The 121260-nt window shown below is 38.5% G+C and overlaps 1 protein-coding gene and 1 long non-coding RNA gene across 7 annotated transcripts; one reads left to right on the top strand and one right to left on the bottom strand.

The window, feature by feature from the left end:
* Window positions 1-50877: 50877 nt before the first annotated feature.
* cbfa2t3 (CBFA2/RUNX1 partner transcriptional co-repressor 3) lies at window positions 50878-120824 on the top strand. 5 transcript variants are annotated; one of them, XM_073859525.1, is made up of 12 exons: window positions 50880-51278; window positions 96918-97064; window positions 99098-99339; window positions 99420-99509; window positions 102096-102277; window positions 105472-105752; window positions 105975-106060; window positions 106784-107023; window positions 107257-107323; window positions 107886-107939; window positions 113635-113825; window positions 116031-120824. In XM_073859525.1, exons 1-12 carry the CDS (start codon window positions 51065-51067, stop codon window positions 116370-116372), a joined length of 2136 nt encoding a protein of 711 aa, XP_073715626.1. In that variant the 5' UTR covers window positions 50880-51064; the 3' UTR covers window positions 116373-120824. The 5 variants fall into 5 exon arrangements, with proteins under 5 accessions (XP_055072464.2, XP_073715626.1, XP_055072453.2 ...); XM_055216478.2 differs by having other exon boundaries at window positions 50881-51278; window positions 106784-106919; window positions 107255-107323; XM_073859523.1 differs by lacking the exon at window positions 50880-51278 and adding an exon at window positions 71908-72797 and having other exon boundaries at window positions 106784-106919; window positions 107255-107323.
* Window positions 73997-81270, bottom strand: LOC129452755 (uncharacterized). Of its 2 annotated transcripts, XR_012360125.1 has the most exons (6): window positions 79631-81270; window positions 79252-79394; window positions 78565-78751; window positions 75768-75906; window positions 75170-75219; window positions 73997-74542 (listed from the first exon to the last, which is right to left on the bottom strand). It is a non-coding gene; the product is annotated as an uncharacterized lncRNA (long non-coding RNA). The 2 variants fall into 2 exon arrangements; XR_012360124.1 differs by having other exon boundaries at window positions 75170-75906.
* Window positions 120825-121260: the final 436 nt, after the last annotated feature.

Below are 121260 nucleotides of genomic sequence, written 5' to 3' on the forward strand. Positions count from 1 at the left end.
ATATTACTTAAAAATATCAATAAAAATATATTTTAGTAAAATTATAAAGGAAGATAAACAGTATTGAATTTCAAACAGGTCCTTCCGAGGTTTGACGATGGTTAGGATCATGGAAGCTCGTTGGGATTTATAACAGACCTTCTGTCTCTCATTAATACTTCCTATCAGTCGTGTAAAGCCCTCAGGCCATCCATATAAATGCTGACAAAGCAGTCTGGTGTACAAAAAAGACACATACACAAAACATGCAGCTGCAAACTGCAAAACATGTAAAAACTGCAATGAACGTCCCACCGGTCTGTTGCAACAAAGGTCAGGAGAAACGAAAAGAAATATGCAAATGTATACACAAAAATCACACCTGCTCTTGATGCCTCGCATAGGAAGCAGGCGTTGGGCATTTGTGCAGGGATGTTGTGATACCCTGAGGTCCTCACACACCTGGAAGGTGCAGAAGAGCGGCTTTACGCCAGGAAGGATTACATTTTCTTGCATAAAAATGTTTTACTCATGCATGCATGTGTGAAAGACACACCTGTATCTGAATATAACACTTCTACAAGCATGCATGTCATCATAACAGCACATATGTGTTTGTGTTGACGTGTGTGTCAGTGGTACTATCATTCCTCCATATGTGAAATATTCTCACATTCTCAGGGTTTGCACATGTGGGTGTTTGTGTACCATCTCTCAAGCGTTTCTGCCTCTGGTCTCATGCCAGCCCAGCGCTGTTGTCAGTCAGCTGGAAGCCAAATGGGCTCTTTGATCCTATTAGGGCCCGTGCCAAATCAACACTCCCCTCATTAGATCCAGCACGCGCCAGCTAAGCGCACTCGGGCTGGCGGCCACCTTCCCTCAGTCCCACAGAGAGCAGACGGGCATCACCTTTATCTATTGATCATCTCCATTAAACCTTGCATATTGATTATTTTCGATCAATGATAGGGTGGACTGTAGTGATGGGAATTGCGAAACTGTTTTTTCTACAAACTGGTGCTTTAGTACTGTGTGGTTAAAAACAAAATAGTACAAAAACCTTAAGAAGGAATCTCCTTTCTTTCTACACAAATGTTAGATATTATTAACCTGTCCAAATCAGAGGTGATGATGACCTGCACCTCATGCCCTATGACATCACTGTGTGTGTTATTTACAGCATCAGGCTGACCTTTCACCTCCAGACCACATGCAATACTGGTGTAGAGAGTAAATGCATCACGTCTGTCCTAAACTCCCAAGGGGAGTCTCTGGAGTTTTTTCTTTATACACACACACACAGCGCCGTTTCTAGGCCAACCTGATCTCACAAATTTTTGTGAAATAGTCATGCATTATTTTGCTCAGTTTTGCGTGACATTGTCACGTATTTCCACCATTTTTCATGCCCCTGCCACGACTTTCTTTTCCGTGACAGTTTCACATATTGGTTACTCAACTGTTTTTCCTATTTTTAAACCATTGTCGCCTGATGTTAGGGTTAGAGTTGGGTAAGGATGTCATTTTATGTTACAAAGTTGTTCTAATCCTAAACCCAAGCAACAATTGTAAGAAAATAGGAAAAACAGTTCAGTAACCAATACGTCAAAATGTCACGGAAAAAAAGTGGTGGCAGGGGCACGTAAAATGGTGGAAATACGTGACAATGTGACGCAAAACTGAGCAAAATAATGCGTGACTATTTCACGTATTTTGTGAGATCAGGTTATTCTAGGCATACGCTAACTAGGCGGTCGCCTAGGGCACCACCAGCTGTAGGGGGCGCCAAAGAGCGTGTATGCATTTTGACTGCTGCTTCACTTTTCTAAATGAGTGAAAAATGAGCACTGCAACAAAATAAAGATAAATGTTGCGTGTTTAACACAGAACGGACAGCAAAAAGTAAACATAGTTTAATTATTAGTAAGCAACCGCATACTTACCGTGTTTTCACCGTAATAACATTCGTATTTTATTTGTGGTAAAACTAAGGTAGTACGAATGGTCATTAATTTGCTAAAATCATGGTCACTACAAAAATAAAGCAATGGATAATTTTCCTCATGATGATAACTGTATATATTGTCACAATGGATATGAAATGTACGGAGCCTCTAAGAGAACATGGAGAAAAAAATAAATAAAGTTTAGTTTAGTGAAATTATGGCATGCGCACATAAACAAAAGTTTAACTTGAACGCGAAACTAAACTTGATAGTTTGACGTGCACACGCGATAGTTTCATGTGCGCACGTGAAACTAACAAAGTTTCGTTTCGCGTTCGAGTTAAACTTTCCTTTACGTGCGCATGCAATAGCTTTACGTGCGCATGCGATAGTTTCATGTGCGCACACGAAAGTTTCATGTGCGCACGCGAAACTAAACTTTAAAAAAAAATCTGCACATGAAGGTTTTGCGTGAGCACATGAAACTCCAATGTAACCTTAGGGGCTCGGTAGAAATGAGAGTTGTGTCCTACTATGCTAAATATATAACTTTGATTGGTTTTACACCATACACGTGAGTGCGTTAAGCCTTGTTTATACTCGACGCATCCGCATGAGCATGTTGGTATGCGCGGCAAAAATGACATCAACGTGGTGTGGGCAGTCGTGCACGTTGAGTGTGCGAGACCTCATTTTGAGTGCATGGCAATTTTCGGAAACGCACACAAAATCCAAATTTACTGACCTTGAGGTCATTCAAAAAACACACAATTATTTTTCCATTAGAAAACTTTAATAGACAATGGGGAAAAAATTTAATTTTTTTATTGAACTGCTTTGTTGAATGTAATGCCCTTTAAGTTTTGATTGTTACATGATCACATGATTTTTACATGATTTGTGTTTTTGTATGAAATATTCTATGATTTGTTTGGGGGGTGCCAATAGGTGTTTCGCCTAGGGCGTCAAAATGGCTAAAAACGGCCCTGCTCGCGCGCACACACACACTCATAAACACACACACACATTTGTTTTAATACATTGTGGGGATTCTATAGACATAAAATGGGTCTTTAGGTTTGCAATCAAACCATTATATTCATAGTGCTAAAAACAAGTACAGGTAATCAAAAATAAAGTGTATAGAATTGGAAAAGATCATCTTGTTATCTCGTACAATAGCACAGACATCCTCAAGATCAGATTTTTGTGGATCTCTTAACATTGGGGAAGAAAGGGTTAACACGGTTCTGCCGTGTTGTCTCTGCATCAGTGTACATTATATACTCTTCATTTGCATACTGCAGCGCGAGCTCAATTAAAATGAACTTTTAATTTCTTAAAAGTAAATTAGTTTTGCATGTGATGCGTGCAAATGTCGGGATAATGGGTGCTTTTTAATGAGCGCCAAAGCTGAGCGCATCCGATAAACTCCAGCAGAACGGGGGGAGGAGGAGGAGAACGGAGGCAGGGAATGCCACTGAACCGGCGCTCCTCTTCCCAGCATGCCTCTCTTCTCATTGTGACCTCGAGGCCAGAGGTGGCCTTTGTGTAGGGAGTGCAGCTGATGTCACGGGCTGAACAGGTGCATGCGGAGAATGGGCTTCGTTGTTGTGCCGCCGGGGCTGCGTAAACAAACGCGCACTCCTGCCTGTCCACTAGCCGCCCTGGGTTACCATTGTCATCCACCTGACATAATGATGTTGAGTACGCTTTCACAATGCACACGTGCATAAACACACACACACACACCTCGACTGACTGGTGTGTGACACTCTTGAAGGGATCTTCACAGATCTGAATGTGTAATACACACAGCTGGTAGAGCAATGTATAAGCAACGTAAAGGTCTGGGTTCGATCCACAAATACAATACTGATAAAGTGTACATTAAATGCACCATAATTGGCTTTGGATAAAAAAAGGATGTTGTGTGTGTGTGTGATGCTGGTTCAGCTGCAGGTGTGCTCAATGAAGCTTTGCAGATCTACAGAAAGAAAGTCTGATGTCTGAGACAGATCTGCTAGAAATGATGGTGTTTACTGCAAATCTATTGGTAAAAATTTTAGGGTTTTGCAAAAGTGACACTACATCTTGCAAACAAAAAAAGTTTAAAAATGTGTTGAACTGACCCAACTCTTTCCATCAAGATGATTGTTAACCACATCTATTACTGGGGCAAAAAGTGGCAGCAAAAAAAAGACTTATCCATTTGACTATAAAATGAAAATATGACATGCAAGAAATGATGCAAGTAAAAAAAATCAATTTTTTTAAAGGAGTACTCTACTTTCATAAATTTTTTTGATAATTTACACTTCAAAAAATACTTTCTTAGTATTTTAAAAGTTAAAAAATTCAAATTCTTAAATTAAGATGCTTTTTCTTGAAATGACCAAAGAAAATAAGTCTTAAATACTTAAATTTAAATACATTTTTGTGCTTAAGCAAAAATAGCTGTCAATGGGGTGAGAAAACAAATCTTGAAATAAGTTAACTTTTTCTTAAACACTTAATTCAAAAAAAAATTTTTCACCCTATTGAAAGATATTTGTGTTTGTTTTAAGCACACATTCACTTTATGTCTAAAAACTAGTCATTTTGGTCATTTTGCTCATCAAGAAAATGCATCTTGATTTAAACATTTTTAGATATTACTACTGAAAACAAGACAAAAAGACTAAGTAAGAAAGTCATTTTTTGCAGTGTACTCACCCCCATGTCATGCAAGATGTTTATGTCTTTTTTTCAGTCGAGAAGAAATTTTTTTTTTTTTTGAAGAAAACATTTCAGGACCCTATGTCTCGGTTGGGATTGTTTAAATCCCTTTGAAGCTGCATAAAAACTGTAAACTGTTGAGGTCCACTATATGGAGAAAAATCCTGAAATGTTTTGCTTAAAAAAATTAATTTCTTCTCGACTGAAGAAAGAAAGACATCAACATCTTGGATGGCATGGGGGTGATTAAATAATCAGGATTTTTTATGAAAGTTGAATATTTCTTTAGGATCGAAAAAAAATTCTGTATCTTAAATCAATGTAGGGCACTCAGATTTAACAGTAACACTATACAATAAAGTTGTATTTGTTAATATTAGTTATTGCATTAGCTAACATGAACTAACAATGGTCAATTCTTCTACAGCATTTATTAACTCATTCCCCGCCAGCCATTTTTTTTTAAGTTGCTCGCCAGCATTTTTTTGTGATTTTCACAAAAGTTTCACAAAATGCCTTCCTGGAAAATTTTCTTCTATAAATATATAAACATACAAATATATCAAATGAAAGAACAGACCATTTGCTTTCAAACAATAAACAAACAAACAAACAAAAAAACGGGAAAACACATTTCATCTTTTTTTTCTCTGCTTATAAACTCTTAAATTTCTCTTTCTTAAAAAATACAATTGTTTAGCAAAAAGCTAAAATAATTGGATTTTTGTCAAGGAATTTTGTTAGAGATCAGATTCAGAACGATTATCAAAACATACACAGAGTTTAAAATTAGTAAATCATTTTTAAAGATTACTCGTCAATGGCGAGGAAAGAGTTAATATTAGTTCATGTTAATTTTGACACTTACACATACATTTTTAAAATTAATGTTAACATTAATTAATGCACAATGAACAAACATAATTAACTGTTGAATTAAGAATTAAAACATGCTGATTGTTCATTTTTTGTTCACGGTGCATTGTGTAACTTTAAGAAGGATCTCTTGACAGAAATGCAATTTTAATCTACATAACTATATTATCAGTGGTGTAAAAAAAACTTACAAAATGAACTGTATTGTACCTTAGAATGAGCCGTTTTATCTCCATACACTGCAGGTCCACACTGTCAAAAATAAAGGTACAAAGCAGTCACTGGGCAGTACTCTAAAAATGTCCTAATACGTACCATTTATGTACCAATATGTACCTTTAAAGTACTAATATGCACGCTTTTTGAAAGGGTAGTGCACTTACATTGAAGTCACCATGTGACGACGTCATGTATTTACGTATCCCTAAACAGACAAACTGCTCTATAGAGTGTTTTTCGTCCCTACGTTGTCTCAGACGATGACGTGTTTGTCCTGTGGTGGCTACCGTACACGTAGCTTCTCTTTGCGTTTTGAAAGTGATGAGTGAGCGATGGACTGAGGCGTTGGTTGCAATTGAGTTTCACCGCTAGATGCCGCTAAAAATCTACACAGTGTACCTTTAATGTATTTACTAATGCTTACTTATACAAACATATTGTAAAGTGTTAACCTAAGTAACATTTCAAGCCTGACTTATATTGTGTCAAACAGAACCACCCAATGAGACTAGAATTGCCATCTGATTGACAACCAACCACAATCTGATTTTTTAACTAGCTCTAATGCGTTAGCAGTGCTAAAGGTCTTGGGTTTGATTCCCAAGGAACACGCTTTGGACGAAAGCGTCTGCCAAATATAAAAACATAATCTATTTAAAAACAGAATATAATAAACCTACTCCTATTCACTGAAGGGTATAAAATCACATGCATGTGTACTGTATATGTTTGTGTAACAGGAGGATGTTTGGTACATTGGTGAAGGGTCCGTCTATTGTTTCTGCTTGGCGACAGGCTCTCGCTCGCTCGCTCATTCGCTCACCCACACAACACAGCTGCACGAGCCCAGATGAGGGACGGCTGTACCTGAGAGGCAGTACCGGCGCGTTCTGCATACTGAAACCTAATCAGCTAATGTTGATAAAGGAGGCGGGGTGGGGACATCTGTTCACACAACACAAACCTCATTTGAATCACAAGATGAAATGACTCACATCTGGTGAATTGGAAAATATTCTCCTTCTACTCTCGACTTTTCCGCTCATCTTTCGCTCTCAGCAAGGCCTACTTTATTATGGGCATGACGGCGGGGAACACTTGATAAAAAAAACTCTGGCCAGACCCGACAGTCAGCGTGCATTGATGTTGCATCTGTAAAAGTAACAACTTAGTGTCATTTCATTGCTTATCAAGAAGGTCGATGTTAATTTCACAATTCTTTTTTGCATTTGGACTCATCATACTGTAGCAGTCTGAGCCCTTAACTTTGTTTTCAACCAATCAGATTGGAGATGGCATCTCTTACCATTATCATGTGCAATATGCATTAAACATTCACTTGGCAGGTTGTGTGAGGTTGAGACCAGAATGGCTGTATATTCGGTGGGCTGATGGGAATCCTCACAGGTTTTATAGCTTTATGAAAGCACATCTGTGCTAACGGGACCGTTCATTTGTGCTGAATGCTAACCGATGCTGCTAATAAACAAATAAATGCCGATCACTAAAAGGGAACAGATTGGACCCAACCCTGGCATATGTTTATGAAAAGGTTTGTTTTAATAATCCCCACATTCTTTGCTAAGAAAGACAAAATGATCTTACAAGGATGCTACAGCTAACATGTACATTATGTGCATACTACAAAATCATCTGTACACCCGGCCAACAAACATACAGTTCATGTTAAAGACCTCTTAAGAGAATTGTGCACTTTATTCTGTATACATGGATTTTAAACTTTATATCATTTGTATCTTCATCATTATTGTGGTGGTGTGGGCTCCACTATATTCTCTCAAATTCAGAATGATTTTTAAACTTTTACTGAGCATTTTTTTGTCTTTTAACAACGCGATAACGTAAATGCATTTTAACGACACTCATTTTATTAATATGCAATTAACGCAACGGGCAATTTCTGTTTGATCCTTGGCCTTGCACGTTGTTGGATAAACTGAGACACAAGTACATAGTCATCATCAAATGTTTAAAAGTATCGTTATTTGTATGTTTCCTACTGAGAGGTGTACCATCATAAATGCTTAACTAATACAAAGATGCGTGTCCATCCACTTGCGTGTCTGAGATTTTGGTTTTAAAACTTGGTATAAAATAGATAAAAATGTGTGATTAAGTTGCGATTATTTAACGAGTTAACTCATGACAATCATGCGATTAATCTAGAAAAATATTTTAATCGACTGACAGCCCTAGTAAAAATGCAACCATGTTGAATTAAGATAAAAAGAGCATTTGACATGCCACGCTATGACTGAGACAACAAGTCAATAATTAATTGTTTTATAATTATTAAGAAAAACAAAAATCATTTTCTCACCTTAATGTCATTACAAACAAGCATAACTTTATTTTCTTCTGTGGAACACAAAAAGAGAAAATCTGTCAAATAAAACACTTCCTATGAAAATTATTTGTGACCCCTGGACCACAAAATCATAAGTAGCGTGGGTATATTTGAAGAGTTTCGTTGCAAAACAAGATAAATCCATTTTTTTACATTTTTGTCAAAACATGTTTATTATTATGTTATCGTGTTATTATTTTGTTTTATGGTGCTACTTAGCTGTATTTGTTAAGTTATGAAGGTTTTAAATCAAAACAAACCAACTGCAGTTGCATTGAAATTAATAGGAATGCACAACCAAAAAATTAGATTTCTGAACAATTAAAAAACGGTGGTTATCTCGTTTTGCAACGAAACTCTTCATTTGTAGCAATAGCCAGCCCAACACTACATTGTATGGGTCAAAATTATAGATTTTTTTAATGCCTAAAATAATTTCCTACCATAAATGTGTTCATCATTAGTAATGCGTGTTGCTAAGGACTTCATTTTGTCAATTTTAAAGGTGATTTTCCTCCATTTTTAGATTTTTTTGCACCCTCAGATTAGAGATTTTCAAATAGTTGTGTCTCCGCCAAATATTATCCTATCCTAAGAAATCATACATCAATGAAAGCGTATTTATTCATCTTTTAGATTATGTATAAATCTCAATTCCCTTAAGACTGGTTTTGTTTTTTCCAGTGTCACATTTATCAATTTGAAAAAAAAATGCAACTGTCCCTCAGTTCCCAGCGAACAATACCTGTCATTTGACCTAGGTTTAGGTTAACTATAGACCTCCATCTATGATTAACCCAATTATAGCCAAAAGAAACTTGAATTTGGTTACATGTCGTAACGTGAGATATGATATTCCATCATGTAAGCAAAGTCAACAGTGATTAGATGATTTGTTTCATTTATTTCATTTAATTTATTTTCAGGCTATATTTAGACATCTACAGTATTTAATTTTCACTGACAGCCCAAATTTTGCCTTGTTTTCGACATCTGGCCCTGTCTTTGGATTGCTATTAGACATATTTAAATGTAAAATTGCTTGGTGGGGTTGTGGCATTATTTTTATTTCAAGTAAGTGTGTCAGTAAAGCACTTGAAATTCAGTAAAACATTCATCCATCCGTCCAATCCTAGAAAAGGTTCACAGGGGCCTGGAGCCTATATCCCAACATTTTGGGCCATAAGCAGCAGGATAGATGACAAATCCAAACTTTAGCGACTTTTCCAATCAAGCTGAAATTTTGTTAAATTATGCAAAAAGTTTGAATTACATGTGTAATATCACGCTATTTCAACACACTTTACAGAAGTGGTTCTATAAATGGGGGGGGTGTGCTGAGATGGTGCCAGGGGGTGCAATTTTATGAGATTTTTTAAAATACATTAATTTTTCATACATTTTGTGCAACTGAACCTCAGAAAAATAAGGCTACCAACCAACAGCAGTACATTGTACACTGTAAAAAGTGTTTCTGTGCCTTAGTAGATTTAACAAAAATACAATGCGTAAACTGTATTAAAAATTTAGTTTTTTTATTCAAAATATGAGTTTGAGATTGTTTTATGTCATGAATTTTCTTTGGGGGGGATGAAGGGATGCACCCTACACAAGGCGTAAGTTTGAGAACCACTGCTTTACAGTATGCACACATGTTAGGAATCACACACATCAAACATTGACTAACCGAGATCAAATTATGGAGTGAGAGACAGGTATGTGCATTAAAGGTCTCTCTCTATCTCGTGTTGTATGAGTGGTGAATTATGAATGGCTCGGTCTCTCTCCTCGGGCAGTGAGCCCATCGTAATTGCATCCTGGACAGCTGGCATGTGGTGTCTCTGTTTGTCTCCATCTGTGAGGGGACATGTGTGAAGACACAGCAAACATGAGAACAGAAGAATATGAGAGGACACAAAGATGCATTTAACATGCATGAAGATGCCGAAGAAAACACACAGTAGCGTGTTACCATAATGCATTCACATTAGAGAATAACTCCAAAGCATCTGATAATGCATCGTCCACCGCCTCACCTGCTGGTCAACAACCTGTGTGTGTTTGTGTGTTTGTGTGCATACTTTCTGTGTACACCCGTGGTGATGAGCGTCGCTCTGCCAATCATGGAAATTTACATTAAACCTGAAATTAATTTCATACTTTTCTCTCTCTTTAATTATGCAGACATCTGCTGTGAATCTGAGCCGCGCACATGAATTTTAATAACTCTGTTTTTTTCTCTCCAATTCCCTCTGAACTTTGCGGGAAAGCGGCTTTGTTGCGGATGTTTACGCCCCTCCTTAAAGACAAAGAACTGTTGGGGGAAAATAGACTTGATCAGATTCAGTATCACAAACTTTCATCTTCTTGAGCGTAAATTGATAACTCATACTGTAAACACTACACAAGAGTTTGAGGAGTCTGCTGTTAAGTTCAATAAAACAAAAACATCACAACACAATGAATATAATCATGTTAACACAAAGTGGTTTATTCCACAATAATGACTGGCTTACTGTAAATATATTTTATTAATATGCCTGTTTTGTTAATATGCCTTCAGAAAGGTATCAAGCTTGACAAAATGTACATTTATGCAATGACGAAGAGTTTATTAGAAAGAAAATTGTAGGATTATTTTGTACAAATGTCCATATTCAGCAGTTTATTCTATGAAATCAAGCATGTAATTTTCTATGCTTGTCCCTAAATAACGGATGTAACTTAAAGGAAATGTGACGTACACTGAAAAAAATTATTCATTCAATTTACTCTTTTTTTTTAAGGTAAGTGGTTGCAATCAATTTATTTCAATAAAAAAATTTAGTAAATTGAATGAATCATTTTTTTCAGTGATATTGTATATTCAGAGTAAATGGTTATTCTGATGATTTATTATTTTGACAAAAAAAATTATAATTTTTGTATACGTTTCGCTCTAACATGTATGGAGCCCCTAATGGGACATGGAGAAAAAATTTAGTTTAGTTTCGTTTGCACACGTGAAACTATCATAACTATATAACTAGTGAAAGTTTCATGTGCGCATGCGAAAGTTTTTTTATTTTATTTAAAATATAATTTTTTTTAAAGTTTAGTTTCACGTGCGCATGTGAAACTATCGCGTGTGCATGCGAAACTAAACATAAAATAAACAATTCTGCACATGAAGGTTTCGCGTAAGCACATGAAAATAAACTTTAGATTTTTTTACTCCAATGTCACCTTAGGGGCTCGGTAACACTCTAAAAATGTTTTGGATTATTTTAAACGCAGTGTTGGGTCAAAAAGGGATGAACGCAACTCGATGGGTTAAATTAAACCAGAAAATGATTATATTTGATCCAACAATGGGTTAAAACCCAGCATTTTGGGTTGAAATAACCCAGCATAGGTTAAACTTTAACTACTTGGGTTCGTCCATTTTTGGGTTAAAAATAATCCAGCATTTTTTAGACTGTATTGTAGAGGTCTTCTCGGGTCCAAAGAAAAGTAGCTGCCCCGAAATGACCCAAATCACTTTTTACCTGAACCCGATGTGCATACTCGAACGGAGACAAACCCGAGAAAATTAGTCGTAGCCAAAAGCACCAGTCATGCTGCGTTCACCCCAGCCTCGGCAGAGGCATCAAGCGCGAGTGATTTCAATGTTAAGTCAATGTGAAGACGCGTTGACGCGCGTTTGGAGTTCTCGCGGCACGAATGAGGCGGAATCGCGTCTACCGCGCTAAACATCTCATTCATGCTGCAAGACCTCCAGACGCGTTAACGTGTCTAGTTCGCTCGAATGGCACAAAGTGAGCGTTGCTCAATTTTTCACTTTGGCGGAAAAAAGCGCCAGGAGCTTGCTCTACTAGTGACGTGATTACAAGAAGCGAGCGGAGATGCAGAAGTCCCTCCCATGACGCGAATTTCCGTGTGAATGTCTCGATGACTAGAATTTCACAAGCGAGTAAACTCAAAATGTTCAAGCGGCAAACTTGACGCGGTAGATGCGAATTTAACACCTCATACGCGGCTAGTGTGGACCCTCGGTCAGACAGAAAGAAACCGTGGTGGCCCCACAACCAATTTGGCCCGCTCCAATTTGTTATCTGACGACGACACCAAGGTAAGCCCTAAAATGTGCATTCCAAATTGATTGACAGGTCTGGCTCAATGAAAATACACCTACCGCCAGCCACATGATGTTGCAAGCGCTCTTGGCACAGAGAAAGGGTGATTGCAAAATGACTCGAGATCAGGTTTTCGGGGGTCTATTCAGTAAAAAGGCATTCATTTTAAATTACCCAAGACCACTGATATTATACCCGACCTGTTTCCGAGGCACACAAACCCACTCAGGTCTCGCGTCAGACCTTGGGTTTTCAGATATAAGCTGACCCGTGAAGACTTCTACTGTATTGAAGTAGTTATTAAAGGTGCTGTGTGTAGATTTTAGCAACATCTAGTTGTATTGCCAATTGAAACTAACGGCTTAATCCCTCGCTCACCCCTCCCATTTTAAAACGCATAGAGAAGCTACGGTACGGTAGCCCTGAGCCACAGGACCAACATAGTGACTAATCTTGTCCATTTAGGGCTACTATGGCGGTGCAAATGTACCGGTGACTTCCATGTAAGGAGACCCCTGGTGTATATAGATTAAAATGGCTAATTTTAAGGTAATAAAAACAATACAGTTCATTGTGTAAGGTCTTTATACACCACTGATAATATAGTTATGTAGATTATATTGCATTACTGTCAAAAAGATCCTACTAAAAATTACACGATGCACCTTTACGCATGTTAATAAAAAACACAAAGACCCTGTATATATTTCACTAAAGATCACTTCCCTTGCTTGTATGGAGCATAACTCTGTGTACTAACTAATACTACCACAGTCTGGATGAAATGACATCGTGATTCACTCACTCGCTCTGCTGGGCGCTTCTGTGTTCAGCAGGGCATCATTTGTCTTTATTTCCATGTCATCTCCTAACAAGTGTTTAAATAGGGCACCTGCCTGCTGCTTCAACAAAGCCACCCTGCAGACAGCATCATCTCTATACGAACTCAAGCTTCTCCTGCTGTGGACGACCATTCATCATACACACACACACACACACAGACGCACACTCACAAATAACAGGCAATACTTACACAACAGGTCAGTCGAGCGGTCATCTCCATACTGCAGGCTGTGAAACAGCTTTGTTATATTATTGATGCAAATCAGACACCATACAAAGATGACCCACAGGATCACAACATAAACATGCTGTGTGATTTAAAGACGTTCACAGCAACCACAAATGTGACCCTGAACCACAAAAAAAACAGTCATAAGGGTCATTTTGTTTTTTTAAGTGAGATTTATACATCATCTGAAAAATAATTGGCAGAGATACAACTAATTCTGGAATCTGAGAGTGCAAAAAATCTAAATATTGAGAAAATCGCCTTTAAAAATGTACAAAGCAACACATACTGTATTACTGATAATAAATACATTTAATATATTTATGGTAGGAAATGTATAAAATATCTTCATGGAGCATGATCTTTACTTAAAGGTGCAGTGTGTAAATTTTAGTGGCATCTAGTGGTGAGGTTGCGAACTGCAACCAACAGCTAAGTCCCCTGCTCATCTATCGCTTTTGAAACACATAGAAAAGCTACGGTAGCCACCACCGGACAAACATGTCATCATTGGAGGCAACTTAGTAAAAAAGTTTGTCTATTAAGGGCTTCTGTATGAACATGGCGGCACAAAATGGCGGCTTCCATGTAAGGGGACCCCCGTGTATGTAGATAAAAACGTCTCATTCTAAGGTAATAAACACATAACGGTTCATCATGAAAGGTCTTTATACACACCTGATAATATAGTTTTATATATTACTTTGCACTTCTGTCAAGAGATCCTTCTAAAAATTACACACTGCACCTTTAATATCCTAGTGACTTTTGGCATAAAAATCATTTATTTTTATTGATTTATATCTATATCTATACACACCATCTATTCTAGGCTTTTTTTGTAATATGTTCACACAATTATGTTTAATAATTAACATTTAAAACATTTAAAGGAACTAAAGTCACGTGACTGCAGTGACACGGATGACGTACGACGCGGCTGACGTGTTATCTTGTGCACCCCAGCTGTTTTTTTTGTGCGCCCGGGCTTCATTTACAGTCTGAGGAAGACGCACACTGTACGTTTGAAAAAAAAAACTTGCAAAAATGTCTGAGGATAACACATCATCCGCATTTTTGTTATTTTTGGACCAAAATGTACATTCTAACTGAACCACTGATGTTACATGAACTACCTTGATGATGTTTTTATTACCTTTCCGGACATGGACAGTATACCGTACATAGATTTTTAAAGAAGGGTCAACAAGCTCTCGGACTAAATATAAAACATCTTAAACTGTAAGATGAACTGAGGTCTTACGAGTTTGGAACGACATGAAGGTGAGTCATTAATTACTTTTTCATTTTTGAGTGAACTATCCCTTTAAGCATACAACTTTAGATCAAACGTATAATATATATACCAGACTTTCACACAGCACTTTGGTATCGGAGAAAATTTCTGTAAAATTGGATGAGAGGCTTTTGTGCATTCAAAACCCTGATAAGTTGACTGACATCATTTTAATGAGTAAACTCGTTGCCTCAATTCAAATAAGTAATGGGTCTCCCAAAAAACACTTAACTTGTTGGCCACATAGACTGAACTTAACATTTTAAGTTTACCAAACTTGGAGTTTGTACAGTGCACTTACAATTAAGTTTACTTGGTGTTCATAAAGACTGAAATTTAATTGTCATTTAACTTTATATAACAATGTGTAATGAAAGGTATTGAGGACTCTATGTCGGTCAATGAATGAACTTAATTCTCCACAGAAGCGCAACAAACTGCACTGTTCATCTGTCTTCATTATAGTGGAGGGAAATACAAGTTAAGTTAAATGTGGTGCATGCATACCAAACACTGATTACCTTCACAAAAAAACTGTAATTTACAAAAAAATCTATAATGTTACAAAACTCTTTGGTTTATATGTCCCATCAGTTGTTATTCTTGGACCAAAGATAAATAATTAAAAATTTTCAGGCGCAAGGGCTTATGGGTATTCCTTACCGCATTTTGAACTGATAACCTTAAATTAATTGCACTTGATTTTTTAAGTTTATGGTTTATGTAAGTTAATAAGTTGATTGAACAAAGATAGATAAGTTATGGACCTACTAACATTGCCGTAACATTTACAGATCACATCCTGTGTAATAAAAGAGGCAGAAACAATGCTGCAACAAGAAGTTATGGTTCAGCTCTTTGACACACAGATTTAAATGCACATCAACATTCAGGACAAGAAATGTCGGCAAACTGGACTCAAGCAGAGATCAGGGAGTTCGTCACTATCTGCGCTGAAGCTGAAAGCATTCACCAGCATGACAGACCAGCGTGTAACATGTTCCTTATGATCTTGTCATAAACAAAAATGCATGCGCATGTTTTTGTTTTTTTTGAGAGAGAGAGAAATCACGCATAATTAACAAACTTCAGACGCTGTGGATAAAACCGAGTGCAGGACTTTAAATAAGTCACGTGTCTTTACGGCATGTGTGAATGCACGCACAGATTCCGGAAAAACATTGGCCCAGTCTCACGAAATTTCGTGATATATTCACATAACTTTTTGTTTCTTTTTCTGATATTGTCACGAATTTCCAAGATTGGATCGTATCACAAATTTCTTTTTACGTGTTATTGTCACGTGGTTGCTCAACTGTTTTGTCCTATTTTCTATTGTCGCTTTAGGGTTAGATTTACACAAAATTACATCCTTACCCAAACCCAACTCTAACCCTAACGCCAGGCGACAATGGTTTAAAAATCAGAAAATATTAAAAAATAAATCAGAAAAATTGTATAAACCAATACTTAAAGTGACATCCTTATGCAAACACCAAATCTCACCCCAAACCGAAGCGACAATGGTTTCAAAATAGGAAAAAGCAGCCGAGCAACCAATAAGTGACAACGAATGACACACACACAGAAATTCGTGATACGATCATGAAAAAACCATAGACTATAACAAAAGATGGACGACGCCTCTTTGCTCTCTTCCATTGGTGAAAAGTGAAGCCGCCAGTGTCCCGATACGGCGCTGATATCTTGGGTCTTGAGTCTGCGCAGTAGCGATTTCGGGACCAGTCCTGCGCAGTAGTGAGCAGGAAGTAAAGCCGCGAAATCAAGACCCCGCCCTCGCAGAATGCGCATATCACACGATATCACAGCTGTCAATCATGACGTGACACCACCGTTTTTATATCATTAAATAACTAACTAAACACAAACTTATTTTAAAAACAAACATTTGAATTTACATCAACGTGATAAAAACTACAAGAAATGACAGAAACCAGCTTCGGAAAAAAGATAATTGAAGTGTAATTAAATTGTTTAGTTGGTCTCAAGTCCCATTGAATAACATGGGGAGGCGGGGTTTATGACCTATACTGGGACCAGTCACTGGGGGGCGATCGAGACGTTTTGGCTTCACTTTTCAGGGCTTGTGCGGCACGCTTGGAAAAAACGCGAAAATTTGTGACAAAAAATCATGAAAAAAGAATCAAAAAGTTACGTGACTATATCACAAAATTTCGTGACACTGGGTAGGTTTTTTCTAATCTTGGAAAATTAACAAACTTCAGACCCTGTGGGACTTTAGGTGCAGGACTTTAAATACATCACGTGTCTTTATGGCATGTGTAACTGCATGCACAGATTCTGGAAAATCATTGGCAGTGTGAATGAACCAAAAATCAAACAATCCCGGACAAATCTAGGACACATTTTACATGTGAAAAGGGTTTAAGAGAGGGTGATGTCCTGGGATTCAGGGCTGAAGGGTAGATGAAAAACTGGGTCAGCCTCAGTTTCTTTAATGGATCAATGTGGGAAATGGTCATCGGGTCAAGGGTCATAATCAGGCCATACTATTTTTTTTGTGGCACAAGGTGCAGGAATATGGTCCTGAGCCCAGTGATGAGATGAGTCCACTAAGGTCTTCTGTATTAAAAAGAGGGCATCCAAATTTTGACCTGGACCCTATGAATTTTAAGGGTGACCCTGAATCCACCAGCTCCAACCAGCTTGACATCTTGGTCTAGCCATTTGACCTTTGCCCCACCAGCTGGCCGTCCAGCTGATCAACTTTGTCGGACCAGTTTGAAACCAGCCAGTCACCCCTCCCCAACAAACAGACCTCAGAAATAATCCATCAGCAATCTTTCCTCTACAGAAGACCGAACACATCAGCTGAAGGACCAAACCGCTGTGTGGTTTTAAAATCCATGGCGGCACAAAAGAGGCGAGGGACACATAAGTAGTGCTTTTGTAAGTGGAGTGACAGTGGAGGTGTGATGATGGGTGTGAGATATGGCGACCTCGCTCTGACAACTCAATCACGCTTCAGTCACACAAAAGATCTATTGATTACCACGCTGAGAGAGATGAGCTCTCTCTCTCTCTCTCTCTCTCTCTCTCTCTCTCTCTCTCTCTCTCTCTCTCTCTCTCTCTCTCTCTCTCTCTCTCTCTCTCTCTCTCTCTCTTTCTCCACTCAGGTATTAATGAGGAGACCTGGGGCTGCTGTACTGCGCTCTCTGCACACTTCATCAATCTCTCTTATTCATTCGAACAGAACACAGATGAGACAATGAGACCCTGCAGACTGACTCTCTGGTCAAACACTGTCACTAGGTGACTAATTGTACTTCTCTGTCTATAGTATAGTAAAGTGAAGGTTACTGTCTGAGGAAGATTAGTATGTTACTGACAGACACAGGTGAAGATATGCTGTCCCGGGTTCAATACCACCAAACTGCCCAAACTGCCTCGTTATATTATGGTCTGAACTTTTCATGTCAATAACACAGAGATGTCTGTATTGTAACTAACCAGGTAATATTTCAGGAGGAAAAAGTACCAGATTTGCTGTTTTATATTCTTTAATGGATTTATTCCTAAAATCAATAAATGCTGCTGTTTGTGACAATAGTCCCTTTCACACATACAGTCTTTACTGGTAATTTACTGGTAAATTGCCGTTAACATGTCATGTGTGAACAGAACCTTTCCGGTAAATCAGTGCTCCCAATTTACCAGTAAGACAGGTTGTAATTTACCGGTAAGCGCTGTGTGTGAACGAAAATTATAGGATTACCGGCATTTAGAACGGACGACGTCAGACCGTGCTGACAGCTTCGGGCCAATCATAGCGTTTTAATACAGATGACGCGTTTACCCCCGCAGTGTTTACTGACGTTTCCACACACACATGCTGTTTGAAAGTTGAGCACACCTGAAGTTTACGTCCACATTTCTTCACCAAAGTTGTTTAAAACAGCTTACCGCCGAATTGCCAACGTCCTTAGCACGCCCTCTATGAAGCCTAAAGTGCAAACAGTACTGTTGTTAAAAACGCATTTTCGGTTTGACGTTGTCTCATTCAATGTTGTTTGGTCATGAGCAACTTCGCGACTGTTTACCACAGACGTGAAAACAACAAAATACGGACCGTGGTTGTGAACGACGTGGATTGTTTACAAATACAACACTGAGCTCGCCGCGTGCTACAGGTACTTCCGCTTTCTCAACGAATTTACCGGTATTTTGATACTGATGTGTGAATGATGTCTTACTGGTAAAATAACGGAACGCCACTGCGTGTGTGAACAGCACATTTTTGTATTTACTGGTAAATTCTTTCTGGTAAATTCATGGTAATTTACCAGAATTACTGTGTGAAAGAGGCTATTGTATTATATTTAGAGCTGTAAGGAGATTAATTGCATACAAAATAAGTTTGTTTTTGTATAATATATATGTGTAGTTATGTATGTAAACATTTACATGTATATATGAAGAGTTTGGTTCCAAAACCTTTTTTTTTATTGTGCATTCCAATTAATATCAATCAAACTACACTTGGTTTGTTTTGATTTAAGCCTTCATAAAAAAATACAGCTAAGTAGCACCAATTTTTTAAGGGGGCACAGTGTGCACAACTCACAGATATTTGTGCATACACAGACATCAAACGAAATATTATAGAGCTTTCAGTCTTTTCCATGTCACTTACATTTCTAACAATCTGAACAACCCTGCTTTCATGCAAAAACCGCCAAAATAAAAGTGTTGATTAACTTTTATATCAAATACTACTTTATCAGAATAATGATATTGGTATCATATTTACATCTGAAACGGCATGTTTTATTTATTTTAGTTTTAATAAATGACTTGTTCAATTGTGTCATTAATGCATTTTGCACACCAACTGCATTATCATATAAAATTAATCATTTTAAATCCATTAAGAAGTATATAAACAACAAAAATGACATAAGCTATAGCCACATGATTGATTTTAATGTTCAATAATGATTTTAAAATTTTGTAGATAAATTATTAGAGGAACGCATTATTGCATCAAATTTTACCTCATATGTATGTAAACATGTGTGATTACGCGCCCCCGTGAACCTGCCACCAGAAAAAGTAATGTAACACGATCAAAACAACGAAAATCTCAGAAAAGTGACAAGGATGCAGCACAGAATTGATAATATTGTGCATATTAAACAGATAAAAAGACAAATGACAGATTAATGGACGCTTGTTTGATTTTGAGGTTGCATGCAAAATCCATTTGACTCAAAAAAAAAACAACAAAAAAACAAGAGCCTACATGCCCGCTCAGTTTGCATGGGCATGACGCCTCTGAGTAGCACAATAAATCACAATAAAAACATGATAACATAATAATAAACATGTTTTGAAATTATATACAGTATATATATTTTATTTATTTACATTTTGCTACATTTTATATTATATATAAATAAAACACACACACACACACACACACACACACACACACACACACACACACACACACACACACACACACACACACACACACACACACACACACACACACACACACACACACACACACACACACACACACATATATACCATTTTTCTTACATTTATATGTATGTGTATTTATATATACATAATAAATTCATACAACAAAATATATTATGCAAACACAAACTTTTATTTTGTATGCAATTAATCACGATTGATCTTTTGACAACCCAAAAATATTATAAAAATGTATATAAAATAAATAAATGCATTAACTAACGATGAACAATACTTCCACAGCATTTATTACTCTTAGTTAATTATAACATTTACTAAACTATTTTAAAATAAAAATGTATAATTGTTAACATTATAAATGCACAATGAACAATTGCATTGGCATTAACAAACATTAACAAAGATAAATACATTATGAAAAACTATTTTGCTCATTGTTAGTTCATATTAGCTAATGCATTTACTAAAGTTAAAAAATACAACCCTATCGTAAAGTATTACCTACTCTATTTGACAATGTATTTTACTGTATTAATAGAGTTTATTTAGCTGTAAGCTAAATTTTCTTCACACACTTACTGTAAATTCTTCCCTGTTATTCGATCCGCATATAAACTCAGATTATTAAATATTATAAAAGCTTGTGTTACTAGGTTTACTGATTAACATGTAAACACTTGAAACAGGATCTCATATTAACTGATTGATTTTATAAACATACATTTTAGATAAGGTGATACGGTACAGTGCAGTGCATACCTGCCTATATTTACTGTATTAGACTCTCTCTCTCTCTCTCTCTCTCTCTCTCATAATCGTCCCAGAAGCTTCATAGGTCCCTTAATCTTGAGAATGTCAGCATTCCTTCAAACAATTAAACACTGCTGCTCTTCACATATACATGCACACACTTCACCCACATATACAGTACACATACACACTTACTGTAAACGTGCACACGCATGCACATCAGTCAATCCGTCAGGTTCTAGCTCGAGCAGATGCATTAAACTCTGTTTAGAGAGCACTGTGACCTTTTCCACGCGCCCCAGCGGCCCACTCATCTGTCCATCTGTCCATCACGCACGCACACACACGCACATGCACACGCACACACACACACACACACACACACACACACACACACACACACACACACACACACACACACACACACACACACACACACACACACACACACACACACACAGAGTACGAGTCTTTTGCTTACCTGCAGCTCTTTTGCTATCCATTAACAAAGTTAAATGTGAAAATAGTTGAGGAAAGAATAATAACCAATGACATCATAAACATCAATCATAATTCCAGGACTAATATCTGTTATGAATGATTCCTATTCTCTCTTTGGGAAATATAGTATTAGATTAAACAGATTATAATGTTTATAAGTCTGTATTGGTTGCTTCATGATGCAAAGATGGAGAAAGTGTACGCAAATTACCATCAGTATTGCACAGACAGGCCTACAGAGACGGCGAGAGAGCCTGCGGATACACAATCACAGAGATGCACTGGAAAAACAAGAGGATATGCTAATACTTTTTTGGGAGGGGTACTAGCACTGTACCGTCAACTTGATAAATCTAAGAATTAAAGCCTACAATTTAATAATAATAAACTCACTGTAGTCTCAAAGCCGTCTGTTCCTGACAGAGCCACTGTCTACACCCTGTGTGTGCGCGGGTGTGTGTGTGAGCGTGCATGCGTGCATGTGTGTATGTGATGAATAATGGATGAGTTTTCATTAAGCAGAGTGTGTGTGTGTGTGTGTGTGTGTGTGTGTGTGTGTGTGTGTGTGTGTGTGTGTGTGTGTGTGTGTGTGTGTGTGTGTGTGTGTGTGTGTGTGTGTGTACCCCGCCTCTTGTTGTGCTGAGCCGCCTGCCTTGTGGCTGCCATCTGGATCCATGCCATGACTGCCAGCCTCTACAGAGAGAGAGAGAGAGAGAGAGAGAGAGAGAGAGAGAGACACTTAGAGTATGGAATAGACATGAAAATATAAATGTTAAACTTTGGCCTTTGGTCTGAATTAAACAAAACTTGCATCATGGGTTCGATTCCAGGAGCACACATTTTGCGTTAAAAGATTGCATAGAAACCCAAGACGGAACCCAAGCAAGCAAAAGCCATCATTTCCCGATCTAGGTTAACTATAGACTCGATATAGTCCAGCTATGAGTAACCCAGCCAAAATAAACTGGAATTTGGTCACATGTAGTTTTATTATATTTATTTATATATTTATTATTATTTATATATAATAACTATTATTTTGGTTATTCTAGTCTCGTTGCATTAAAACACCAGCAGCAAATGATAAGTGTTTTACCTCGTGTCCTATTCCTCTGTGTGTCTATGACTGTAGTTGACCTGTGAGACCCACAGTGGGTATAAAAGCAAAGCACTGGCCTTCCCATAAACCACATCCATATCCAAGCGGAGCTGCTAGCTGTGTCAGCCTTATAAACACACCACAAAGACAAAGTGTGTTTCCATACAGACACTCAATGCTCCAAAATGTTGACGGCAACATTACACAGTCTGCTCAGATACCTCATTTTGCATTGTAGATTATTATTAATGCATGTAATATTGGGCAGAACACAATATAACCCAATGCTTATCAAATCCAATATTTACCCAGCATGGATTCGAGGGTGGGGAATCATTATATATATATAATAATCCAAGATGATATGTAAAATTTACCGTTGCAAACAATATGTGTGTGCTATGCATTTTTTATGCTTTTTTAAGCATTGCATTGTTAGCAGAGCAGCAAGATAACATCAAACTCCATCAAAATAAATCCTTCACAAGGATTCATCTTGATGCCTGTGAAGTGCATTTCAGATCAGTCTCTCATGAAGTGCTATTCTGGTTTGGTTTGGGAACCGAGTGTGAGCGTGTCGCCACAGTCACCAGACATTACATCAGCGACCCAAAAAGACTTGACACTACATGTGTTAAAACTGATTTGTTCGGACATATTTGCTGTTTTTTCCTGGCATGTTGAAGTTTGCGCATGTTAGCAGATTTTTACCCCAGCTTTCAGCTTTTCCCTTAAAATGACTTTTGCATTTTAGCAAACAACCTGCTTATTATTTCTCAACGCAAAATTGTTCATGGTAAAAATTAAACAGCAGTGTATGTTATCTTGCTTAGGATTTATAATATACATTACAACCTTTCCTGGCTTTTTGATCACATAGCAAGCAGCAAGTATACCATATACTGGGAGAAAGACAGACACATTTACCAGTAAAGAAAGAGGGAAAGCCTGTCATAGATAGATTTGCAAAGGGGCGGAAAAGTTTCCATGGGAATTTTGGAAATATTTCTAATTTGAAAAATGTATTGGAATTATTTGGAAATTTATATGAACTATATCATATACAAACATAAATAAATATTTTGTTTGGTCAAAGGCAGACATGCATGCAAGGTAAAACAAAAATTGTCAACGCAATTCATTCCCTTACAAGAAACGTTTACTGAAATATTTAACTCTGCTAGTAGTTTTTGGATTTCTTAATACAAATATCTTACATATTCAGGGTTGCCACACCTTAGTTAACTTCAAATTCAAGGACTAAATGTGTGGACACATTTCAAGTGAGAGCAAGGTTACATCGTGTTACAATTTAAGATACATTGTTACAGTTCCCATTTGAGGGAACTTGCGCTGCGTCACTGCAGTGACACTTTGGGGACGCCTCCAGGAGTAAGTGCGTCTGAATGTGTTTATCAAATTCAACCAATGGTGAGGATTAACGACAAAGACAGGGTGACGCAGGAGCCAGGAAGTATATCGCTATCTGAAATATTGCCAAAGACGGCGTTATAGGGACGCATGAAGTATGACAAGGAGACACAGTGTCTCATTCCCTTCTTAGGGAACAACAGTTACATACATAACCCGAGACGTTTTCATGTGTCAAACACAACTATGCAAAAAAGCATTTTGGTATGAATCAACAATCGCTTAGAGAAGATATAAGCATTTAAAGCAAACAGTTTAGAACGTGTGCTTAAAAAGTCTAGAATTTGTATGATATTATCCTACACTACACAGGGAATAATATTATTTTTTCCCAGAAATTTCTTGCATAAAATAGATTCAAGCACTTTCAATTACCTGTATCTGGGTGATTCTCACGAAAACTTGGTTTTAAAAATGTCAAGCATGAAAATGTAAAAATTGCTTAAATTTACTTTTTTTCCCACCAGACATTGAAAAACAAAGTCTGGAGTAAATGGGAACATTAATTTAAAAACTTTTACTTATCATTTAACACTTTTTGTAACATAATTTAAAAAATTAGTCCTAAAAAATCTCATTACCGCAACAGTCAGAAAACATCAACACTGACATATTTTCAAAATGACATGACAAACCTGAAAGAACATAATTTGGAGATTCTGCACATGCATTTAAAATCAAAGTATTATGCTTCTATTAATTAAATTAACATTTAATAAGCATCTGTTGCGGTAATGATAATCAAAATGTCGTGTAAGCATTCTGACAAGAAAATTTTTCAAATTAACTGTAAAAAAAATGATCTTACCTGGTAGCCATCTTGAAGTAACTGGTCCATGTGCTTGGTCACTCAAAATCAAACTTTATTAAAATTCTGTATGTGTGCTTAAACTGTTCTCAAAAAGTGTTGCGGAGGATGTGAACATCAGGCATGGACACATCATTTTCCTAATTTTTCTTCATTATTATTATACATGAATATTCAGTAAATATTTTTTCTGTCATCTTAAGTAGTCTAGCAAAACATCCATTTATTTTATCCAATATTTTTGTGTTAATTTGATTAAATTACAACATAACGCATGTTCAAACACAGCCGGACACATTGCGGTAATGAGAATTTCAGCAGAAAATTAGATAAAATTTACAATTATACATTCTTATGTTGAAATCACACATTGTGCAAGGTAGAACACAGTATTGTGTTAATTCTGATGCTTTTTAATGTTACTATATTACACATTTTAAAGCTAAAATCATTAGTGCCGTGGTGTTTCAATGGTTTCGTGAGAATCACCCATCTATGTATGTACATTTTCAAAAACTTCCCAGGACCTTGAATTTTCCCCCAGATTCACAAACTTTTGTAAGTATTGTGTTGGAAAAGTAACAGCTCACATCTCCATAAAACGCTACAAAAACTGAGGTGTCCCTTATGCCGAATGTACAAATGGTAAGAATCATTACATGAAGCTTGTGAGGGGTTTCCTAAGCAATACTGCTGATCATCGATACCTGATCATACTGTGAGTCACAACCTAACGTGATATCAATGCACATTCATTTAACATTATAACTCTGCAGGGACTGTGCAGTACAAATACTACCATACTAATCTTACTAATGCTACATACTGTATATGCTGTGCACAATATGCAAATTTTTGCATGCATGAAATTCCCAGATGATCTGCAAGATTTATGATACGTCCATTTCCCACAATGCAATGACCCAAAGTTGACATTTCATTTCAGGTGAAATGAATGAATCAGATGCAAAATCATTCACAATTGTGTCTCTCTTGACTCATTATCTGACTCCAGAGAGATGAGATATTTTTCACAAATCTGAATTAATAATGCAAAATAATCGTATGTATTTCCAAGGTGATAAACGTACAATTAGCCAACGTAATGATGTCACTTTAGAATACTGTATTGTTAACTGTATCACAGCAGAATAAAACATTCAGGTTTTTATTGTACATCAGGTGAAATATGCTGTCCTCTTTCACAAACCACCATGTGTTGTATTACTGTAGATATGAATATGCAAGCATGTGAGAGAGACTGAAGTGTGAATGGATATCAGGGCAGCAGTCAGAGCTCCTGGCCGTCAGCCATTGTGAGACAGTAAATGCCCCTGTGCCAGCTGGCAAACCTCTCATCCCATCTGTGTGCGGTGATCTCCGCTTGAGATCTGCTCAGTCCAGGCCAGATTTACTGGAGGAAACTTCAGCTGGACCGGACAGATCTTACTGCATATGTGTGCACCTGCTGACTGCATTGTCTCAAAATAGTTTTAATTAAAAGGCATAACTTTTTAGGATGATAATGCGTGTGGTAGGAAAATACTGTCATGCAAGCAGTTACTTTTATGTAAATATGTAACATGCAATAAAAAATAGACCTATGCAGCATGCAACACTATACTAAAAAATTGTGGACTTGCCAAACAATGCTTTGAAGTAAGATGCACCACACCGCCAGGTAAGATGTGAAGCAGCTAAGACTCAAAAGAATTTACATCTTCTCATCGTAACATAACAATTATAAAACGTGAGATTTTGTTAGTTTAATAGTCATTTTCCAACAGACTGTGCCATTTATTTTTTGCTGGGTCGTATACGCATAAAACATTTTGTGCGTGTACACGGAGAGAAAACTTCAGGATGCCAGCTGCGACCTGCCCGAGGTGCTGCGTAATCCACAACTACACACCACATTGTCTTTGACAGCCTTATCTGTGTTTTGTGTGTGCATCTGCCTTTGCATGCAGATGTGATGTATGTTTATACGGGCATATTTGTGTGTGCGCGCGTGCGTGTTTATGGCTGTTTAAAAGCACCAGCGAGCGCGGGCAGATTAATATAAACAGAAGGTAATGGCAGAGAGAGTCTATATTTATTTTTTTATCTTAAATGGTGCTTGTTTGTCAAGCTGGATGAATATTGAGTGTGAAATTGGGATCAGGGGCGACACATGCCAGTGCTCGGGCTTATCTCGGCGCTGCAGGCAGACGCAGCTGTGTTATCGGTCGTCCGCAGGAGCGCCGCCTCTCTCCTGCGCTCTCCAAACCGACGCGTTCCCTTTGTGTCGGCCTGGAGAAGCCTGTTTACCTTTCAGTGCCTTGATATTCCTATTAGAGTCGCTCCTATTTACTCGTTTCCTTTATGCTGTGTGCAGTCGCTCATTTCTCTTTCTCCTTCCACCTCTGCCTTTCTTTCTTTCTCCTTCGTTTCTTTCTACCTGCTTCGACCTCCCAACACAACATTGGGTCGTTCCGATGGGACTCAAGTTCAGCCTTTTAGATTTCTTCCTTCATATCTCTCTTTGTCTGTCTGTCTTTATCTTTGATGTCTGTATGCCTTTAAGATGGTTCCTGAACATCAATTTCTAATTATATTCCAGCCAACCAGTTCAAAAGTCCTGAAATGACACATGTACGTTGTCTGTTTTGTGTAAAGGAAACGCAGTGTTCCTCATCAAACTGTCAGGATTGGGAATCACTGGATACATTGATATTTTTGGCATAACGTAATGGGAACTAGTGAGAATGTTCCTAATTTTGCCGCTTAAAAAAACAACACACCTCTGACTGAACAATCTTCATGATGCAACAAAAAGCTTCAAAGCTAATTTATTACGTCAGAGTATATCTACATAACATGTAAGAGCCAAATATATTGCATCTAGTACCATAAAGGGAAATTAGAAAGCAGTAACGCGTTAAAGGCGATTTATAGTCGTGCGTTGGTTCTACACCGTAGCCTGTGCGTAGCTCTGCGTAGCCTGACGCGCACCTCGCAAAATGTTTAACAGCGCGTCAGTTCTACGCGGACCGCAAGCGCTGTGATTGGTCCACCAGAACAAAAACTGCGTCATAGGTATTTCCGTTTGCGATGGTGAAAACAAAGAATGGCCAAGTTGAGGAGTGATTTAACTCAAACTGCAACAAAAGTCGTTGTTTATTTACATCCATCATTGCTGGTCTTCTCAAATTATACACAAGAAGTTGCTGTTTCTTCTTCGTTTGTGGCTTAACTTGCAAAGTTTCTTCTTCTTTGGCGTTCGCGCTGCTACTGTGGTTACACGCGTGGTTACAGCCTACCAGCGGCCTGCGCGCGTGTTTGCACGTCGACGCGGACGACGACGCAAAAGTATAAATGAAAACCGACGCAGAACCTACGCCGTAGGACCTACGCACGACTATAACGAGCCCTTTAGAAGAAAGAGGAATCCGATTACTTTTTTCAAGTAACGAGTAAAGTAAGGGATAAAAATTTTGCGAGGTGCGCGTCAGGCTACGCAGAGCTACGCACAGGCTACGGTGTAGAACCAACGCACGACTATAAATCGCCTTTAACGCATTACTGCTTTCTAATTTCCCTTTATGGTACTAGATGCAATATATTTGGCTCTTACATGTTATGTAGATATACTCTGACGTAATAAATTAGCTTTGAAGCTTTTTGTTTCGTGAGAACCGCTGCGGCTACATCTCATATACAGTGTTACGACGTAAATAGTCCTCAGATTGTATATTATATTCTATTACAAGACATTTCTAGACAAAAATGGTCATTTGATGTATTCTATTAGACGGTTTTCATGGGTTATTCACACATCTGAAACAGACTGGATTTGACTTGCGATCGTTACATCAACACAAAGGTAAGAAGTCCCGTTTATATTTTGGATGTTGTCATCTGGACTTCTGTAACAAAATACTACATTTATGATGCTAAAGCATCTGTATCTCAAAACAGAGTTCATACAGTGATGCTAAACCCGTAGGCCTTTTAAACGATGTATAGTAATGTTAATATTATTTATGTTTGTAGACAGTAGGCTATATAGATATTGTTACCAGCGTAAAAAAAAAGGACGTCATCCCGCCCACGAATTAATGCACGTCGAGAGGTTTAAAAAGAGAATGTTTCATTTGATTCAATTTTCGATGATGGAATATGCAGAAAGAATAGAATTAGGCTAAAAGGTCTGCTGCTTTATAGCATATTCATCATGCATCTTGTTTTTAAAAAGTAACTTAGTAAAGTAACTAGTAAAGTAACGAATTACTTTTGAAAATAAAGGTGCGTTCCATTCGACCGTAAGTGGACTGCGAAGTGGCCTTCACAGGGTATTCCGCCATCTTAAGTGAGATTCCAATCCGAAGGGAGCGAACATGTTCACAGACACAAACCATGCTTGTACAGTCTCTCTTTAGCAGAGGATCACAGCAGAGAGAGAGAGAGAGATGAATTACATTATTTTCTGGAAGAATGTAATACAATATTAAAGCGATACTTCAGCCAAATATCAAAATTACCCAATACCCAATACAATCCAAGATACGTATGTCCATCATCTTTCAGACGAACACATTTGGAGTTATTTTAGTAAATGACCTAGCTCAGCTTATAATGGTACAAAATAGGAATCATGTAAACTTTATAACTATAATAATTAGCTTCCGGTAACGATGCCATCTTGGACACGTTTCACAAGAGAGTTTTAGCGTAGTGATCGTTGGTTGCCATGAGTACGTTGCGCAGTGCCTCTCGTGAATCGTGTGCGTCCAAGATGGCGTTGTTACCGGAAGCTAGTTCTTATAGTTTGTAAAGTTTGAAACATAAATGTTTTTCTTACAACATTGCATTGAATACCTGCAGAAGACCTTTTTTAACACATTGGAGCCATGTGGATTACCTCAGTGAAGGATGAATGCATATTTTTGGGGTTTAAAGTCAGACGTTGATCCCCATTATAAAGCTTGGAAGAGCAATGACATTGGCTAAAATAACTCCAAATGTGTTCATCGGAAAGATGATAGACATGTGTGGCCCGTTCTGGCAAAATGAGTCGGAATGCGGACTGTCTTATTTTGAGCAAGAGGCAAAAGAAAGTATAAATGTCGAATTTGGTCGAAATTGAGGTTTTCATAAAAATTAATACATTTAGCATTAAACATCTAAAATTATCTTTATTTGTACGTTTTCTGAGAGGTGTACCTTTTTTTAAATGTTTAATCTAATACATAGATATGCAGGAATTAGAAAATAAAGCAGTTGGAGACTTATTAAAGAGCACCTATTGTACAATTCACGTTTTTACATTTCCTTTGGTGTGTAAGTGTGTATTAGAAAATGGTAATGATATGTAAAAGGTACAAACCCCAAAGTAAACAATAACGCAAGTTATCGTCTCCAACGTAAGTCTCTTTTCTTGGACTACAACAAACACAGATTGTAGGCAACAGTTTACTTCCTGGGATTGGTGAAGTAGAGAAGACATTATCATAATTCCTCCTGCTTCGGACTCACAGTGATTCTTTCAAACATGGTAAGGAGTGGCACATTTCCGGCCAATGTCAAAAGTATTTAGACCAATCACAACGTACAGCATTAGCTGGCCAATCAGGGACACAGAGCTTTTCAAATCCATGCGTTTCAGGAAGAGAGTGAAATCTGGAGCTACAAAAATGTACGGTATGTGGAAAATAATGTGTTTTAATCACATATCCCGCATTTGTTTTCTCAAATCCATTCCACTTAACTCATTTAGATCCATATAATTTAAACTCCATTTCATGTTTTTTATGCTTTATTTGACTTTCATGACACGAGATACACCAGCGAATGTAGCAACAGTTTAGAAAGGAGAAAGCAATCTTAAAATATTGGTCAGTTTCTAAATAAAAATAAAAAGTATAGTGCATCTACTAATAATTATACGTAAATAAATTACGTAAATAAATTTTACTGATGCAATATGTTAGAAACGATGCATCGCGATGCAAATGCTATTTTGTATCCGATGCACAGTTTTTAAACAGATGCATTGCATCGTTAACTTTTTATGCCGATGCATCGAGCAAATCGGGGAATCTTCCCATCCCTAATATACATCAAATGAAAGCTCTTTCTGCTGCCAAATGCACACACGATTCAATTTGGAGTTATAAAAACTGATGTTAAAAAAGGCCAGATTCTACAGGAAAATGCTGTTTTTCAACAAAACAGTAAAATACTGTAGAAATGTACATGCTTGCATCCTAAACTCAAGACAACTAGTTTTGCAAATGAAATGAGTCAAGTTCAAGGGTATTAATATGGTAACATACCATTAAATATAGGGGTGCTGTTAATTAACAGTAGTGGAACTGTAAGTAAAGAGTAGATTGCTGGCAACTTAGCTGCCAGTAGTTTACCGTTATGCTACGGCATATTTTTTACAGTGTAAAGTCAGATCAAACCATAGTAAATTTTTTTTTGCTCTGGCCCTCCTGAAAAGCTGGTGAAATGTCACGTACGCCCCTTTGGCTCTCACCCCCCTTTATATTGCTATTGCGAGTGTTAAATTATTAACAGTTTACAACAGTTTTGAAGCATTACGGGAACTTGCAAACAAGACTCAAATCATATGGGTGTTTTACAGTAAGTGTCGTGGCATTTATGTAGCAGACAGTGATGGCATTTCATCCGTTTGTGTGTGTGTGTGTGTGTTGTGTGTGTCAGCCCTGTGTCCTATCTGCTGGTGTGAAGGGTGTTTAGATTCCTCTGGCAGTGGGCCTGGTTGGCTACAGTATCACCAGCAGTTGTTTTATCAGGCTTTTTCACGCCAGGCTTGACTCGCGGCACACAGCCCATGGAAAAATGAAACAAACACAGCCTGTGCTTAGCAACACTGAGCCATGTGGCTGGAAGGGACCTGATAACCAAACAGGCAGAAGAAGGGCAGCTACTGTATGAACCCTGCAGACAGACGCCACAAATACTGCCCTGCAGACAGACAGAGCCGTAGGGCTGAAGATGCCAGGACCAGACACATGGGGACTTAAGAGCCCTGCATCTTTCAAGCATCAGTCTGCTCTCAAAAGTGTTGCTCTCCATGTCAGAGGATTAACATGTATATATTGAAGACAACAATGAAAACTGTCACTTTCCAGCAGATGGGTCAATTGTTTATATACACAAATACATATGACCTTGGACCAGTCATAAGTAGCATGTATATTTGTAGCAATAGCCAACAATACATTGCATGGGTGAAAATGATACAGTTTTCTTTTATGGCAAAAATCATTATGATATTAAGTAAAGATTTTGTACTTTTTTCTATCATAAATATATCAAATGTATTTATCATTAGTAATATGTGTTGCTAAGGACTTTATTTGGACAACTTTAAAGGTGATTTTCTCAATATTTAGATTTTTGGCACCCTCAGATTCTAGATTTTCAAATAGTTGTATCTCGGCCAAATATTGCCCTATCCTAACAAATCATATATCCATTAAAGCTTTTAATTCAGCTATCAGATGTTATATAAATCTCAATTTCAAACAATAACTGGTTGTGTGGTCCAGGGTCTCATATAAGTCCTGTACAGTAGCGTAAAATGGCCACTAGAAAAAACTCCAAAGTAATTTCAGTCATGCAAGACTGAAGTCCTATCCACTTGAATAGGGAAAGACGGATATCTCTAACATCACAAATGAATAGCATATTTCTGACCAAAAATTAAACCTGACATCAGTCCCATATGGCAAAAAAAAAATCTCTGGCCAAAAATATTATTTAAATATATGCTAAATACATTTTGTAGAAAGTAAAGCTTAATAAAATATTTTATTTAAAAAATATATTTAGTTTTAACCTTCATATATTAACATACACTGAAAAAAAGTTTTCTTAAAATTATTTTTCTTAAAAAAAAAAAATAATTTAATTATGTACACCAGTTCAACATGATTAAATCAAGTTTTCTTAAAATGAAATTCATTTTAATTAATGTTAATTTTATTTAAAGAAAACCTAATTTAATTATGTGCAACCATGACCAGAAGTTTTTTTTTCTGTCTATATTTCAAAATGTATTTCAGGGGCAACCAATACATTTCTAATTTTACAACCCATACGGCAAAAAATATGTATTTTTAGGAGAATGAAAAAAGTTTTTAAAGTATGTATAAAATATAAAATAAAAAAAGTATATTTTGGCAGTTAAAAATATATTAAAATTGAATCTTTTCAAACCTCTTATATTTACAGATTTTTTTTAAATATATAAAAATTAGTTTGTGAACATTTTTGGAAACATATTTAAAAAATATATTTAGCAAATATATTTTTGGCAATTTTTTATATATTTAAAATTATATTTTAAGTGTGTAGCATGACACCAGAATCTACTGCTTAATACTACATAAATATATTTTTTTAAATGTATAAAAATATGTTAAAGAGCACCTATTTTCGATTCACGTTTTTACATTTCCTTTGGTGTGTAAGTGTGTATTAGTACATGTTAATGATATGCAAAGCCACAAATCCCAAAGTAAACGATGGTGTGAGTTATCAACTCCAAAGTAAATCTCTTTTCTTGGACTACAACAAACACAGATTGTAGTCAAGAGTTTACTTCCTTGGATTGGTAATGTAGACAAGACCGACATTCAAACTCAGCCTGTAAGTTAACGCCTGTTATGGGGCATACACACCAAACGCTGGTTCAATGATTTGTGCGAGTAGATTACATAAAAATTCAATGCAAAAACGCGATCAAAAGCGGGGGGCGATGTGAACGACGCAAATTGGGCGGCGCGTTTGCCGCGAAAACGTGCTATTCGCCTAAAACGTGTCTTCGCGCAAATTGAAAATATTCAACTCAAGCGAAAAATTTGCATGACACAAAGTTAAATTCCGTGAGTAATCTAGAGCGAGCAACGCGATGCTACATGTTTGGTGTGTACGTAGCATTAGCATTGCATGGTGAGCGAATCTTTTAAACATGGTAAGGAGCATCACATTTCCGGCTGACATCAGATGTATTCAGACCAATCACAATGTACAGATTAGCTGGCCAATCAGGGACACAGAGCTTTTCAAATCCATGCGTTTCAGGAAGAGAGTGAAATCTGGAGCTACAAAAATGTATAGTATGTGGAAAATATATTTTTTAACCATAGACCACGCAAACACATTGTATTATACCAAATACACAAAATGAATAGACGCGACAAAGATTGCAAAAACATGACCTTTTGCATGGCCTAAACATGACCCTTTTGCAGTACCTTTTGCTAGATAACATTGTTTTTAAGCAATGAATTAGGTGCACTTTAATGAAAAAATACTGAATAATAATATAAGAAGTTTGATACTGTAGTTCTGGATATGAGTACACATAAACAGATGTAAATAGATATGTAAAACATCTGGGTGGTGCTATTTTCAGAATATCCACGCATACGTAACAAAATATATTAAAAAAATGTATTTTGTAAACATACAAAAGTTCAAGTCTGATGAACATAAGGAGCCGTCTCATCAACAGAAAAGAATGACAGCTGGGTATCTAACAAATGTAACATTATGTACTGGTGTATGTACAGTGACATGTTGAAAACCAGTCATAAATGAACGATCGCACGAACAGTAAGATTAGTTTCTGTTCAGATCAGGACTTTGAAACAGATTTCATCCCCAATTGGTTCGTTCCGAACAGAAACAGTATTTTAACGTTTCTGGTTTTCGGTTCGACCCTAAAATTGTCGTTCCTAAACCGGTTAGAACAAAAAATAAACTTCCCGAACCGGTTAATAACGTTCCATGTCAGCTGTGGGACATGCAAATCATTAGGACATTAAACTTAAATTATTTGTCTACATGTTAATTGAGGTTACTGTCCCTTTAAGATAAGCACGGACCTGGTTTCTGCCACTAATCTATACTTACACTTAAGACATAAACAAATGTTTTTATTAGAAAAAAATACTGTGGTATTTCGAGATCATTTAAAAAAAGATTGTTTGCTTGCTTTTTGAAACGCGTCTCTCCGTGTATGCACTTTTAAATGCACTTAAACACGCGCACACACACAGACGGAGGACGAATTTCAAACGGTGCTTCAGGAAGAAGATGCAGCAAAAACAGTCGCTCCACATAAAGTGAAAATTACGTTGTTTTTAGTGCTTTATTCGCCAAATGTGCTTTAATGGATTACAGTATGAGACATAGTAGCGCAACTCTCTCTCAAGTTTATACATCAAGATTTTTGATCTTTGAAGGGCATAGAGATAATCATGTTTAATTGGAGTTGGACCAGACACATTCAACCGCATGTGCGTCCGTGTGTACAGAAAATTGTTCACTTTAGCGCCTTTGTGCGGTTAAATTGTTTAAAATCACTTAAGTGTTAACATTTGCAAGCCTTTGAAACACGTGCAAATGATCAGCTTTCACCCTATTTAAATTAGCGCATTAATCCGCGAATCGCATGTGAGCCGAACCGTGGGTCGTGATCTGTACGGATCACGGATCAACTGCGATCCGTTACATCACTAATTAGTATTAAAAAAACAAACATCTTGGGATGCTTGGTAGATATTTACCTCTTTTGATTGAGCATTAGAGACTTGGGCTTGAGTAGACTACTAGCTTCTCATTTCTCCGATGAGTCAACGACGACCAGAAGTGAAATTCACCGAGTCATATTGCACAGAAATCTTGTCAAAGAACGAAAAAAATAACGGTATTAACCGGTTACCATTGTTTTAAATAAACGATTCTGTTCCAGAACATATATTTTTTTAAAGTTTCTGGTTTCGTTTCTGTCCCTTGCAAAACATCAAAAGTTTCTGGTTTTTGTTCCGTGAACCGGTTCAAAGCTTTGGTTCAGATACACTGTCCTCTGAAGGTTTTCATGACAATGAGGTCATGTTTTTGCAGTCTGTGTTGCCCGCCTCTATACAATATCAGCTGAGGGAGACACATTTTGCAAACACCTACTCGTGTTTCTACAATGCAATATTGAGAGCCTGCGCACTCACAAATCAATTACATCAAATGACTTTGGGCTTCATTTTCTGTCCCACTATTGATCGTAGTTATGAGCCCGGACGCAAAGTCAAGCTAATTAAGGAAATATAATTGATTTTATTTCACCCATGGGCTGGAAGGAACCAGTTTAGGCAAACTAGATCGAATCAAAGCAGATTCCCTGACCTGAAAATCTTTTAATGAGGCAACAAAAAAGAAAATAGATGCACCCACTTCTAAAGCACGTCATACAATTGACTATTAATTCATCATAAGAACAAAGCCTGGCATCTGTGAATATTTAAAGAGCAATTATTACAACACTGCTTTTTAATCTTTTTGATTCAGAGTATACTTTTTTAAGAGTCAGATTTATTTATCTGCCAACTCCTTATTTTTAAATCCCCATAAAACCTCAACAGAGTTTCATGAGAAAAGCGGCTGACATTTTCTGAGCAACCTGTAAGGATTATCCCACTTTCATAAAACAATAATCCTGATAATTTACTCACCCCCATGTCATCCAATATGTTTATTTCTTTCTTTGTTCAGGTCAAGAAGAAATAAGTTATTTGAGGAAAACACTGGATTTTTCTCAATTTATTAGATTTTATTAGACCCCAACAGTTCACAGTTTTAAAGAGGACATTTCACAAGACTTTTTATTAAGTTGTCAAGTAAAATCTTAGTGTCCCCAGAGTAAGTATGTGAAGTTTAAGCTCAAAATACTATATAAATAATTTATTATAGCATGTGTGAGCAAAAATGTGCTGTTTTGGGTGTGTCCTTTAAATGCAAATGAGCTGATCTCTGCACTAAATGGCAGTGTCTTGATTGGAAAGTGCAGATTAAGGGGTGGTATTATCCCCTTCTGACATCACAAGGGGAGTCAAATTTTAATGACCTATTTTTTTACGTGCTTGCAGAAAATGGTTTACCAAAACTTAGTTACTGGGTTGATCTTTTTCACATTTTCTAGATTGATAGATGCACCAGGGACCCAATTGTAGCACTTAAACATGGAAAATGGATTTTCATCATATGTCCCCTTTGCAGTTTAAAATTACAGTTACAAAGCAGCTTCAAAGGGCTCTAAACGATCCCACCCGAGGCATAAGGGTCTTATCTAGCGAAACGATCGTCATTTTCAACAACAACAAAAAATGCACTTTTAAACCACAACTTCTCATCTTGCACTAGCTGTGTGACACACTAGCGTGACCTTATTATGTATTGCATCATCGTGTCGAAAGGTCATGATGTATGAGAAACTAGCCCCCCAGTGTTTACAAGTGTAGAGAAAGAGGGGCGTTCAGACATTGTTGTATGTGAAATGATACTAATTCATGTGTTTGTGTCAGTTTATTGTTTAAAATGGTCTACAGGTGTGCGTTTCACACGGCTAGTGCAAGACGAGAAGTTGTGGTTTAAAAGTGCATATTTTAAATTTTTCGATAGATAAGACCCTTATGCCTCGTTTGAAGCTGCATTAAAACTGCAATTTCAAACTGCATTGAAACTGTAAACTGTTGGGGTCCAATAAAGTCTATTAAATCCTGGAATGTTTTCCTCAAAAAACTTTATTTCTTCTTGACTGAACAAAGAAAGACATAAACATCTTGGATGACATAGGGTCAATTATCGTGATTTTTGTTTTATAAAAATTAAATATTCCTTGAAGCCACTTTGCGCAGGCCCCGCCCACAACCGTCCTAATGCTGCGTTCAGACCAGCCACGGTAGAGGCGTCAAGCGTGAGTGATTTAAATGTTAAGTCAATGTAAAAATGCGTTAACGCGCGTCTGGAGGTCTCGCGACGCGAATGAGCCGTTTAGCGCAGTAGACGCGATTCCGCCTTATGCGCGCGTCTAGTTCGCGCTAATGTCGTGATTTGAGCTTTGATGCGGCAAACGCGCAAATTGAACATTTTTTACTTTGGCAGGAAAACGTACCGCATTAACCAATCAGGAGCTTGCTCTACTAGTGACGTGATTACAGGAAGCAAGCGGAGTTGCAGAATTTCCCATGACGTGAATTTCCGTGTGGAAGGAAGTAAACTCAATCTGTTAAATCGGCAAACTAGATGCGGTAGACGCAAATTTGACGCCCCAAACGCGGCTGGTGTGAACCCACTGTAAGACCACAGTTAGGTCATCATTTCTAGTTGAAATTTTCTTTACGTAATTCATTACCGCATGTTCACTATGAACATTGAAGTAAGGTGATTGTTTTTTTTAAAAACGGTGAATGTTTTTAGTATAGATAAAAGTAAATGGGGAAGGAAGCAGCAGCTCATTTGCATTTAAAGAGACACACACAAAAACAGCACTTTTTCATGCACACCCAAAAAAGGGCTTTATCAACATGGTATAATAAATGATCTATAGACTATTGGGCCCTGAAACCTCACAGGCACCTCCTGAGACTAATATTACATCATAAAAAACTGCAACATTATGTGACCTTTAAATGAGTTATGTCTAAGTATCTACAATTTTTGATCCAAACGCTTGTAGAAGAAATCGCATTAAGGTCATGACAAAGTCAAGCGTGTCCAGATGTTTTGCACACTGAAGTTCACATAAGTGTGCATACAGTACAATATTATATGGGTTAACCCGTTTGCAAAAACTTTACCTACAGAGCGTGTCTCTCTCACACGGTGGGCTGTCATCATTCCCTGGCACTATGGATGGCACACAGCTGCGAGGAGCTTCTCAGCGGGAAAACATCGCTTCCATCTGTCTGCAACCCAGGGTGGCGTCTATCTAGAGCACTGCAGCGGACCAGAAAAAGCCTAGGTTCAGTGTACGGAAGAACACAAGAGAAACTACCGCATGCACCTGTTCCAGATTTCCCAACTACATCCATTTGTCATGGTCATTTAGGAGTAGAGAGATTCTCCCACCGCTGTGTGAAAATATGACACTTGTTAACAGCATTTTGGCTGCACTTTGTAAGGGAATGCACACTTCTCGACATCTGCTGACTATCGACAGATGCGATGATAGACGTGTTGCTACACGCTCGCAGAATCGAGCATGGACACCATCCAAGAGCGCATCAACACCGAGTCAAAGCGGTTGTCACGTGAACCTGTGCACGATGCATTCGATTTAGCAGGTGTGCATGGACAGACTTGAAATTGCGCCAAAAACTATGAGAGAGAGTGCGAGATAGAGGCTATGCATCTGTGCGAGGGGACAGATGGAGATGGTTTAACTTCCAGAATTCGGTTGAGCTTTTCTGGGCCTGTCTGTGCCAAGCAGGTGTATGCATAGAAATGCCAGCGAGATTTTTTGGGTCATTCATAAAAGCTTTATCCGGGAACACGTCACGCTGTTATTGCTCACTCACCCTCATGTTGTTGCAAACTCGCATGAATGTTTTGATTCTGTGGAACACAAAAGGAGAAATGTGTGAGAGAACATGTTTGGAGCTAAATAGGCCTTTGCGTTTTTGTTACGTGACATTCAGGGGTAAATCTGAGAGCATGTTTCACTGATTGCATTAAAAAGTGTTATTTCAATTTTTTTGCAAAAACACAGCAACACTGTCTTGTTTTCACAGATCGGCAAAAACACCTAAAACGCTGCATTACACATGCCAGGCCAGTAGTTGGCAATGTTACTTTGTAAAGAAAAACCACGTGCCATTGCTATCACATTGCAATTTATACATATTATATATTTTTTCATATTAATTCATACAACCACATTGGTACACTGCAAAAAATGACTTTCTTACATAGTATTTTTGTCTTGTTTTCAGTAGAAATATCTAAAAATTCTTAAATCAAGATGTATTTTCTTGATGAGCAAAATGACCTAAGAAAATAATACTAGTTTTTAGACAAAAAATATACAATTTAAGTGAATTTGTGCTTAAAACAAGCAAAAATAACTGCCAATGGGGTAAGAAATTTTTACTTGAATTGAGTGTTTAAGAAAAAATAAATCTTATTTCACAATTTTTTTTCTCACCCCATTGGCAGATAATTTTGCTTGTTTTAAGGACAATTTCACTTTAATTGTATATTATTTGTCTTAAAACTAGACTTATTTACTTAGGTCATTTTGCTCATCAAGAAAAAGCATCTTAATTTAAGAATTTTTAGATATTTCTACTGAAAACAAGACAAAAATACTAAGTGAGAAAGTCATTTTTTGCAGTGTACATCTTTTTACAATTTGCTTCCCCCCGTGATGTTGGGATTAGAGGCAGGGTTACACCGCAAAAATTGATTTTCAAGAAAAAAATTCTTGGTATTTTTGTCTTGTTTTCAATAAAAATATCTAAAAATTAATCTTAAATTAAGATGCATTTTCTTGATGAGCAAAACGACCCAAGAAAATAAGTCTAGTTTTTAGACCAAAAATATCATATTTAAGTGATTTTGTGCATAAAACAAGCAAAAAAAATCTGCCAATGGGGTAAGCATAAAATCTTGAACATTTTTCTTAAACACTAAATTCCAGAAAAATCAAGAAAAATTTGCTTAGTAAATCATACTTAGTATTTTTGTCTTGTTTTCAGTAAAAATATCTAAAAATTCTTAAATAAAGATGTATTTTCTTGATGAGCAAAATGACCTAAGAAAATAAGTCTAGTTTTTAGACAAAAAAATATAATATTTAAGCGAATTTGTGCTTAAAACAAGCAAAAAATCTGCCAATGAAATAAGAAAAAAATTCTTGAATTAAGTGTTTATGAAAAAAGTAAACTTATTTCAAGAAAATAGTTTTTATTCCACTGGCAGATTTTTTTTTTGTTGCTTGTTTTAAGCATTAATTCACTTATTTTCTAAGGAAATTTTGCTCATCAAAAAAATGCATCTTAATTTAAGAATTTTTAGATATTTTTACTGAAAAAAGACAAAAATATTAAGTAAGAAAGTAATTTTTTGCAGAGGGTTATGTTTTTTATGATAATCGTGTGTTTTGTCTCACTTTGCATGAATTCTTACGAATTAGCCACGTCGTAAAAATTTTCGTGAGGTCAGGCTAACCTTCGCACATATGCATTCTTCTTCAGATCAAAAAATACAAAGCATTGAGCTATTTTATTTGGTCGGACGATGAGGTAGGTTTATTACTACATTGTAAAAAAATTACAGTTTTAAGTTTAATCAACTTGAATTTACAATTCATTTTAACTTTTTGACTAGGAGTTGCTATATATTATAAAAATAAAATTGAAATAAAATAGGCTAATTCAGCTTTTATTTTTATAATTTATTATTTTTTTATAGGGATGCACCAAATCCAGAATTCGGATTCGGCCGAATACTGGGCTTTTTGACGAGGTTCGGGTTTCGGCCGAATCTTAGATTTTTTTTCCACCGAACCGAACTCTAGGCTTGTGCTATGCTGGTCGACGTCACGCGGTCATTGATTACACACATCGGGTGCTGATGTGGAGATAAGCGTTTTTGTTTCGGTGAGCCTTAGGGGCGGTTCACATTTCGTGGACGCACTTGGAAAAAACTAGCGCATCGCACCGCATCGCTTTCATTATGCATAGGCTTATGATAATTGTCAAAATAGTTTTTCCCACTTGTCATCCTGGCATAATGTTGCCTATGCTTTTTTTACAGTTAAAATCAAATAAAATGAAAAATACACTGCTGTGGACATTGTTTACTTCATTAATGTGTTTTACTGTGTTAATGGAATAAGGATGCGAGTAGGATTCGGTATTCGGTTTCAGATTTGGCCGAATCTTAAACAGTGGATTCGGTATTCGGCCGAACCCAAAAAATCTGGATCCGGTGCATCCCTAATTTTTTTTACAACTCCTCAATAGACAAGAAAGTTTAAATTAATTGCAAAATCAAGTTGATGAAACTTAAAACTTTAAACATTTTTACAATGTAGTAATATACCTACCTCATCGTCCAACCAAACAAAATAGCTTTTTAAATGTCAAAATTTCAAGAAAAAAAGGTTCAACAAGGAATGTTTTATTTTTTGTTGTATTTGTAGTAAAACAATGGCTAATTTTGGCAAATCCAGTGATGATTTTTTTCCAAACTTTAATTGTATAAGCATTGTGTTCAGTGCTGGTTTTTAAATCACACGATATCTTGTTGCTGTTTGGCCAAAATGGTTTATCCAGCCCAATTAACAATGATCCACCAGAAACCGTATAAAACCGTCTTCCTCTTTTAAAATATTCTCACTTCCCACAAGCTCAACACGTGTGCAAATGGAAAACTGTGTTATTTTGCCTGGTTAAGATCCTAATTAAGCTCTCCCCTGCGCTCCTGCTGTATCTATTTTCTGAGGAGAGCCTGTACGCCACTGATAGCCGGATCTCTCTGAAGCGTCTGGTCTGGTCCGGTTCTGCCGAGGGCTGCGAGCAGCAGACGCTGGAGGAGATAAGACGCGCTGGCTGCCTGCATAACGTTCCCCTCGATCCTGACCTTATCATCAGGAGCAAAGCAGGTCTGGGTCACAAACCACCACCATCACACCTGTGCAGCAGACGACAGGAGAATAGAGATTATACAGAAGTCATTATCTCATTTTTATGAAGAAACACATTTAATACCTGAAAACATTTGCTGTGGCCGGTTGCATAAACTTCTAAGACTAGTCTTAAAAGTTAGTAACGTATTTCTGATCATAACATGTTTAAACATAATACATAAAAAGGTAGATTGGTCTTATTTAAATCCAAATAATAATGGGGCCTTCACACCAAATGCAAATTAAATGATTTGCGTGAGTAGATTACATACAAGGTCAACGCAAAGTTAAGAATAGATGCAAACTCACGAGGGCTGAAGAAAATTACGCAAATCGAGTGAAAACGCGCTATTCACCTCAAACGCTTCTCCGCGCTAGTTGAAAATATTTAACTCAAATTAAAAAATTTGTATGACACAAAGTAAAAATCCTGTGATTAATCTAGAGCAAGAAATGCGATGCTTTGCATTTAATGTGTATGCAGAATAATGGGGTGTACACCAAACATGAATTCAATGATTTGCGCGAGTAGATTACATACAGGTACAAAGTCAATGCAAACAGATCCAAAACTGCGCATGGCGATGCGAATGCTGTGAAAACACGTGCTATTTGCCTCAAACGCTTCTTCACGCAACTAGAAAATATCCAACTCGAGCTAAAAATTTGTCGCAACACAAAGTAAAATTCACGCAAGTAATATAAAGCAAGAAATGCAATGTTTTGTGTTTGGTGTGCATGCAGAGCAATGGGGTGTGCACACCAAACGCGAATTCAGCAATTTGCGTGAGTAGATTACATAAAAAATCAATGCAAAGATGCAAATAGATGCAAATTCACGCGAGGCCATGTAAATAATGCGAATAGAGTGGCACAAAAACACGCTATTTGCCTCAAACGCTTCTTTGCGCAAGTTGAAAATATTTAACTCAACTGAAAAATTTGTATGACACAAAGTAAAAATCCTGCGAGTAATCTAGAGCGAGAAATGCGATGCTTTGCGTTTGGTGTGTGCGCAGAATAATAGGGTGTACACCCCAAACACGAATTCAATGAGTTGCGCAAGTAAATTACATACAGGTACAAAGTCAATGCAAAATGCGAATAGACACGAAATTGCGCATAGCGATGCGAATGGCGCAAAAGCTGTGAAAACACACGCTATTGGCCTCTAACGCTTCTTTGTGCAAGTTGAAAATATTCCACTCAAGCAAAAAATTTGTGACGACACAAAATAAAAATCCCGCAAGTAATGTAAAACAAGGAACACGATGTATTGCGTTTGGTGTATGAAGAGCAATGGGGCGTACACACCAAATGCGAATTTAACGATTTGCGTGAGTAGATTGCATACAAAGTCAAAGCAAAGACGCAAATAGACACGAATTCGCGCTGGGCCATGTAAATGGCGCCAATCGAGTGGCTTGACTGCCGCGAAAACATGTATTCGCCTCAAACGCTTCTTTGCGCAAGTTAAAAATATTCAACTCAAGGAAAAAATTTGTATGCGAGGTGTGTACGCAGCACAATGCGGTGTACACACCAACGAGTAGATTACATACAAAGCCAATGCAAAGACCGACACAAATAGAAGCAAAATCGCACATGGCGATACGAATGACGCAAATCGGGTGGCGCGGTTGCCGCAAAAACATGCACTCTTCTCCCTCAAACGCATCTTCGCACAAGTTTAAAATATTCTACTAAAGCAAAAAATTCTTATGACACTAAGTAATCTGCGAGTAATCTAGAGCGAGAAATGCGATGGGTCCCCAGAACATTTTAAGACCAAAAAAAATAAAACTAGGCAAAAAGTGTGAAGTTTGTAAACAATTTGCTGTCTTTATAATATCACAATTACTATTTATAAAAAATATGAATATATATTTTAGGAAAAGGGTCCCTCACTAAAAGTTCATCATGAGGTCCCTACATTAAAAAGTTTGAAAAGCCCAGGTACTGTATAATGCACAGATGTTTTACATGTTTGCTAAACTTTTCATGATCACATGAAGTAATAAATTGTAACGCATGCTCTTGAATGCAATACAATAGAAATGTGGTATTGTACATTGATGTTTTTAAGTATCACTGTATAAATCTACAGTTACATCAAGCAGTGTATGTTTATCATTACCTATGTTTATTGTGTTTACTGCTACGAGAAATCTGAGACAAAGTTTATCCCTCTTTGATCTCTTTTGAGTCTCCAGAGTAATAAACGAGCAATAACACTGTCCTCTGCATAAAGACTGAGGAAAGTCCCTGAAATATTTTTGTGGTAATAGGGTTAAAAAAAGATGCTACAGTAAGACCTCAGTTACACAAGTTACACCTGTAACACGTGGCCAAATACACACACACAGTAGTCTCACATCCACTCTGCTGGCCACCATCTGTGGGAGTTTGGCAGTGACAGCCGGTACATCTGTGTGCACATCCCCTTTCACTTCTGTGTACTGTGTGTGTGTGTGTGTGTGTGTGTGTGTGTGTGTGTGTGTGTGTGTGTGTGCGCGTGTGTGTGTGTGTGTGTGTGTGTGTGTGTGTGTGTGTGTGTGTATGTGTGTGTGGCCAGTGGGTCACAGCTGTACGCAAGCTCATTTCTCAGTAGCAGCATCTCTGCGGCCGGCCAAAGGGCTGCAATACTCCAAACGTTTGTTTTTTAACTCAACCCTCTTTTCTAACTATATTTGAAGAGTTTGGTTCCAAAACGCAATAAATCCATTTTGACAAATTTTGGTAAAACCGTGTTTTCTATACCAAGAAAGTGACAAGATGAAAACCACTATTTTCTGTTACAAACTTTCACATAGCATCTTTAGGTTATAAAAACATAAAAAATTCAAATCCATAAGTTGATTTTCAAAGATTTATTATAAAAACGGATTATTTCTTCCACAAAATGCAATAAATCCATGACAAGTTTTTATTCAAAATGCTATAAATCTATTGAATCAATAGCCTATATAAATGTGCATTCATCTTTGCCATGTTATATTTATTTAGTTGACTAGTTGTACACACTAATTAAAAATATAAACATTAATGTCATTAATCAAAACACTTACTTTGTCATATTAAGAATACTGTCATTGCTGCGGTTATACTTGACGTCGTCTCTTAACGTCTTTCACAGCGATCAGCTGTAAAATGTTTTTAGTCTTGCTCGATTTTTGTTGACTTTGAGTAAAATAATGGAAAGTTTTTCATAAGATCCTCTGGGGTCAATGTGTTAGCATGACAGAAACTTGATGCTGTCGGGAGAACAGTCTCCCGAGTGCCTCTCGCATAAATTATTAGATGTTGATGGCTTACGTTTCTTTCCCGTCACAGAAAACCATCACAGGGTTAGCGATGCAATTAAAGTATTATTTTGTTTTGTTTGTTGATCACAAAGTACAAAGTAGATGAGGAAAACTAGGACTCCATGTACTCAGCGCGCCACCATTGTTTGTTTACATTGCGTGAATGGTGCGCTGTAGGACTTATTGCGTTCTGTAAAAAAGGGGGAGTGGCATTTATTGCATTTTGGGAAAAAAGGGAGAAAAGATGACGGAATAACATTGTGGATATTGGATTTTGCGTAAAATTAAGAATTTACTTTTAACTACTGACCTGATATAATACTGATTTTGGCAGTAACTCATTTTTTTCAAAAATGGCGTTTATCGCGTTTTGGAACCAAACTCTTCATTTGTTCTTTTAAAAAAGATCATTTGTGTTCTTCAAATTTACTGAAGGTTTAGGAATCTAAACACTAAACCCTGAGTTTAAACTTGCGAAACTCATCCTGCACTTTACATGCTTTAGGCAAACTCTTACTCTAAACCGAAACACCCACCCTGAACATCCAAACGGCCACACAGCAATGCACCTTATTTAGTCCGCCGCCATGTTGATTTTAAACCGCTGCTATGAGTGATGGATGTCCAGGCCGTGCGCTTTAAACTTATTGTTTTGCGTCAGGATGCTGCTCATTCAGTCATCAAAACACAGAAAATACATATGCTGCGTCCGAAAACTCAAGGCAGTGACTCGTTGCCTCGCTGCCTCATGAGGAAATGACTTCTGAGGCATGAAGGTAGCTCAGAGAAAGACTTTCGGACACACTTCTAAGGCAGCGTGTTTGAAATTTAAACAGAGAGCGCCTTTGTGATAACTAATCACATATTTGAAAACTACAATACTAATTTCTCGCTAGAAATGCAATTGAAAGGTGTAAAAAGTGAAAATATACCTTTATTTACACTAAATTGGTGGTCCAGTCGCGTCCTTGGCCGCCATTTTATTTTTTCGAACTCGACCAATCACATTCTTAATGTACGTCCGCGCATAGGAATCTCAGGAGACAGGAAGTAAACCAAACATTGAATTCGGACATGCCTTGATGCCTTGCTGCCTTGGAAAGCTGCCTCAGAAGGCAGCAATTTAGAGTTTTCGGACGCAGCCATAATTTTATAAATTTCTACAAAACAAAGAACCTCAGAAAACGTGGATTTTGAGATTAGAACACATATGACCTAATTTGAGATGAGTGCATCGTTTACATAATATCTGTTTTGGATATTAGCCTATTGGCTAATTTTTTATGTTGTAAGCATGTTTACTTTTCTTTAAAACACCAATATAGTGCAACAACAATACATTATTTTATGAAAACAACTAAATAAATATCTCCAGTTTGTATAGATTATAAGAGTATGTCCCATGTTTTTTCTGCGTTATGTTCTGACATTGACTTAATAACGTGTAATTGACTTGATAACAAGCTATTTACGTGATAGTTGGTTGTGCAAGTATTGTTAGAGGGAAAGCCCCATATGAATCCCCAAAGTTGTGTAAAAATGTTATTTAGTTAAAAATGAATCCTACTTTTAACATATTCATGCCTTGCATTTTTTGTGATCGGTATGAATTGGAGATATGTGCTTAGTTATAGGACTACACTGCAAAAAATGATTTTCAAGAAAAAAAATCTTAGTTTTTTTAGTCTTGTTTTCATATCTAAAACTTCTTAAATTAAGATGCTTTTTCTTGATGAGCAAAACAACCCAAGAAAATATGTCTAGTTTTTAGACCAAAAATATCAAATTTAAGTGCTTTTGTGCATAAAACAAGCAAAAAAATTCTGCCAATTGAGTAAGCAAATTTTCCTTGAATTTTTCTTGAATTTAGTGTTTAAGAAAAATGTTCAAGGTTTTTTGCTTACCCCATTGGCAGATGTTTTTGCTTGTTTTATGCACAAAAGCACTTAAATTTGATATTTTTGGTCTAAAAACTAGACTTATTTTCTTGGGTCGTTTTGCTTATCAAGAAAAAAAATCTTAAAAATCTTGATTTAAGAATTTTTAGATATTTGTACTGAAAACAAGACAAAATACTATTTTTTTTCTTGAAAATCATTTTTTGCAGTGTATATTATGGAGCATACACACCAAACACGAATTCAACGATTTGCGTGAGTAGATTACCGTAGAAGTCAATGCAAAGACGCAAACTCTCTTTGACTTTTTTTTATTAGACATTGCGCTGTTCTTTCCTCAAAATTAGCTCATATGTCCCTTCTCGTTTTAGCAAATTGATTGAAGTCCATGATTTCTGAGGTTCTTTGTCATGTGGAATTTTTTTTAATGATGTATTTCTGTGTTTTGATGGCTGAATGACCAGCATCCTGATACAAAACATTAGGTTTAAAGCGCATGCACTGAACGTCCATCCCTCACAGCATCGGTTTGGAATCAAGATGGCGGCAGACTGTATAGACCCTTTCAAGGTTTGTAAACATTGAATGACTATCGGGTGCGCGCGCAGCATGGGGTCAAACTGTTCATACCATCCAGGCTTTATCATTTAATCTAACAGGGCTGAAAAATGATGAGTTACCTGAAATGAAGTGAGCACTACAAACACAAGCCTCTTTGATATTTGCATTGTCCCAGTCTGCACGTTAATTGCTTGCAGCCGCAGATGTTGTTTTTTTGTTTTTGAGATTCTGCATGAATCGCGAAAACTTAACGGAAGACCTGGTGCGATTTTCACAGCCCACGACGTAAGTACACTCTTAGAACGAATGTGTTAAAAACAACACATCAGTGTTGATTCTGGGACAACACACTAAATGCGTTGTCCCAGAATTCACCCATCGCTGTGTTATTATTGAAACAACACATTTTGTGCTACTTTTAACACAACATGTGTTATATTTTAACACAAAATCAACAGAAAATGACACATAATGTGTTAAAATTACACATAATGTGTTACAAGCTTACCACACAATGATGTGTAAAAAATTAACACATCCTTTCTAAGAGTGTAGGCATTTTTGACAATATCGAATAATAAGCAACTCAATCTGCTGTAATGACTTTTCTGACCCGACATGCGCAGTGGGAACCGCCTGTGACGTGAACCGTGAAGGGGTCTATAAGGCGTATACTCAGGTGACCAGACGTCCCCGTTTTCCGGGGACAGTCCCATTTTTTGGTGTTTTATCCCCGACATGGAGCTGTCCTCGGAAATGTCCCCATTTTTCAGCACGTCCAAAACAACCAGCAAATACACTAAAAAAGACCAAACAACATTTAGCCTTTGAGTACCAGAGAAATCATGTTGTTCAATTAATTAAATTAGAAACACTGCAAAAAAGACTTTCTTTCTTAGTATTAGAAAGAGAAAATAAGTGTCCGGGAAGAATGGCACGTATAGTCACCCTAGCCAATAGGGTAAGAGAAAAAAATCTTGAAATAAGTTTACTTTTTCTAAAACACTTGTCTTAACCCCATTTTTGCTCATTTTAAGCACAAATTCACTTAAATGAAAGGTCAAATGAAAAAAAAAATCATAGATAACAACAACACTCCAAAAAATTTTTTGAAAAAAAATTAGTATTTTTGTCTTGTTTTCAGTAAAAACATCCAAAAATTCACAAATTAAGATGCTTCCCATTGATGAGCAAAACGACCCAAGAAAACCAGTCCAGTCCCTAGACCAAAAATATAAAATTTAAGTGATATTGTGCATAAAACAAGCAAAAAAATCTGCCAATGGGGTAAGCTAATTTTTCTTGAATTTAGTGTTTTAAAAAAAAAATCAAGATTTTTTGCTTTATTATATTTTTTGTCTAAAAACCAGACTCACCCTCTTGGGTCATCCCGCTCACCAAGAAAAAGCATCCTAGTTTAAGAACTTTATTTTAGATATTTTTACTGAAAACAAGACAAAAATACTAAACATCTTCTTCTTGAAAATCATCTTTTGCAGTGTAATGAGATTTTAATGATATTTTGACCACTGAACCAGAAAATGTCCCCAGTTTTCAGATTAAAAATCTGCTCACCTTAGCGTATACCTAATAACAAAAACCCCTCTTACAAAATTAACCATGGTTTTACTACAAACAAAACCAAAAACCTATGTTTAGTATAGTTAAACCATGTTTACCGCAAAAAATAAAAACATGGTTTAACCATGTTGCTTTGGTGTATTGATTACTATTAGATTACTATTAAAACCATGGTTAATTTTCGCAAGGGTGTTGGGCGCGAGATGGTGCCAGGGGGCCCCATTTGTATGACAATTTATAAAATACATTCATTTATCATCAATTCTGTGTAATTAACCTATAAAAATATATAAAATATAGCTACTAACCAACAACACTGCATTGTGTCATTTCATGTTTTGTTTAATTCAAATCTAAGTTTGATTTATGTCATGAGTTTTCTTTGGGGGGCCAAGAAGGGATGCACCCTACACAAGTGAGAATGCACGCCAAAAAGTTTGAGGACCACCGTTTTAACCAATGGTAATCAATGCACCAAATAAAGCATGGTCCCTACACTTTTACTATAATAAAACCCTAGCCTCCTAAAAACAATCGGGACACACTGGCGCAACGTCTGGAAAGCCTCCCACAATAGCATTGCATGAAAATAAACACAACTGTGCTAATGCCAAATGTATAGCATATGGGTCTGCACAGTTATTCAACAGAGCGCTTCTGAATATTAATAACATCATGATGAAATAAGCAACAAAGCCCGTCTATGTTGCAATATGCCTTCGAACTTAAGAAACAAGCTTTCAGATGGGAGCAATACTGAAAGTGCCTGAGGATATGTGAAGCTCTGGAGGTGTCGGAGAGGAAATCTGGGTGACAGGACTGTCCAGTAGGTACAGGAAGAGAGATTGCCCACAAACACAGCTGGATCCGGCCAGAGGAAACATGGACACCAACTATCACGGGCTCTCAGTAATGTCTGGGGAAGCAAACGCTCACATGGGGACAGGATACACAAACACTCTTACCTACATGAGGAAATAAATCATTTATTTTATAAATGTAACTTTTATGCCCTATAGTGTGATATGAGTAATTGATGATTCAATAGCATTACTACTCTGATTTACTTCCCTAAATAATATTTCAAGTACTCAAGTACACTACTTTACACCCCCAAAGGGAGGTTTTGTCAAATTTAGTTAACTTGTAAAGATAGTGTATAATTATGTAAACCAATGCGTACATGTGTTGCCCACTTGCGTACAGTATCAGCCCACAGGCAGGCTAACCTCTCTACAACCACACCACCCTTTCCTTTAGAGATATAACACAGAAAGAGAAAGGGAGATAGAGAGAGAGGAAGGGAGGAACATGTGCTCACTACATGCTGCCAGCCGTCATAGAAAATGTCAACGTTAACCCAGAAGCTCATAAATTTCGAAGAACATTTTTAAAAAGCTCCTTAATATAAAAGGAAAAGCTGTGGTAAGCGTTCAAAAGGAGTTAAAGTTTTGTTTTTCCACTTCCAGGAGATCTTTCCTGCGTAGTCTTCTTTCCGTGGGGTTACTGAATGAGGAACCTTACCCGTAGCAGCTGATCTGGGATTATAGACGTGTGTGGAAGTCTGCATGCACTTGGATGAGATGACTGGCGAGGTCCATGCGAAGAGACCTAACAGGTCAGGCGTAAGGAGATCCTCCTCGAACACCTCATTCTTATCCACGGCTCTCACTGCAGCAAGAGTGCCGACCGTCACGCTGACCAGCCAAAGGATGATCCCGGATAAAGGGGCCTTGTTACGACTGCCACAGCCGGCTAACATGACCAAGAGACAAAGCACAGGTGAGCACACCGACAGTACACGCAGTGTAAACATGAACACTTTAAAATGCCATCGCGTTATGCAACATATAAAAGCGAAACCTTATATTTTTTCACAAAAAAAAAATTTAATTGCCTTTTAGTGAATGATGTCAAGGTGGTTTTTAGTTGATGCATGAAATCAATTCCCTCACTGTAAAAAATATGCAGCATTTTTGTCAAATCAACATAATTTTTTTTGTTACAGTAACATAAAAATAAGTTAAACAATTTGAACTTGATTTTATAAGTTATGTCAACTTTTCACAAGCCAAAACTTCAAATATTAGGTTGAATTGACTTGCAAAACCAAGTTGTTTTAACTCCATTCTGAATTTTAACATTGCTCTCAAATGCTAGCAGAGTAAACATAGTTCACCACATTAACTAAAGATATCTCTGAAAAAAATTGGCTTGAATGCACTGTCTGTCGCTTTGGATGAAAGGATGTGCCAAATAACATTTGATCGGTAACACTTTACTAAGGTTCATTAGTTAACATTAGTTAACTACATTAGTTAACATGAACTACTAATAAACTGCACTTATACAGCATTTATTAATCTTTGTTAATGTTCATTTCAACAATTTCTAATACTTTATTCAAATCTTGTTAACGTTAGTTAATGTACTGTAAACTAAGGTGAACAAACAATGAACAGCTTTATTTCTATTAACTAACATTAACAAAGATTAATAAAGACTGTAACAAATGCATTGTTCATGGTTTGTTCATGTTAGTTAACACATTAACTAATGTTACCTAATGAACCTTATTGTAAAGTGTTACCATTTGATCATTATTTTAAACAGTGCATCTATTGTTTTGTCATTTAAACTTTCTTTAATAAAATGTTTGGCTTGAAAAGTTTGCCTGCATGTGCTACAATGTAAAAAGTAAAAGTTGGATCAACTTAAAAAAAAACTACTTCAATTTGTAACACCTAAAAAAAGGTTTTTTTTCAACTTAATTTTCACTTAAAAATATAAGTTGAAACGTTAACACTTTACAATAAGGTTCATTAGTTCACATGAATTAATAATGAACTGCACTTATACAGCATTTATTCATCTTTGTTAATTTCAACAACTACTAATACTTTATTAAAATCTTGTTAACATTAGTTAATGCACTGTGAACTAACATGAACAAACAATTAAAAGCTTTTTTTATATTAACTAACATTAACAAAGATTAATAAATACTGTAACAAATGCATTGTTCATGGTTTATTCATGTTAGATTAACTAATGTTAACTAATGAACCTTATTATAAAGTGTTACCGTTGAAAAATTTTTTAGGTGTTACCAATTGAATTTTTTTTTTTAAGTTGATCCAACTTTTACTCTTTACATTGCATATTTTTCTTAAATAAATACCATTTGCTTTGATATTTTGTTTATTCATATATTTTAAAGCAGGGGTGGGCAATTCCTGGTCCTGAGGGCCACAGCCCTGCAGAGTTTAGCTCCAACCCTAATCAAACACAGCTGAAAAATCTAATTGAAGTCTTCAGGACTGTTTGGAAATGACATTCAGGTGTGTTCGATTAAAGTTGAAGCTAAACTCTGCAGGACCGTGGCCCTTGATGCCCACCCCTGTTTTAAAGTGTAGCTTTTTAGAGCCCTATTTTAACGATAGCGCACGGTCTAAATGGGCGTGTCTGATGCCACTTTTGCTAATTTAAAGACGGGAAAAATTGTTTGTGCGCCGAGCGCACGGTCGAAAAGGGTTGTTCATATTTCCTAATGAGTAATGGGAGTATTTTGGGCGTAACGTGCAATAAACCAATGAGAGTCTCAGCTCTCATCCCTGTTAAAAGCCAGTTGCGCTGGCGCTATGTCTTATCCCTATTAAGATGACGGACTTTGTAAACTGAAAAACTTAGCGGAAGAAGAAGACCCCCAGTTTAAGAATAATGTTAAATAAAATGTGTTGTTTTCATTTTTATTGAAATTTAATTTTTTTTATTAAAACCTTTAAAAGACGTTTTCTTTCAGTCATAGAAGTACAAATAGCAAGCTTTTAATTGCTGTAAATGTATTGATATCCTACATAATCATTGTAATCTCATAAAATAATTTGCAAATATGCAAGAAAGGGTTTGTACTCTAAAAATACAAACAAGAGATAAAGAAATTACAAACGTGCGGATAGCCGAAGCGTTTCAGCACTAGAACAGCGCCATGGGATTTTTACAAAGCATTACTTAAACTGTTTCTCATCTCACCATATCAACAAGTACAGTGTCATCATATACAATAAATCCGTAATCTGTACTATTATGTTATAATAAATTATCTATATGGAATTTTGAGCTAAAAACTTCAAATACGTACTCTGGGGACACCAAAGATTTATTTGACATCTTAAAAAAGTCTTGTGATATGTTCCCTGTCGTTGAATGCCGGATTTTTTCAGCTGAGTGCTTTGGTTGCTGTGATACTTCTGCTTTGTTTATCAGTCGTTGTACGATGGGCCGGTAGGTTGTTGTGATGTTTATCCCGCCCCTCCTTCACTGTGATTGGATGGCTGTGTGAAAACAGCGCAAAAAAAGTTTTGGTGTGCATGCCCCCTTAGAGCAGTGTTTCTCAAACTTTTTCAGTCCAAGGACCACTTTATCTTCCGATATTTTTCTGAGGACAACCTAACAGAATAAGTGATATTTTTGTGTAAACACTTGCCTAGTTTAGGTCATCTTTTGGCGGACCACTTGGGGGTTTTGGTGGTCCGCGGACCACACTTTAAGAATTACTGCCTTAGAGAAACACATTACTGGTGTGCATCTTGAGACAAAATATAATATAAATATAACAATGGGACTGATATATTTAAACATTTTAAAAGTTGTTTTCACATCAAACATGCATATAAGTCTGGGACTAGACTTTGAAACCAGGCCTATAGGTGTCTGGTTAGCAGCGTCTCCTGTAAATGGTCTTGATTTGCATCCATAAGGCATTCTGTACTATGAATAACAACTGGAACATGTGATCACATTGCAAACCTTTAAAATGTATCAAAATGACCCTGTAAGGTTGTAGCTGACAACTTGAAAACCACTTGAGACCATCAAAAGGAATTTTACCCTGAAGTGGCACTTTTAAAGTACACTTTGTGGCCTTGAGTTTACTTGCATCCAAAGGTAACATACAACATCACACATTACTTGCAGCCACACTCGGCTTTCGGCAATAATGAGCTCTGTGCGTGTTTCTCTGATAAGTGCAGCATAATTAGGATTAGCCATAAACATCCCTGTAACTCAGTGATAAAATAGCCGAGGCAGGACGTTAAAGCCTCGCCTGCTACGAAGCGACACAGCGCTGTTATGTTTCATGTATTGCTACCTGTCCAGGTAAGAGAAGAGCCTGATGGGAGATGTAGTGTACAAAGTTTTTGTGTTTGGTGTAAGAGGCAGCTCATGAAACAGCAGATGTAGAGCGACTCAGACACGACTGCAATGTACGATAACCGCTTCTGTGAGAAGACAAGCAAATGCTGGATCATCTTCATACACACATGCTTCATGCACACCAGACTGCAGTAAGAAATAGCCAACCACATATATAACAAGCCGGGGGCGTCGGATCTAAACCCTGAGATTCTTGAAGCAACCGAAGGAGAAAATGATCAAAACAAAGTGCTATCACAGGCAGCAGAGAGCTTAGCGGCGCTAATCCACAGCTATTTAAATATCTAGCTTAATGATATTTTGGTTAGCATCTCAGAACAGCTAACAGTTCTGTACTTGTGTGTGTGAAAGCCTGTTTGTATCCGAGGCGAAAATGAGGACTTTATCTTTCATCAGCTCTTTACCAGCCATAACAAAGACGCAATGCTGTACGGACGCTTATAGAAATGTTTCATCAGGTGCAAAACATTCAGATCTGTTGAGATCATTTTGGTGTAAGGACAACCTAGAAAAAGACATTGGCTGTTTCTCAATATGCATTCTTTAGCGATCTTGCGTCCTTGTGTCCTCGCTCTACGTCATCATTAAAAGTCGAAGTTCAATTCCAATCCTCAAGAATGCAAGTACAGAGGACGCGTGAAAATACCCGGATGAGTTCTTGATATCGAGGATGTTTCAACTGCAGTTGGCTTGTTTTAATTTAAACCTTCATAACTTAAAAAATACAGCTAAGGGGCTGTCCACACGGAGACGTGTATCACTGTTTACGTATACATTTTTTATCGTATTGGCGTTTCATCCACACGGATCCGGCGTTTTGGGAGACTGAAACTGCTATTTTTTGAAACCGGGTCCTAAAGTGGATAAATCTGAAATCGACACCCTTGCGGTTTCGTGTCTACAGCCAATCCATATATTTTGTGAAGCGAAAACGTCATCACATCACGTGTCGGAACGTCACACGTAACAGCAACAACAATAACGGCGGACTACGTGATTGTGTACGTGCTACAGAAGCTACTAAGCCTACTAGCTTTATTACAGCAAAATCTTTTGCTCTATGCAATTGTGGTGAGCAACAAGCGATAATGGACAACACCATACGTTGGTTATGCGCATGCTCAAAGTCTTCTTCTCTGTGTATAGTGTATATCTGTGGCAGAATTACAGCGCCCCATACTGGTCCGGCATATATACTACACTGCTTTCAGTCGGTTTCAGTGGTTTCGTGTTTACGGATAATTTTTTTAGAACAAGGAAAAAAAATGATCGGATAGGGATCGTGTGAACAAAGCCTAAGAAGCACCATAAAACAAAATAATAACATGATAACATAATATTAAACATGTTTTGACAAAAATGTAAAAAAATTGATTTATCTCGTTTTGCAACTAAACTCTTCATATAATTAATCGGTCATAAATTCTTATCTTCGGTTAACGATTAATTGGTCAATATGAATATCCTTACCCCACAGTCACATTAGCTACAAAAGTGAGCGACATCGAGCGACACGCACTCGCTTGATGGGCGTTCCTTGGCTAGTATCTAAAAGCGGTATCAAAAGTCACTTTAGAGATATTGTTAAGTTACAAGAACGGTGTTTTTGGATTTAAAAATATTTATTTCTTGTTAAAAGTAACAAAATATATTAGATAAAATGCCAAACTTATAAGATAAACATAGATATACGCATTTTCCGCCATCTTGAATTATTTTCTCCGACTCGGCCACAGACCTACGTCACGCTGCTCCTTCACTCTGATTGGCAGTCGCTTTGTCGCATCGCTCAGCATTTGCATAAAATAGCCTGCTTGTCTATTTTGGCCCCACCTTAAATGGCCACTCCCATTGAAAATGAATGATAGCCTGTCGCTCTGTCTCTTGTAGCTAATGTGACTGGGGGTTACTCTTGACTATTTTGAGGAGACTGGAGTCCTAAATATTAGAATTAGAAATTAGATTTAGATTTCTTTCGAATTAGATTTCATTTCATTTAGGTTTAAGAGATGCTGTAGGTTCCTGTAATTACTCAAGAGTAAGAGAAGATCACAATAAATACTTAACGCTTTAACACAGAGGTCTTCAACCTTTATCAGGTCAAGTACCCCTTAATGGATAGAGAGAAGGAGCATGGACCCCCAGGACATATATCAAATTAAGACTTAAGGATTTATATACTGTACTTTGTTATGATGGTTACGTTACAAAGATTTTAAAATAATCACTTGGTATAAAGTGACGTACTGTATTGTTAACATACTACATAACATTGTCTTTTTTTTAAGATATTAGGGCGGTTTCCCGGACAGGGTTTAGATTAATCCAGGACTACGACCTTAGTTGTACACTGAAAAAAATTATTAATTCAATTAACTAAATTTTTTAAAGTAAGTGCACGCAATCAATTTAATTAAGCTTCATTTAAATACACGTTTTTGTATTATTTTGTGGTTCTAATATTTTTTTTAAATGTAGCTTAAATAAATTGATTGCGACCACTTACCTTAAAAAAATTTAGTAAATTGAATTAATAATTTTTTTCAGTGTATTGGGACATTTAAGTTGTTTGTATTTGTAAACATACATTACAAAACATTACTAATGCGCATCTTGAGACAAAACTATTGCACTGATGTGTTTTAAGACATATCAGTGCAAGCTGTTAGGATAGCTCAAATATGCAATTTAGCGCAAGACTAGGTTTAAGACCTGTCTAAAAAATACCCCTCAATGTGGAAACTTTATTAATCATGTTTTAATGTTTCTTATTAGCCTATTTATGCATTTTTATTTGATGCCCAATTCAATTTGTCAAAAAATACAAAATAATACATTTGAAGGACCCCTTGTAATATCAGCACGGACCCCCAATGGGCCGGACCCATTGTTGAAGACCTTAAAGAGAAATAATTATATATGGTCATTATATTGCACAAACATCTACTGTTATAGTGGCAGACTTGTGCACAGTATTGTATGTGTGAATGTACTGTATACATGCAGCATTTATTAGACAGTAGAAGACAAGGAGAAATGGAGACAAAGAGAGAGAGAGAAAGAGAGAGTTAGAACAGTTATCCTTCCTATTTCCTCTGCACCAGCTTTGCGGTCTCGACGAAGAACAGATGTTCACAACTTGATACTGCACATCAACCCCCTCTGCCTGCTATCTTCAGTCCCAGTCTGCCAACTGCCTGAACACACACAAACCCAAAGTCAAGGTTTAACTATCAACACGCACACCTGCGAGGGCACAGATGTGCAAATGAATACGCAACGATTTCTAGATTTCACAACATCGCAAGTGTGAAGAGGTCACACATAGGCAAGAACACTCACAAACGCAATCTCTTTAATATTTCAACTGTTTCTTCTAGACAGCAATGGTAATGAATAAAGAGAGAATGGAGACCTCCATTTCAGCTCAGTAATCCCAAATGTGCGTCCTGTAATTGCAGAAGTGATGTCCCAGATTTGCATAAAACCAAAGCCTGCTCTGTAAAGCAGATGCTATCCACATTCATTTATATCATTTATAAACTGCATAACATAAAAAAGCATGAAATGTCAGCTATGCAAGGGATTTAGGAGAAACATATGAGATAAAGATAATTGGAAAGACACCGAGAGCATTATAATAGTGCAACATCTGAGCTAGAAAAAAATATTGAATTGAGAACAAATTGAGACACTTTAAGCTTTCTTGTTTATAAAAGAAGACATCGTATTACATCTGAAGGTTCAGAGTTAGAAGTTACGTATAAGAAACACATCAATATCTCAAGTTTATACTGAGAACTGACATGCGTACACTGGTTGTTCATTTGCAAAACGATCACAAAGATCCCAAAAAGCCTTGCAATTGCTTACTGCACGCTATTAGAATTTATGTTCTCATAGTCTTATACCAGTTTAAATACTGAATAATTTGCTTTAGGATGTCATTTAATACAGTGTTGGGGAAAGTTACTTTTAAAAGTAATGCATTACAATATTAAGTTACTCCCCAAAAAAGTAACTAATTGCGTTACTTAGTTACTTTTCATGGAAAGTAATGCTTACGTTACTTTTAAGTTACTTTTGCGTTACTTTTTCTTACTTGGCTGAGGCTTGATATCTTTCAGGCCTTGCAGGTGTTTTTAATGATCGCAAAAATGTCAAGCTCTGGCCTGCCATCTCCGACTGTTCCTGCTGAGGCGCGCATAGATTGCGTAATTCTACGTTAATATGTTCAGTTTAATTATTTTATTTTTAAATTGAATTAATTAAACTGAAAAGTAACTTGCATTTAAAAGTAACTCAAATATTAATGTGTACATTTATAAAGTAATGCGTTACTTTACTCGTTACTTCAGAAAAGTAATATTATTACGTAATGCACGTTACTTGTAATGCATTACCCACAACACTGTTAAATATATAGGTTTCTTCATGTTTTTGTCTATTTTTAAACCATGGACGCTTGAAGTTGGAGTTAAGCCCGATTTATAGTCGTGCGTTAGCTCTACATCGTAGCTATGCCGTAGGTTATCCGTAGCCTGTGCGTAGCTCTGCGTAGCCTGACGTGCGCCTCACAAAATTTTAAACAGCGCGTCAGATCTACGCAGACCGCAAGCGTTGTGATTGGTCCACCAGAACCCCTCCCGTCAGGTAAAAAAACTGTGTCATAGGTATTTCCGTTTGCGACATGAAAACAAAGATGAGCCGACACTGAAAAAAAATGATTCATTGAATTTAATTATTTTTTTTAAGGTAAGTGGTTGCAATCAATTTATTTAAGCTACATTTAAACAAAAAGATTAGTAAAGTAAATAAAATATAAAACTTTTGTTTAAATGTAGCTTAAATAAATTGATTGCAACCACTTACCTTAAAAGAATTGATTAAATTCAATGAATCATTTTTTTCAGTGAAGTTGAGGATTAATTTAACTCAAACTGCATCAAAAGTTGCTGTTAATTTACTTCCATCATTGCTGGTCTTCTTAAATAATACACAACAAGTTGCTGTTTCTTCTTCGTTTGTGGGTTAACTTGCCAAGTGTCTTCTTCTTTGAAGGTCGCGCTGCTACTGTGGTTACACGCGTGGATACTGCCTACCAGCGATCTGTGCGTGTGTTTGCACGTCCACGCGGACGACGACGCAAAAAAAATAAATGAAAACCGACGCGGAACCTATGCAATCACGGCTACGCCGTAGGACCTACGCACAACTATAACGAGCCCTTTAGAATTGGGTTTGGACGTCATTTTATGTAACAAAAAGTTGTTCTAACCCCAAACTCAAGCGACAATGGTAAAAAACTAAAAAAAGGAAACCAATACATAAAACGACACTAAAAGATGCGCCATATTATGTAGTAAACTGGCATATAATATGCACGAAAAATTGGAATTTGGTGTATAATGTATTGCATGACTTTTCACACTGTGTGCTATTTATACGCACTTCATGATAATGGGCAGGTACATAGTATATCAAAAATATATTTATCAATAGTAATTTGTGCTGCTAAGGACTTTATTTGGACGTTAAAGGCAATTTTTTTCAATATTTAGATTTTTTGCACTCTCAGAAATCGTTGTATCTGAAATATTGTCCTATCCAAACAAACCATACATCAATGAAAAGCCTATTTATTTAGCATTTAGATGATGTATAAATCTCAATAAAATAATTTCCCCTTATGGTTTTGTTGTCCTGGGTCACATTTAGTCATCTTTTTAATCAGGTACGCTCCTGTTTGTTTATTTTTTGCTAAATTAACATAGGCATGGGCCGGTATGATATTCTGGCGTTATTATAATCGCAAGCAAAAATACCACGGTTTTGCGGTATTGCCATTGTAACACTAAAATGTGTTATTTTCAAATGTCTGCATATAAAAACATCAACATCAACTGGACACAATACATTTTATTTTTAAGCAATGTTTATCCAAGGTAAAAATAAAGCCTTTAAATCATAATATTCTATGTAATTAAACAAATTAGCGTCGCACAACTAAAGTGAATGGATGGGTGCGTGGGATAAGACGACAAAAAGTCTCATAACATACATGAAAAGCAATTCCCGCACACAATCTGCTTGCTGAAAATTGTAATAATTGTACGCAACAATTATAAAAAAAATTAGCAAGCAGATAGTGTGCGGGAATTGCTTTTCAAAAATATGTAATTGAAATGTAAACATGAATTCAATTAAATGATTTAGTTCATTTTGTGTTAACACAGTTCATACCTTGAAAACGGTATCACAAAACATTTTAGTGATTTTGACTCTTTAAAACCTCGGTATACCTTGAAACCGGTAACCGGCACATGCCTAAATGAACATCATTGCTGAATGATGATGCACATTTCTTGGGTGTCTTTTTTATGCATTTTATATCTTTTTTTTCTATTCTAATCCTAATTCTCCATAATTGCAACAATGCACAAATATGCACTATAGAAATAAAATGTGAATTTGAGAGAATAAAATAAAAAACACTGAAATAGTCTTAATCTTATTTTTCAGTGAATTATAGAGATCTCATGAGCACATACCGGTCAAACACTCGTTTACATTCATGCAGAAAGACAGATGTTGCCGGAGCAGCCAGCTGTCAATCAAATATAATCACACCACCCGAGATTTCGTGACGGGACGTTCGGTCACCACGGTATTATTGTGGGTTTTTGGTCACTGTACAGTACTTGCCTCCCTCTTTTTCAGCAAAGTTAAAGAGTCTGCAGGTGTGATTGTTAAGTGCTTAAGCATGCTTAAGTGCATGGCGCAATAATCTGTTGCGCTGTGCTGCATTTCAAAATGCACTTCATTATCTCGCTCTCATACGCTGTCCTACTTCCTGTCCTGTCTCACATCCTCTCTCGTGCTTTTCTCTTCTCTCACCCTGTTGAGAAACGACAACCTCCGCACGCACACACACACATTTCTTTCCACCTTATTTAATCTCTGCGATTCAGGAGCGCGATAGCGGTGAAGAAACGCAGAGACGATGCTTCTGCAATGCGCCTCTCGGTGTAAAATTGGACGACTCCATTCCCCGTTCCACTGCCTGTGGCCACCTTCTCATTAGATAAACTCCCTCACCGAGCGGCAGTGCTTAAAATAACTTTCATTTACTGCAGTCTGTAAGGGTGACTCAACAGGGCCACTGAATACCGGAGCTTCAGTGAGAGAGGACAAAGACGGTGAACAAAAGAGCTGTGTTTCTGTCCGCCAGCACCCGGCCTTATCTCTTCCCAGCACTCTGGATGGCGACTGCAGCCACAGGAAAGGATTTATAATGTGCCAGTGAAAAAAGAAGATCTCCCTCAAACCGTTTCCCTTTGCTTTCTCTCGAGCTGTATTTCAGCATCCGCCGAGACAGTCATTTCCATACGGACACAATGAGCCCAATCAGACACGAGCATCTCTCCTCTTCTTCTTCATCAGATGGAGAAAGACTGACAAGGACGTTTTAATGCCACTAGGTGAAGGTCGATGCATGAGGGGTGGTGTAGGTACAGAGATAGCAACTTATAATAGGAGAGGTTTGAAAAGCCATCGCTCAGAAGAGCATGGACAGGGACACTGTAGTCACATCAACAAAGGCCTAAATGAAGTTTGGAAGATCTGTCAGGCTCTTACATTGACAGGCTGTCGACCAGCTTAGCCTCATGAGAGCATCACGCTGTCAATCAAACTGTTGTTGTGATGATAAGAATCCTTCTTGCTCCAGTCAGTACGGACAGATATGCAGTCTATGTATGCAAACCCATTTCACACAAAGCATTGATCCCATAAAACTGCCATAAAATTGCTAAAATGTAAATTTTGTCATTGATCCCAGGATCAATCCCAGGATGGGGACCTAGTAACATTGCCATGATCAGTCCCTTAAAAACACATGCTGTAAGGGTTGTGTCGTAGTGATGGCGAAAGTGTTGTTGCAATGACATGGTATGGTTAACGTGCAACTCCTAATCTCACTTTTACAGTCTGCAAACTGGAATGAAGCAGAGATCAGGGAGCTTCTTACTATCAGAGCTGTAGCTTAAGTGGTACACAGTGTGTTTGTCGTATTTGGAAAAAAAACGCACAAGTGTGGTTTCTCAAGAGAGGAATCACAGATCATAAGCAAACTTAAGATGCTGTGGAAAACATTACAAATACATTACAGGTCACCCCTTGATGGCAAGCATCTTTACAAGATGTGTGTGAACGCACGCACAAATATCAGAAAATCCCTGGCAGTGTGAATGAACCAAAATCAAATGATCCCGGGATGCATTATCCTTGTATTTTCCGGATTCTCCGTGTGAAAAGCGCTATTAGGCCAATACTGTACAGTATAACTAATCTGAATTTAGATGTGATCAATAATAGGTTGATACAAATATTTTACATGTCATTGTTGTTAGTCAAGACCACCTCATTTGAGTCCAGATCCAGCTTTATTTGAACTCGGACTTCACACTCTTTGGTCTTGGACTTGACTCGGACTCAAACGACTACACCACTGACCCGATCCAGAGCCTAAAGCTTTGTTTATACTCGCGCTTTGGTCCACAATGAAAGCCTCCGCAGATCGTGCACGCGTCTCACCAAACGGACGAGGTGTTTATAGTTGACGCATTCACTGTTGCATTATTTTTTGAACCGCCAGGGTGCGACGTGAGCAATCAAATTAAAACACAAACACAAAGAAGAGAATAGAAGAAGTCATCCGCTGGAACATCCCTGGTGATAAGCCAAACATTCTGAATCCTGTAAAATAATTCGTGTTTTAAACTGCAAAGTTTCCATACTTTATTCCAGAGTGTCAGATAAATATATACATTGTTTTGCTTGGATTGATCAAAGAAATACGTCACTCGGACAGAATCACCTCGAGTCATTTTCGGATGTGGAGCCGCGCGCACCGTTACAAAAAATGCTGTGCACACCTCCAAGCGAAATTGGGTCTTGCGCACCCAACACACACGAGCGCCCACTCTGCGTTGACGTCATTTTTGTCGCACGCACCAACGCGCCCGTGCGGACGCGGCGAGTATAAACATAGCTTAACATAAGCACTAAACCGAACACTAGAATCTGATTGGCTGACAAAATTATATAAAAATTGTGTACAGAGTTTGTCACAGCACAGAATTTTTTTTTATTAACCACCCAGTCAAATTTGTATGATAAAAAACCTGCAAAGTAAATAAAATTAATACAATACAAGTGCATTCTTTGCGCTCACACGCTGGGGCGTGTCCACTGTCATGGCTGAAGCCACGCCCACTCGTAAAAAAGCTGCTGTCTCTCCAAACTTTCAAATACCGCTACAACCTGAATGGATGTTTGCGATGTGTTAGGGGCGGGGCAATGCTTTTTAGCCCCACCCAAATAATCCTGAACACAGAAATGTGTAAAACTGTTTAAAGGTGTAACTCCACATTTCCATACTACACAGTTCAAAGTCTTTGTAAGGTGTTTCAGCAATACATTTATAATGTGTTTAGAAACAATTCTCTGAAATGACTTTACACAGACTTTAAAGGGGACATATCATCAAAATTTTACTTTTTCCATGTTTAAGTGCTATAACTGGGTCCCCAGTGCTTATATCAAAGTATAAAATGTAAAAAAACAACAACCCAGTAACTTAGTTTTGGTAAACCATTCTCTGCAAGCACGTCAGGGTTCGTACAAGTTTCGGAAAGTTTTTTCGATTACAGGTCCAACTGACGGTTCAGGGGTTTTCTATACGTATCACTTCTTTATATGGGCACTTCCCCCGGAAATCCCCGCCCACCCGTCAATCAGCGAGAGACGCTAGAACTTACAAACATCTTATCACGCCACTCAGCTTTGTTTTAATGTCAAAACTCAACAATGGATGAAGTGTGTTTTTGGATGTAAGGAGAAGAAATCCAGCCTTATGAAAACAATGGATATAGTTTATTATCCGGGGTAGCAGCGGAGTTTTGCGTGTGTGTTTGATGCGCTGGATTTTCCCAACCGGGTCATGACGAGTTGCGCGCGGTAAGTAAGACTTCTGTCTTATGTTGGAAATAGTCGCGTGCATATTATATAAATGACACGAACAAGTAGTGAATCATAAGTTAAAGCAACACTATGTAGTTTTTCAACCTTTAAATAATGTCTCTAAAATTATTTCAGTGATAGAACAACTCTTAACTGAACAAATTCTACTGCTGGTGCAACCTGAGCAGCCTCCTAGCTGCTACAAGCACACTCTGAAAGTGGCGGTGGAGGGTAGAGCACACAGCCCCGCCCCTCCCCCTGCCTGCAGAAGAGTGTCCGATACCAGGCACTGTTGCACTTTTCAACCACATGGGGGAGCCAGAAGTCAGTCTTACATGGAAACTACATAGTGTTGCTTTAAAACAATGTTGCATGACTCGTACTCGCTCCTCCCGCGGTATAACTCCTCCTTCTTCATTTTTTTGTACGTTATCGGAAAGATCCGGTAAAGCTAATATTTATTTTATAAATCTGATTAAACTAAAGACTCTTCGGAGATATAAAGGATGTCATACTACTCTATAGGTACTCCAGATTAACATCAGAAATGCAGAAACAGCGTGTGTTACGTGAGCTTTAACATGTTATAATAAATGATCTATATGGTATTTTGAGCTAAAACTTCACATATGTACTCTGGGGACACCAAAGATATTTGACATCTTAACCCTGGAGAACACATGGGTCAAATTTGGCCAATGTTAATTGATGCTAAGAGAAGTGTTCTAGGGTTCTCCAGGGTTAAAAAAGCCTTGTGAAATGTCCCCTTTAAGTTTTTAAAGAGAACTGACAAAGAGCAAGACAGTACACTAGCATCCCTGTAAAACCCCAGTGCAGACCTGCATTATGTTGTAAACTGTATTCTGACACGTAACGTGTGCAGGCGAACTTGTGTAGCCATAAACGTTTACGAGCGTGAAGTATTTCACAGGCCCAACACATCCATTCATTTCCACCCTCTCTATAGTCATAGTTTCTCAATGGTATACGTTCACACACACACAGACAGTAGCAGGAGTGTGTAAGGCCGCATGTGTGGTCAGATCAGGGCCAGCCGTGGTAAGACAGGCAGGGCTATAACTTCCCACCAGGGAAGAAGGCCATAAACACTCCATCAAACCCCAGGACAAGCGGCCATCCATCTGTCTGACAACCAGGAGCTCAGCCTGTAGTAGACTCCGTGTGCTCTGTTGAGAGATGCAAGTTTCAGGTATATGCTCAGGTTGCTCTTCATGGTTTTGTAGAGCTAGGCCCAGATTTTCTAAATGGGGCAAATTACACAAGAGCACAATTCCAAAAAAGCGCAGACGGGAGTGGTAATATCTGCGGGTTATTTACTAAAAATGCGCAAATAATAATAAATTTTAAAATAATAAATAATACAGGCGCAACAGCTGATTTCCATAATGACCAATGCAGCCTACTAAGAGCAGCGCAAATAAGTTCAGGGTCGCAAATAGCCTAAGCAGAGCTGATGAGGTGCAGGTGATCTACTAATGCCTGATGCACTTGAGTTCAGCACCACAGACCTATCAGCTGAAATTTCGGGGGGTGAAATGAAAAAAAGCAGCTCAAAAAATGAAGGTTTTGAAACACCTGCTATGGTATGAATTTTCCTAGTGACTCCTCTATTATTTCCTCCAGCAAATAAAAAAATAACATGGCTTGGCAAACAATATTTTTGATTATGTTCCTCTGGCATTCCAAATAAACTGATAAATGTTAAAAATCCTCTGCCTTGTACCACGCGCTCTCTGTTATCAGCAATTTGAAGCTCAAAATGATTTAAGACATGTTTTTTTCGGTGTGAAATAATGGCGCAAATACCAGTAATATCACGGGCAAACATTAGTAAATCGCGTTGCGTGAATCATCCCATAAATTTTGTGTCTGAAGGGGAAACTCTAAAAATGCATATGGTCAGTCGCAAAAATAACTAGACCACACCTTTTCAGCGCTAATAATCCACTGTGCGTCTTTAGTAAATCCCCACAGTCGTTATTTAACGCCAAAATGATGGTTTGCGCTGGTGCAAGCTGTTAGTAAATCTGTCCCTTAAAGTCACTATGAAACGGAAGTAGCAATTGTCTTCCTTTCCATATCGTAATGTATATCTGAGTGAAACGGCTTCTGACATGAGAAAAGAAATGTAAGGCATGATTTGATTTTGTGCACCGAGAACTGATTGGATCGTTGGGCCGTTGCTTATTCATAATTGCCGCAATCTTTTCCCAGGCAGCAATAAGTCTTCCATAGCCACGCCATTCCTCATGACTTGAAGGGAAGAGAGGTCGTTTCGAGAAGGAGAGGAGGTTAATGTTTTTGATTAAAGATTATGAGGGCACATGCATAAAAAAATGCCTAGGAACTAACCGTAATAATCAAGGAATTTGCTGCCTTAAAGGTGCAGTGTGTACTTTTTAGAAGTATCTCTTGACAGAAATAATATACAAAACTATATTATCAAAGGTGTATGAAGACCTTTTTATAAAGAAATGTAATGTTTTTATTACCTTAAAATTAGACGTTTTTATCTACATACACAAAGGTTCCTCTTACATAGAAGTCGCCATTTTGTGCCGCCATGTTTTTACAGAAGCCCTAACGGACAAACTTTTTTACTAAGTTGTGTCCGACGATGACATGTTTTTACGGTGGCGGCTACCGTAGCTTTTCTATGCGTTTCAAAACAAGGGGTGAGCAGTGGACTGAGCCGTTGGTTGCAATTCATAACCTCACCATTAGATGCCGCTAAAATTTACACTCTGCACCTTTAACATGGCTGCAGCAGGCGCAATGATATTATGCAGTGCCTGAAAGTAGTCCCCTGGTAACTTTCAATAGCAGAGGACTATTTTCAGGCAGTGTGTAATATCATTGCGCCTCCTGCAGCCATGGTACAGCAGCAAAGACCTTGATTATTACGCTGGTATGAAAGTAAAGTTCCTAGCCATATCGACCTAGAACATCGCAACTTTTAATTTTCCGTCAGTATTAGTACACGATGTAACTACAGAAGAGTCAAGTTTTAAAGCAACACCAAAGAGTTTTTTTTTACCTTAAAACAACGCTTCCAAAACAGTTTCAGTCGTTCATCCACTCGAAACGGGGTGAACAGCACTTTCACATTCGCTTTGCAGCCCTCTATCGGCCAAAACCGCAAGTTTCCAACCGTCGGGTAGTGGTCCTGTAGTTCGAGTGAAAACTACAAAAACTTGCTTTACGGCAGACCTACAATCCAATCAGAGCCAGCTATGCCTCAGTATTTATGACAGTGGGTAATGGACAATTACGCTTCTAACCTGTAGGGGGAGCAAAGAGCAAAAACTCTTTGGTGTTGCTTTAAATAGGAAAAATATCGCAACGCTTTGGTTATTTTAGAGCGATGCTAATGGTCTAATCAGATTCAATGGATTATGCTATGATATGCTAAAAGTGGTACCACCAGACCTGGAGATCGGCTAAATGGATTGCAAAACGATAAAAATCAAATGTTTAACTCTATGGAGCTGGAAAATGAGCCTATTTTAAAAAAAAGTGGAATGTCCCTTTAAGCTACGTTTCCCCACTGACCACCCCTAAACAGCCCAAAAGCTTCAGGATCACGGTCAGCCCTACATGAGATCACTTCAGTCTCTTCTCATGAGCCCACAGTCTGATTATCTGTGTCTCTGAATTGCTGACCTGAGACGTAAGTAAAGTTCAGTGTTTCAGGTCAGATAGCATCATGGTGCTTCACACATGATTAGCTGGAAACGTTTGCCCTTGCAAGACCAGCTTAAGACTGACACTTCAGTTAATGTAGAAAAACCCTGAAATATCTGGGCAGAGATTGCACATCCACATGAGCTGACCACATATCAGTATGACAGATTAAGAATTACGAGTGTAGAGGACTGAAGTCATACAGGATTTATTTAAAGTCTCAGAGTAGTAGCCGCTATAAGAAAAGAGGAGTACGGACCAGTGCAATGAAGTGTGCAAGATTTCTCAAGGCTGCGAGTTTTGATCTACTGTAGTTGTAAATATTATCAAGATCAATTCACTTTACACACAGTGGTACACACCGTTTCTCACATGCCTCCTGCATTACAGCATCATGGCCACTGTTAGTATCCATGTTGTCCAATTTCAATTCATGAGATGTCACGATATTAAGAGTGCATAATGATGATACTTAAATAAATCTGTGATGCATCCAATTTTTTCCTTGTGTTGACCGGCGGAACGCTGTACAAATGATGAGACTAAATAAGGTGTACACGGCTGCTTTTTTCTCCAAGGTCAGTACAGCGCTTGTCATGCTTGTTTACACGTCTTTTACATCTCATCGTCTCTGAGCGGTGGGTGAGACAGACAGATGCGAGTATCTCATAGGCTCACCTGCAGTCGCTCTGCAAAACCAAGTCAGACTGCTGCTGAATGGCTAGCAGGTGCGGTGATGGTTAAACAGTCAAAAATGATGAAATCAACTGAACAAAACAGAAGGGAGGGAGGTTTGGATAAAAAGCCCATCTATTTTTTTTATAGAAGCAGCTGTATTTACTAGAAAATTTTGCCAAGACCCCGGTAGGAGACATATTCTGCACTTATGCCCAAACCGCAAGAGGAAAAGTCATATTCATATTCAAATACAAGCTTTAAATGTGTGTGGAAATGCCATCTCATATCCATATTCATAGCCGGTGTACAAATGGTGCATATGGCTCTCTGAATCACTGATGTAACTGCTCTGCTATTCAGCTCGAGTGTAATTGGACCACCACAGACGTTACTTCTTAAAATAGATAAAATGATAAGTAAAAAAAGAGTGTAGGTTTTCCACGACTAATAAACAGCTTCTAAGACGTTATTGCTCAAAAAGGTATTTGGACATTTGCATTAGATAACCAGTGTTGGGTGTTAGTTACTGTAATTTAATTACTTTTTCCTTGAAAAAGTAAAGTAAGGGATTACTCTCATTTTTCCAGTAATTTATTCACAGTTACTTCTGATTTAATTAAACTAAATACTGTGTATGAACTGTAGAATAATTATATAGACCGTTTCATCGGACTCTGGATCCGAACTTTACTTCCGGTTTTGTTTTTTTTTATGCTAAACTGATCTCTTGTTTTTTATTGTTATATAAATAAACTACGTTTAAAGTACTTTGTGGTTATTTATTATTAGCGGAGTTTACCGGAAGTTACGTGCAGACCGCGACAGCCGCTTGTTTATGTTGTTACTGCTGAAACCGTCTATATAATACAATAGTGGATTTAAAGGCGGAGTCCATGATGTTTGAAAGCCAATGTTGATATTTGAAATCACCTAAACAAACACGCCCCTACCCCAATAGAATCTGGACCTTCTGTTGATAGACCCGCCCCACACATACGCAACCCGGCATTTGATTTGATTTGATTGGCTATAAGTGTGTTTTGGTAGTCGGCCCGTCTCCTTTTCCAAACCGTTTTTCAAACATCGTGGACTCCGCCTTTAAAATAAAAATGTGAAGTCTAAGAGTAAAGTCTAAAATTCATTTTTGTGTATCCTTCTAACTTTAAAACCTTTTGGTGAGTTAATAAGAATAATGGTAACACATAGTGTAGTTTTTCAATTTACACTATTAACTAGTGGGTTACGATTATTTATACCACGGAGCTGTTGAATGCTTTATTCTGATTGGCTGAGAAATATTCCATGGGTGTTGATTATTTTTTAATAACCGCACACCTAACCTTTAAAATGTCTTGAAAATAGGCACCAGAGCGATATTTTTGGTAACCGTGGTAAAAGAGGAATAATTGACTGCGGTCCTTTGAATTATTCGAAAATAATGCATACATGGTTTAACGGCACCACGCTAACCACCTTGGGTGTGCATTATTTTGTTATAATTTAACGGCCGTCGTCAATTCCTTACTATTGGGAATTGTTATTGTCATTATTCCTTACTAATATTACTGAGATATTGGCTGTCTATTAATACTTAAAAAGCACATATTAATGCAAGATTCTGCAAAACCTTATTCTACATCCTTAATCCTAACTAATTCCTACCAATATTTAAACTTAACAACTACTTTACTAAGTATTAATAAGCAGTGAATGGGAGTATATTGAGGCAAAAGTAGTTAATAGTTAGTTAACAGTGAGAATTGGACTTTAAAAAGTGTGACTACAATAATGAATGTTTTTTATATGATTTATTTGAGATGTTTCAAGCCTATATTTGTATCATTTACTAAATAGGATTAAGAAAGTATGAGTAATAAGTAATTAAAACAATTTTGGAAAGAGTAATTTGTACAGTAATTTAATTACATGATTTGAGATATAATTAATAACTAGTAATTAATTATTTTTTTGAGTAACTTACCCAACACCAAATAACATTTCTTTAAAGATACAGAAATGCACTTTCCAATAAAAACATTTAGCAAAACGAAAATCTCCATACAATGTGATGACCTCTTACCTATGTTTTTATTCTGTAAGGGGGATTAAAAATAATATTTCACACTCCTAAGCCATTTCTATTTATTTCTATGCAGGATTATAACATTTGTATTGTCTAATGCAATTAAATTCGGTGAATGTTTAGGGTGTATTTTGTTTAATTTAAAACACAACAATATCAATTCCCAAAGGTAAAGACGATTGAACATTAAACAACAATCTATGGGACAGGATGTATAAATGAAGCAAAACAAAATTAATTTTGAAAATGAAATGCTCATTTTGTAGTTATGATCCAACAAACATCACATCTCTCATCTGAATGCTCTCGATCGGGTTTCGGGCACCAGATGCGTGGCTGTCAATCGCTTAATGAACTCGAGAGTTTGCGCGCGTCACTGACGCTTCACAGCTGATACGGGGAAACAGCGGCCCCTGGGGGCCCTCGGAGGAACCGCAGGCAGAAACGCGTTCACTGCCAGAGCCGGACCATCAATACGGCTCTCAGGAGAATAAACCTGACATTTTTATCAGGGACACTGCGTATGATCCCTTAAGAATTGAGAAAATGCTGGGCACATCCTAATTATGTTAATAGCGGGTCTATTAAAAATGTGATATGAGTTATATTAGGAATCGTCGATATCTGAGGAGACTACGGCAGAATGGAGCAGCGAGGGAGGCAGGCTGTCAGCTCGTGGCTCTGAGAAGCTGTCAGAGAGAGAGAGAGAGAGAGAGAGAGAGAGAGAGAGAGAGAGAGAGAGAGAGAGAGAGAGAGAGAGAGAGAGGTTAGGAGCGCAGAAGAACGCATCTCCTCTCCAGATGGTGTTTTAAACGCAGACAGAAGGGTCATTAGACAGCACACCAGCTTCCAAACCAACACAAAAATAAACCAAAAACCGAGATGATGCGCGAAGAAACAGCACAGAATGCATAACATCAGTTAGCAGGGAACGCGAATAATGTTTTTAACGGAGCGATTTTTCGAGTCGGGAGTTTAGGAGTATTAACGGGAAGATCTCCGAAGGACTCCGTATACGACTCGCTTCTGGAGACGAGGACTTAAAGGGATTTACCAGAGACAAACAGTCTTCACTGCACTTCTGCTTGGTGAACCGAGGATCGATGACGATAATAAAAATCTAATTTCTTCGATACGTGGACTCGTGGAGGAATATAAAAACACATCCGAATTTGTGATTATTGCGTGTGTGTGAAATCAAAGCAAACTTTTTCTCTCTCAGTGCGTTTTGATGAAGAAATTTGTAAGGACGTTTTGACGTTTGAAAGGAACGTGATACCAAAGTCTCTCTACTTTAATACTGAAGCTCCGCTGTTTTATCTTTCTACGATATTTTTTTCGATTTCTTGAAACTGAATTACCTCAGAATTTAACGTCAAACCAACATCGCGTGCAATCCAAAGGAGTTCAGGACTGTCTTTTCTATAAAAGCGCTTTGATAAACTGCATATTTATGATTATCCGTCATTTTGGAAAGTATTTTTATCAATGAGGATCGAGGCGTAATAATCGCCGCTGATTTCTGTATTTATTTTGGATTATTTTTTATTTATTTTTTGCTACAAACACCCCAGTTTGACTTCGACCTTTACAAAGTAAGTGTTTTTGGTCTTTTTTACACAGTGTTTGTTTAATATCAATGTTTATTTCTGGAGTAGGCTATGCTGGACTGTTCCGACGATGCTTTCAACACAGGACAGGTGTACAGTAGCTAAATTAAATAAATTAAGTAACGCAGACATATTATTAGTGTTTTACAATGTAAATTTATATGCTAGGTATAAATATGTTTTTTCTTAAAGAAAACTATATCAAATTAGTCAAATAAATATTAATTTCTGTCAAACAAATGTAGGCAATTTCGATATAAATCGTAGCGTATACAAATTATAATAACGATTTCACGTCAATCGATACAATTATTATTATTAAAACATCTATTAATCACTTAAGAAATTGCTTATATTTAATTTTCCTTATTTTCAACACTTATAAATGTTATAAAAAATATTTCCAAAAAGCACTTATTCTTATCTGCTTGTCAAAATTGTGCCAAAACATTGAAGCCTCTGGATTGGAACTTTTGATAAATTATCAAACCCAGTACAGTAACTATAGTTTAATATTTTTAAAGACAAGCTTGCCATATTTAACTTGGATTAAGATCTCATCTAATTAAACTGTATTCATTATGAAGAAATAACAGCCTGCATGTTTCAGGACTAAAAAGCTGTAGACAGTAAAGCAGCAACAGTCTTGTAATTTCTGCACTTGTCCATTTAAATATGTTAAATCTCCTATGATCGTAAATGTGGTCTGGTGTATTATGATGAATTGTTCATTGCAGTCATATACCTGCCCATACATATAAATCCACTGATAGCTCAAACCACAATTGCTTTCCTGTTGCCCCATCATCATCTTAACTGTCCTTCAATAAAGCCCCATCAGCATATGTTGATCTTACTGGCCACTGCACTGCAAACCACCACTTTACTTTTCAATTGACCCTGGTAAAGATCAGCTAAATTATGAATGAAGAGATAGTAATAATTCTCCAAAGGTGAAACCGCGCTGTGACCACAAACCATCCCCAAACATTACCACCAAACAGCCCTTATAGCTTTTACAGGCGCATGTCCCTGCTGCATGCACTAAAGCATCTCTGCTAAGAGAAAGCCAATTATTAATCTTATAGAGTGGTTATTCAATTAGATTTATATGGAGGTTGTCAGTATATGGGGTTGAGACAAATGGCTATGAGGTTGTGGTGCTTTGCATGGGCAGCGAGTCGGTGTTTGGTTAAGGGTGCACTTAAACCCTGATCATAAAGATGCTCTTCAGTAGAAAGTTTTATTTTAGAAAAACCTATTTGCAATGACAGCAAAAAAATAAGTATTCTTAGGTGAAACATTATACATGAATATTTGCATTGTGAAAGATCTGCATGGGAGGCTAAAATTGTCACATGGACATATGTCAGCTCGTACGGCTGTGACGCATCTTTAGTTTACTAGTAAAGGACACCCACTTTGAGGTTGTCCCCGTGTCACCATCTTGCAGTGTGGAGAGGGGACGTGGTGTGCGCTGGAGGTAATTATTGTAATTTGAGTGCAGTTCCAGGTGAAGTTTGCCGTCTCGTAATTAACGAGAGGAGCAGATGGCGGTGGGCGGAAGACGGGTGCGAGCAGCCGGCCGGCAGCTCAACGGGGGGAGGGAGGAAGTGAAATCTGAAGGGTGGGGTCAGGTAGTCATCCGTAAGCACAGCCACCTGATCGGTCAGGTACCCTAACCCTCGAGTAACCTTATGACACATGGTTGCCATGTCGATACGCTGCACCTGTCAAAGTTGGGCAGAGAGAGAGAGAGAGAGAGAGACAGAGAGAGAGAGAGAGTCTTTCCTATTGCTGTTAAGTGTATCTTGGTGAGGGAGATTTTGGGTTTATTAATTTATACTGTAAGTGATGCAGTGGTGGGTTTAAAAGACAATAGGGGGTGTACGCTAGCGCCCAATGATAGCATCATTTATTTGCATTTTACATTATATAAATTGTGCATTGCACACATTTGCAATACACTGCAAAATCGTGTTAAATGCAATCACGCATGCCTGACAGCATGCAATAGGATGCAGCGATCTAGTATACTGTACAGAGAGTGCACAGCATCACTCCACAACACCAATCCTTGAATCGCCCCTTTAAAAACATGGTGCATTTGGATGAATGCCAGGTTATAATGCTCTTCTCCATCTTTGATAAATGACTGGAGATATGATCACTCGAAATGTGCACAAACGTTTCTTTTAAACAAAAATGTGTTTATTGCCTGCCAATTTTATTGCGACATGTGAACTGTTGTGCTTATAGAGACACAAGTCTAGTTTATATCCCAATGTGAAGAGTGTCTTTGGTGGTGGGATGGGTTATGCATGCGCTTGCAAAACATAATAAGCTGTTATACTCACCGAACTGCAGGTTGTAGTCTAATCTGTCTCGTCCTGATTTCATATCTCCCCTATAAATGAATGGAAATAAAGTCAGTTAATAATCACGCAGTCTAACTGGATTAGCTCATCATTTATTCCCACAACAAAAAATTGTGCAATCCAAAAGAAAATTCAGGACATGCAGTTCGATTCACACTGGAATAGCCATCCAAACAAGTAAACACACAACGTTTCTAATTCCTAATGCAGTAATGTTATGAGCGATTACGTAAGTCCAGAGCAGGTGGGGACGGATCTGGTGAGGTGTTTGTACCTGTTCGTGTTTATTTGTGAGATAATTCTTGCTCTACATTAGCTGACAGTGAAAGCATTATGTGTCGTTTATATCCCAGTGTGAACAAAATGAATCTCAGGCTGAGGAAACGATTTTGGATATTTTCCTTTACATCCTTATTTCCAGTGCCATGCTGATCCATACCTAGTCATGCAAAAGGTTTCTCCCTTCAGTCCATGATACAAAGAAATATGTATTACAAGATCAGCCCAATCTTATAAGCAGTCATCTCTGAGTGACAGCCCAGTTAAGTGCGTATTTAGGGTGTGTTTCGATACATACATATCTCATTGTGTGGAATCCAACTGTACGATCCCAAAAGCCCGTCCGGCCGTCCTACCGTGGAAACCCCAGGCTCCGGGCGGGAGTGCCAGCGAGAGCACGCAAGGGGGCAATCGTCATGGTTTCAGGCCTGTTTATCCTTGCAAACAGTGGGAAAGAACACAGCAGTGCGGTGAGCACATGTGTTTGACATTACTGTGACATGGCGTCTCTCTCGGGAGAATGGGAATGTCAGAGAGCAGAGAAGCCGGCCAGCTTCCAAACATCTGGGGTAACAAAAAAACACATTTACTCCAGATTTTAGGAGCTGGGAGTTTGCTTCGAGACGAGAGAGTACCACATTACAATCAAATACACTCACTCTTCTCCTTCCTCCTGTTCTCATTCTCATCCCATGTGTTGTCGATCTATAATGTATTTTTATATATATATTGATGCAATTTGTAAAAAAAGAGTCCTTATGTACAGTACAGGGCTCAACATAAAGGACTGCCCAGGGCAAGCATGAGAGACATTCGGGCCAGTAAAAAGTATTGTCACTTGCCCGATCGGGCCAGTGCTTCACTAAAATATATTTTCATCAATGTATATTATTTAACATCTTAGAAGCAGACATTTACTTGGGTAAAACACAATGAAAGAAATGATGCATAATTTTGCACAATTTGCTGTCAGTTTACAGGTAATGCAGAAAAGTTGGGAGCCTTTCTTCGTTGGAATATGTCTTTTGTATATTATGTATACAATTATATTTGACTTTTGAATTATTATTTTTAAATAACTAGGGCAGCATAATAATAATATATATATATATATATATATATATGAATATATATGAAGAGTTTCGTTGCAAAACGAGATAACCACCTTTTTTTAATTCTTCAGAAATCTCGTTTTTTGGTTGTGCATTCCATTTAATTTCAATGCAACTGCAGTTAGTTTGTTTTGATTTAAACCTTCATAACTTAAAAAATACAGCCAAGTAGCACCATAAAACAAAATATTAACATAATAACATAATAATAAACATGTTTTGACAAAAATGTTAAAAAATAGATTTATATATAATAGGGCTGGGTATCGATTCAAATGTTCCAGATCGATTCGATTTCGATTCACAAGCTATCAAACCGATTCAATTTCTGTTCTCGGTTCGATTTCCGATTCAGGTTTTTTATACTCGATTCTCGATTCAACTCAATGAATATAGATTATATTATATTACAATAGACCGAATGAATGAATGATAGGCTCGCCTCTTGCTTCTTGGTAACATCGCGCAGGGCAACAAAGAGGGTGACATTTAGTAGAGAAGACCAGTAATTAGATTAACGTTAATCTTACGTTCAATGTTTGCGAAAATAAATATAGGAAAAAAATTGATTCGTGGCCTTTGAGAATCGATTTTGAATCGACCACGTAAAAAAAAAAGATTAATCGAAAAATAAATTTTTTTGCCCAGCCCTAATATATAACGTAGTTATCAAAATACACGCATTTGGCAATATGCATATCATAATTTTATTACTTTCAAAGATTGTATATAGTCAAAGATCAACGTTCAGAGAGAATGTAAAATGTTGTTTAAATATGATTTTCAGTTTATAAAGTTCAAATTTAGTTATCGCATGTTTGTGTAACAAGTAGTTCTTAACTCTTTCACCGCCAGCGTTTTTTTAAAAAGTTGCCAGCCAGCGCCAGCATTTTTTATGATTTTCACCAAAGTTTAAGGCCTTCCATAAAATGTTTTTCTTTAAATAAATAAAAATACAATATCCCAAATGAAATAACAGACCCTCTGCTTTCAAAGAAAAAAAAAAAAGGAACTTTTCAACCTCCCTTCAGTGGTTCTTTTGTAATCAGCTTTTGAATATGGGTAGGTTTCTCCAAAAACACCACATTTTGAGCAAAAAGCAGAGATAATTAAATTTTTGTGACGGACTTTTCATAGAGATCCTATTCAGAGCGATCTTTAAAACAAACACGGACATGCAGCCGCTTGCCATAGGGCAATACTTCCGGGTTTAAAAAGTTGCGGAAAGATGGAAAATCTCGTCATTGGCGGGGAAGCGTTTTCTCTTAATTGACGAGATATCTCGTCAATGGCGGTGAAAGAGTTAACTATCTTAGGTCTCCAAACGGTTGTATGAGCAACATGCAAAAAACATCCACAGATCTCCAGTTAATGTGACATTTAGGGTGAACTCTTAAAAATCTTTCAAAGATTCAGAAGCGTGAACTCGAAATTGGCAGCGAGTGATTCATTCTCAGAGGCACCATTGAAAGATCAATACAAATTTCTGCAGTCTGACTACTACCAAAAATTGCGTAAAGCCAGCCAATCAATTGGAGATTGTGAGAAAACTCCTATTATTTTCTGTGCATTACGCATCACAGCCATACCCTCGACTCCTCAGGCTGCTGGTTCACCATTTCTCCATAATGAAAATCTGATCTAATAGGAGACATTATAAAGCTCACGGGCTCCCGCTGCGAGTTGGCTTGTTTCATTTGGATGATACTTAAACTCTCGCTTAATAAGAAAGGGGGAGATAGGTCCTCAACAGGAGACCAGCTGCAGTGGTGGAGGGGTTTATTAATCAAACTGTGGAAGTTCATATCGCTGCGATAAAGCCAGTTTCTCTCGCTCTCGCTCTCTCGCCCTTAGCTAGTTAGATATCAGTTTTGAGTGGTAACTAAAGAAATTAAGTTGTTATTGAGCCCTACACACACTCGTCCAATTCTCCTCACAATGATGTTAAAGTATCGAGAGGGGGTTCTGGGATGGAAGACGTACCATGTGCCGTATTTGCACAAATTAAAGCAGCCGTTATCTCATGGAAACAGAAGCGGAGCGCTGGACTGTTCTGTCATTCTTGAAATGGGTTTGAGCGGAGATTCAGTCTCTTGGGTCTAACACGGGACTGTCCTCCGATTATTCATCGTTCCACAGCCAGGTATCAAACTTGATGTTTAATTTTCATCTAGAAAAAGTGAGTAAATAGGATTTGTGGAATGTTCAAGATTTATGGAGGAATATATAAGAAGAGGTTGTTGCTATAAATTCCTGCAGAGATTTGTGCTTAGTTCGAAAGCTACACATTCACTTTTATACTGTAAGATATTATTTCCATATGTTTTACTAAGTACATCAAACTGGAAATGATGTCGAGAGAGATTGTATGGCAGATGTGTATGGGAACTGGAGAAAAAGATGCAAATGAGAGATAAGAATTGAAAATGAAAATAAATAATTAACACAATAAAGATAGATGTGGCACCATTAAAGCATCTGAAGAGATTAAATCATAAGGGGGTCATGGGTGCCCATATTGTTTTTTATACAAAACATATCTGATGTGCCGAATTATCCCAACAAACCATCTAAAAGACTTTCATCTAGCTCTCAACCGTTACTCTCTCATCCCACAAGCATCCAGTGGTTTGTTTTTCTGACTCGCTGTGAATGAAGTAAAGGCGATACCTGTCAGCGCTGCTGTTTAACACATCACTGTGAGTGGCAATGAAGCATCAAATCCAAAGACTTCATTCTGTCTGATGAGTTTTCAAGGACATTTCTTTTGAAGGTTTGAAATTGTGTATTTGTAGTCATAACTGTATGGAAAACTGAAAGACAAAAGCACAAAAAAGTTGGACAAGGGAGGTACAAGTCCAAAATATGTAATTGCCAAGGTACACGTATACATAGGTAAATATATTATGCAAAAACTCTTTTGCTGTATCCTTTGGAAATTGTATCCTGGAAATGTAATAGTATTATAGTGTTAAATTAAAGTACCGCGCAGTATTACCGTCACCGCAATGTACCTTTATAGTACTAGACAACATTAATAAATGTATACCTGTGGATGCATTCAGATTATGCATGTGTCTTTGCGGTAGTTTGTGTATGTTATGGGCAGTTTTCAGTCTTTTGTGCTCCATAAATCAGCAAGCTGTAATGACAACAGCCAAAGCAAACAAGAGCAATACTGCAGCTGGCCATAGCAAGAGAGAGAGGAGAGAGCAGCTGTCAGGCTCGGCATCGTGCACCTGTCACACGGGAAGTCAGGGCCTGCCACTATTTCCTGGATACGCCTCCTCAGTCAAACACTTCTGCTGTTTTCTCAGAGGAAATATAGAGGAGAGAGAGCGAGACAGAGAATTTAGTCTGAGAAAAAGAGGAACAGGGCGAGTTAGATGTCTTTATATACAGTATGTGTATATATAAGCATGCAACTTGCAACCCATTTTAAACTACATTAACCTACAATAGAATATAAAACATACATAAGTCTAACATTTTTACCCACTGATATTTGCATTTTTTTCTTATCTGGCATTTTGGCCCAAGCCCTCGTGCACAGCTTACTACAAAAATGTTTGTAATTCTGAACAGACCCTAATAACGATTTTTATCCAAGCGACCCAATGTGCATTCAAGCTAGTATGACCTTTTGCGCTGCTAACGCAATGCTCGACAAACTTAGCTACAGGAAAGGTAAATGACGTGGACCTGTGGAGATCCACGTAGCCATCAGAACAGGTAACCGTCACCTGTGTGACAGGAAGTGACATCACTGCTAGCACAGTAACAGATGGTAAGCACGGTGTTATAGCTTCATGTTTTTCTTCCAGTCATCTGAGCAATGGATCTGTGTGTGTGTGTGTGTTTGGCACGCGTCCTCTTTGTTTGTTAGGATTGTCAAGGCGGGTCCTCCGGAGGGCTCCTGTGTCTAATTCCCCAGCCGCCCCTCACGCTGCCTGTATGCAATTAACAGAGTAATTAAAAGCTTGATGAGCTAATTGGTGTTGGGTGAAGCTGCAGGTGTTTTGATTGGGGAGCTTGTTTGTGGAAGTGTGGAGAGCAAACAGATTTTTGTCATTGATCGCTTTGGCTCTTTACCCCCACTAATAAAGTAATACAGGAGTTTAGGGTAAGAGAAGATGGAACAACTGTTCATCAGCTTCGGCGGGGAAAACCGTAATCACTCTGTAACTATGGCTGAAGGATTAGCAGGTGGATGGACATGATAGATGGATAGATTGACAGAAAGAAAGAAAGACAGACAGACAGGATGGATATACAGACGGATAGATGGATGGATGGATAGAAAGACAGACAAACAGACACAATAGACAGACAGACAGACAGATAGATAGACAGATAGATAGACTGGATGGACAGATGGATGGATGGATGGATGGATATAGACAGACAGACAGACAGACAGACATGATCGACAGACAGACACAATAGATAGACATGGTGGATAGATTGGCAGACAGACAGACAGACAGATAGATAAACACAAAAGACACAATAGACAGACAGACATGATAGATGGATGATGGATAGATAGATAGACACGACAGACAGACAAATAAACACCATAGACTGACAGACAGACATGATAGATAGATAGATAGATAGATAGATAGATAGATAGATAGATAGATAGATAGATAGATAGATAGATAGATAGATAGATAGATAGATAGATAGATAGATAGATAGATAGATAGATAGATAGACTGGATGGATAGATATAGACAGACAGACAGATAGACATGAACGACAGACAGACACAAAAGATAGATATGGTGGATAGATTGGCAGACAGACAGACAGATAGATAAACACAAAAGACACAATAGACAGACAGACATGATAGATGGATGACGGATAGATAGATAGATAGACACGACAGACAGACAAATAAACACCATAGACTGACAGACAGACAGACAGACAGACATGATAGATAGATAGATAGATAGATAGATAGATAGATAGATAGATAGATAGATAGATAGATAGATAGATAGATAGATAGATAGATAGATAGATAGATTGGATGGAAAGATGGATAGATATAGACAGACGGACAGACAGACATGATCGACAGACAGACACAATAGATAGACATGATGAATAGATAGGCAAACAGACAGACAGACAGATAAACACAAAAGACACAATAGACAGACAGACATGATAGATGGATGATGGATAGATGGATAGACACGACAGACAGACAAATAAACACCATAGACTGACAGACAGACAGACATGATAGATAGATAGATAGATAGATAGATAGATAGATAGATAGATAGATAGATAGATAGATAGATAGATAGATAGATAGATAGATAGATAGATAGATAGATAGATTGGATGGAAAGATGGATAGATATAGACAGACAGACAGATAGACATGAACGACAGACAGACACAATAGATAGACATGATGGATAGATAGGCAGACAGACAGACAGATAGATAAACACAAAAGACACAATAGACAGACAGACATGATAGATGGATGATGGATAGATAGATAGACACGACAGACAGACAAATAAACACCATAGACTGACAGACAGACATGATAGATAGATAGATAGATAGATAGATAGATAGATAGATAGATAGATAGATAGATAGATAGATAGATAGATAGATAGATAGATAGATAGATAGATAGATAGATAGATAGATAGATAGATAGACTGGATGGATAGATATAGACAGACAGACAGATAGACATGAACGACAGACAGACACAAAAGATAGATATGGTGGATAGATTGGCAGACAGACAGACAGATAGATAAACACAAAAGACACAATAGACAGACAGACATGATAGATGGATGACGGATAGATAGATAGATAGACACGACAGACAGACAAATAAACACCATAGACTGACAGACAGACAGACAGACAGACAGACATGATAGATAGATAGATAGATAGATAGATAGATAGATAGATAGATAGATAGATAGATAGATAGATAGATAGATAGATAGATAGATAGATAGATAGATAGATAGATAGATAGATAGATAGATTGGATGGAAAGATGGATAGATATAGACAGACAGACAGATAGACATGAACGACAGACAGACACAATAGATAGACATGATGGATAGATAGGCAGACAGACAGACAGATAGATAAACACAAAAGACACAATAGACAGACAGACATGATAGATGGATGATGGATAGATAGATAGACACGACAGACAGACAAATAAACACCATAGACTGACAGACAGACAGACATGATAGATAGATAGATAGATAGATAGATAGATAGATAGATAGATAGATAGATAGATAGATAGATAGATAGATAGATAGATAGATAGATAGATAGATAGATAGATAGATTGGATGGAAAGATGGATAGATATAGACAGACAGACAGATAGACATGAACGACAGACAGACACAATAGATAGACATGATGGATAGATAGGCAGACAGACAGACAGATAGATAAACACAAAAGACACAATAGACAGACAGACATGATAGATGGATGATGGATAGATAGATAGACACGACAGACAGACAAATAAACACCATAGACTGACAGACAGACATGATAGATAGATAGATAGATAGATAGATAGATAGATAGATAGATAGATAGATAGATAGATAGATAGATAGATAGATAGATAGATAGATAGATAGATAGATAGATAGATAGACTGGATGGATAGATATAGACAGACAGACAGATAGACATGAACGACAGACAGACACAAAAGATAGATATGGTGGATAGATTGGCAGACAGACAGACAGATAGATAAACACAAAAGACACAATAGACAGACAGACATGATAGATGGATGACGGATAGATAGATAGATAGACACAACAGACAGACAAATAAACACCATAGACTGACAGACAGACAGACAGACAGACATGATAGATAGATAGATAGATAGATAGATAGATAGATAGATAGATAGATAGATAGATAGATAGATAGATAGATAGATAGATAGATAGATAGATAGATAGATTGGATGGAAAGATGGATAGATATAGACAGACAGACAGATAGACATGAACGACAGACAGACACAATAGATAGACATGATGGATAGATAGGCAGACAGACAGACAGATAGATAAACACAAAAGACACAATAGACAGACAGACATGATAGATGGATGATGGATAGATAGATAGACACGACAGACAGACAAATAAACACCATAGACTGACAGACAGACAGACATGATAGATAGATAGATAGATAGATAGATAGATAGATAGATAGATAGATAGATAGATAGATAGATAGATAGATAGATAGATAGATAGATAGATAGATAGATAGATAGATAGATAGATAGATAGATAGATTGGATGGAAAGATGGATAGATATAGACAGACAGACAGATAGACATGAACGACAGACAGACACAATAGATAGACATGATGGATAGATAGGCAGACAGACAGACAGATAGATAAACACAAAAGACACAATAGACAGACAGACATGATAGATGGATGATGGATAGATAGATAGACACGACAGACAGACAAATAAACACCATAGACTGACAGACAGACATGATAGATGGATGGATGGATGGATGGATGGATGGACACGATAGATGGACACGATAGATAGACACGATAGATAGACACGATAGATAGACACGATAGATAGATATGCAGACAGACACGATAGATAAATAGATGGATGGATGGACAGACAGAGATGATAGACAGACAGAGACAATAGACAGACAGAGAGAGAGGATAGACAGATATGATGTCCATCCACAATAGACATACATGATAGATACATGTAGATATATGGATAGACAGACAGACAGGCAGGATGGATAGACGGACAGACAGACAGACAGACAGACAGACAGATGGATAGAAAGACAGGCAGGCAGGCAGGCAGACAGACAGACAGACAGTGAGACAGACAAACAGACAGACAGATAGATAGATAAATAGACAGACAGTCAGACAAACAGGATGGATAGACGGACGGATAGATGGATGGATGGATAGACAGACAGTGAGACAGACAAACAGATAGATAGACAGACAAAATAAATAGATAGACAGATGGATGGATGGATAGATAGATAGATAGGATCGGCACAGACAGACACGAACTCCTATTGACGGATGAATAGATAGACACAATGAATAGATAGACATGATGGATAGGCATACAGACAGACAGACAGGATATATAGACAGACAGACAGACAGATAGATAGATAGATATATACAATAGACACAGTAGACAGACAGAGAGGATAGACAGACAGGCAGACACAATAGATAGACAGACATGATAGATACCTGTAGACAGATAAACAGACAGATTTATGCATCGTGCAGAAAACACAATATAAATGCATACAGTCTTTTCTCCCTTCCTTCTTTAGTCTTTTCTTTTTCTTGGGCGTCCTAGCTTTCCCCTGTTGTTCTCTCTTTAGCTGACAGATGTGTTGGTGACGGCTGTATGCCTGCGGTGCTCCTGGTCCCCAGGTGTTCGAGCTCTGTGTGTGTGTGTATATGACAGTTATTGATGTTCAGGTGTGTGAGCTCAGAACAGGGACACACAGTAAACACAACCACAAACTTAACCGTTAATGCAGGCAACTCAAAAGAACAAAAAAAACAAACAAACGCAACACGTTTGCAGCAGGGCGGAGGGACACAGCCCAGTGTTTCTCGATGTGAAGGGTGGAGGTCTTAAACTACGAAACCCTCAGAGTTCTGCACTAACATACGAACCTAAACATATAGCATGTGATTTTGCGAATCTGTGGCCGTAGCTTAGCATCTGCAGCCTGCCTGGTGCCCATCGCTGTCCTAACACACTCCAGATGGCCCGAGCTGGGGAGTTGTTCTTGGCACGTCCCGGATCGGCTGAATGTCACAAATACTTTCCTTTATTTAGGAATGGCCCGGGCCGAGCGGCCGAAAGAGAGCGAGAGGGAGAGTGTATGGCCCAGCTTAGTAACATCTGGATTTTATTAGCAGAAATATGAAAAGGAAGTTTTTTCTCACTCGCCTTTTGGGGAAGCGCCATGCTGTCATGCTGAAAAGACCAGGTAGCTTGTTTTGGGTACTGGCGTATGTGGGTGTTCCCCACAAGGTTCTTAACTAACATAACCAGCAAGACTTCCTTGGCATCACACGATCTGCTACGAGACATATTTCTTTAACTAATCGATTAAAGAGAGCGGTCTCTGTATTAACTACCATTTATGGATCAATAGATAAAGACTGAGACAAAGTTTCTTTGACTGGAATGTTGTACCAAACCAACAAGGACACTGAGCCAGAAACAACATATGAAAGGATCTGTGATTTTATATTCATAAAGTGTTATGGTCCAGATAAAAATCTCTTACCCAAGAGAACCGACTGAGACTCATATGTCTGCTTCCCATAACCAGATGGAGATGAGGAACTCGTAGGAGCTGTGACGAGAGAAAACGTTTACACTATTTGATGTGCTCTGTAACCGTACTGCGGTTTAACATGCAATATTTTTGGTGACCTCCAGCATTCTTTCCCACACAAACATACATGCGTCTGACCGTCATTCACACTGACACACATACATGTACAGGGTCTCACGGGTCCAGCTATTTAGCTCGTGATTAAACAGGCATCTTAATGTTTGTTTTCTCAAAACATATTTGTTCAGCTGAACATGCATGCGTAGTATCACACAGTGTTTATATATGTGTGCGTGTGTTTTTACTGTACTGTAAATCCATGAATTGAACATCAATTTGAGATAAGGTCTTTTCCCACCCTCATATACTTTAACAAGTGACGGATTACATAAAGTCCACATAGGTAATGACTATAAATCAGACAATTGAGACTTGACTTACAATGGGGGTTTTGCGCAACAAACTAAGTAAAAAACAGGTCAAATCCCTTCTGGTCTTTTTGTGTGTGCTTCATCCATGTTTTACTCAAGATGCCTTCAATGAAGCTACCAAAGATAAGCACAAGTAAAATCCACGCAAATATAGATTATTATTTTAAAATGGTACTATTTTTCTACTTTTCACTGATATTTGGATACTAAAACAGAATAAATGCAACGATCTAGCTAGCATACCCGTTTTCCGGTTTGATGAGCGGAAAAAATCCCATTGATTGTTTAAAGCTTATAAGATGACAATACTATACTCTAATAAACGTAAAACTGTAGCAAAACATAAATAATAGGGCTGTCAAAAGATTAATCGCATACAAAATAAAAGTTTGTTTTGCATATTATAATTGTGTGTAATTATTATGTATAAATGTATACATATACATATACATAATAAATTAAATTTATTATTGTATAAATTTTACATAATTAATTTTTTTTATATATAATATGAAATATATTAAAATATAAATAAATATAAATATGTCATGTAAATGTTTCTTAAATACATATGCAAGTGTGTATTTATATATACAAAATAATTACACACAGTGCACACACATATATTATGCAAAAACAAACTTTTATTTTGTATGTGATTAATCGCGATTAATCTTTTGACAGCCCTAAAAATAATAGTTTTTTTAAGAAGCATTTTTTAGCGATGTTTCGATCTATACGGTATTTTATTGTTTTCTAAACAGTGACAATAAAGATCTATTCTTTAATTTTCAGTATTGAATTGCATTCATTAGATAGTATTAAGCACTGCAGACAACATTTCTTTAAGAACATTATGACCGTGGGTTCACACCAGCCACGTTTGAGGCGTCAAATTCGCGTCTACCGCGTCTAGTTTGCCGCTTGAACATTTTGAGTTTACTTGCTTTATTTGCGCGTCATTTCCGCTCGCTTCCTGTATACAAGTCACTACTAGAGCAAGCTCCTGATTGGTTAACGCGGCACGTTTATCCGCCAAAGTTCACATTTTTAAACTCGCGGTTTGCCGCAGCAACACTCAATTCGCGCAATTCTCGCAAACTGGACGCGCGAATGAGGCGGAAACATGTCTACCGCGCTAAATGCCTCATTCGCGCCACGAGACCTCCAGACGCGTTTCAACGTGTCTTCACATTGACTTAAAGGTATATCGGAGGATTTTCTTGAATTTTAGAAAAGAACCGCCTTCTCCACTTTTTTAAAAATGCAACTGCGCAACACTCCTGACTGACAACTACGAGGACCAATAGTTTTGATGATCCAACCGGAAAAAGGAAATCTTCCGCAATACCTTTAACGTTGAAATCACTCGCGCTTGACGCCTCTACTGCGGCTGGTGTGAACGCAGCATTACACTGCAATCAGTTGCAATGCATTCTGGGATAGCTGCAATTTATATACGTGATGTCAGAGATTCTTGCCAAAATAAGGTATCTTAAACACTTTTCACACAGTACATTGATCCCAGGAGGTTGCTATAAAATTTCCATTGGTGTGAACGCAAACACATCCCAGGATTGATCCCAGAATGGGGACCCAGTAACATTCCTGGGATTACTCCCGGAACATGTCCTGTGTGAACAAAAGCCGAGACCAATGCCATGAGGGGTGTGTCGTAGTGATGACGCATGTGTCATTGCATTGACATGCAACTCTTTGACCGGAGATTTTAAAGATCAACTTTTGCGACGAAAGAATGAAGCAGAGATCAGGGAGCTTTCCACGCTAAAGTTAGGATCGTTGGCCATCTTAAAAAAATAAATAAATACGCAACGCGCTAATTTATGATCAAATCATAAAAACGCATGAGTGTGGTTAATCTCGAGAGAAATCGCCATTAATAAGCAAACTTAAAATACTGCCTAAAATATTACACAAAGTGCACAATTACAATAACATAACACGTCACCTGTTGAGGTCGCATGTCTCTACGGGATCTTTACAGGATTTGTGAATGAAACCACAGTGTGAATAAAATGATCCCAGGAGAAATTCCTGGACATATTATTCATATATTTTCCAGAATCTCTGTGTGAAAAGGGCTTTGAAGGCACCTAAATAACACTTTGAGTAGAGTTCACAAGTTTAACACTTACAATAATACACTATTTACGAACACTCCTACAAAGACCACTTGGGTTTGATGACAGTCTCGTGTCCATCTCGCTCAGATCCAAGCCTCGTTTTGATGTTTGATGATTCGGGCGATGATGAGCAGAGCTGGGGAAAGGGATTGCGGATGGACGGGTCATGAAGTGCCGTCGAGGGCTGTAATCCTGCTGTTTTGATGAGAGGCCTGTGTTTGTGTGGACTTGGCAGCGCCCTGATGGAGAGCAGATGTGAGGAGGCAGGCGGTCGGGCACAGAGCCAGAGCAGCTGGGAGAAATTAAAAACAACAGCATTCCTAGAGACTGGGGGAATTACAGTGAAGGAGGGGGGAGATGATGCAGGGACAGTGAAATAAAACCATGTGATGAGAGAGAGGCTTTGCATTTTGTCTCACTTCACACACGTTTACCTTGTTACCTGTCAATATTGTATGCATTAAATATTTGTAAAAATACTGCTTTCGATTTATGAATTATTTTTACCGTGAGAAAATCTTCCAAGGAAAGATTGAGCAAAATAAACCACACATCTCATAAACGGTCTAGATCACAGAAAGGCTTGTCATTATATGACGAATACTTGTGTGTTTGGATCTTTCAGCGAAAGCAAATGTCTGATCTCCGCACGCTCCAAAAAAAGCTGTGGAATTACAAACTGGAGCGTTTCTGCGGTGCACGTTTTTTTCCAATCTGATTATAGCGCTCGACAGCAGATGGGCCAGGTTAGTTTTAGCATGCAGACATCAAGCACGCGGTTCGAAGCGAGAGGCTGCTTCATTACGGGGAAAGAGCATTAAACATCCCGTCACACATCTGCAGGAGATCTGCTCATAACACACTGAATCTATCTGCCTTATTGATCTCTCAGCACGACTCCTCTGTCTGATAGAGATATGATGTGATTGACGAGTCCGTGAGTGGGTTTTTGAAACGAAAATGAACATTTATTGCTCAGCGGTTGGTCTTTCGTCGCTCTGGAGAATCAATGGAGTTGTTTCAATCAAGCATCGACGATGTCTCGGATGTTCCTGCTAAAATACCTTCAAATGAGACACTACGAGAGTACAGACCTATTAAACAGACATGAATGTGATAGCTCAGTCGTTTTGGCTTTACTTTAAAATAAAATCTCTAATGTTAATTATTTAAGAACTGTTTGACGTTATGCAATAAACTACTTTTAGTTATTTCCTAATCAATGCTGTTTTGGACAAATGCACGAGATGGGTCAATATATTTGTGGGCAGATGTACAAGCCAGATTCTCTGGCTTTGAGGAGAAAGAGAAAGAGTCTTATGTGAGGTTAGCCATGTTTCACATGTTATGCCACAACTTCTCCTGGACATTATGGAAGCACAGATGGACATGGTAGGAGTAATACATTGACTCTCTAATCTATTAAAGTGTGTGTCCATCCTTAACATTGGTGAAAGGGACAGACGTGACTTTCTCCAGCTTGTGTTGTCTCTTTCCCAGCACCTTCCCTGAACTCACTCCAGTCCGGTCATGGCAACTCCCAGAATCCCTTGAGCGAGCGAGCGAGTGAGAGGCTCCCTAAAGAGCAAATTAAAAGTAGTGATTATGGTCTGTTTTTCTGTCAGAAGTCAGATTTGGACATTTTAAACCAGCAGTCTTGGGAGGAAATGGATGAAAAACATGTTGTATATTCAATGCAAAAAATGATCTTCAAGAAAAAAATACTTAGTATTTTTGTCTTTTTTTCAGCAAAAACATCCAAAAATTCTTAAATTAAGATGCTTTTTCTTGATGAGCAAAACGACCCAAGATAATAAGTCTAGTTTTTAGACCGAAAATATCAAATCCAAGTGATCTTGTGCATAAAACAAGCAAAAAACAAAACAATCTGCCAATAGGGCAAGCAAAAAAATCTTGACATTTTTTCTAAAACACTAAATTCAAGAAAAAATCAAGAAAAATTAGCTTATACCCCATTGGCAGATTTTTTTGCTTGTTTTATGCACAAAATCACTGGTCTAAAAACTAGACTTATTATCTTGGGTCATTTTGCTTGTCAAGAAAAAGCACCTTAATTTAAGAATTTTTTGATATTTTTACTGAAAACAAGACAAAAACACTTAGAAATTTTTTTCTTGAAAATAATTTTTTTGCAGTGTGATGATCTTTCAATTTGCTATTTAATATCAGTGAAGGGCAATGCTAACTTTTTAATGGATTACCAGCAAAAGTCTGATACTCCAGTATAGCTCAGTGGTACAGGACTTTGTTAGCAACAAAATATAATGGGTTTAAACCCAGTGGCGGCTCGTGACTGCTTATCCGAGGGGCGCAAATTCAAAATATGTGTTTGTTGCGTCATGTGAACCATGTGCATCATGTGTTTAGTCAAACTAAGTGCCTGCTGCACACGCGTCAAAACTGTTTACGATGAAAGAGACGCTCACATTCACAAAATACACGCAAGACACTCCCTTAACAGTAAACTCATGAGATTACGCATGAGATTATGCGAGTATCTGGCAAACGCAAGCGTATCTTAGGCACTTAGTTTAACAAGACACATAGGATCTCTCAACGCACAGAACACACATTTTAAAATAAGGAACCACACACATGACAGGCTACATACTGTACATGTTGTGACGAACTTCGCATCGAGCGTCCTCGAAAAAAGAAGTCACCGGCCGCCACTGTTCAAACCTACATACATGATAAAAAATATGCATACCTTGTAATGCGCTGTAGAGTCTGCCAAATGCGTAAAAATGTAAAATGTACTAAAAATCAGCCTGGCATGACTATTTTGGGAGATTGATATCAGCTAATGCCTGTGTCAGATAAAACAGACCTGACAGTTTGTGACAGTATGCTGACAGATTTGTAAACCAATAACGCCTATGGGTATTTTTAGTTTTTTAAATACTTTAGGTGAACAAAAAAACTGAAGTTAGGACTAAACTAGTGGATAGCCTCGAAGCTTACAGACACTGACTGAATGGCTCAAAACTTCAAGTTTGATTTCTTGGGGTCTTGTTGACGTGATGCTGGTTGACCTGGGTTTGTTTAATGGTCCCTTTGAGTCCACAGCTGCTGAGGTGAGTGACAGATGGACGGTCAGGGCGTTCGGCGAGATCTCGTTCTACCTGTCTACATTTGGCAATGACAGGGAGAGCAATGCATGGAGCGGTGCAGTGTTAACCCCACAGAGCAGGCCAGGCCTATTTTCGTCGCTGTGGCATTAGTCCTAATGCCTTGTTATGTTTATTGCTCCAGGGGCCCAAACAGTTGATATTTAATGAATTTAGAGTGAATTTTTTTTCTATACATGTACTCGTTGCACTGTTTTGTATTGTTTTGCTATTGTTAATGCTCAGAAAATGTTTAAAGTCACTCTGCACTTATCGTTCTTAGCATCCTTTTTAACATTTAGAGTCCTTAATTTTGCTGATACAAAGGATCTCACTTTTTTCAATTATCTCAATTTTTTAAAATGTACTCATCATCTTCTCATTTTAATCTGCTTTGACTTTTTTCTTTGAGGAAAACTAAAGCCTGGTTTACAGACCTTACATTAAGTCAGAAGTGAGCCTTAGTTAAGTTAGGACATCTCAGAAAAAACATTACCAGCAGTGTGCATCTTGAGACAAAACTGGCACTGATATATTTTAAAATATGTTAGGGTAAGTTATTTTTACTTAAGACAGCTCAAACATGCATTTAGTCTGGGACTATACTTAAGCCATGTCTGTCAGACCAGCCTAATAGGGCATACACCAAACGCACCACTGGGCGATGCAAATTATGTGAATTGGGCAGCGCGATTGCCGCAAAAACGAGCGCTATTCACCTTAAAGCTCACGTAACACACGCTGTTTCTGCATTTCTGATGTTAATCTGGAGTACCTATAGAGTAGTATGACATCCTTTATATCTCTGACGAGTCTTTAGTTTAATCAGATTTATAAAAGAAAGATTAGCTTTACCGAATCTTTCCGATAACGTACGAAAAAATGAAGAAGGAGGAGTTACTACCGCAGGAGGAGCGAGTACGAGTCATGCAACACTATACAACACTGTTTTAACTTATGATTCACTACATGTTCGTGTCATTTATATAATATACACGCGCCTATTTCCAACATAAGACAGAAGTCTTACTTACCACGTGTAACTCGTCATGACCCGGTTCTAAAAATCCACAGCATCAAACACACACGCAAAACTCCGCTGCTAATCCGGATAATAAACTATATCCTTTGTTTCCATAAGGCTGGATGTCTTCTCCTTACATCCAAAAACACACTTCTTGTTGTGCCATTGTTGACTTTTGAAATTAAACAAAGCTGAGTGGCGTGATAAGCTGTTAGCAAGCTTTATCGTCTCCCGCTGACTGACGGTTGGGCGGGGTTTTCCGGGGGAAGTTTTCCGGCGGAAGCCCATATAAAGAAGTGATTACGAAGCGAAAACCCCTGAAACGTCAGTTAGAACTGTAATCGAAAAAAACTAGCCGAAACTTGTACGAACCCTGGCGAAGTGCATTCGGCACAGAAATACTCTGAAACACGCCCAACTGCTGTTTTGACACTTTGCCTAAGTTTAGCATGAGGAAACAACTCTATAACTGTGTTAATAAGTCAGAATGCTTGAAATACCATTAAACCCCCCCCCCTTTAAACGCGTCTTTGCGCAACTTGATAATATTCAACTGAATCAAAAATTAGCATGACACCGTTAAATCCTGCGAGCTAAGAGCAACTCCGTCACACAGCGTCTCTATATGGTCCCCAAACAATGTTTTGTCGCAAAAATACATGCAAGATTTGGAACGGGAAATGACAACAAGTAAAACACGTCTTTGAAAATGGACGCGTTTCAAGTTATTTGCACAATGAAAACTCCCGAAAAGGAAAAAACTAAAGGTACATTCACATTATAAGCGACTTTGTCGCTGTGTGTCGCTCGTTTCTTTCAAAAGAGGGGTTTTTAATCTTTTTGATCTGGTTTTCAACTTTGTCGCACGACTGGACACGCCCCATCCAGTTGTCAACGGTCACTGTCACTTGTGTCGCCAAGCTTTCATTGAAATCAATGAGATCACATCGCTCTGCTACTGCTAGTCGCTGCTAGTCTGAATGCAGATTAAGAATATGGGTGAAAGAATTAATCAGCATATGGGTACCTCAACCCATGCCTTGCTCTGATTGGCTGTAGCTCATTGCAACACGTGACATCACAGGATGTCGACTCAAGATATTTATCATGCTAGATATTTGTCTGGCGTTGGCAAGGCGTCAGTGGCTCGTCACCAAGCATCTTTGATGCATCGTTGACTAGTTCACACATAAAGTTTGGCAAGCGCTGATTTGCCCCCGATCACAGCCCGACTTGTTGGTGAGCTCAATGTCGAAATCTGGCTTAAAATCCTGTAGTGTGATCTTGGCGTTAGGTGTGTCATTTTTGCTAATTCTGTGTATTCTAAAGCTAAGACATCTCCTGAAGTTAAGACCGCTAAGAAAACAATGAAAGTTTCGCACTTGTAAATGTGACATTGTTGCGACGTTCATGTGTGTTCATCTAGCACAGTAATTATTTTCCTTTCATTAAAAAACGAGAAATATTGAATCACGATTAGAACACGCTATAAAACCCATTAAAAAACACATCAAAACACCTTCCCATTGTCAAGAGCCACAGCATGTCCCTGTGCTGAAGCATGTCACTCTCTGCAGCTGTCACTTCACTAAGGTCGAGCACCAATTATCTGGCTGTTAGTAGTTTGGCTGTGACCCTGTACGTTTAGTTATTTTTGCACATGACATCTCGGCCGGGTGGGGGCTTTATCCGAACATGGCCTGGGCTGGTGCCCTGCACACGGTCCGGGTGTTTCGGGAGGTCTATCTGACTGAAGGTGACAGTGGAGAGACATGCAGGCAATCTACAGCAGAGACAACAGGCGCCTGCTGCTAAACACATACTTCACACACAACAGTAACACATGCATATGTACCATGGTATTACTGTGTTTTTGAAAATATCCAATGGTAACACAATACAGTATAGTTTTAGATATATAAACTGGAAATATTTTTTGGACATGTACTATGGTAATACCATATTTACCTTGGTATTTATTGAAGTACCCTATATGGCAAAAACATGGCAATATCATGGTACCAAATATATTAAAGTATCAACATATCATCATCTCATCACTTTGGTGCACTGTACATTGTCACATACAGGTGAGTTATGGGGCGGCAGTGGCTCAATGGTTAATGTAGGTTGTCTACAAATCGGAAGGTTGGTGGTTCAATCCCAGTTCCACCTGACCAAGTGTCGAGGTGTCCTTGAGCAAGACACCTAACCCCAGCTGCTCCCGACGAGCTGGATGGCGCCTTGACACCGCGGTGGGAGTGAATGGGTGAATGTGAGGCAAATTGTAAAGCACTTGGGATGGCCAATGGTCTATAAAAGTGCTTTATAAATGCAGTCCATTTACCATTTATGAACATATACACTGTACGCGGCAATCGGCAGAATCGCCACGCGGCTACAGCCTTTTTTGTGTAGTGGAAGGTTTTGTGCAGCATTTAGTGCAAATACATTTATCTTCAACGGCGCCTGTCGTGAAGAGCCATGTTCGTGGAAGGAGCAGTGTTTTGGGTGCAGGAGCAAAGCGTGCGGACCAACTCCACCCCTGTAACCGCCCCCGTTTTGGCGCTTTTTGCACATCTCCTATTCAAAATTAACTAGACACTCGCAGCTGCCGCGCACCGTGTGAAACGCACATTACACATGAACAAATGGAGAGATAATCATAATAATATGTTTCATTACATCGATCAGGACTCACTGTAATAAATAAGCTTCTGTGTTGTGACATCTTAAACTTACTTCTTGAAGACAGAAGCAGGTTGAGCACAGCATCTGTGAGCTGTCACCAATGATGTTGTGTTGGCTGTGACAGACACATACACAAAATACTAAGCTGTGGAAACATACAGTATGTACTATATGTAGGTGTATATCACCTACACTGATACTTTTTGAAATTTAATAGTTTAATACCTTTGGCACAATTTCACAACAAACCCAGGTCAACCAACAGTGTACGATTGGGGAGGGGCTACCCCTTTTGATTGACAAAGGATGTTTATGTGAAATCTCTTATTTATCTCTGCGACAGATTTTTGGTGGGAATTGCACACCTTGACACTAAATGTTGGCAGAACAGTAGCAAACGGCACACAACCATGTCAAGGTGCTCACAGCACAAAGGCTTTACCACATGACAAGCGGACGAGAGTGAGAACAGGCTTGCCATGTTTGGTCCCGTAGCGAGGCGGAGACGAAGGTTTGTGTTAACGCTGCCTTGTTGAAGTGTCCAACCCGTGATGGACAGCAGCAGATCCAGCTGCACATGTCACCGGCTGTCAAGCGGCCATCCGTACGGCGGACATGAGCGGACAACAGGCGGGCGAAAAGGTTTGAGGGCGCTGATGGGGGGGGTCCCGTCAGTAGCAGCTGAGTGAGAGAACAGGTGTGACTGGATGTTTTCAACAGCAGTGACATTTACCCTCTACTTCGCTTTGCCAAAGCCACACTTTATCTCTATCAGTGAGATTTACTGCTATGAAATATTATAAGTCTGTCTGAACGCTTTGCTAAAGGGAAACTGCTGGGAAAGAATGTCACGCGTATGATCCTGCGCAGCGAACAAGACACAACATATGCGCCAAACATGATACGGTTCGAACGAGTGCCGGAGATATCCGACATCAAGAATATAACTGTGTTTGGGTTAAAGCTGTGGTGTAGTGGTGCTAAAATGAGCTATGGGTTTTTGTGCAGCTCAATCGGTAGAGCATTGCGTAAGCAGTGCAAAAGGTCATGGGTTTGAACACCAGGAAACACTGATAAAATGTATACTCTGTAATGCACTTTAAGTGGCTTTGGACAAAATGCGTAAATGTAAACCTTGGTGCTCATGTTGTCATGTGTTGGTTTATAAACTATTGTTGTGAAAATCTAATTACCTAGAAAAGTAACAAGTAGTATCATTCATGTCCGTAGCGCACATGGTGCGGATTACACAATGAGTATGCTTGAGTAACAGCGATCCCCGTTTCCGGGTTGCATTCACACCAGAGTTGCCGACTTCGGTTCAGATCCGGTGTGGATGCGGCCCAGCATTGTCTGCTGTCTTTTATATGTATATAGTCAAACTGTACAGAAAATGATATACAGGTCATATACAGGCTATGTTGTCTGATCGAACACACTTGCTTGATCTTTGCAGGTAGACCAGCACAGAAGGCTGAAACGATGCCAGATTCACCTGCTGATGTCAAAACCCAGCCCAGGTCGACTCCGCCCACAATGCCACCTCCACCCCCTGCTGTCAGCCAGGCAGCCAATCGTACCGCATCGTTCACGCCCACAACAAGTAAGTGCTCCCATGGTAAAACCACAACTTGCAGAATTCGTAACACCCTGAGGAAATCCAGCTGTGCGACACATTCAGTTCAGTGTAAAGTATGTGTGTGGACAGCATCTGTTGTGGACCCTAAACATACTCGATGCAATTACATGATCACAAATATTTCTAGCTATGCAAACTTGACTTCACGAAGCTTGAAATGCAATGCAAATTCACGCTGCATTCTTGGTGTTGCTAAATTGGGCTCATTCGCATAGATAAACTTCTTCAATGTTAAGATTTCTCTGTCAGGTCAACAGCTGTCATTGCAGAGAAACAGTTAGAAGACAATTAAGTTAGTAAAAGTTGTCAATATGCGTTTAGCTAGTTACTTAAAAAATATACCAAGGGATGTACAGCTACAAAATGTGCCGATACCGATATTCGATTACCTTGGATACCGATAGTTTTGCCTTTACTGCTTGTTTATTATCATGTCAATTTAAATAAAAAAAGTGCAGACCCAATTCAAAATAATCGCACGGTATGAGTCCAGATGCATTTTTTTCTGGCCCTTTTAATTCCCTTTAAACATGTCCGATAGTGGAAAAAGTGGATTTTATCTGCCGATATCGATTATAGACCAATATATCGGTGCATTCCTGATAAAAACACATTTAGATTTATACCTGGCACAGATATTTAAAGGTGATACTTTAGCCCCAAAGAATATAATGGGTTTGTAACAACACTGTGGTGGTACCCTTTCAAGAAGTACACCTTTGTACCCAAAGGGAGCATATTAGTATATCGAAACCACCTATCGGTACCTAAATGGTACATAATAGGATCTTTTAAAAGGGTACCTTCCCAGTGACAGCTATTGTACCCTTTTCTGACCGTGTACAGTACAATGGCACCACATGCTTGCAATGCATTGGTATGCACAGGCATAGTTGTGTTTTTGAACTACGCAAAAGATATTGTTAAGCCACAATAGTCTTTATTAAATTAACAGCAGTCACTGTCACTTATTTTGTTCATATGGCACAGAATGCCCTTGTAACACGATCGAGTGTGTTTGTTAGGTAAAGCCATTGTCTGAGTGTGCGAGTGCTCAGGGTACACAGCGAGAGATTTGTTTACCTCCTGCGGGGGGATTCGTGGGCACCGACGGGCTCGACAGCTCTCACTACCCTATATAGCAATGATGGGCCTTGTTGTTTCACCTGTCGCATGGGTCGTAGCGTAGCCCGCTTGCCACTCTAAAACCAGAACACAAGTGCGGGTGTCACATGGTAAACCCACATGTGTCCAGCTTGGAAGATAAAAAGGGACAAGAAAGACTCGGTGTTCTGCAACATGAAGCCCGGCACACACTCGCACACCCAGCATGCCTGTCGTCCTCAAGGAAAGCTACCCTCCGAAATGTGTTTGCACAAGCACACGTCTTTTGACGTCCAAGAGGATTATGGACCGTAACTCTAAGCCGTCATGTTGTGTCCTCTGGTAAGCTAGTGTTTGTTTATGTGCGACGGTAATGCAAAACAGAGGGCTTGCTCTTATTCGGCCGTTATGAGAAGGAGTAAGGAATGGAGAGATGAGATGGATGGGGCAGCTTGGACTATGAAAGCTGCAAAATTGTACTTTCAGCTGGTAGACATGTGCGCGTCCGGATTTAGACACACACCTGCTGTTGGAATAAAAGTAACCCGGGCCAGGGCGCTATTTTTGGGTCCTCTTTAACACGTTCCTCTTATAGTTGTATCTTAGTGAGTGAGTGGGTGAGCAATAGACCGGGTGGTCGGTATGCATGCATGTCATGAAGAGAGATAGTGAGAGAGTCTGGTTGGCACTTTAAGCGTTTACACAGAAGAGAATGAAACGAGTGGAGACCAGCGCGCTGCGTTACGCTCCTGGTGTTTCCGTCGTTTCCGTGTGTTCGCTTGCTGTCCTCGGGATGCATGTGCCCTCTTCGGTTTCCTGGAGGACGTTTCCCAGGAACGATACAGAGAAAAAGCTCAGGATTGACATAAACAATGCTTGCCCTCTTTCCACAGTGCTGAATGGGAGCAGTCACTCTCCGACGGCGCTCAACGGAGCTCCTTCTACCCCCAACGGCTTCAGCAACGGGCCGGCCACCTCCTCCACCGCCTCCTTGCCCACCCAGCAGCTGCCTCCGGCGTGCGGAGCCCGACAGCTCTGTAAGCTCAAGCGATTTCTCACCACGCTGCAGCAGTTCGGCAACGACATCTCGCCCGAGATCGGGGAGCGTGTCCGCAGTCTGGTGCTCGGGCTGGTGGTGAGTACTTGTTAGCACTCGTTAACTGTTGGCTGTTTGTTTTTATCCATGTCAAAGTCTTCTATCGATTGTTTTTCCAGAACTCAACTCTAACCATCGAGGAGTTTCACTCCAAACTTCAGGAGGCCACAAACTTTCCCCTACGGCCCTTTGTTATTCCATTCCTCAAGGTAGGAACAAATGCACAGACCCAGTTAATATCTGACAGCATTTATGTGAAGGTTTGAAGTTTTAATGTAAAGTTGGGTTTCCTATCGCATATTCAACAAACCTAGACTGCCTGACCCGTGTAACATAACTAATATTATTGTAGATTTAATTGGACGTATTGGTGCTTAACAGTGACCGCAAAATATCCTTATACAAATATAAATAAAACAAACAAACCTGACAGATCTAGTTATTCCTTGAAAGTGCTTACGTGAACATGACTTTGTTTTCAGACCGATTTAAAAAACGGCACCATGGCTCATAATTTCATAACGCTAATTTCCTAATCCATTTGGAGCTTGCGTTTTAAAAAAGCTCTTGCCATTTTTTGTCTGCAACATGCATTAGATGTCCTGCGAAAGGATTCGTGGGTGTGCCGTCTAAAAGCACTGCGGTAGAGTTCTTAAAGTCTCACAGTATCTGTACGAGAAGCTCTTCCTTATGGCGCGCCATATGGGAAGGGGTGGGGGGGCTTTGAGACAGACAGGCAAAGTGACAAACAGAGAGGACAGAACTGGATGTTAGCCAGCATCAACACACACGTGCACACACTTGCTGTGTACTGCGACGACATGCTTTTAACACATAATAATGTGTGTGTATACAATTGAAGTCCAGTCTTTAAAGCCCCCTACAATCACCGTTGTGCCTGGGCTGCACCGATCTTCAGCTCCATATGGCCATCACTCGTGATTCATTAAAACTGGCACGCTTGTGTTTACCCAGAGTGGTGTGGGCCAGAGAAGATTTCCTGGCAGATGTTGGAGTGGGTGCCGTAAGCTACTGCTGTTGTCTTTGGGCTGATCTCTCTCTCTCCATGGCACAGCAGGGCGGCGAAAACAAAAATCGGTACATCAGGATGCTTTTTTCCAAACAATCCCGTGTTAATATCATAATCACCTCACCTAAAGGATTATTAGGAACACTTGTTCAATTTTTCATTAATGCAATGGTGTTATGGTGTGGGGGATATTTTCTTGGCACACTTTAGGCCCCTTAGTCCCAATTGGGCATCGTTTAAATGCCACGACCTACCTGAGCATTGTTTCTGACCATGTCCATCCCTTTATGACCACCATGTACCTTTCCTCTGATGGCTAGTTCCAGTTACAAAGCTCAAATAATTTCAAATTAGTTTCTTGAACATGACAATGAGTTCACTGTACTAAAATGGCCCCCACATTCCCCAGATCTTAACCCAATAGAGCATCTTTGGGATGCGGTGGGAGCTTCGTTCCCTGGATGTGCATCCCACAAATCTCCATCAACTGCAAGATGCCATCCTATCAATATGGGCCAACATTTCTAAAGAATGCTTTCAGCACCTTGTTGAATCAATTCCACATAGAATTAAGGCAGTTCTGAAGGCAAAAGGGGGTCAAAGACAGTATTAGTATGGTGTTCCTAATAACTCTTTAGGTGAGTGTATATACATAATTATTATACACATTTATGTAAACCAAAAGTTTATTCTGCGATCGATTAGTCGCAATTAATCGTTTGCAGCTATAAAGTAAATATAACCACTAAACTATCGGTATCTGCAGATATAGTCTGAATAATCGGCTATTGGTATCAATGGAAACATTTCATATTGGTGCATCTCTAATAAATATTAAAATACAGCCTATGACTTAAACACAAAGTTTATCCTAAGAAATCCTTAAATTCTTTCATTTAATTTAGTTATAATGATATTGGCATTCGTAACACTTTCTACCAGACAGAACAGAATATAAGTGTCCATCCCTAACACTAATGTAAAATAAGAGTGTTTTTGCATCCCAGCAATAATGCCATCCGGTTTACACAAAGTGCAATAACATAAATAAAAGAGAGAGTACTAGTTTACTCTCAAAGTCAGCAAAGGATGCTAAAAGAATGTTCTAGTATCAGAGGAGCCAAAAAACAGACGGCACGGTGTGAGAGATGTGAACCCGGAGACGCACATCCACATGCCTCCAACCCATACTGGTGTTGTGTAACTGGCGAAACAGAGACGGAAATATATCCACTGACTCTGGAACAGGACAGCGAAATGTTTGGTATGGAAAGTTGCCACGGTGTGTGTTAGTGAGATATAGACAAGCCATAACCGCATATCTTATAGTGTGAGTGTTTTATTGAAAGCAGAGCTCGGAGGCACATGGCACCCAGCGCATTGCTCACAGGCGTCTGTCAGGGGCCTGTGGAGTGTTGATACTTCACATCTGTATCACCAGCCAGCTGTGGAGCGTTAAACTGACAGCCAGAGAAAAAAAGAGCACGAGAGGCAGTTCATATGAACATGGTGGGCTGGAGAATGTATCTGTTGTGTGTCATCTTTTTAAAGCCGGTCGACCACGTTCAGTATGTTGTGGTTTGCATGCTAGCGTTTAGCTGAGTTAGACATGTCAGCTAGACCAGCACAAACCAGCCAGTTCGACCTCCTAGACTATTTAACTTCATTAGAAAGGTCAACCAGTTTCAAACCGACAACGTAAACCACCCTGGACCAGGTTAGAAATCCTTGCTGGTGTAAACTGGTTACTCTCTCTCTCTTTCAGGCTAACTTGCCCCTGCTGCAGAGAGAGCTGCTTCACTGTGCTCGGATGGCCAAGCAGACCCCAGCGCAGTATCTGGCCCAGCACGAACAGCTACTACTGGACGCCAATGCCAGCTCACCCCTGGACTCCTCAGAGATCATGCTAGAACTCAACGAGCACGGCAAGAGACGTACGCCGGACAGGTACGTGCTTTTACACGCCTGTCTATTCATGTACCATTTTCATAATATACACCTTCAGTCATAAATATCTACAAAGTCAAGCAAAAGGGAAAAATGCAGACAGCTATGGTAAATGTCAACACAACCTTGCCCAGGGCAATACTTTCTTCTGTCTGGCTTTGAAATGCACACACACACGCACACAGTTAAATGTATTGGGTAAGGTGGTGGATAAGTTAGACCACACAAGAAAAGACTTGGAGGAGGGAAGGTGGAGTTGTGCCAGGTGGTGCCAGCTGTATGTGAAGGACGAACAGAACAAGATGTCCCAAACGTCACACAAAAACAAATCGCTTATAAAACGGTGTCCTGCATCCTCTCATACAAGCAGTGAAGATACTGTGTGTCCTGATCATAAGAGCTACATCAATTTGACACGTATATTTACAGATTTCATAATCACAGTAGCTGGGTATCCATATCTCTGATTTTATGCGCATTTTAGAGTATTGCATAATAAATGTGCAAGTGATGAAAATGCCAAATTTCAAATAAAATTCGCAAAACTGTTTTTACGCATGCTTGAGGTGGTTTTTGATTTATGCAAAAAAAGTAAATGCGAATAATGGGAGATTAAATGGAAACCCATTTGCCGAATAAATTCTGACGTAGCGAACGTTAAACCCACTCATCTAGCTGTTTCCGCTGTCGTTGTCTTTCCCATATATGGGACTCAACGTCTTCCTAATGCCCTTGCTGCTAGTGCCTGCATCAAAAAGTCTGCATTCCTTCTTCTGTGCAAAGAATTTAGTTTGGCAATTACAAACTGCACTGCTAGTAAATTTCTAACTTGCCCAATAGTAACTAAGGCTATGTCCACACGAAGCCGGTGCGTTCCCTATCCGATCATTTTTTTTTCTTGCTCTAAAAAAATAATCCGTAAACACGAAACCACTGAAACCGACTGAAAGCGGTGTAGTATATATGCCAGACCAGTATGGGGCGCTGTAATTCTGCCACAGATATACACTATACACGGAGAAGAAGACTTTGAGCATGCACATAACCAACGTATGGTGTTGTCCATTACCGCTTGTTGGTCACCACAATTGCATAGAAGCAATAGATTTTGCTGTAATAAAGCTAGTAGGCTTTAGTAGCACGAACACAATCACGTAGTCCGCCGTTATTGTTGTTGCTGTTACGTGTGACGCTTCCGACACGTGATGTGATGACGTTTTCGCTTCACAAAATATACGGATTGGCTGTACAGACGAAACCGCAAGGGTGTCGGTTTCAGATTTATCCACTTTAGGACCCGGTTTCAAAAAATAGCGGATTCAGTCTCCCAAAACGCCGGATCCGTGTGGATGAAACGCCAATACGATAACAAATTTATACTTATACAGTGATACGCGTCTCCGTGTGGACAGCCCCTAAATGCAGTACTGTCTCTATTTTCGAAGCGTGCCATGTTTTATTTATTTATTTGGTTATAAGGTTACCAATATCACCGTCATTCGCTCAAACAACTTGATGGAAACGTACCTAATTCGCATTTGTTTGTTTTTCTTTTTTTGCGAATTTGGAAAAGATTCCCAACACGTTTGGATGGAAACCCAGCTATTGATAATGCCTGCAACACCAGAAAGAATACTGTTTGGTATTTAACTCTAAAGATAAAACCGAAATCTGTAAGACAATAACCCCCAAGTAATTTTGCATTTAAAAGACGTCTAATAGCCGTCCAAACACAACTCAGATGTCTAGGCTAAAACAAGACAAAATTTGAGCTGTCTAACGTCTAACATTAACATTACTAGCCTAAAAATAAAATAAATAAAACCAAACACCTTGTAATTACTGTTAGCTTTGCTTACATGATAGAATATCAGGCATCTATTTTGGCAAAAACATGTAACCAAATTCAAGTTTATTTTGACTAGAAGTGGGTTACTCATAGTCGGACTATATCGAGCCTGTAGCTAACATAGACGGTGAAATGACGGCTGTTGCATGCTGGGTACTGATCTCATATTCAAGAAACACTACGAAAACAAGTTGTGGTAATGAACAAGATGTTACTTATCTTGTTTTTAGAGCTTTTAGATTTTAGCTGAAAAACAAGTAACACAAAACCCATTAAAATCTCATTAAGAAGAACTCTTTTTTTTTTTAGTTCGGTGACAGCGACAAATGTAAAAATCAAATACAGAGACTTTTACACATGAAATATTTTATCAAATTTAATTAAAATAAAGAAGCTAACGTTTGCAAATACACTTTATAATTTAGGTCTAGATTAGAAGAAATAGAAAAATTACAAATTTAATTGTAACTGCATTTAGCCAACAGAAAAAATCAATAGAAATGAATGACGGGACTGGAAAAAAAGAAACAAATTTATCTGTTATTTGTTTTTCTTCTGTTTTCTCATTCTCACTGCTTCCTGTTAGTTTGCACGGTAGCTGTCCATATGTCACAGATGTGTCCAGATGGTGATGTTGCTGAACCTCTGCTTGAACTGATCTGAGGGGAGGGAGGGATGGATGGAAAGAGAGAGAGAGAAAGAGAGGGAGAGAGGCAATCTCTTACTGTAATCCATACACCTCCATCACTAAGGCTTACCGTATCACTATGGGAGAACAAGCTGTTGCTTTCATTTGATTTGATTTGATGGATATCTTGTCAGAGACGCTGTCACTGGCTAGAATGTTTTGAGCGGCTGCGCAGTCGGTCACGATCTGGCGCCGAACGCAGCCAGAGTCAGATGTTTGCTCCAAGCTTGCTCAAATCTCAAGTGCAAGAAAACAAGCTTGTGCAGTCATCACAGGCGTTTATTTCACGCTCGCGGAGTCGCTCTCGACCTGAATGCCTGGCTGCTGCACTCAGCTAAACAGATTATTATCAACACTGCAACGCAGGGCGGCCAGATGGCTCCAAAACGCCAATGTCACTGAACATCTGCCAAAGGGAGCAGCACTCGCAGTACAGCAGCTCATAAGAGAGAAAAAGAAAGATTAAGAGGTTGGGATTTAACTCCAGTTCTTGGTATAGGAAGGCTAAAGTCCACATATGGCTCACAGCTGGCCTCAACATTTGGACACACGAGCAGAGAGAAAGAAAGAGGGGAGTGGGTGGGATGTATTAGACTGCAAGCATGCAAAACCAAAGCTTTCATTCTTCCTAAAAGTATCTTTATTTGCCTTCATCAGGACCAAAGACAGCACGAGCGACAGAGACGGCTTGCACCCGGAACATCTGGCCAAGCGGCCGTGCACGGTGAGCCCCAGTCAGCGCTTCAGTCCCAGCAGCGGCCTGCCGGCCCACCCTCCACCCAACGGCCTGTCCTCGCACCCGCCCAACGGCCTGCCTCATCCCAATCCTCCGGCTCCGCAACATTACCGACTGGAGGACATGGCCCTGGCGCACCACTACAGAGATGCTTACAGACACGCAGAACACAGGGACGCTCGAGACCGCCACAGACAAACAGGTCAGAAAGCAAGTTGTGATATAGTGAGGCAGTCATTAATGTCAAAGGTCATAGGTTTCGACCTATTAGTCATAGGCTTGATGAAATGTATAGATTGAAGTCACTTTGAATTGATGTGTGTGCCAAACGCATGAATGTAATTTCCTAAATGTAATAGCCAAATCGACATGGACTGTCAGCTTTTGCATCATGTGCTAACATGCTGCTGTCTTTGCATTGCAGCCGTGCATGGTACACGTCAGGAGGAAGTGATTGATCATCGACTGACAGACCGCGAGTGGGCTGAGGAGTGGAAGCATCTCGATAACGTACGTGTGACTGTAAGCTACCCATAAGAGAGTTGATAACCCTCCTGATAACCTGATGGAGCCAAGAAGGTCAACCAGGTCAAAACCAGATTCCCCACCTCTTAGTTCAACCTATCTACTCCAGCTAAGACCGGTTAGCTAGAAACAAACATGTAAAACCAGTCACCTTCCTACAGTAAGACCTGCACTCCCTCACATATTGAACAAAAAGGCAACAGATGGATCGAGGAAGCCAGTGAAGGAAGTTCCCGCCGCATTGAACATCTGAGACGATGGGCTGCAGTCTGTGGCTTTCTGCTGGAGCCCGTCCAAATCCGAAATAAATACGGCCAACAACATACATAGTGAGGAATGACATCACAGGGATGGTGGGTGTTATTGAGGAGGTGAAGATGGGAGGAGCAAAATGCAGGGAGCCTATAGGAGCATGGGGGGATGAATAGTTTTGACTTCTGCCGTTGGCAGCGCAGCTGTTGCAGGGCTATTGCTGCTGTATTGCTTAACCAGTCAACCGTTTTGCATTCCCATCAGTACACTTTCAAGTGACTTTTGCCTTACATTTATGATTTAGCAGATTTTTATACAAATGAATGTAGCCAAAACCAAAACTATAAAGTGTCTAAATCTCTCTAATCCATCGGCCCCAGCATCTGTTTTGGCCTTGTTACACATTTGGTTTGAGAAATAGCTGTTGTAACAAAGTTTCTCACTTTCTCTCTGCAGCTGCTGAACTGCATCATGGACATGGTAGAGAAGACGCGGCGTTCCCTCACCGTACTGCGACGCTGCCAGGAGGCCGACCGCGAGGAGATGAACCACTGGATCCGCCGCTACAGCGACGTGGAGGATATGAAAAAAGGTGGGAGCTCCGCCCAGCGGCCTCCTCCTCCTCCTCCTCTTCCTCCCCACCACAACTCTTCCTCCTCCAACACTCCTAACAGCAGCGACACGCAGCCGCTAGACATCCACCGCTGCAGATGCAGGCGCAGACGCTCGCCAAGCAGCATGCATCACATAAACGTACCAGCTGCGATAAATTCAAATTACCAGGCCTGTTTAGCCTATATTTACCCCACTGACATTACGTCATGTTTTTTTAAGTTGCCGGTCGTGGCACTGGTAGCTGATGATTATCGGAGCTGTACTTTATTGTTGTAATGTATAATGAGGTTTCCTTTTTAACGCTTCCTACAGACATCCACCGAGATTTCCTGCACCGGCCGGCTTCAGGCTACCTGCCCGAGGAGATCTGGCGGAAGGCGGGTAAGTGCATTCGGACGCCGGACCGTCTCCCACTTCAACACATAGACACAGACAGACACACTGTATGTCCACAAGCCTATGTAGCCATAGATATGCAAGTGTTATAGAAATCGCATCTGTCGCGGGCCCCGCGGCCAAGAAAGACAACTGCAGTTAAAGCTGCAGTGAGAATGCAGTAACCTGCAGCAGTCAACAGCAGTGCAGCATATAACAGCTAGGGCCGATAAATGCGACCCTGTCCAGAGACAGATGGGCTGGATTCTTTGTTTTAAATGTGATTGTGTTAATACTGTTGTTGTACGTAAGCCCCAGTTCCTTTTTAAGAATGTAGGTCACACATAATACTGATGGGGTCACCCAGAATGCAGGTGGTGTCACGTGTCTAAAGGGTTAAAGGGCATTTATTATAAATGACCACCACCAATAACATTACAGTGGAGTAAAATCAATATAGGCTAATCTCATTTATGATGGCAGAAGGAAGCTGCTGTTGTCTGCAACACATTACTGCATTTTCACGGTGCACAAAAAGCATTTTTAACTGCAGTTGTTTTTCACACAGGTGCCACGAGCATCCAGCTTACGCCTGCGCTAAAGCAACTGCAAAACAAGCAGGGTGAGTAACTGCACCCGTATTATACCTCCTTTACAACGTACACTTTATTGAGACTAGAGATGCACCAGTATATTGCCCTATAAACGTTATCGGCAGATTTGTCCCAAAACTGAAATCACAGATTGTTTAAAAACAGCGATGATCACACTCTAAAAAAATGCTGGGTTATTTTCAACCCAGCGTTGGGTCAAAAAGGGACGAGCCTTGCAGCTGGGTTGAAATTAACCCTTAAAATTCCTGGAAAAGGCTAAAAATGCCACAGATGGTACCTGCTGTGTTGATTGTATCTTAAAACGGTTTACATCATTTGAATCACAAGAATTTCAGCTTTCTAAAGATATGTGACATTTTTAGCTTTTTGTTTTTGAGTTGTTGTATTTGATGAAGTTTACTGTCAAATAATGCAGTGTTCTTCCTACGGTACACAGGAATTTTAATAGATATGTATAATAAAGGCTAGATGTGTTACGGCGGAGTCTCTAACGTCATCACCTGGCGGCCATCTTACCACAGGCAGCTCGCTCACTCATAACAATGTGTTTTATTGATGCATGTTCTTTTAAATGACCATAACTTGCTCAATTTTCTACCGATTTTCAAATGGTTTGGTTTCTTACAAACGTTATTAACGTTGCTATAATCTGGATGCTTTTTTTTGTTGAAGTATGCAGTGTCATAGGTACAGCTTTGATGTTTATATCAAACCAAACCTTTGGAAATCAGTAGAAAATTAAGCAAGTTATGGTCATTTAAAAGTACATGCATCATTAAAATACAATGCTACGAGTGAGCGCCTGTGGTAAGATGGCCGCCAAATGCGGACGTTCCACTCAATTGGCCAGCAGCATGGGCGAGACATATAGCCTTTATTATACATATCTATGGTTAAAACAACCCAGTATTTTGGGTTAAAATAACCCAGCATGGTCTGCACTTTTTGGATTTTACAACATAATAATTTGAAACAGTGAGTACAAAGCAAAACGATCAGTATCGGCACATACATTTCGTATCAGTGCATCTCTAAATGAGACACAATTGAAAAGAGATTTGTAACTTTCTTACTTATTCTTAAAGGATTAGTCCATTAGTCCAAAAAAAAAATCCAGATAATTTACTCACCACCATGTCATCCAAAATGCCAATGTCCCTCCCCTGTACAGTAGAGAAGAAACCATGTTGTTGTTGTTTTTTTGAGGAAAACATTCCAGGTTTTTCTCACTTCAATGGACTCTAATGGACCCCAACACGTTCCTTTAAGTATTGGGGTCCATTAAAGTCGATTAAAATGAAAAAAATCTACCATAATTTCTTCTCGATGGAACAAAGAAAGACATCGGCATTTTGGATGGCATGGTGGTGAGTGAATTATCTGGATTTTTTTTTTTTTTAAGAAAATTGACTAACCCTTTAAAACTCTAATTTTTTCTAGGGTCTTACTCTTATCCTCCTTATCTTGGTTCTCATGAGAAAATCTGCAAAACATAAGATATAAATCTTTATTTGAAGAGTTTGGTTCCAAAACGCAATAAATCCATTTTGACAAATTTTGGTAAAAACGTGTTTTCTATACCAAGAAAGTGACAAGATGAAAACAACTATTTTCTGTTACAAACTTTCACACAGCATCTTTAGGTTATAAAAACATAAAAAATTCAAATCCATAAGTTGATTTTCAAAGATTTATTATAAAAACGGATTATTTTTTCCACAAAATGCAATAAATCCATGACAAGTTTTTATTCAAAATGCTATAAATCTATTGATCAATAGCCTATATAAATGTGCATTCATCTTTGCCATGTTATATTCATTTAGTTGACTAATTGTACACACTAATTAAAAATATAAACATTAATGTTATTAATCAAAACACTTACTTTGTCATATTAAGATCACTGTCATTGCGGTTACTTGACGTCTTCGCTTAACGTCTTTCACAGCGATCGACTGTAAAATGTTTTTGGTCCTGCTCGATTTTCGTTGACTTTGAGTAAAATTATGTAAAGTTTTTCATAAGATCCTCTGGGGTCAATGTGTTAGCATGAGAAGCTTGATGCTGTCGGGAGAACAAGCACCCGTCTCCCGAGTGCCTCTCAGGGAAATTGTTAGATGCTGATGGCTTACGTTTCTTTCCCATCACAGAAAACCATCACAGGTTTAGCGATGCAATTAAAGTATTATTTTGTTTTGTTTGTTGATCACGTAGTACAAAGTAGATGAGGAAAACTAGGACTCCGTGTACTACGCGCGTCCGCCATTGTTTGTTTACATTGCGTGAACGGTGGGCTGTAATATCAGAAATGGAGTTATTGCGTTCTGTAAAAAAGTGGGAGTGGCGTTTGTCGCATTTTGGGAAAAAAGGGAGAAAAGATGACAGAATAACACGGCGGATATTGGATTTTGCGTAAAATTAAGGATTTACTTTTAACTACTGACCTGATATAATACTGATTTTGGCAGTAACTCATTTTTTTCAAAAATGGCGTTTATTGCGTTTTGGAACCAAACTCTTCATTTGCTCTCTATTCAATATGTGGTGGTTAATAACATGTTATGATTTCGGTTCAAATTGGGTATGTGAAATTTAATGTCACTCCTTCCCGTGGGATGGCCAGAAGATGTCTTGGAAAACAATGACAAAACAATGAAAAAAAACGATCCCGGTGGGATTAAAATGTTAATACTGCCGCCCCATGTTTTCCATTATGTGCTACTGCTGTATCATCTGCCCCCAAGTCTCCTTAATAAAAATTTATTAAATTTGCAACCGAATTTTAGTCATACACGTTCCGAATCCAATTACGCAGTTTAACGTTTACAGTTATGTCAGAACCAAAAAGATGAAGAGAAATAAGGATCGGGATGTAAAAAGGAAGAGAAATGTGTGTTTCTTATTGTGGGAGGTGCAGAGGGAAAAAACTGAATACTAACTAGCTTTCCAGCTGAGACAGTAGTGATGTAAATTTGAAAACACAGAGACACACACACACACACAGTCAGTAGCCTGAGGCAGAACTCTATGGAGAATTGAATGGAGGGTGCGTTATGACAGATATTTATGACCAGGCTGCTCACAACCAACTGTCTAGAGTAAACACACTATGGGGGAAAGACTGTAGTGCCAAGACATATGAAAAATGTGCAGTCTGAATATGTGTGTGTGTGTGTATCTACCCCCTACAGCAAAAGACATGCATTCACAGAACTCATAACATCCTGACAGATTGCGCCCCACAACACAGTCGCTCTGTTTTAAAAGCTGTCTGCTGACTACATAGTGACGTCTGCTGAAATACAATCTCAAAAGTGATTTAAAACGCTTTTAATGTACAAAGCAAAATCCTTGAGTAAAATGCATGGGAGACTTTACTCGCACTTCAGTGGTTCGATGTTAGGCTAACAGCATCAGCGCAGTCCAAATGCACTAAAAATCTGGGATTCAAAATCTAATTAAATAACAGAAATAAAGATTTAGCATTAAATAAATATATTATATAATTTTGCTACTTTTGTGGGTCACTTATCATATTTATTCAAATCAAATTCAAATTTGTTCAAAAAGTCACACTTGCTTACACCGAAGCGCATATCATTTAGAAAACTCAATTTGTTTCATACTAGCAAGACTTTCATTAATGCAAAAGAAAATATTCAACAATTCATTTAATTTTCCAAATCAACATTTTGTACAAATTGTTATGCTAATAATTGTGACTCAAAAATGACACTTTACGTACGTAGCGACATCCTTGAGTAAAACGCATGAGAGACTTGACTCATTAATTAAATTAAAAGACATTAAATGCACAAAAAATCTGATAATTGAATAATGCAAATAAAGTTTTAGCATTTCCGGAAAAAATTTAATTAACACAAAGTTATGATAAAATAATTATATTATATAAATCTGCTAGTTTTGTGGGTTACTTATATTTATTCAAATCTGTAACATTGTTAAGACGTAGATCAAAAAGTCACACTTCCCGCCAGCGTTTTTAACTCATTCCCTGCCAGCCTTTTATTAAAAGTTGGCCCACCAGCATTTTTTGTGATTTTCACAAATGTTTCACACAATGCTTTACAGGATATAAACATACAAATATATCAAATGAAAGAACAGACCCTCTGCTTTCAAACAAATAACAAACAAACAAACAAAATAGGAAAAAATTTCATCCTATCTATATTTTTTCTGCTTTTAAACTCTCAAATATCGGTATTTTTCTTTAAAAAAAAAAAAGCTGAAATAATTGAATTTTTGTGAAGGAATATTGTTAGAGATCATATTCAAAAACACTATCAAAACATAAAAATTAGTTTTTCATGCAAATATTTTCTCTTAAGTGACGAGATAACTCGTCAATGGCAGGGAAAGAGTTAAAAAAAGTTTTCACAACCTTCCAGATTTTTTTCTTCTTTAAATATTTAAACATACAACATATCAATGAAAGAACAGACCCTTTGCTTTCAAATGAAAAAGGTTTCATCCTATCTTCATTTGTTCTCTTTTCATCACCTCTCAAATATGGGTAGATTTTTTTCAAAAATACAAAATTTTGAACAAAAAACTGAAGAAAAAAAATGAATTTTTGTAAAAAACATTTGTCAGATATCAGATACACAACGATGATCAAAACATACACAGAGTTTTTACTGTTTTTGGATCAGTGGCTGCTGCAGTGTTTTATAAGTTGGGTAAGAGCACCACCTGGTGGATAATATCAGAAATATGGATTGCCATAAAAACTCGTCATTGGCAGAAAGAGTAAATAAACAATTATAATAATAATCAAATTAACATTTCTTACAAATTGTTATGCTAATAATTGGCTATGAAAAAGCAATATAATGCTAAATCCATCACTGTATTTTAGATAGCATAATATGAACGTTTGGGACAGCCTTCTGCCCGAGCACACGGTTATGATGTCTGTAAATGATGTCTCTTTAGGTGGCGTACTGGGATTTCGAAGTACAGAACTTATGATAAATGTTTGGGTTAAAAGTGACGCAGCTTAAGGAGCCATAATGAGTTACATGATGTTAGATTTCTATTTTAAACTGTATCCGCTCACACCTGCTTGACCTAAAAACACACACGCAAAACGTTACTCACAAATAATGACATTATCGGAACAAGATATCCTCCCGAAGGAAAATTTAATTGCTGTTTTATAGCACACGAGACTAGACGGACTTCACAGTTGTGTTTCAGATGTTTCTCCTAAAGCTTTAGGGAAAATAAAAATAGACACCGGTTAATTGATTACAGCTACTAAATTAATGTAGCATCATTTGTTCATTCAGTTCACTTACAATTCACTCTTTATTCAATGTTGATTTCTGTTTCTGAACAGACCCAGTAGTAAACAAGTTCTCGTCAATGTTCCTTCAAATCTATTCGCTTAGAGAAAAAATGAAATATTAAAGCCGATGTTATTAGATAAATAGGCAAGCTTGTGAACAAACAGTAGAGATGTCTACTGCCATCGACACTGCGAATAATTGCAGCCCCAGTGGTTTGGATCAATTATTAAATAGCTGATTTTTCTGACAGAATGTTTTAAATCTTGGATGATGTACATCTGTTTGCAGAGATGAAACATGTGGAAAGCTTTGGAGTGCTTCAATAAAGGATGCTGTGATGATCTGCAGGGACTAACTGTCTCATTGTTTCTCTTGACATGTACAGAAGAGGCGGTGAATGAGGTCAAGAGGCAGGCCATGTCTGAGCTCCAAAAGGCCGTGTCTGATGCTGAAAGGAAAGCTCATGAGATGATCTCCGCCGAGCGCTCCAAAATGGAAAGAGCGCTGGCCGAGGCTAAAAGACAGGCTTCTGAGGACGCGCTGACCGTTATTAACCAACAGGAGGACTCTAGTGAAGTAAGTACCACACTAAAAACAGTACACAACAATAAACGTTTCAAATTGTTGTAAGCAATAAGGTATGACAGGCTGCGCTGTATCGTGAATAAGTCACGGCTAAAAGGGCGTTGTTAGGTGCGACGTGAAGCAACCCCTTTAACAAAGACTTATTCACAATACCGAACTAGCCTTGAGTTTACTTTTATTGAAAGGTTACCACACAATACCATGTATTACAAAAAAATTATACTTAAATAATCACTAAATTATCACAAAAAAAACTTCCTTCCGCTGAAAAAAAATTGTCATTGACTGACTGCGAACGTTAACAGAAAGTTTCACATATGCTTATGTTTCGGCAATCGCTGAAAACCGCTCAAAATAAAACGTAGCGCTTTTCTAAGCAAATTTAAAAGAGGGACTATATTTTATGGCATAATAGCACTTTTGGGAGTACTTCGACTCGCCTGAAAAGTCCGCTACGTTTTATTTTGTACCACCAAACTTGCTCGTATAACTACTCGTCTTAAATAGGAAAAACGTTGATGTGTTTGGTAACTTCTAACTTTATCTCTAAATGGTACCTTTGAATGAATGGGGCCAAGCCAAATGCCATCGAAGCGTCGCAGCGCGCCCCAGCGCCCACGTGCACCCACACAGATGACAGAGGGATGCACCAACAGCTCCCAGTCAAGGCAACAACATATTTCAACACTGAAAATGAATAGACTATTCCTATAATAACACCTTAAGGTACATTCACAATTTAAGCGACTTTGTCGCTGTGTGTCGTTGTTAGTCTCTTTCAAAAGAGGCGTTTCTATATCTGGTTGTCATAAACAAATGAGAAACGTTCACTCCAGTAACTGACGAGAGACGGATGACGTGAACTCCACTGCTTCGTTCTCATTGGTAGTCGCTCCCGAAAGTCACACATAATTTGCATAAAGTTGAAATTTCTCAACTTTATCACGCGACTGGAAACGCCCATCCAGCCGCCAACGGTCACTGTTGATCCTGTCGCCGGATGCCGCCGAGCTTCCAGTGAAATCAATAAGATCGCGTCGCTCTGCTACTGCTACTCACTTATAATGTGAATGTACATTTAGTGATATGATTCCAGCGATTGCCGAATTTGTCTGTCAATAACGAACGCAAAAAAGAGGCGTAGCACGATGCAATTAACAACAAAACACAGCCAATGAGAACAGTTTGTTTACGTCTAATCCAAGGATGTCTGTACTCAGTCCTGGAGACACCGGCCCTCTAGAAGCAGGATTGGACACCCCTGGTCTTTCATGATTAATATTCATTATTGCCAGAACTTTCATTCAATAAAATGTATTAGCCTTTGCATCGCTGAAATAGAAATTGTTGCTAAAATAGAACCCAATGTCGCCCAGTGTCACAGCTTTATTAGACTGGTAAGATTTCTTTAATTGTGTCGCGTAGAGGTCTTCTTGGGTCCAAAGAAATGTACCCGACTTAAAATGAACTGAATTACTTTTTACCTGAACCTGATGTTCATAAAAAAAAAATTAACTGACCAGAGTCGAGTCCGGCCCGACCAAGTGGCAATTTTTTTAACCCAAATGTAAAAATAACGACAAAAAGAAACCCTGATTTCCTCACAACCAATTTGGTCCACTGCTCCATTTATTTTCATTTGCTATCTGATGACGACTCAAAGGTTAACCGCTAAAATGTGCATTAAAAATTGATTGACAGGCCTGGTTCAACAAATATTAACCTACCGCTAGCCACACGATGTCGCAAGCTCTCTAGGCAAACAGAGGAGGGGTTGGAAAAGGACTTGATGCACACACATGAGATAGTTTGGGTCTTGTCGGGTCCGTTTGGCAAAAACACATTCATTTTAAATGACCTGTGCCCGCTAATATTATACCCGACATGTGTCCAAGGCACACGTAAAACTTTTCGACCCCAACATGTTCGGGTCAGACCTCTGGTTTTCCTATCTAAGTGGACCCGTGAAGACCTCCAGTGTTGTGAAATCGCAATGCGTGTAGTTAGGACACGATGTCAGGGTGCTGCGCAGTTACACAGAAAATTATTGGGTGGAGCATTCATAGCTATGTTTTATCGTAAATATCAGAAACAAGGACAGAAACAAACTCCATTAGCAAATGTGCTTTTCATCATGTCCTATATTTATATGCAGTCATAACACAAATCAAACCATCTTTCCCTTTCCTCATGCAGAGTTGCTGGAACTGCGGTCGCAAGGCCAGCGAGACGTGCAGCGGCTGCAATACGGCACGTTACTGCGGCTCGTTCTGCCAGCACAAGGACTGGGAGAAGCACCATCACGTATGCGGCCAAGGCCTACAGGGTCTGCCAGGCAGCAGCGGCGGCCCGCTGGGAAAGCCGTCCACCACCTTATCCAGCGCGCCCCCTACTCACACCGAGAGCAGCCCACCAGGACCGCTCTCTCTGACCGGGCAAACCAGCAGCAGTGGCAGTCCAAAAGAAGCCAGCTCCAGCAACGTTTCACGTTCAACCACGCCGGCCACGCCCGCCTTGATGGATTCGTCGTCTCGTTGACCGACGCACCTCCCGTCCTGACCCTGCCCTGCCACGTCTACTGCTGCTATGGCATCTTTTATCCGAAACAAGCTGAGGAACGTCCACCAAATCCTTTACAGACAGTCGCTCCTGTGCTTAGTTCAACATGAGCAGGGTCCGTTTTACTGGACAACATTTCATGAACTCATGTTTAAGAGACAGCCTCCATAACATACCCTTTAAGTGAAGAATGCTCTGTGCTCACATTGTATTCAGAACACTTCCTGAAGTGGGATTTTTATAGAGGACAAAAACATGGGAATTAACTAACCGGCAGCTGTTAAGGGGCTGACGTCACTGTGGGACGAAAGCACGCCGCCCCTCAGAAACACTTTCGACACAGAGCTACTTCTTTACGACATGACACATTGCAGCATTACACTTTTAGGCTTTAATTACAATGAAAGAAAACTCCAAAAATCCAATAGAAATAATAACGATGAAGATAAGACGAAACCTGTTAACTACCTTGCTAGCGAGCCAAGAAAATCTACACCAGACTCACCTCTCTGTACTGACGTGAACCCAAATGAATTTTAATCGTGATCCAAACCTTTTTATTACACTGCCAAAGTTACGAAGAAGCACTCATCTTGTAACCAAACGCAAACGACTTCACCTCTTCAGCAGTAGAAAGCACGGTGACAAGACACTCGAAGCTTCACTGTGTCCGTGAGGATCTCCGGATCTGTAGCTGCGGCGCAGGAGGATCGCAACCAGAACGTTTAACGCACGTCAACCTGTTTGCCGCAGTAAAGAAACGACGTGAGAACAAAAGATGAGTACATGTAAAGGCATAAAACGGCAACAAAGCTGCCGACAACCGCAATGGATTGTACACTAAGAACGAGCCACACTTTTCGTGACTGCTGAAACGTTTCATGTTGTTGTACGATGATCCCTCGTTTTCCAAAGCATGACAAGACTGTAGAGTCTCGCGAGACGGTCATAGACTCGGTCCTCTTTTCTGTCGCTTTCTCTACCTCCCCCCATGTTCTGTACGTTCATCGCTTTTGTCTCCTGACCGAACCTCTGAGCAGATATTCACGATGGGATCAAACATCGCTTGTAGATATTACTTTCTGTTTCTGGATGTCTCTGTCTTCAAAATCTGCTTTTTTGTGTGTGTGTGTACTCCAAACGAGAAACGCTACTCTTTCAATTGTCTTCTTTTTAGGTTTTTGGACGGAAAAAGACACTCTAAAGCGAGAGAAGCTGTGTTGTACCTATTGTTGGATTTGTTGTATCAATATTGACGATGGGAATCCTCATGTAGAATATTTTATATCGCTCGCATTGTAAGACAGTGAGAGAGTGGAGGTGCAATATGAGAAGAGAATTCAGCTACTGAATGGAACCTCAAAAGCGGCCCTTAGGGTACCTTATTAATATAAATATACATATAAATATATCTGAAATTACCACAGTAAATTAATGTGAATGTACATAGTATTTAAAAGAGGTCCAAAAATGAGTTTGCCAAATAACAGAAACCTTTGAAAGTATAATGTCTAGACTTTAATTTCTCTCCATTTAATCTTTTCTGTCTGAATCGAAGCAAATGTAACTACAGTGTGCATTTTACCCAAGCCTGACGCGTGTGCGCGATCTGGATTAGCGGATGAGACGTTCACGATACCACTAGTTTGGATTACTGCCGGATGGCATTTTGTAGCCATCATTTAAGACATGCCAAACCATGATATACTGACCCAGCTCGCAGAAGTTCCCAGATCAGGACTTGGGAAGGGAAATGTTTGGGCCAAATGTCACTGCAGTGGTCCAACATATCATTTGCACACATGCATGCACACACAAATATCAAACCAAACCATAAACTATTCATGGTCCAAGAGTTTGAAACACTTTGATTTGTGTTCTCTCATTCGGCTCGATATCGACAATACAGATATTCGGCAATGTTGCACATGCAGTGGCTGCCTACAAAATGCTCATGTTTTTAAGAAACTGCATACAAAATATTTGGGATGCACTGATGTATCTGCCTATAATCGGTATCGGCAGATAAATGCAATTTTTCACACTATCGGCCAATTGTTTCAAAACAGGGCAGATTATATTCTTGAACAAAGGGCAGAAAACAACTCATGCTGTGTGATTATTTTGACAACAAAAGCACTCTGCACTTCTAGGATTTCGAAACAAGAAGTAAAAAAAACAAAACTATCGGTATCTGAAGTAAAAAAGTATCGGTACAGATATTTTGTATCTGTGCATCCCTAATCGATATGAAAACCAGTTAACACATACAGCCCATTTACAGCTTTTGTATTTTGGTCAAACAAAAATTTTTTCCTTGCTAATTTTAAATCACATGACGTACCTCTGATACGGACCAAACTTTAAAGGCAAATGCGTTGCTCATTGTATTTTGCTGTCTCTTGGGTGTTTGATGCTAATTGAGGTGCACTGATGGCTTGATGATGACCTGGATTTATAAATATATGAGCGTATGCTGAGGTAAGAGTTTGTCTCACTCTCCCTTCATTTTAAGGAGGAGTTTACCCATCCTCTTTTCCCACTAACTACCTCCTGTGAATTAGTCCACGAGAACCTGACATGCTTGGAGAATGACATCACTAGCAGACATGCAAACCTAAACAAGATTATAAAAAAAAAGCATGACACGCATGTTGTTTATCCCACATTTTACACACACGGTAACTGGATCAAGTGTTTAAAACTTGTTTTCTTTCATGGGAAGCGAGATCGGAAACATGCTCTACGCAAGAACACAAATGTAAATACTTGGCCAAGCACGCAATCCAGATGTACATACTTTTTTGCATTACTTTGGCGTTAACAAACCGCGGTACTCAAAGAGAGTGAAAGATTTTCTTTCAAATGTATGTGCTATTAAACACACTGACTTTAACTAACTTTCTCAGCAAGATTCAAATGAAATGACAGCAAAAAATACAGACCATAGAAGACGACAGTATATGCTAATAATTTATGCCAATTTCCACTACTGTATATAAAGCTTGCATTATTTACATACTTTCGAAGAGCATGTTTTTCAGCCCTTGGGGTTTTTTGTGTCAATAAACATATCTCATAATAATAAATATCCAAAACGATGAAAAGCACAGACCAAAGCAGAACCGCACATTCACAGAAGCTGTCTGAACATTGTGGCATACTGAAACCAGTGGCCGACTAAGCCCATAAACCAAAGCGTACAAAATAGCACAACATGATAGCAAACACACAAGGAATAAAGTTTTAGTAGAAATCCAAGCCAGGAGTGGGCTTGTACCTGTAAATCCAAAGCATCAGATACGATAACAAATGCTTCATTTAAGCCAGCCTTGCTCAAAGATTTCATCGTGAAGAATGGATGTGTGCATTGAACTTACTTGAATCTCCAGAGCTTTAAAACAACAACATTGGCGAAGTTATGGCACAGAAACTCCTCCAAATCTGAGTTTTGCATGTCTGCTAGTCTTATACATGTGTATATATTTGGCCATCCTCTTTCAAACCAAAATCGAACCAAATAGGAGAACCTGCGAATGCATCTTTCACTGTGTACTGTTTTTGTTTGTTGTTCTTTGATCCTCATTCTCCAAACACATCTATGGGTCTCTGGATTCGGACATTCGGTCTCGTCGGTGGCCTCCTGTTGGGCAGCCGCTGCGTTCATTAAATGACACTGGGGGAGAGAGAGACAACATCTTTTATCTTTTGACAAACACACTAGGGATGCTGTAGGTAAATTGACTCATTTGTATCTGTTATGCTCAAAGCCTATGCTGAAACTGGCCTGGTCATGACAAAGGTTGGTTTTGTGCACTTGTTAACTGGTTAGGTTGGGAGACCAGCTTAACCAAACTAAACCACCCAAGACCAGCAAACCTTTAAGCAGTAGGCTTTTTATATTTTTAAAGTTATAATACCCTGTAGCATAAGTGTAAAGTTACAACTCTGAGTCATAAAAGGGACCTAATTTTACTGCAGTAAAAAACTCGCACTACCGTAGGACTTAAAAATCGCTCTGAATAGTAGAGCGTGGTGTGCATTAAACCTCAACACGCAAAGAGTAAAACACGAATTTCTGTAAAGACACACTTAAAGACTAACAAAGGCTTGGTTTGATATTAGGCAAACATTACCGTACTGTGCAATATAACATTACTGGAAAAGGCATTGTTTCTGTAGGAAAGGTTTGCTGAAGAAAATGTTGATTCTTTTCTCTCTTTTAAAGTCCTGTTATCATTCTCTAGATGATGTGTACTGTGCCAGGAGAGTTTTATTTATTTCTTGCATGCCCTTTAAATCTCTTTTGCAATCCCCCTCACCCTCTTACTGTGCGCATTGTTGGTCACGTGACGCTGTAAACATCCTAAATCAGGTTATTGTCTGTGTTGAGATACGTATCTGTGTAATTAAAAAGACCGTGAAATATAACTTGTCTTATCTTGTATTTTATCACAAAAGTCCTATTCTTAAAGCTGGAGTGCCAGTAACACAGGTCTATGTTCATTCAGCAAAACGTTTGGATAGTTTCCCTATAGGTAAGTCGAGACCATAAAGTTTATAGACTTTAGTTGATATATAAGTTAACCATAATAATAATAATAATAATTAAATAATATCTATATTAATTCGATCATAAAAAGTAACCTAATCATTGTCTGTCTTTAAATAATAAACACATTGAATAGAGTGCCACAGGGATTAATTTTTTGTAAACAAAACTCGGAAAAGAGTTAGCATTTTAACACTTCCGGTTCCATTGTCGCAAAATCAATGAGTTTTTTGAATGGGGTTTTAGGAAAACTGAAGATTTTGGGTTAAGATAAGCCCAAAATATTTTTAACGTTTCATTCTACAACATAAAACA

This window comes from Misgurnus anguillicaudatus, chromosome 21 (genome assembly GCF_027580225.2).
Source record: "Misgurnus anguillicaudatus chromosome 21, ASM2758022v2, whole genome shotgun sequence".
Classification (NCBI taxonomy): Eukaryota; Metazoa; Chordata; class Actinopteri; order Cypriniformes; family Cobitidae; genus Misgurnus; species Misgurnus anguillicaudatus.

Coding starts and splice junctions, on each gene's coding strand:
- cbfa2t3 (XM_073859525.1), top strand. CDS start 51,065: ATGCACTTGGATGAGATGACTGGCGAGGTCCATGCGAAGAGACCTAAC. Junction 51,279..96,917: donor GACCAAGAGACAAAGCACAG/GTGAGCACACCG, acceptor TGATCTTTGCAG/GTAGACCAGCACAGAAGGCT. Junction 99,510..102,095: donor TTGTTATTCCATTCCTCAAG/GTAGGAACAAAT, acceptor TCTCTCTTTCAG/GCTAACTTGCCCCTGCTGCA.